General features: G+C 40.2%; 2 protein-coding genes across 3 annotated transcripts; one reads left to right on the top strand and one right to left on the bottom strand.

Annotated features, from left to right (window-relative positions):
* Window positions 1–21,051: 21,051 nt before the first annotated feature.
* MBTPS2 (membrane bound transcription factor peptidase, site 2) lies at window positions 21,052–62,307 on the bottom strand. Of its 2 annotated transcripts, none has more exons than XM_082304090.1 (11): window positions 62,092–62,307; window positions 55,523–55,671; window positions 53,483–53,621; window positions 49,439–49,542; window positions 46,870–46,997; window positions 42,972–43,090; window positions 41,612–41,792; window positions 36,486–36,580; window positions 34,365–34,560; window positions 28,487–28,562; window positions 21,052–27,156 (listed from the first exon to the last, which is right to left on the bottom strand). In XM_082304090.1, exons 1-11 carry the CDS (start codon window positions 62,164–62,166, stop codon window positions 26,934–26,936), a joined length of 1,485 nt encoding a protein of 494 aa, XP_082160216.1. In that variant the 5' UTR covers window positions 62,167–62,307; the 3' UTR covers window positions 21,052–26,933. The 2 variants fall into 2 exon arrangements, with proteins under 2 accessions (XP_082160216.1, XP_082160217.1); XM_082304091.1 differs by lacking the exon at window positions 21,052–27,156 and adding an exon at window positions 34,168–34,232 and having other exon boundaries at window positions 28,536–28,562.
* A 15,247-nt stretch (window positions 62,308–77,554) lies between these two features.
* On the top strand, window positions 77,555–115,817 carry SMPX (small muscle protein X-linked; the record flags this gene model as incomplete). Its single annotated transcript, XM_082304941.1, has 4 exons — window positions 77,555–77,593; window positions 82,694–82,783; window positions 86,397–86,550; window positions 115,690–115,817. The coding sequence occupies 3 exons, from the start codon at window positions 77,555–77,557 to the stop codon at window positions 86,535–86,537; spliced, it is 270 nt and encodes an 89-aa protein (XP_082161067.1). The 3' UTR covers window positions 86,538–86,550; window positions 115,690–115,817.
* Window positions 115,818–127,081: the final 11,264 nt, after the last annotated feature.

Raw genomic sequence — 127,081 nt, 5'->3', positions numbered from 1 at the left:
GCGGCGCCTCAGCGCGGCGGTTGGTGCCCGCGGCGGCCGGCCGCCAGCTCCCGCCTCAGGCCCCCGGGGCTGGGGCCGGTCAGTGCGCCCGGAAAAGACCCTACCGACGCCAGATTTTCTTCAGGAGTCAATTCGCGCCCCCCCCCCGGTGCAACCCCTCAGTGGTGTCCCGGCGGTGGGGCCCCGCGGCTGCTGCCGGCTGCAATGGTGGCCTCGGCGCTGGGGCTGCTCAGCGGCCGCGGAGTCGCTTGTCGCCCGCCGCCCTTGCTGGGCGGGGGGGGGGGGTGCTGGCTTTTCCCGCCGCTTTAGAGGGACCATGCCCAGAGAATCTCCAAAGCCTTTTATTTAACGTCTGTCTTTTTTTATGTAAAGGGTACCTGAAATAGCGTGCTGAAGCCACAAATGACATGAGCCACGTGCACGTACAAACCCAGAAACATACCGCCTAGGAGTGGTTAATGATAGGACTGGTGTTTAACTTTGTCAGTTACTACAAGTTTTACAGCTCTTGGTTCCTTTCATTTCTCTGCAGGATTGAGGTCAAATTTGCACAATACCATGGCATCGGTGATTTCATGTGATTCCAGAATTAAAAGAAGAGGTTTACAAGTAATCATTACTGTGTAATCGAATGTACTACCATCATTTTGTAAGTTGCAGTAAAGTTTTTTCAATGCAAGCTTACAGTATCCTTGGTTTGAAGAGTACAATTCCACACAAGCATCCTGAGCAAAGCAAAAACATTCACTGGAGATAGGCATCAAAAGAGGCATAGATGTCTGCAGGTCTAATAACTACACTTTGTCAGCTGCTGTTCATTTGACACAGCCGATCCATGAGAGGTTTGGGGTTTTTTTATGATTAATTAGCCAAAGCGTAGGGCTTTGCAGGTTCCCATTAAACATCTTTGATTCCAACCTGGATGTTACAGCAGATTACATAGTCCTGTTTGGGTAGACTGGGTAGCCTTGGTGCCATTTCACCAGGTATTCTGATTATTCTTAGTGCCGTACCTTTTTTTTTTTTTAATCAAAATCAGTTGTTCCTTGCTGCCATCTCTGATCTCTCTGCTGTTTTGTCTTTTTTCCAGACATGCAGCTGCCACAAGACAGCCAGGAAAATCCATGTACTTCATGATCTCTTATGCCTCTCGCCTTTGCTTGTGGTGGCTGCAGTTGTTTCAGTTACCTCATTACATAAAGGAGCTTACTGGATTGGTTTTTGCCGTCTTAAACTTCAATGGCAGCAAGGAACTAACCAATGCCTTTTGTTCAGTTCAACCTATGACATTATCTTTCCATGGTGGAATAGTTGGAAGAAGGTAATAGTGATGTTGTCACCTAAGTACCTTCAATTGTATTTGTTCATACGTGCCAGGTGCCTAGCTAAATTATGTCCTTATATACATGAGCAGCTTTGCTGGGTTTACAGGAAAAAAAAAAAGGAACACCAATTTGTCATGCAAATCTTTTCCTGGCATTAGTTTTGCTGCTTAAGGCTGACCGTTCCGGACTGGGACTTGAAGAGGGATGAAGCATCATCTTTTTAATTAAGTTTGCTACGGAAAAAAGAAACAGAATAGTTGTCTTACTGTGTCCTTTATATATGGATGGGAATTTTATGGATTAGTAGTGGACTTCAACTGAAGAGATGAAAAGGCTAATGAATTATTTCAGAGACCAGTATGAAGTCTTTCCTTCTTAAACTTTGCCTTAAAGGACAGTTATTAGCCATAAATGGCTTTCACAGCTGTTCATTAGGTTAGGTGGAGCTGGGAAAGCTGGCAAAACAGCATGAACAAATTCAAAAAAGGAATGTGGGTGGAAAAGAAGAGGTTCATCTTGGAAACATTGGTAGAGCCGTAGGAAAACATTCAACAGGAGGAAGAAATCTGCAATATCAACATGTAGGAGTGAAAGTGGACAGCAAATTACACATGGTCTTGTAACACCATAATAACAAAGCCCACAGAATTTAAGCCTCCGTGTGAAGGATCCCATTGCTGAGGAAGGAACTAATAGACTTTCTCTTCCGCTTCTTTGGCATGACTGCTCTGTGCATACTACTTAACTAGGTCATGCCTGGGATATTTTTGGGAATCTTCCCGTTAGAAAATTACACTGAAGGGAATTTAAAGAAGAGCAATTAAAATAATTAAAGAGGTAGAGGGATTGATTTATGTGACAAGATCAAAAGAGCTGGAATATTAAAACATGTTTCACAAATGCTGCGGAGTTTGGATGACATCATATTGTTAAGATTAGCACAGGCTATATGGAAAGAGTTTATTCAGTGTAAGATTACGTGCATATTTTGAAACCAGTAGAGACTGCAAAAGTGGGTGCAGCGGTGGAAAGAAGGTTGAGACACCGGTGTTTGCCGAGTTATGGAAAGCTTTGTGCTGAAAAGCAAGGGCAGAGGCCCTACCCTCTACAGGTAGATTGGACAGATTAGATAAAAGACACAGGCTGGCGGGAACAATCTTGCACTGGAAAAAAGTTGGGACAAAGGTATGCAATAACCTGCACTAGAGGTGCATTTTAGCCTGTATCACCTCTGTTCTCTGTACAGGTCCATGGTGAACTGAAATACCAAGTGTTCCGAGTCTCAAGGTTTTTCAAGCAGAGTGTAGTCGCATTTTTAACTACAGGCTCCCAGCTCGTCTTCCCTGGCTACATCTACCTGTGTGCATTGGTCTGAAAATATTTCAGCTACAAGTGCCACAATCCAAAGTTCGCCTCAGGAGTTAAGAAATATATTAAGATATTAAGAAATATCCTTTAACAAGAAGATTTTTTCCTCATGTTTATGACCTTTTCAGCAAACTACAGGTCTTTTTGCGGCCTCCTTAGGGTGCGCTAGGATTGCTTGACGTTAACAACCTTTTCTTTTCCTGAATGGCTAAACAAGTTTCTAAAGTGATGACACAGTTGAGACAGGAGTTCACAAAACTTTTGTTAGCACTTGTTTAGGAATACCTGTCTATCCCATGGCTTTGTCACTCATGAAAAATGTGGTCATCTCACAACGCTAATTAGAACCTTGAAATCAAACATACCTATTTAAAACATACGCACACACACTGGTTCTCTCCCTATGCCTGATTCTGTATATTCAAAGTATTGTTAAACATAATCAATTTATGTTGAGCAGAGGCATTTATACAGTACAATTAAATAAGCAGCATAAAATGTGCAAACATGTAGCCCTATGCTGCAGCGACTGCTAGAAGATAGTACCAAAATGGGAAAAGCAGGGGCTGCAAACGAAAGAGGGTTAGAGTTTGATGCAAACACTTGGAAGTAGTTTCATCACCTTATGCATCATATTGGGCGAGGCTTTTTCCCAGACTTTTTTCCCTTTTTTTTTTTTTTTTTAAACACAGCTCTAGTCATTTAGTATTTGCTTCTAATTGATAGAATTCATGGTAAATTTGGAGGGGTAGGAGAGGGAAGATAATACTTCATTTTAGAAAAGTATTATGGGGGAAAAAAGGGTCTTGTAAGTTAGAGGTTGTTCGTAGAAAATTATTTGAGGTAAGAATGTGGTACCACAATTATGACCAAAGATGAAGTTCACCTCTTTGCAAAACAGTGTATCTTATTATGTAAGACAAACGAATGTTTTCTAGAGGTGAACATCTGTTTAATACAGCTAAGAAAACTAGAACTCAGTATTCTAATGAATTTACTTCTTTCATTCGTATTTCTACTTTTGTGTCTGAGCATGCTACTGTTTACTAAAACAAATACAATTTATCTCCCTCTTCTTGGATGCTCACAATGTAGACTTGCTGGGGCATCGCTCTGGAGACTTAAAAAAAGATAGCGTACTGTTTCAAATTAATTTAGGCAGTGTGAAGCCTACATCTTACTGGAAACCATGAAAAAAAATTTCTAACTTTAAAAACAGGCATATTGAGTTGAACAAGGAAATACATTCAAGTAGATTACAAAATGAGTAAGGATTTTTTTAAGTTCTGCAAACAAGGACCCTGGAGAGTCAAATTGTATCATAGGATGTAAAGCTTCTCACAGAACAAGAGAACAATTTCAGGAAGTTTTAGCAAACTCAGATAAGAGTTAATTGCTTAAATAAGTGCTACCATAAATTATAGCAGCTATTATACTCTCTGCTTTTTGAGAGCCCTCTGCTGGATTTCAGCCAGAGTGCTGCATTTGAACCCTTACGATGGGATTTCCTTTGATCCAAATAGACTCCAGTCTGTCTCTTTTGAGCAGAGGTTATTTACCATGGAGGTCAGACCTCGGGTCCAGTGACCCCAGGATCCTGGTCACCCTGCACACCTTCTTCAGGGACACCCTACTTGTGCTAGCACACTCACTAATCAGGTTTCAAGCTTGACAGGAGCTAACAAATTATTTCGATAACACTGAAAAGTAGCTATGGAAAGCACTGACAGACCATTCCTTACCTTTGCCTCCCCACCAGCATCCTCTAAGCTTAGCCCAGGGTTGTACTTCTAACCTGCACATAGAGGGGCTTTTGGGGGTTGTTGGTTTTTTGGGTTTTTTTTTCCCTAACTGCCAGAACACCACAGGCCTGGCAGTGTTTCTTTCTATGTTTCTCTATAGGTGTTTGACCATACAACAGAATTCCCCAGAATCCCAGCTAATATTTCCTCACCCCCAAAGCAAATACAAGGAAAGGCTAGACGAACATTGCTTTTCCACCCCAACCACAGTGTTGCCTGTGAACCCGTCACATGATGCAGCAAAACAGGGTCAAGCTTTTCCTTAACATGTGTGTCATCTCTCAGAAAAGCTACATGCTATAAGCAGTCCCTTTTGGTGTTTGAAAATAGCCTCCGAGAAACCTTTTTATAACTTTTATCAGTTGACCTCCCCCACTCCCTCTTCATCCCCAGTCATCATCTGATCCCATGACCAGCTCATCAGGTGATCCCAGTCCCACATCAGATGATCATTATTTTGGATAGCAACCAAAGGGATTGCCTGGCTTGCCCACCTTCTTTATCATGCCTGTCACGTAGTCTGGATATACCTCTTCAGACATCGATAGGGCTTGCTAGTACTAGTCTTCCTTTATGACCTAAGCTATGGAAGTTATATTTGATAGCTGTATCAGCTTGTTAGATTATCTTAACTACTCCCAAGTGGTGACTTACAGACCCAGCTACAGGACAGAACCTGTTGTTCACAACCAAAAAGAACATAACAGAAAAATTTGAATTCTGATGCCTTGTTTCCTTGTATGTAAAGCAGAACGATGGCAAGCTCAGGTGAGGTCAGAAAACCAGTGCTGGGGGTGGCTATGTGTGGTACGGTTGGGACTTCAGGATAGCCCTCTTCTCATTGCCATCAGCAATAGAACAGTCATTTTTCTGTTACCATAAGCTAGTTTTTTTCTGTTCCTCTTCTATTTTGTCTTCTATTTCCTAATCATTACAGTCACAAAACCAGTAATGCACAGTCCGTTTTCCCAATCCAGCCACCTCACAACATCTTGTCTATTGATTGAGCATTTCCCATGTAGGTGACTTCAGAAAGAGATTTGCCCCTGGATATCAAAGAACGACACTGAACAGGTAAATACCCTATGTTTTTCATCACAGCACTCTGTATCCAGTGGACGGCATTCTCCTTTCTTTTGATCAAGATTAGCAGTTACAGTTGAAATAAAGTAAAAATGAAATCAGACCAATGAAATCTTAAAAAAATAACCTGATCAGGGAGAGAGGGTTTCTTTTTATACCTTTTAAAACTCTGTAAATTAGGGGAAAACATACATGCATTGATAATTTGTAACCTTAGCCTTGCATAATGTGAAGGAAATACTATTCTTTCTGATCGAAGTGTTTATAGGGAGGGAGGGAGGGAGGAAAGTCCTGCACAGAGAAGAATGGATGGTAAATTGATTAAAATTAGGATTATTAATCAGATGACCGAAAGAGAGGCAGTGTAAAAAAAGACAGTGGAAAAGATGTTTTACCTGAAGTAGAGACCAGTAATACTTACCTTACTTTATATGCAAGTTGTACAATACTGTTGCTCATAAAGTTGTTCCTTTTAGTTATCTTTTCTAATTCCTTTTTGCGTGATGATGCCTCAGTGTGCACTCTGTGGGAAATGCTGGTAGATGATAATGTGAATTTTTTTCGCATATCTGTATTATGCACTGGATTCAGGGCTTCTTACGTAAAATGCTGTTGCCAGCAAAATCAAAGATGGATTTACTACTGACTTCAAGGGAGCCAGAATTTCAGTCTTTGATGCACTGCAGACAAGATTAGATTAATGCTCTGTTTGTTACATGGTCGTTTGACTTTCCAGGTAGAATTGTATGTAACTGCATTCAAAATATAAAACCAAGGAGAATGAACAAAATGCTTAAATACATGCCGACTAAAATTAAGTCACACACATGCTGTCATAACTCTGTAAGGGGTATTAGTTTATGGTCACTAGGTCAGCTTTTTTATTATGAGCAGAGGTATTACCATCTTGCCTGTCATGAGTGAACCTTTTGGTTGCAAGTGCAATAGAAATTCCAAGTAAAAAGATGGTCTCTTCCTCAAAGGGATTTCCAGATTAAATAAAGGTGCCTGCCTAAAAGGCCAAAGTGTCAGTGCAGAACAGCTGTTCCACATCAGGCTCTTCTGTGAGCCCTGTATGTGAAGCTCATCTCATCTAACTTCAGATGTCTACAATCCAGAAGCCTGTATTTGATCTGGTTGTCTTGACTGCCTTCACAACTAGCAGCCGTTTTTAAGATGCGATTCATCTCATCCTGCAGTAGGTGCCTAAAACAGATCAGATAAAATGTGCTCTGCTTCTATCTGTTGACTATGAACAGTTCAGGTGAATTCCACATCAATGGAATGCTTTGCACAGATTAAATTCATTTCCTTCTATTCAGAGATATACTCTCAACATGAAATAAGTGTTGCCATGTGGGGAGTCAGAGCCATGATTACTCTTTAAAAGTTTTCTCCTTAGCAGAAACTTGCACAAACTTCTCCATTCATTTTCTATTGTAAATATGAAACAACATGCTTAGGAAGGAGACATGAGTTTTCCAAGGGAAAAAACGATACAGTAGGATAATACTGATCAACTCAGCAGGCCATGATCTCATTTTCTTGGCTGCCAGACCATTTTTGAGTTTATTAAAGGCATCACAGAAAAAAGTTGGAAGGACTTTGTGAAGGACTTTGTGATTATTCACAGGCAGTTACTCTGAGAAGTTGTCAGGTAACATCTAATTATAAATCTGTATTTTTAAATGCAAGGTAATTAAATCAAAACGTAGAGTCAAGAATATAATCCGAAGTGATTGACCTATAGCTCACCTAAGTACTTTCACAAATAGAGCTACAATGAATAGCCCAAATTTGGAGAAACAGACAAAAATGTAGTTAATCCTCTGAAACTTACAGAAAAATACTGAACCTGTTGATAAGGTAAAATATTAATGTCTTGTAGTCTCATACCAAAACTTCACCAGAACTCAATAAAGTAATAGTTAGCACTAATTACAGCAAAGTGACTTTTGGAATTGACATAAAAATTTTCAGCCTAAACCAGCCTGTTGTCTTAAATGCCAGAACACTTATGTGTCCTTGCAACCCAGAAGTTTGTCAAATAATATATACTTGATTGTGGAGTTTGGTGCTCACTGGTGCTGGCTCTGTCTTTACTAAAATATCTCAGCTGATACTTTAAGAGAAAGAAATGTCTTCTAATTAGAGCAGTAGGTTGGGAGTCAGGAGATCAGTGTTTTAATTCTTAAACTGCTACTGATTTTTCCACCTTGGATAAATTAAAACCTATCAGAAAAGTGGTGGTAACAGTACTTTCTTTCTCTGTTAGTTTGCAAACCCATGAGGACAGAAACTGTTTTAGCTGTGACATTTTTAAAAACACAAATTCAACAGCTAACTATAAATTTCTGTTGTGAACAATGTATTTGATATTCTACATAAATTTTCCATAATCCTTCTTTTTTTCCTTGCCTTACATTATCTGAATAATTCCTCAGACAGTCTTTATTATATTCTCCAGTTATTTAATCATTAGGTTAAGACATTTCTTCTTCTTTTTTTTTTTTTTTTTTTTTTTTAGTTTTTCTTCATTACTCCAATAGTTAATTGTGAACTGAAGGAACTTCTGAGGAACAAAAAATGATATGTGTAGCTATTATTAATGATTGAGCAGTTCAAAAGATAACTAGTCTGCTTAGAGGTTTTGGCTGCAAGACTTATAGAATGACTACTATTGCCAGCAATGTTAACCTAGAATACAAGAAAACGAGAAAAGTAATCAGATAGGAGTACTTACTATATGCGTAGTTCAAACGCAATTTTTTTTTTTCTTGAGAATTCTGGAAGGTTTTCTTCAAAGAGGTGAGAGGTGAAAATCTCGAGAGGCAAGATTTTCAAATACTTAAAGGGTTTTCTGATAGAAACTGCAGCTACATTGTACTGGTAACACCTGAGTATAATTTTCAAAGGCAAGACTTTTGAGTACCATTTCTATTTTGACTTTTAGGCTGAAAATGGTGAGAGAAATGCAGACTTCCAAAAAGAGACAGAGCAAAAGAATTTCTTATACAAAAATCAAAACATTATTCATTTCCTCTGTCCGGACAAAATTAAAAGAAAGAAACTCCCTTGATGAGAGTTATGTCAAAGCATAGGCAATGAAGATGCCAGTTGCTTCGATAAACAAAGCTGTAAGATTGCTCGGCTACATAAAGGAAGTCTATTCATACAGGCTTCTGTAATTTAAGGACTTCAAATATCTTATGCAATAACATGCAATTGTATTTTCTTTTTTAAAGTTTATTAATTCAGTTTTACTTTTGTGAGTGTATGAATCCTGAAAAGAGCAAGTAGCTATTTTATTTCCTGTAATTCCCCAATCCCAATTTTACTAGCATGACATGCAAAATTACTAATGTCCATGAATAGACAGTCTCCTTAGAATTTCTGGTGTGGAAACGTTTTAGTTTTTCAATTAAATCTTGATAGAAAGGTTGCTTTAATGACCTAAAGCAAATGGTGGGTAATTTAGTTTCGTCTGGCTCCTATGCTTTCAGTGTTTGTTGGAATTGTTACTATGCAGGGGTTCAGTTGTAAGAAGAAAAGAATGTATTGTCATACCTGCGGGGTATTAGAAATCACGGTTAGGTTTCTCTTCTGATCTAGGCAGTGATATGGTGGCATTGAGTTTGTACTCTAATGAATTCAAGCAACAAGCCGCTCTGTTCCGAGTGCTCACTTCTTCCTTACTTCTTTTTCTGTTTTGCCCTGTTTTCAAGGGCTACATCTATCATAGTCTACAATGCTGTGTCTCATTGTGCCAAAAGAGCTCAAGTTGGTGTCTTGCCAAGTCCACACAATGCCAGAAGACATTGACTCAAAAAGACACTTGAGAAGGCTGAAATGAAACTTCTGGATTATATTTTCTTTTTGATTCCTGTTTTAAAGTATACACTATTGTATTTCTTTGTCACATGCTCACACTAACACAGCCCCATGTAACAATAAACAGTACTGAACTGCCGGCCTTTAACTTTTACTGTTTGCTTAGGAAGTGTATGAGAGCTAATGTGAAAGCATATTAATTCATTTTTTGACCAACATATGATGAATAACAGATTTTGTAATAAAAATGGTTCAGAAAAAGACAAGATACATTTTTGGTGTGACAGCCACTTTTGACTATGTCAAACAAAGCCATAAAACTTAACTGTAGCCAATATGTCATACAGACTTTTTGGAACAAAATTATGCAATTGCCTGACTCCATTCTTTCAGAAACCTTTTCCACAGATTTTATTACGCTCTGACATGGTTACACCATGCGGCTGAGAGCTGCTGACACAAGGAGTCCAGGGCTTTCCTGGCAGATGGGACCAATTGTCCTTTGTGTTATGGGCAGTTACGTGCAGCCAGACTTACCGTGGAGCCTTTGCTGGCTCCAGCACTGTAAGAATGTAGAAGCCGTGTACAGCTCTGCTTTCCTACACACTGTCCTGCGTTGAAACTATTCAGCTGGATTAAAAGACCTGGCCCTAAGAGGTAAAAGCTTATCTTGTCATAAACTTGACATGAGCAATGATGTCGGAGCGCCTCACGCCTGTCTGATCTGCAGAAACATTATTTGCTGCACTGCTTTCTAATGGTATTGAAACAAGCTCCGTAGAATCATGCTGGGAGGAGCCGCAATAGAGTTGCGGGGGGAAGCCAAGATGGTCGGAGGAAATACTAGTAAGCACCTTACTCTTTAAGTATTCAGCTTCCCTGAAAATATGTCCCAGTCAGCATTCCTCCTGTTGGATCCCTCCTTCCAGTTATGAGACCACGTGATTATGATTTTGCAGTGGGACTCTTTTAGTTTCTTAAATCTCTTGACAAGAGATCAAATCTATTATTACTACGCATATAGGACTGTTTAGACTACTGACCATTGGCAACAAATCGGCTTTACTTTTAATGAGTTTTATTTTCCTATTGTTTCTCTTTCTCATTCATGGATAATACCAAGCTAAAAATACATTAAAAATTTTTTTTACATATGTTTTTATTCAAAATGAAAATGTTACTTTTGGATGGGAAAGAGACCATAGTTTTCTGCTTGTAGGTAATATTTCTAGTCAAATTATATGCTGTCAGTAGCATTAGCTTTAGGCATACTTCTGTTAGTGAGCCTCACTTCTACCTTTATAATAATTCACAGAGCCTAACTTTAAGGGATAGTGCATGTGTTATTGGCAGACTAGTCCTATTCATGTGACATACATCATGCATGGCATATTTCATTGCCTGGATTATATGCAGTCTGTCTGAATGGTGACCCCAGGTAACACATTTACAGTATATCCTTCTGTAGAACACAACTGTTCAGAGCTATATTTATAAACTGTTTAGGAGTTAAATGTCTTGTAAATGTTCCTGTCCATAAAAGGAAGAGTTCCCACTTCCAATGTATTAGTGAAATGCACACATTTATTCGCAAATCAGTCTCTGGACTGGTTTCATCAATTCTAAAACCCAGCTGAATCAATGAAATTTTCTTTCTTCAGCTGGCTCTGAGTCAAGCCCACAATCACTTTTCCCTGTGTGCCTTGAATGTTTAATCGGTAAATACTGCAGGGAAAGATTTAACTACAAACAAAAATCTATCATCACTGCTTTGTCATAAACACATAGGGAAATTCCTATTTAATTTTCTGAAATTGCTTGCTTACAGCACTAAATATGTGGGATTAAACTGACTTTAAGAAAATGCAAACTGAGAAGCAATAAGATGCTTTTGGCCCTATGCTGCTTCTGTAGGCTTTGCAAAGATGCTATCATGCAGCATTTCAGTCATGGCAGGAATGAACTGGAAGTTGCTTGAGAAGAGGTGGTGGGTAGGTAAAAGGTTGCTATAAAACCTTAAACCGCCCCTAAGGTCATATTGCAAGCTGCTTGAAATAACAAATTTTAAAAACAAGTAATGCAAATGTGGTGTAAATACAAAAGTGCTGTCTAACTAAAAAGATAGAGAGATAAAAAGATGAGGTACCTCTGAATGAAGGAGAAGCAGCGGCTATCTATATAACCTTTCCTTAATCTTTACATCCCTTCTGCAGTTTCAAGCCCCAGTCACCTCTGCCATTCCCCCTCTGAACATCCCATCTTCTCAGTTCCAGTCTCTCTTCTTTCTTTTGTGTGATCATCACTTAAGATCTTCCCTGACTGGAGGCCTCCTCCTTTAATGCTCTCCCAATTAATTCCCCTCCGTCAGCTTGGTTTTGCATTTGCTGCGTGCTACTCCAGCCCTACTTCTGTCTATAGCTCTTTGATACCCAGTTCACCTTATTATCTTTCATTCATCTTGGCATCTTTATCTGTTATTCAGAAATCAGTGGAGCTTTCTCTGCCTTCCCATTCAAACTGCACAGTCACTTGCCCAACCTGTTCTGAATGAAGCACTGTTTGTTCTCAGACCTTTCTTCCTTTCCTCCTCTTTTCCTAAGCCATACTTTATTCTGTTTGATACTAGTCATTTGCATCCTCTCCTGCTGCGAGTCCTTTGTATGATGTTCATTCCATCAGTTTCTGACTTCTCTGCTGTTTACCACCTCTTTTTCTTGCTCTGCCTGCACTGTTGCTGACTTCTTGACTGAATTAGTTTTCAAAATGCATTCTGCTGTTTGGGTTCGGACTGTGTGGCAGAGATCATGTTTAAGAACTAGTATCTCTTTTCTGGAAGCCAGTCTTTCCAGTGCACACTGCTCTCAAACCATCCTTTTATCAATACCTGGAGGCCCCCCCTCTCCAAGCTGAATTACAGCCTCACATCACTGCACTCAGAAGCCAGGGTTTCTGCACAGAGAATTTACAACCCAAATACTGACAATAAAAGGGATCAGCAAAACATCATTGCTCCTGTTTTACCGTGGCTGAGCAGAGAGTTTAATTCAGACCTCGTAAAACTTAGTCCAGTTTGTTAATGGTGGAAATATTCTGCGACTTGGACTGTCGTCTCCCTGCTTCTCCTAGAAGCCAAACCAAGCCTGGGCGGATGTGGAGATTTTCTCAGCATCTGCCGTAGTTATGTGGTGTCACAATTAAGGTGCTGCCGATTTTGATGACAGTTGTATTGCAAACTTTACTGTGAAGTGCAATCAAACAGTAGAAACTGTTAGTTCAAGGGCACTAAACCAGGCTGCTATTATTTCAGCTGTCCAGGAAGCTGTTGTGGTTGTATGTAGCAATATGGTCAGTGCCCTTATTGGTAACCATTTTCATTGTTTCCAACCTTTTTCTTTTTTCTTTCAGTGCAAAGTAAATCACAAGCATTCACAGATATAAACACAAATTTTAATGTGTAGTAAGCAATGTTTTTGGTGTGCAAGTTGGCTTGTTTTAAAGGACTTGATTTTCTGCTCTGTTGTATTGGAAAAGTAAATCCTTTAGAATGGGAATCTGAAAAACGTACCCAGATTCAGTAGTCACTTTCCAGAATCTTGGTTACATCTTTATATGATGCATGTAATGCTTATTTGATGTAAAAACCTCTTTCTTCCTAAAGCAAATTACCCTTCAACATGAATCCAGGTTTCACCCTAACATCTGCCCTCGAGGAAGATAAAGCATTAAGCAATGGATTGTATGAAAGTATATAGGCTGGTATGTATAAGCTGCTAATAATCCTCAGCCAGAAGTGCAGCCTTTCAAATAGGTGCCACAGCTGGCAAACTGAATGTAATTAGGTAGGGAGTCATAATTCTATAAACAGTCCTTCTCATTCATTGCCACAGTCATTTCTTTTAAAGAGAGGTAAAGAACAAAAAGGTTGACAAATTTGCTAATTAAGTCCTCAGCTAAATCAAGAGTAAAACCCACAGATGCCTTCCTCCTCCTTTCCTTCCTCCTGACTGCATAGGAATGGCTTGCTGAGAAATTCTCACTTTTTCATTTAAAAAGAATGTTTTTGCTCACAAAACAAAGGCAAGCAGATACTAATAACTCTGCCAAGTGGTTCTGGATTTTTAGTGAGAGAGTGAAGTCAAGATGGGAGGGTGAGGGAGGCGCTGGGAAAGGCAGGAGGTAGAAGAAATACAGGTTGTGAATTCAGTGTCAAACTGGTAATGAATGCAGTAGTGGCAATCAGCTCTGACAGGGAAGATGTATTTCTAACTGGCTTTCCAATCCTCAGTCTTGATCTTGGCAGAAAGATGGAGAAAAGGCTAGTGAACAATTCTGTAGATAAAAACATCATTATTTACAACTACAGCAGAGATGGACGGTGTGGAAGGTGGAAAGGGGCCATTTGAGGCCACACATATAATTGAGAATCCCTGTCTTTAAGCACACATTTGGCTTATTTCTAAGTCTATCCTAGACAGGTTGATTTCTAAAACACTTATCTTCATGATAAATATTTTTAAGCATTATTGTCTACTTTGCTGACTCATTTTATTGTAATTTTTCCTTTAAAAATAAGAAGAGATTGATAATGCCAGATACCTAGCAATTTCAAGTTGTTCATCATCATGTTTCAGTGATCTTAATGACACATGCATATATAAAAAGTGATATTCTGTTACTAGACTAAAATATTTTAAAATTGGGAATGATACAGACCAATACTTACAGTTTTTAGAACCTGTGCTAAAACCTTCTGTAGAGGACTGTGGTGTGCATGAATGAAGACCTTTTGAGTAAGGTAATCGGCCACAAACCAGTGTCTTTTCATGCAAACCTTTTTATTCATTAACGTGCAATGGACCAAGGCAGTATAATACTTATTGGTTTCAAGTTACTTGTATATTTTTTGTGGGGTACTGTTTTATCCCATTACATTATATACTGCCTGTCTAGGTGCTCTGAGCAATCCTATTTATTAATGTATTCCTTCTTCAACATGGCTGTGGAGCAGGCTGTACCCAGGCTGCGTACATAGGCTGTGTCTACGGTGAGAAGCAGCCCCACAGCGTGATCACTCCTCAGATGGCTATCTGTGGTGTTATCTCTTTCTTTATTGACTGTAGAGAGAGGAAAAGATGACTATCCAAATGCCTAAAGCAAGTGACTCAAGCTAGGTGGAGATGAATCCCTGAATTCCTCCCCTCATAGCAGCACCCTGTTCCAATCGACCAGCAGCCTTGAAAGCTTGTTGCAGCACAAAGCAGAGAAAACTTGGATTCCATTTGATTGCTACATCCTTTTACAATAACTTTTGCGACACAACTTTTACAAGATCTGCTTAGAAGAATAGGCCTATGTCTTACACTATGGAAGTAAGGGGCTTTGCAAAATGCGTTAACTATCGCAAGGGAAATCCCTTGCTTCATTCTATAGACTGAAGAAACTGGGGCAAGGAAACTGTTTTCCTACCTCAGCAGGTCCAGTTCTGTCACTGTTTTTTTAGGCTATGTCACCTTATTCCACTATTACTTTAATACTTGATATTCCACTCCATATCGGGATGGGATGTTTCCCACCGATGTCAGTGTAGCCAGATCATGTCTGTGGTGAATAAGGATGGAAGAAAGGAGTCCTTTATATTTTCATATTGATAACAGCCGTATTACTCATGCATAATTTGGCTCTGTTTTCATGTGAATATCATATTCAAGCATTACTTTTTGGGCTCAGTTTAATTTGGACCTAGGATTTTCTGATATCAGGCCTAATTGTCTCGCTGCAGTGTTACATTTCATAGGACAGCATTCCAAAGCCTGGGATGCACCAGCAGAAATTTCTGATTTCAGATGCCTAACTGGCTAATAATTTAAGCTGTTCTTAAGACAGATGACTTTCCTTACGGCTGGAGAACAGCAAGCTTTTATCAGCAACAAGCTTGCTACAGTTTCTTCTCAATAATACATCAAGGCCAAACATTTGGAGCAGTTGAAGAGGAGACAGCCCATTCAAAGCTAACTTTGTTCATAAGCTTCCATCTCCAAAGCAGTACCCTTCCTAAGCTGTGAATAAAGTTAGATTTATGTTTTTTTAAACATAGAAAAGGTATTTCAGCAAATACTATACAAAAGCAGGACAGCTATTCAAATTTTAAAGCACTTTTATTCTTTAAAATAATAGTTGTATTTTCCCCAAAACTTAAGACTGACAGCATCTCTTTAACATTCCTCTCCAAGAAGAAAACACCTCATTCTTACATGGTTTGTACGCATCTGTAGAGGAAGCATCCCCGCACAGACTGCTGCATGATATTAGAATTAATGGCCCTGGGTACCAAACTCCTTAATGCTCCAAAACAAATACAGGAAAGATTAAAAAAAAAAAAAAAAAAAACCACAAGTAAAAGACACAATTTAAAACATTCCTGGAAACATGGTGGCTCTGTCCTGGTGTCTGTAAGTAGGTCCTGGCCAAGACCTCGAATTCACCTATAGTGTTATATATAAACAGTCTGGACAGTGGAATAGACATTGGATTGTATCCTGAATGTTTCCCATCTGCCGTATCCTGCTCCTACCTGTGCATACAGGATTTTCAAAGACAGAAGTAACCCCTGCTGCATTTTGTGGGATGCTTGGTTTAAAGCTTCCATGCTGAGACCAAGCGCTCGACTGAGCCCCTCGGGCAAGAAGACCAGCACGCGTCATTGCCAGGCCCCAGCCTGCACGTCGCGCGTGAGCTCTGCCGCTGCCGCAGGCCTGGGCGTGTGCGGAAGACGACTTCAGGGCTATTTGGAGTAAAACTCTGAGCTAATTTTTGAGGCCTGTTGACCTCAGGGTGAGCAAGATCTTAACTGCAGAGCTTGGTGAGCTCCACCGGCCCAAGTCCCTCCTTAGGACCGTAGGTGCCTTTCAGGGTCTGGCCCTAACAGAGCGCTGCAGGTGACAGAGGGAGGGTGCAGCCCAGCAGGCGGCCTGTCCCGCTGCGTGGTCTCGCATCCTAGGCCCAGCCGGAGCTGCTGAACCGCTTTTCTTCACTGCAAGCTCTTATTTACGGCTCTGACAATGCCATTTCAGTTTCCTTCGCTGCAGCTACAGCCCACATGTTTCACAGCTTTCTAAGGCCACGAACAATCATTATTTTTATCTAAGCTGATGATAGCTCAGGGCAGCGGAAGTTAACCAAGTGCTTATCAAATTAGCATCTGTGTGTATACACAAACCCGTGGCAGAAGAAAAGAGGTTTATTTTGCATTTCAAAGCACATTTTTGATCTATAAGAGGGCCTTCATTTAAGGGGCATTTTTTCAAGTTGTTTTGTTATTTGTAATTAATAATAAAAAGAATTATTTTTTAAACCCGTATGACCATTCATTTTCCAGTTTCTTTTCACTATTTTACATCAGAGAATGACAAGTTTAGTTTCATGACTCCTTAATCAGCTACATTCACTATTTAGATTTTTTTCCTTGTTACTATGATGAACTAAGTTCACCAAACCTGGACTCCTGGGTTGGCTGCAATCTTAATGTCTTCAGCTACACTGTACAGCTATAGAAGCTCATGCAAATAATCCTTATTGCACTTGCATTTGACTTAGCATAGAGCATGGGAAACGAACTGGAGAATCACATATATGAGCACAGAGTGATTTATCACATTTAGTATCACATTTAATATCACATTGTTAAATGATACAGTTTAATTTTTCCACCGTCATTTGCACATGCTAAAAGAAAACCCCTCTAAGTAACTGAGATGCTAAGTAGCATCTAAGCATCTGAGATGTAAGTAGCTGATGTAACATCTGATCTAAGTAACTGAGATGCTAAGTAGCATCTAAGCATCTAAGTAGCTGAGATGTTTTCTTCAGAATTGCTTTTGGTATTTTCATGTAAAGATAAAAAATAAAGGTTAAAAAAATTGTGCAGTTCCCAGTTTGGGAAAGTCTCAAGTGAACAATAGGTTTCTGCACATTTATGAAAAAATACTGCTTGATAATATGTTAAAGTTTTCACAACTATTTCATTAATATTTTAACTTCTGGTTCAGTTATATTTAATTGCAGTTAAAGTGGTATGCAAAGGCCAGTTAGGTTAACTACTGAAGTGCTCTCCCCAGGAGTAACTTTGAAGATAAATGCTGGAAAAATAACCAGGGCCTTCATATATGACCAATAACTTATCCGCACTGGGCCAGTAAATGAAACAGTGAATTTTGTCTAGTTGTAAAAAGCATACAAGGTTTGTTTTGCCCATTTTTTTCCTTCAGCGCTGCAGCAGATTGAGTGTTGCAAGCACCTTGCAGAACATTTCTAGGGAATAAATTCAATCATTTAATAAAGAGCAGTAAACTGCTGCAGTGAAAAAAAAATGTTTATTGGTATAACCAGTGGTAAGTACCCAGGAATTTGTGGTTTATAATGCACGTTCATAATTTGGCTTTGTTGATTTTGCAGCGATGATAGAGATACAGGTGGTTTGGCCTAGTTTCTGCTGGTTATTCAAATAGCTGCGGGAATGAAAACAAAGCCAAGGGGCAAAACATTATAAAAATGGATTGATTAATTTTTCTTAATAATTGCATCTGTGAGGTCAACTGATGCTGAAGAGGGAATGTGGAAACAGGAGAAAAGTTCTGACTTTGCATCCAGACTAACTGAAAGTAAGCTCAGGCCCAATCCTTAAACAGGGAGAGGAACACGGCTCCGAGGTCTGAAGGAGCTATCTGGAAGGAGAGGGTTTTATTGCCTCTCCGATCTTACTACATGGGATGTTTCTACCAATGATGGAAGTTTGTTAGTTTTATTTGCGGGTCAGCTCTATAAATGCTTCAGGGAAAAAAATGTAGTAAAAATGCTTATCGTGGAGTTACTAAACAGCACTTACATCTCCACTCCTAAAGTATACATGCTCTCTTTCTGATTTAAAGATTCTGTAAACGAACAAACCACCTCTCTCTATCACGCCCCTTCCCTGATTTTATCCCATTCCTAACTGTAAGTCTCACCACTTCTTTTCTCCTGCAAGGAAAAAAGGAGCCAAGTAGACCATCGTGGCAGTTGGCCAAGATGATCATAGTCCCCTCACGCAGCCTTGTCTCCACCTGGTGCCTCTTCATCGCTTCCCATCAATCTGCACACTGCTGCTGCCACCACTCCACAGCTGGAGACAGATGGTATTTTTCATCTAAAATAAGCCTTCCTTTCTCTTGCTGTAGATAAGGCAGCAATGCTCATTGCTGTTGCTTCCAGACCCGAGGTCCAGAGCAGGAGGAGAATGCACGTATTCTGCTAGCCTAACTTTTATAGAACAGCCTGCATAGCACTATTATGCACAAACAGAAAGCTTAGATGTGTTTCTAAGTGAAATAAAACTCACTCAAAAAGCCTCATATTCCACTTTAATTCATGAGTCAAAAAGAAAAGAAATGCAAGGAAAGAAAGGGAGTCAGTCAGGCTTGATTTTTTGCCCACATGTAAGCATCTGGCGTGATACAAAATGCCCTCAGGTACCCCTCCTAGTATCCAACTGCTGGTCCAGAATGTCTTTGATCTCCTATAGGGCCTCACCCACATCTGCAAGCCCCGTGTGTAGGTCTTAGAAACCCTAAGACCTAAACCAACAGAAGACAAATGGAGACAAGTGGGGGATGAGTTTCAAAACGTTGTTCCAAGTCAGATTATTAACTTAAGAACACCTCGGGATATCTCAGACCACACTAGATGCCTATGTGGGTAACTGAATCAAATTCAGTAGGCTTAGAGGAATTTACACTTTAAAAATATTTGGTAATATTTTAATAGAGATCCTCACAGAGCTGTGAAAGGGAAAAAGATACAGAGGCTTTCATAATACAATAGCAAGTAAAAAGGATGACATTCAAAAAAAAAAAAAAAAGGAGAAAAGTATTTCTTTTTGGTTTGAAAGATTCCGTCCGGGGAAATGAAAAAGGATGTAAAACCATGTGTTTTCAGGACTGTCAGAAGTGGTGGTTACATAGTATTCAGCCACTACATATAGACTATTGCAATGAACTAAAAAGAGGTAGAATTAACCTGAAATACAGAGAATAAGATACATAATTGGTAAGAACATCCATTCTATGTCAACAACACTGCAGCCTTAAAAGCGTCAAAGAAAACACCAGACCCACATCTGTCTGAGGTAAAAAAAGGGGGAAAAAAGTTAGTAGAAGTCTGGGTGACTGCTGCTTAGCCCTCGTGAATGCTGTTGATTCTCCCAGTTTACCAACGTAAGATTAGGAACAAACCTTAAATTGTATTTCACTGGGTAGTTCACATCAAAAGCTCAGAAAAATAAGTGAGTTCAATGCATACAGATCTACTAAAGATGTTTAAGAATGCTTCTGCTTGATGATTCAAACTATTATGATCAGAGGAAGAATTATATTAAGCCTTCTTTATAAAGTTACCAGCAGTAAGACTCACAGATACAGTATTTCTTTTTAAATCTTAACGTGAAATTGTATTAGTGATTAAGGCAACAGGATGACATTAAGACACCACTGATTTTATTCTAGACTACAGAACATACATAATCAGAATAATGGATAACATTTTAAAAATCAACTGAAAAACCTCAGGACCCTCCTCAAGCTTAAATACTTCATAAGGAATAAACTATTTTCTGTACCTTTAACATGGGTAAGAGAAAGCGGGGAAAAAAAAAAAAAGCCATCTCCTTATGCAAGTATTCAGAAAATTGCATAGCGACCTAGCTGGGAAATCCTACCAATGTGTCTGATCTGTGCTTTGTGCCTATTTCTCATGGTAATCTTTTATCTGGGAACAAAGCCATGCTTGCTGAAACAGCTCTGCTTGTATAAAGTAACAGCTTGTCCAATAAGCAACAAAGGACAATTTAGTTCTCAGTACAATTTAACCTGGCTAACTCTAGATGAGCTTGCTCAAGAAGCAGAGCAATAAAGCTTCGTTCTCAAAGAAAGCGAAACCACCTGGTTACACCATGCTAACGCAGCCCCAGATAGCATCTGGATACCTAAGTAAACTTGTTCAGAGCTAGCCAGGATACGTGCCCAGTTCTGGCCTGGCCTGTATATACACACCAAAGGCTGTGATACGTAACATCACCTTAATGTCATTCAAAGATCTGACTTTTTAAGTTCTTCGCATAGGACTGGCCTTAAGACCCAGAGGGGTGGGTGGTTTGGCTTACCTCGACTATGGCATCCTATGTCAAATATTTCACTGGAAACCAAACTAACAGAACTCCACAACTCCAGAAGAGAAGAATTACACAGGAACTAAGCCAAGAGAAAGGGATTTGCGCCTGTAAGGCAGCCACTATGTACCTTGGTCACATTAGAATGAAGCTGGCTTTGCTCTGGAACAGCATGTAGGTGTTTGTCTGAATGCACTTCTATTATAACTCAAACTATTACTGTGATAAGCTGGTAAATAAGGGAAAGTAAGGTTATAGTATTAATTTTAGGAGGTGGTCAGATACTGAAAAGGATAGTGGTACCTTGTGGTACTTTGTTGGTACCCAGAAAGAGAATATAAATTACACATGAAGAGTATGAGAATATATGAGAGAATATGGTAATCGCCACAAATAAGGAATTATGTCACTTTTACCTTGTTTTTAAAAACAGATTTAAGCACGTTAACAATCAAACAATGAATTTATTTGCAGGATACATTTATCACACATAGAAAACAATACTTATTGTTTGGTTGATTAAATAGAGAAAAAAGGCAAAACAAAAACACAATACATTATTCAAAGTGTTCCATATATTTGTTAGCTGACATTTGCAAAATGAAGCTTTCTTTTTTTTCTTTTTTTTTTTTAAAACATGATCATGAACAATGCATAGTGAGAACAAAGGGTCTAGAAATCTAACATTCCACAGCTGTGAGTCAGTGTGAAAAATAAGGCTATGTAGAGGAAAAAAAAAACCGACAGTGAATTTCAAAACAATACATATTCCATTGACAGGTTTCAGATAAGATCATCTGACCATATGAAATCTAAAAGCAAAGTTATGTAAGGAAAAGAGGAACTTAAAATATTAACAAACAACTTGGGAAGGAAGAAACTAGATTTCTCCAGTGATGGCTTGGAAATAGCCTCTGAACTTTCGAACTAGTATCAAGTGAAGGTCAATTACACTATGATGCTGCAAAAACCAACCCAAGATGAACATCTAGAGGTGAGAAATATCCAAGTCCATTTTACTAAATAAGCTACAACTACCCATACCACTTACTCAGCACATGGAATGACGAAGTGTTAAAAAAAAAAAAAAGTTTGATCACCAGTCACCGAATGATTCAGTGAAGGGCTGGAACACATATCTGCATACTCTGAAATGTTCATTACAAGTCCTTTTCATGTTTCATGCTAATGTAAATGGAATGAATGGAATTGCAGTGTCATATCCTGCTCTTTGTTCCTGCCCTTTCACGCTGGGTCACCAGTGTGAAGGTTTCATAAAGCTGCCATAAACTGAGGTTCTTCACTGCCCTTAGTCGCTGCCATCTGCTCTTCACATGATGATAGTGGATGACTCCAAGGAACAAGAAAGAGTCACAGAGCTGCCATTTTCTGGCAGTCCCTAGTACAATGCTTCCCAAATGCTGCATTAATACAAGATACGTACCCCAGATAACTCAGCCACATTAAATAACTAATCTATACATAGTGTTACATGAAATTCAGGATAAAGAGGGTATAAAATAACTGCTAAAGTTGCATCTTACCTGAGTTAGATTCAGCTTCCTTACTCACAAGGTCACAAGAACAAAGCTGAGGCAAGACTGGTTGTGGGAATTGGTCTTAATGCAGGTGTATAGAATGCATATTTTACAAATAACTATTGATTTCTAGAGTTTAAATCACAACTTTTTAAAACAATTAAATACAGATTAAGCGACATAAAACTTCATAATCTTTCTTCATCTGTAATAAATGATATCCAGATGCAAATTCAGATCTTTCAGATAGAAGACAGACAGAATTTATTTTAAAAATTATTTGCTACAGGTCACCCTTTGCCACGTGTAAAATGTATAGCAAACTATTGGGAAAACTTGGATTGTTGATGTTCTAAACTGAACAAAAATGTATCCTTATTTCAAGAAAGCTGAAACACCCTGACTGCCATGGGGAGGTCTGTCCTGAAAACATTATTTCTTCAGTATACTCCACAGAGTCTCACTCATCCCAGTTATCATTCAGAACAGCACAAATAGCAGCATTCAGAGAGTGATGGATTCTAAGGTTGACCTCTTTTAGTCACCCTGAAAAATCTGTGTTTACCATGCTTGTAGCTGAGGCCTCACAGAAAGCAAGAAACATATTTTAAACATCAGCTGAACAAAACTGGTGCAGCTGTGGTTACATTGTGTCCATCACTTGTCTTTTGTTAATAAAGACCTTAGATCACTTATGGGAGAAAAAAATAAACTTAACTTAAAATCCAGAGGAAGCCATGGAATTCATAGAGAGAAAGAAAAAGAAAAAAAAAAAGCCTACATTGCAGAGTATGGAGGACTGCTGTAAGCTATCCCTAAAAAAGCAGTAATACAGACTGTGGCTGCATATGTTTCTGTTATATGTATGTATACATGTATACACACACATACACACAAATGCAGAATCATCATCACTGAAAAATATAACTGTCAATACAGTTGGTTGTTTCATTCTAAATAAAAAGGATGAGTTAATAGATTTTCCACTGTGGCTCATAAATTCAGGCTAATCTGCAAGTTTGTCTATACTTTTTCTAGTGACATCTCTTTCATTTAACTTGTATGGAAACAAGCTGGGTTTAATTTCCTAAGTTAGCAAAGAGCGTGTAACTTCCCACATGCTAAGAAGTTAGCCATTTTTATGTTCATATCATGCATTATCAGAACATGCTACGGAAGTCCTTGCTGATATAAAAAAAATTCTCATAAAAACCAAATCAGAACAACAACTGATTACAATTATGGAATTCTTCTGGCAATTTTCAAGTAAAAGATACGTATAACACTTCCCAATGTTAGACATTACTTTTTCCATCTGATACAGATTTAAAATGCATAGTATATACATAAATAGTAGTATCCATCCAATCGTTAAGAGTGTTCTGTTTTACACTCCAGTCAATACATCCTATAATTATATTGATGGATTCTGTATTAAAGATTACGTTACATTCTGAGGGGCTAATTACAATGAGAAGTGGAAAGATTTCGTTTTAAGGAAAGGCTTCCTTTCAATTTTTACAAAAACAGAAATAGAAGAAACATCGCAAATACTCCAGAGTGAAAATCCAACACGCAAAACCATTCTGTGTCCTTCTGTGTTCTCTCTTGCTAAACAAACAAACAAAAACCCAGCAAAACCCCTCCCAATAACTGTATGGGACTTGCTTATTAGAATGTAATCCATACGTTAGGATTATAGGAGAATGAAATGGATCCACTGAACATCTTTTCCTTCAGAGAGTGGTCCAACTTAACTACTACCTTTGTCCATAGGTAATCTAAGATGTGCTGGGTCACCATTCATACCCGGTTTGCTTAAAGTCTTGATTCAAAGCACCCGTACAGAACTAAACTGACCCTTATTCAGTAGAATTCCAACAAATGGAGAAATGGACCCATGAATTATTTTTAAACCCTTCTAGGACTCTCTCTCCCATAGAAGATAACCAGGATCTTTACAGCGTACTCGTGTGTCTGTTTTGCTAAAACCATGACCGATGTCTTCTCCACCCTCTTTCTGATTATGAGGTCAAACGCAGACTGAAGTTCTACTTAGTATAACTGTGGCTTTCAGTGAGCGCGTAAAGTGAAATAAACTGGATTTAGTTTCCTTTGATAAAACATCATCTTTTGTAGCACATTAAATAATCAGGAACAACCTGCCAGCCTCATTATAGCAGATATAACTTGTGTATGTTAATTCAGAAACTTTGTTTTTTTAAATCTCTTGCCTACATCTCCAGGAGGGGTACTATGCTAAAAGATTGTCCCAAGCAGTTGTAGTCAACATGAATATATAAAGTATCAAACTTGAAATGTTTTTCACAGAATATTTTTGAAATCACCATAGATGCATTTGTTGTTGCTTTAGATAATAAGACAGCACTGCAACTCTGATACATAAATAGTAGCCATTTTGAAAAGGAAATATCCTGTCTTACTAAATTGCATTAAAAATCCTAAGCGCAAATTAATTTTGTGCACTGTAGACTGGACAAGACACAGAGACAGAGGAAAGTGGCACAGAGCCACTGAAAGGAAGAGCTCAGATCAGTAAGCAGCCACTCAGGTGAGTGAGCAGGGTTCTGGAGCACAGCTTCAGAGTCAGGCTTTGCGCAAGAACCAGGCTGCTCCTATCCCTCCTGTCCATGGAGGGACGGCAGTGGCCCATCAAAACTGCTGCCCTGAAACTTCTGTGTGTTTCCCGGAGTGATGATGAGTTAGACTTTCAGGGTGTCTTCTGAAGAAAGAGAAGCCCGCTGGTAGTTGCTGATAGTTTGTTTTTCCTTTCTTGCATCTTGTGTGACTTTTTTTAACAATCCCCAAAGGGACCAACTCACGCTGGACTGACTGGAGGATTTACTCTCTCTTACTGGGATCTGTGCCGATATGCCTGAGTTGAAATGACTGAAAATGAGAGGCACGGGCCTGCCACCCCACAGAGGTGAGCTTCAAGAGGCCCACCCAGCCTGTGACAGCACTGGAGAGGTAAGTAAACTAACACAGCAACAAATAAACAAACATGCTCTCTCGTTACTGCTTTTATCATCTTAAGAAAAGAATACATCTTAAGTAAGTGTGAAGGCTACTGTGCAAAAATACAGTAACACATCAGTGGGCAAATGCAAACATTATTGTTACGAATCCATGCAGTAGCACCAGGAATTGGGCTCAGCCCTGCTTTTAAAATTACCCAGGCTTTTATCTCTAGTGCCAAGAGAATGTATGTTAGCTGGTCATGAATGCTTCGGTACTCCCTGCAGGCCAGTATCTGTGAGCTTAGCTTCCACTTCAGCTCCTGATGGGCAGGCCATTTCTGTAAAGGAACTCTGAGCTGCAGCAGCTCCTATGGGGAGCACTGTACGAGCCAGAAGTTGCAGGGTATTTTTCAAAATTTTCCTATTTCAAATATTTAGGCTCCCAAACTAGAGCTTTTTTTTTTTTTAAAAAAAAATATCAGCCTATATTGAGGCAAGGCTCTGATAGAATGCGATTTATATAAACTAGACAATATATCACAGGAGGACATGACAGTCAATGTATAATCCCATTGGGTACGAAATATTACAGACTTAAAGAGCTTCCAAGTATGTCAGACATACTTCAGCCAGCAAAACACTGACTGTTCTTCCACTGTTCATTTAAGAACAAGGATATGGTCTGTATTCATTTCAGAAAGCAAAGCCAAATGTTTAAACAGTTCAATTCACAATCATATTCTTCCTCTAAACAATTCTGATCCAAGACCAGCTTCAGCTAAACTTCTTTGTTAGCTATCTTTGAACAGAATGAGTTCTAGCAAAGGAAAACAACCCTTTGAAAGACAGAAAACCATCAGTGAGTTACTGTACATATTACATGCATAGCATCAGAAGATAGACACCATAAAAACAACAGGTTTCACTTTGAACTGTAAACAGGTATAATACAGTATTATTTTCTGAATAAAACAACACAAACATTACTTATCACTTAGGAATAATTGTGCACAGCATACTTCAGCACTCAGAAACTAAATTTCAGTTATCTTGTAGCTATTGCTGATAAATATTGCCTTTAAAAATCTCCAGCTGCATATGATAATATACAACTGAATGTGTAAGAAACACAGACATGTGGGCTTTGTTATCCTCCCACATGCCTCATTCTTAACAGACATTGGCACTTCTCATCCGCATCCTGAGGACAACATGCTTCCAGTCATTTTGGCCAGCTGAAAAGGAAAGATACTAACCCATATGGCCTTTCTCTCCTCATTAACACACGGTAAGCATTTACTTAGCTTTTCACCGTTTTGAGATCAGACTTTAGAGCTTCTTAGAGTCCAGTTTAGTAGAATACCAGATTAAAAAAACAAAACAAGACACTCAAGACTATGCTGACTCAGAAATGATCAGAGCCCACACAGATTTTCTGACAATTATTCAAATTATAGAATAAAACCTGGTTTTTTTTTTCCCCCAATTTATAAATAATTCCCTTATTTTGAGATCTAAATTAATGAAGTCTTAGGCTTTTTCCTGTGAAACTTTACAATGCAATTTCTCCAAAACTAGTACAATGCTTAAAGAGTACATTAAAAGGTTCCTACTTCTTTCTATTAGGTTTCCCATGACCACAGGCACAACGTTGTACAGTTTTAAATTAAACCAGCAGCCACCAGTGATTGTTCTTTCAGTGTCATTTTAAGGGAATTATTTCAATCTCAGTACTGAACAAGTTTTAAAAGGCAATGGATTCATTATTTCTGTGTACTTTGAGAACTGATGGAAGTGCATCCAATGTTCTATCGTGCTGTCACCATCCAAAGTCCCAGTGCAACATTGGCAGCCAACAGTGCACTACCAGCAAGTAAAATTAAAAAGCCAACAAGCTCTCTGTTTTGTTTTTCTACAATCAGGGAGCTCAGAGTGGCTTCCAGGAATGAATTTAATATCCACTGACCATCCAAAGCAAAGCAGGGTACAGCATTGATAACTGCCAGTGCTCCTGACAGTGAAATTAGATATCTCGTTGACATTAGTTAAGGTTCATGAATAATATCCAAGAAAATGTAAAAAAAAAATTTCATACAAAACATATTTTTTATTTCTAGTGTGCAGAGGGAAATATATGAGGATTATTTTTCTTAGCTGCCATTCTGTTTCACAAAAAATATATGAGTACAATGAGTTTTACGCCATAACATACCAGCTCAGAGAATTGCCTTTATAGATTTACTTGTTTTTAAACACTGTCTTTGGATACTTAAACAACCCGCAATCTTCACAACTCGGATGAAAGCAGGAGACAGCAAAACCACACTTAATACTGCCCATCTTCCTCCCTTGCTTTGTGTGGTTTTGGAGGAAGGTTATAGCTCTAACACCATGCCTGAAGTAAGAAGGTATTCTAGACCTATGACCTAAGTATGAAATAATGATTAGGAATATTTTCCAAAACACTCCCTCACTGAAGTAAGTAAATGGCTAGAATATAATTGGAAATCTGGCCTCCCTCTCTTACTTACCTGCTGGCCAGAAAAGTTGAGTGGATTTCTGTACGTGCAAATGCATGTGAGAATGAGGCAAGGGTAGATAATTTTTACTGTTGGTAAAGGCTTGCTAACTGTAATACCTACCTCCATCCTACAATGGCCAGACAAGAAGACATATGACTCAGAAAGCAGCTGGGTCAGCGTGAACCTTGGTGTGTTCCCAGAAGAGGGGAGCTTATGTAGCATCTTTACTCTAGTTTTATGGACTATGCTGAACTACGCTGTTTAATTGTTCTATAGCCACGCATAAACATTTCCGTTTCTAAGGCTAAGGGTTCTTAGATTAGCCGTATTCAAGCCTACTAAACTTTATGTATGCGTATACATATAATCTCATTCATTAATAAGCATGGTTTAACTGAATTATCATCCTGCTTTTTGAATAGGCTAAGTTTTCTTTTCTGTTGAAGAAGGAAAAAAAAAAAGAACAACCATACCCTGTTATTTAGTTCAGTATAATGATAAAACTCTGACACACCAAAGCTAGCAATAACATCTCATTTGTCCTGCTGTAAATTCAGGCTTACTTTGACTTTCTCATCAGAGGTGTTAAGACTCAAGAAAGAGTTAAAAAAAGCACTGACCAAAAATATCCTGCTAAGCACAAGAAAGTGAGAGATTTCATTTTGAGCTTGGCACATGGACAATAATCAATGCAGAGATGGGATAAAGATGTCAAAACTCTACAGAAATGTTTCAGAGCATCCTGTCTAAAATTATATCGAACTGAAATTTTGCTGGGTCACCAAATTCTAAACAGTTCCCTTCTTGCCTTAAAAGAACAAACATACTTCAAAGGATACTTGCAAAATGTCTCTATCACCACAGGCAGATCGATGCTTAGAAAGTTTTGTCGTGGTACAAAACTGCTGAGACTTACTGAAATGAAAATATAAAGATACACAAAACATGAACAGTCATTCCGGGATTATAACATTATGAATTTTAGATTATAATTTTTCATAAAAATCAGATCTGAAATGACATTTCTTCAAGGATGAATAACCAATCTAAATACAGTTTTGCTTTGTTTTTGTTTTTAAAAGAGTGCAGCCGTTAAATCTTTCTTAAACATGGCCACTATCATAGTAAAGTCACTCCACAAAATACACTTAGCATGATTTCAGTAGAAGTAGATCTAAAGATACATATTTTCAGAGGGCACTGGACATCTGTAGTCATAAAGACCACATTGTGTAATTTAAGTCGTTTTCAAAGAAAAACATATAAAAAGAGATTATAGTTACCAGACTTTTTCAACATATGCAGTCCACATGTATACATTTATACTGCGGGTGCACATGTGTACTTTCTCCGAAGGCCAGAAAATTCTTCTCTTGCAGTACCTGCAGAAGACCCCCCCCCGACCTGAGGCTGAGCTCATGGTGTATAGGAGCAGGGCAGATAGGGAGCAGAGTTCTGGAGTCACTCTGAGAAAGCAAAGGCTAGGAGATGATGCACAGCTACGTTACACATCTTAACACCAGTTAGCCAGTACATAAGTAGCTTCTTTTTCTGTCTTCAGACGATACTGTAAGTGACTCCAAGATGTAACTTGGTGCAACTTAAAAACCTGGGAGGTGGGACTCAGCATCCTTCCTATAAATAGTGACTGGAAAATTGCAGTGTCAAGCACCACATGACCTTGAAACTTTAGTTTCTTTAGTACTTTAGTAACTGTAACTTCTTTGAAGGTGTACACGAAGCTTCAGCCAACTGCATGTCAAATGTTTACGAGAGACTCCTCAAAGAAAACTGAGGTAGCTTGAGACCTCGCAGAGTGCACTGTGTTAGTACAGTGATGCTCCATCTGGGTTGTCTCATAAGAAGTCTTGACGCAGTCTTTCAAAGTAAACAGCAGTCTCAGTCTACCAGCCTCAGGGACCGTTTGAAAGCCTGAGTTCTGTGGCAGCTGGAAGAAAGATACCTTTCCTACTGGAAGGCTCCACTCACAGCATAGCGGAGTCTTATCCCCAGAAGGAAGAGGTTTAGGTAAATTAAGGCAGAATTAGAAAACCACCTTAAGAATGAGCTTGCACGCTATCAACAATAGTCACTCTGTCCCTGAAGAACAACTTTGGACACGAGTTGAGGCCAGTCACAATGGCCTGAATTTTCCCTACCAACCTGGGAAAAAGTTATAGCCATAAGAAATACCATCTCCACAGAGATACGTGAAAGCAAGAGTTCAAATCCCACTCAATACAAACATCCCTTGGGAAGGGAACAATTTAACCCACTCTTTGATAAATTTTAAAACCATAGGGTAAGAGAACACTGGGAACCTCACAGCACTAACGTACCAAAAGTGCTGCTAAGTATATTTTAGTTAAGAGCAAGATCAGATTTCTTCAGGTTCAATAAACAATTCAAGGACACTGGAACAAAGACAAGGGGAAAGTAGTTCCAAAGGCACATGAGGCAGAGAACTGGTCCACTCAGTCACATAACACATTTTCCTCTGTTAATACAGGCCCTTCTGATGAGTCAGAAGTGATAATTAGTCCAACCAGCAAGCATACCCTGTGATGGAGAGATTTGGATAGCAAGGAGTCCCAAAAAAAGAATGGGTTTGGTGTGGCAACAAGCAGAGAACTTTGCAATACCAAAACTGTCACAGCTGTGCCAAGACAGCTTGAAAATCATGTTCTCTCTTACCTTAGCTTAAGAAAGACCTTTGATTTAGGGGAACTGAGAGAAAATAAATAAGTCTGTTGGACTACTGAATGAAGAACATAACAGACAGAAATCCTGGACACCACCCAGCTCAGAAAATCAGAGGCATCCAAGTCAAGTGATATCCAAAGCAAACAACTCATCAAGCTGAAGGCTGGTATCAGAACATCCGATCAGACCTCTTGTTCATGAGCCAAAATAGCAAAATGGCTGAGGCAGCCAGTGTATTCAAACATTTCAAAAGACAAACACTGCAATATACTGTCATTTCAAAGCTTAACTGCCTCTTGAGAAACACCTCATGGCCACTAACGAGTCACCATCCTGAACCTGAAGTTGTGCCTACATTGCGAATGGATCACTAATCTCCTTCCCTCTTCGTTACAACAAACTGTCTGTTGTCCCTGACAGCCACTAGACATGGGTCTAAACTCCAAACCTTGCTGCTGAAGCAATCTCTAAAACACAAAGAAACTCTTCAGAAAGTTGCTGGACTGAGCTCTAGACACTGTAATATGAGGCAATTAATTTAGTGGCTGTAATGGATCAAACCTAATGGCAGCAGGCAAATCTGTCCTTTGAGGAATAACAAAAGAATTACAGAAATTATGGTCTCCAGGCTTGTCTTCAAAAGACACTGCTGGGAAGAGGTGAACAGCAATGAGGCTGGATGAGAGAAAAGAGTCATTGTTTTCCCACTCTAATTAAACAATTCTTTGACCTGGAATTAACATTTCTTTTGTTGGCTAATGCTAGAAGGTGTTGGCAAATATTGAGAAGAATGCACAACAGACACAATTTTAATTAGAAGTGACTTGGAGACTAGGTTGACCAAAGAGCTTTTCAAAACCTCTTCATGGGGGAAAGGGCATGTATGCTATGGAGGAGAGGGACAGTACAGCAGAAGATATTTCTTTGTGGTCTCCAGAAGAACTATACATGTAACCCTCTAAATATGGGTTGAAAGCAAAGAAGGATCATCCTCAGCGATAAGGTGAAACAAGCATGGAAATACTGAGAAACCAGACTGTACCAGACAGACCTTCATCAGGGATTATGGCTGTTGTTGCCCAAAAAAATCCCCAGAGCTAGGAAGTGGCTTTTTTTTACAAGACTTGGATACAACAGAAGCAGGGGACTGGTCCAGTTTGGTGAAATTATCTTCTAGGTAAGTTCCACCTTCTTTTCATGAAGGAAATCTTGCAGTTTTTGATCCCTGATGGGCGATGCAGATACAGTAACATTCAGGGATATGATCTTCCCTCAAGCAGTGTGAATTCCAAATGTGAATGTTAGTCACCAGATTCTTCCCAACCAACAAGGGCCAGAGAAGGAAGCCAAGATTTTGCAATACCAGGAATGACATGAAGGAATAAAAAAACCCATACAAAATAAAGAAGAAACACTGCAAAGTTGCATGGCAATAATGACAGGGCCCTCCATTTCAACCTTACATATCATCTGTCCAACAAAGGGAGAGCCTCTAGATCATAACTGGCCTGCAATAAGAAAAGTCTAAAAGTCTTGCGTATACCACATGAATTAAACCCACAGTATGAATTTATATTGGATTACATTAGATACCTTTTACAGAGAGAATGCTAATTAAAAGGATTAATCAATGTGTCCATCCTAAAAAACATGCATTCCTAATCATTCCTTCTGTTTTAGTTTTGGCCAAATCTCCAGCACTGTAAGTTAATTTAGGTTTATGATTCTTTACTTTTTTTTTTTTATACTGGAAACAAGAGCTATATATAGCATCCATATCAACAAAGAATATTTTTGCTAGGATATTTTACTTCAAGGAAACAGAAACATTTTATAGAAGTAAGCTGTATAGCCTATTTCTTGTAAGTAGCTAATATGGATATACATTTTTAAAAATGTTTTATCTGGAAGCTAGCTTCAAATGAAAATATGAAATAATTACTGCTTCTCCATAAATCAGGACTATCATGACAACAATACAAGCCTAAGTAGAAAATGATACATGCATAATCTCAGAATGGTTTTCAAACATCACTTTAGTGACGTTTCTAGAGAAAGTAGTCATAGTACATGCTAGTGCAACCCCCATATCAGGTTGTGTGTTAAATGTGTAGCACCACTCTAAAAAGTAATGTTTCCTGCAGGCAGAAAGATCACACTAAAGAATAAGGTGCTTCACTAAAATGTATTCCTGTTTCAAAATTCACGCAGCAGAGGAAGAAATTATTTTTCTTTCTTAACTGTAAAAAAATGGTTACCACATTCTGGTAAGTCACATTTAGGAAAAAAAAAATCAAACCTGTTGGCCCCAAGCCAGTATTGTACAGTGCAAAGTTGTGTCTGAAATATTTAAAAGTTGTTTCATTGGAATGCGTGTAACTCTATGATGGTGCAGTAGACCTCCTGCTGCCCAAGCCAGGATCCTATAGCTCTGGTGTTTTTGCAAGGGCAACATAGAGCATAGGTTGCATTTGCAGCAAAGTTTGTAATAAAGTCAAGCTTTTAGCTTTCAAATTAACACATTTGATGTGCAATTCCCAGGGTACAGCAAATCACTTTAGAATTATATTCCTGTAAATACACTGTAAATTGTATTTTCACACAGTAACTTCTTAAAGTAGGACTACCTCTTTACATGCAATAACATTCTTTTCTGACTTCTGAAAGACTGACAGGTTCGATTGTTTTGCAGAATTACTGTTCAGTAGGAAACACTGACTACAACTCCATTGCTGCAACGTATTGCAAAAGAGAACAATATCAATTGTTCTAGAGTACCTACAATTTGCATTGTTAGAGACCAAGACAGGGAACTTAAAATAATTATCAGACTCCATTCTTAAAATTTGTTGCTGCATTCGGAATAGATGTCAAGTACAGGACTGTGTGTTATCACACAGGACGCTTTCTTCCTATATGGCAAGAGGGCTGAAATAATAAGTGAAGAGATCGTATTTTGGGCTTAAATGAGGGTATAGTGTACAGAAATAAACAAGTAGAAATAAAAAATTTGTCACAGAGTATCCAAATATGACCAGCACAGAAAGATAAAGACTGACAGATTAACTAAAAATATGTTTATGCAAGAATGCTAGTGGATTTACACTACCAGATTTCATCACTGTTTCTAAAGCTCTTTTGTACCTAATTCCAGTCCTTATTCAGAAAAGCACAATGCCTTGCTAAGGAGGTACTTCAAGGTGTCTGAAGTAAAATCTCCCCCTGTGAGGTATAGCTGTCTGAGGAACAGACAGGATCCTCACAGGAAGGGACAGTAGTTTAACACTTCATACTTTTTTAAGCCCATCTGAAGCTAATTTTCACCATGCCACTCAAGCTACTAAGTAGGGATGTTGATGAGTTTGTTCATTCTTTCCATACTTGCTCCAAGAGCAGAATTACTTTTTACTTGTATACCTGGCTCAAGGATATAAGTTTGCCTAAAGGAGAGCCATAGTCCATTTCAAAGTAAGGAACTAAACTGTTATACGTTACTTAATTTAGGGCACTCAAATAAATAAAAAAATAATCAGGAAAAAACTATGTTGTGATTGTACTTGTGGCTCAGTAGTCATGGGAATCTGTCACAGATACTTGGATATTAGGTGTGATTTAAGCAGTCATGCTAATATTCCAGGCAAGGTGTTACAGCAAGATGCCCTAGAGATTTTACAATAGCATTTTGAGAAGTTTATGTGTTAGGAAAATGCAGGTGCCTGGTTCCCATGACTAACCTGAGTGAGATCTGTTATAGAAATAGCCCTTGCATACTTTCCTGAAAAAACAACCATCTCATATCACATATGGTTTCTATTACCTTCGTAACTCATTGCACTGTGCACATTTCATTTTAGGCCTGAGTAGTCCATGTCTCTCCACTGGCTGTAACAAGAAATGGATTCTGCATTAAACAAGTTAACTGACAAGCGCTCCAAGACCTTGTTCAAGCAGCCAGGCAAAGTAAACCATATTAGAAATCGTTTTTGTTAAACTGTTTTAATAAATAATACCAACCTGTGTACTGAAGATGCATGGGGTGTCCTACATACAGCATGTCAATATGGGGTGGATGTTTTACCCTGATTAGCCTTGTTTGGTTTTCTAAAGACGGAGTCACACAAAAGCTTGGAACAAAGTCCTTCTGGCAGTCCATGTTGGTTCGACAAACTTTGCTGGCCTCAATAACTTTTCGTGCTGGCAGACAGGCATACTGCAAAGGGCATTTAAAATGATTATCAAATTTAAAGGTATCTTCCAACAGATCAGAATAAAAGATACTATATATTCCTTTTTAAAGTAAAGTAGTGCATCATTGATATACTACCAGCCCATGAAGACATGAAATCTAATTTTTTTTTTTTTTGTCAAATCCTGCAGAACCTCTGCCTGGTACATATTCAAGCTGTCATTCCATTTTTGGTGGAGCAGGTGTGCACATGTACCAAAATAAAAGCTAACTAGTTTTAAAAAGGTACACTCATGCACAACAAAAAATCATGGCATCGAAACATAAGTCAGTGATTTCTAATGAACGGAGCCTGTATCAACATACTAGTGACTTGCCTGTTTAAGAAGTTTTAGTCTTCATTGATCTAAAACCTCATTTGGCTGAACAAAAGCTTATGTTCAATAAAGAAACCAACAAACCTCCTGGCTATGTGGTAGCTAAGAAACCATTCGCAACTAAGATGAACACAGGACTTAATGCAGTGCTGTGTCCCAAGTCCCACCTATAACACCCTTTCCCTCTGCAGTCTGAAAGACTAGATCTTTCTTGCTCCCCACAGGCCAAAGAGAGTATAGCAGAAAGGAACAGGAAATTGTTTTCCCCCCTCATGTCTCTTGTAAAAGCTCAGTGATAATTTTCCTTTTGTTCTTAAACACAAGCAAGGAAAGTTCTTCATCTACTGTTTGCCTTAGGAAAAAAAAAAAAAAAAAAAAAGTATTTTCTTGCTTCTTAGCCTGGTAGTTACACTCCCCATAGATGTGTGAGTGTCAGACACTCTCCATCAAGCTCAATACAAGCTCTTTCTATTCTAATGAGGGGGAGAGGGCACACTTTCAAATATTGCTGCACAGTACTGCAAAGACTATTTAAAATAATTGTTCAAAACCTCACAGCCAGTCTAAGGACACTTGAAGGTCACAGGCTTCTGGATGCTTTTATTTCTTCTCTGTTCCTAAGTAGCAGCTATGAGCTTAAGAATGTCAAAGCTCAGTGGGGTAGTGATTTATCAAATCTTGCTGAACACCAGGATGTTACCAGCCACTGTCATATTTCAAATGAACTGCTGGTCTGTGCTCAATTCTTAGCGGTTAAATACCACAAAAACAGCCTGGAATGGGAAGTTTACCATCATAGAAACTGTAAACGTAGCAGATGTAGGAACAGACATATTTCCATTTCTTTAGGTATTTATCACTACAGGTGAGAAGAATAACAAATTGGTTATGTGTAGAAAAGTTTACACAGTTGGTACTTGTGCTCTTTTTCTTGTAAAGAGAACTGGTAGAAATATTACATCACTGTCAATACGGATCATGTATTTTAACAAACATTTCTGTATTTTGAAGGGAGCAAGTCAAAATCCTACTGAGAAATTTTATGTGTTTCCACATGTTACAAGAAAATCAACATGGTGAAAAACTGGGCAATCTCTAGGACCTTCTCTTGCATGTTTTTAGGTTAACGTAGTGAGCAGCACTGCTGGCTTCAGACAAAATAACTGAACAGACAGTCCAGTGCTTTGCTTTGCCGGTAGTGCTTAGTACCTTTAAAGACTGAAGCACCAAAATAAGCAATTTCACCTTGTTCTCGAAAGTTGTTTTTTCTTACCAATATTCTCATCCAGTGGTGAAATTGGGGGAGGTGTCTTTCCGCCTAAAGGAATGAGGGGTATAAGATCTTCTCTGGTTCTTCCAGAGACCCCCTGATTGGTCGTGGGAAAAATCATAACTAATACTTTGGGTTTTTTAAGCTGTAAATGGGGAGAATAACATATACATACACCTTTGTTACAAACTGTAGGTATTCTTAGGCACTTGAGTATGCTGCATAAATGTTGGTAAATATTACTAATTGAATATAAATAATTTCAGTTTTACCAAACAGAATTAGCAGTTTAAGTAACTTACCAGGTGGCTGTCCAAGTTATTGCTATATGAAAAGCAAATGTCGGTGAGGCTGTTGTTACTACAACATTCAACTGTGCCATCGAGTCTTCTATAGACTAAAGAACATAGGCATAGAGCAAATGATCAATGTTATAGTAACTTCCTGAAAAGAAATTAGTCTCTGAATAAAGTAAAACAATCATTCTGTAGCCTTCAAGAATTATAGTAATTCACAGAGCCTAGCTGTGGTTCAGTCACAACTAAAAATAAGCTTCACCACTTTAACAATGTCACCTGATTTCAATCATGTCACATACTGATTTTTTCATGTTAATAAATCTCCTTGAGATACTGGGGATCTACCACTGCAATGTTCTGAGCATTACGAGTTACAAAATACTTTTATCCATTGCCCCCAACTTGCATTAAGGTTTGGCATAGAAATTTGTTACCTGCTACTGTACTGATTTCACTGGCTCGCTATGGAAACGACCAAGACTCAAAACATCCTCGTTAAAATGTGAAAGCCTTTACAAGATTAGGGTTTTGAAAGCTTTCCGAGCCTTGAAGGCAGCAGCAGTGAAAAAATGATGTTTTTAACTGTGATTTAAATAATCTGGTACAGAATCTTTGGATGTTCATTAAATGAATTAATCCTAACTTACTCTACAACAACTTTAAAAAAACAACAGCTTTAAAAAAAAACACAAAAGAAGAGTCACTGTAAGAACCTGTGTCACAGCAACACTGCAGTACCTTCCTTAGGTAGATCAAGCCTGTGATACTGGTTGCTGATTTATCACTGCATAACCTGCAGTCCACTAACGTGGAGCTTTATGCCTGGGGCTTACAGGTGCAAGCACTGTACCGTACAATCCTTTTTTAAAGTACCCTGAGGCTAAGTAACCACATATATTTTTGAATAGTGAATGACCATGAAATTAATTTCCTTATAAATTACATTGAAAACACTTTTTTTTTTTTTTTAATTTTTAATTTCAAGAAGGTCCTTGGGGCATTGTTTTCTGTCTAGCTTCATAGTCAAATAGTTTACCCTCCATTTGTTTTATGGTCAAGTAGATAGGGTCCATTTGCTAGATACATTTTTATTGATATTCTGTATTTACGTCAAGTTGTGAACTGTCAAGATTTTGACAAATGACAGCTGCTAGAGACCGAACAGAGTTCATTTAATTTCAGAGGAATATTTCTCACTGCTGGAGGCTTATGGCTCTGAAAATGCAGACAGACTGGTCTGATTAGAATGCAGCAGTGGGACAATGGGCTGCTAACACAATACAGCAACCAAGCTTGGAAGCAATATTGGGTCTCCAGTATTAAATCTCTAGTATTTCAATCTAAATAGGACTGGTTCAGTTGCAGAATATGCAGTTTTATTATCCATGACTCTGAAATTGCATTTCAGAGAACAGCAGAATCTGAGCATATATAGCTACAGCATCTAAGAATTGGTTCTTACTTGCCATCCCTGCCCAGCTGAAAGCATGTGCCAAAGTTGCCCTCCTCTTCAGAGGGATAATCCAAACTGTTAGGTCTCTAAAAGCAGGATCTTACCCATGCTCCGCTAGTTTCCAGTTTAAGTATTTATCTTAGTTCCAGCTGTAAGATTACTTTCCTTACATACTAAAAAAAAAAAATAATTACCTTTCTCTCACAAGAGAACTATAGTGCATCAAAAAACATGGGTAGTTGAGCTGCCTGACCTCCTGTTTACTTCCAGTATGATGGAAAAATGCAGTGACAATTTTAAAACTCTGAATAGCATCATATAGGTTTTGCTCGGCAGCAGCCTCTTACCTTTGGAACTCAGTCTCCATGGATGCTTGCACGAAACAAACTCTAGAGAGCTTTAGGGCATAGAATCATAGAATCACAGAATCGTTTAGGTTAGAAAAGACCTTTAAGATCATTGAGTCCAACCATTAACCTAGCACTGCCAAGTCCACCACTAAACCATGTCCCTAAGCACCACATCTACATGTCTTTTAAATACCTCCAGGGATGGGGACGCAACCACTTCCCTGAGCAGTCTGTTCCAGTGCCTTTTGGTGAAGAAATTTTTCCTAATATCCAATCTAAACCTGCCCAGGTGCAGCTTGAGGCCATTTCCTCTCGTCCTATCCCTTGTTACTAGGGAGAAGAGACCGACCCCCACCTCGCTACAACCTCCTTTCAGGCAGTTGTAGAGAGCAATAAGGTCTCCCCTCAGCCTCCTCTTCTCCAGATTAAACAACCCCAGCTCCCTCAGCCGCTCCTCCTAAGACTTGTGCTCTAGACCCTTCACCAGCTTCATTGCCCTTCTTTGGACACGCTCCAGCACCTCGATGTCCTTCTTGTAGTGAGGGGCCCAAAACTGAACACAGTATTTGAGGTGCGGCCTCACCAGTGCCGAGTACAGGGGCACTATCACCTCCCTGGTCCTGCTGGCCACACTGTTTCTGATACAGGCCAGGATGCTGTTGGCCTTCTCGGCCACCTGGGCATGCTGATGGCTCATATTCAGCCGGCTGTCGACCAATACCCCCAGGTATTACCCCCAGGAATACCCCCAGGTAATACCCTCCTTCTGGCCCTTCTTGTAGATGGGCGTCACGTTTGCTAACCTCCAGTCGACTGGGACCTCTCCAGTTAGCCAGGACTGCTGACAGATGATGGAAAGTGGCTTGGTGAGCACTTCCACCAGCTCCCTCAGTACCCTTGCATGGATCCCATCCAGCCCCACAGACTTGTGTGTGTCTATGTGGTGTAGCAGGTCACTGACCATTTCCCCTGGGATTATGGGGGCTTCATTCTGCTCCCCGTCCCTGTCTTCCAGCTCAGGGGGCTGGGTACCCCGAGAACAACTGGTCTGACTATTAAAGACTGAGGCAGAGACGGCATTAAATACCTCAACCTTTTCCTTGTCCTCTGTCACTATGTTTCTCCCCACACCCAATAAAGGATGGAGGTTCTCCTTAGCCCTCCTTTTGTTGCTAATGGATTTATAGAAACATTTTTATTGTCTCTTGGGCTTTGGCCCTTCTAATTTTCTGCCTGAATAACCTCATGACATCTTTGTCGTCCTCCTGAGTTGCCTGCCCTTCTTCCAAAGGTTATAAACTCTCTTTTTTTTTTCCTGAGTCCCAGCCAAAGCTGTCTGCTCAGCCAGGATGGTCGTCTTCCCTGCTGGCTTGTCTTTTGGTGAAGCCTGCTGCTGTGCCTTTAAGGTTTTCTTCTTGAAGAATGTCCAGCCTTCCTGGACTCCTTTGCCCTTCAGGACTGCCTCCCAAGGGACACTGTCAACCAGGCTCCTAAACAGGCCAAAGTCTGCCCTCTGGAAGTCCAAGGCAGCAGTTCTGCTAATCCGCCTCCTTACTTCCCCAAGAATCAAAAACTTTTATCATTTTGTGATCGCTATGCAGCCTCCAGGTGTCACATCACCCACCAGTCCCTCTGTGTTCATGAACAACAGGTCCAGCGGGGCGCCCTCCCTAGTTGGCTCCCTCACCAGCTGTGTCAGGAAGTTATCTTCCACACACGCCAGGAACCTCCTAGACTGTTTCCTCTCTGCTATATTGCATTTCCAGCAGACATCTGCTAAGTTGATGTCCCCCACAAGAACAAGGGCTAGCGATTGTGAGACTTCTCCCAGCTGCTTCTAGAATATTTCATTTGCCTCTTCATCCTGGTTGGGTGGTCGAGAACAGACTCTCACCGTGATATCTGCCTTGTTGGCCTTCCCCCTGATTCTTACCCATAAGCACTCAACCCTCTCGTCACCGTCGTCAAGCTCTAGACAATGAAAACATACAGGGCTACCCCACTGCCTCTCCTTCCTTGCCTATACCTTCTGAAGAGTTTACAGCCATCCACCGCAGCACTCCAGTTCTGCGAGTCATCCCACCACGTTTCCGTGATGGCAACTATATCCTAGTTTTCCAGCCGCACAATGGCTTCCAGGGCATTGGTGTAGATGCACTTCAGTTGGGCTATTGATCTCGCCACCTTTTTGGGGGACAAGACCTAATTCCTACATGACTGTTCTCAGGAGCCTCCGTGGTTTCTAGCATATCCATAACCCTTGCGTCTTTGCTGCCACATGGATCTCCATCCCCTACCTCCACAGAGATGGCAGACCGAAGGACCTCGCTAGCGCACCTCGCTAGCCCTTCCCGCAAGCCCTGCCACGGGAACTGCTGTGCCAACTGACGCCCCTGCTGACGCGCCACACCCTGTTTGCCCGCCCTGTTGGCGGCGCTCCTGGCTGCCAGTGCTCCCTAAGGGCTTCCTTTATACGTGATGGGGGGCTTGGCGGCTGTTGCTCCTTGTCCCACCCAGGTCTTGTCAGCAGCTGTCACACGGGCTGCAGGCTCCCGGCGGCTCTCGGCTGCCCCTGAGGCTCCCTGGGTTTGGGAAACCAGTGCACTGCTAGAGCGCTCCAGAGCTGCTCGCTTTGGCGACAGACACAAGGCATTCAGCCAATTTAACCTCACTGTTCTTTTTTTCAGTTCACATTTTTTTGTGTCTCAGGGGTAAGCTGTTACAGCAACAAGCACTCTAATGTATAAATGAAAACAGAAGGAAATAGACTGACTTCTAGAAGCAATATGTGCAATCCAGACAAAACCGAGTTTATGGGCAATGACACTGTGAGGTTGAAGAAGCAAATGAAACATAAAACCCATATAGTGAGACACATCAGAAGTGGCCATAATAAAGCACATCATTGGGTTAAGCCATACAATTTGTAATGTCATGCTGATCAAAGCAGTAAGGTAATGTCTGGAATTTACATCTGCAAAAGATCACTGAGCTGATGCATATAACTGAACTAAAAATAGAGGAGATAATTGTATTACTGCTAATAACCAAGTTATGCAATATCCTGAAGAGGCAAATTTCATTATTCAGATCATACAAGATATTTGTATAGGATGACTGGAAGACCAGCGAAATTCTTCTATCTACCTCTTCTTCACTTTCAGATTTCACAAAAATGAATGGCATATTGGTCACTGCTTTAGACAGGACAGTAGACTCAACTTATGAGAAATCTGTTCCCACCAACAGATCCTAAATCCAAAATAGTGTTTAAGATAGGATAAAATTACAATATAAAATAATGAAGAGAGCACCTGAAGTCATACCTCTAGCTGGAAAGCTTAATTGCTGTAGAGTGGCTGCACTTATACAGTAGCCGACCTGTGACTTCTCCGAAATGTCTCCCAGACAGGAATTCCAGTCTTCTACACTATAAACTGGGCAGTCTTGTAGGTTAGTGACAAGGTCTCCCACAAAAAGACCTCTTGGTCCATTGGCAGGAGAATCCTGAGAGGAAACAGCAAAGTCAATCATGTTATTATAGTTAAATCTACAAGGATTTGTTTACAGTTCTGCTGAATAGCCATGAAATCTTTAGGTTAAGACTCTGTTTCCAGAGAAACAGAAAATCTCAGGCTCCACTAGAACTGATTATTTCAACTTATGACAGAGCATTACAAAAACAACATCCTGTAAAAAGAATAACTTATTTATTGCAAAGAAAAAGAAAAAAGAAAAAAAAGAAAAAGGAAAAAAGAAAAAAGGAAGAAGGAAGAAGGAAGAAGGAAGAAGGAAAAAAAAGAAAAAAGAAAAAAGAAAAAAGGAAAAAGGAGAAAGGAGAAAGGAGAAAGGAGAAAGGAGAAAGGAGAAAGGAGAAAGGAGAAAGGAAAAAAAAAGGAAAAAAGAAAAAAAGAAAAAAAGGGAAAAAAGAAAAAAGAAAAAAGAGGGCAAGTCTCCAAGTGTTCCACGGGACCTCTTCAAATTTGAGTAATTATTTTCATACAAGTCAATATGTTGTGGCTTTTCCTATCATTTTAAGTTCAAGAAGCTTAAATTAATACCCTGAATCTTTCAACAAAGCAGGGTGTACCTAAACTTTTGAAGGTATAAAGCATAATAAATGTCACTCTCCTCCTGAGTTATATCAGTGCACTTTCAGATCCAAGAAAGACTGAATCCTTTCAGCTCTGCTCTTCAACTGTGCTGTATTTGATGAAGTCAGAAAAAAATCAGTCCTTTCCAGAAACTCAGCAGTCTATCTCTGCTTTGCTTCCAGCTGACCAAACAAGCAAGGAAATCAGCTCAAAATAATCTTTAACATTAAAAACAGAGAGCAATAACTAGAGTGATAATGCAGCTTCCAGGAGATTTGCTTGGTGCCAATATTGATAAGAAGTTTAAAAAGAAGTTAAAAAAAAAACAGAAATAAGCCTGCAGACTTGTCTCAAATGTCTAAACACTTTTATAGTACACTGAATAGTCTATAATTATTCATGCCATGTTCCTTCATTTATTAAGACTAAAAAACCATAAGAGTGAGAAGGAAACTTTAAGCAGATAAAAAGTGCAATGTATTAGATTCTGCAGAGTGCTGCACTGACCAAATTTGACTGTGCTAATAAGAGACACAGGTACATTTCAGGTCACAAAGCATATAATATGAAAACAGTAAAGATCTTTCCTTACCTCTGCGACCTCAGTGACAAGTGCCCCAACGCCCGTGTAATAGAAAGGGAAAAGAATGGCTGGCAGCAGAAATAAAACGATGAAACTTACAACACCAAGAACAAAATTATGCCACACTCCTAAAAAGAAGGAAAAAAATCACATTTCTAAATAAACACTAATAACAAAAAGGTGTTTTTGAAATGCAAGATTCTACAGTTACCTTCTAATTAACTTTCCTGAAATAATTACTGTAAGAATGGATGAAAAGTTAATTTGTGAACATAGGCATGAAAGAAGAATACATATATTACTGTACAAACTTAAGTTTCTATGATGGCACTTTGTAGTGGAGTTTTAGGGAAGCCTCTGAACCCCTGAGAATTATATTATCAGAAAAGACAGAGAAGCAGTAAGTCCATTCTAAAGGTGTCATTCTACCACATTGATATTTCATCACATAACACTACTTTTCTAAGTATGCAGTGGGCAGAGTATCCAGAAGAATAACTGGGCTTCTGAATCAATTATTAAACTATAGTTTCTATGTACAGAATTGTCATCAATCATAAATATTAAAAAACTCGTGGAATGAAATGTATTACATGTTACCTTCTACCACAATAAACTGTGAATTTAAGAATCTTAACAAATGGGCTTATATGTGAATAAATAGTTTGTCCTAGTCAGCAAAATGTCTGAAATTTAGTTGCAATTCAGTATTTTTCATGGTTATCTCCACTGCATCAATGAAAATAATCACCTGCGTAAGTGCCAAACAAGTTTAGAAAATTATTTGAAAAAAGGCTTCTTTTACAAGAAAATCTGGACCTAAAACCACGTCAAGGAACTAAGCTGTGCAATCAGCATTTCCTGACACATTATTTTGGGCAACATATTTGCAACTGCAATCTTTATAGTATGCTGTTCTCCATAGGAAGAAATGAATCGCTATCACTTGGCTTCCTTCAACATCCAGTACCGTACAAATTTTCTCATTTAATTTGTGTTCTTGGACAAACATTTTGTATGACCAATGCAGAAAAACTTTTCAATGTTGAAGACTCCTGATTTCCTTCTTACAGTGCTTCATCTTGATAAGAGGGCTTTGATTCAATTCTATATTTACAGTGCAGTTACAGGACAGGAACTGAAGTAAAGATGTTTAAAAATATATTAAACCTATCTTTCCTCCACTGTATATAACAAAGGAATCATAACATATGGCAGACTCTTATTTCCCCTGGCTACCTCTACATGTCACCTGGTCGTCTTTTACATTTCTAATGCTGCAGAAATGTGAGACATTTTTGGAATACTTTAACTAAGGGTTTGTTGCAATTTCCACTAGTAGATACTTCTTAAAGTGATTTTCTACAGTTTTTAGTCATATCTCACTGAAAGGCAATCAGGTAGGTGAAATGTTTCAGCATTCAGTTCTTGTTACCTCACACACATACATATACGTGTGCACACATACACACAAGTGCAACAAAACCAAAAGTATTAATATGTTAACTTTATTGTTTTAACCTTTTTATCTTAAAAATATTTATTTTTAACAGCTTAACAAAGGATAAAAATCTAAGAGAGAAACAAAATTCCTTTGTAGCAGTGTGGCTGCTAGAGAGAGCAAACTGGAAAAAAAACCCCTTAAAATAATAAAAAAGAGGTGATGGAACTGCTAGAGGGTGACAAGGAATACTTACAAACAGCTAGAAAAACATGGGCTTTAATACCATAATCTACACAGTTTACTGTGTGGAATACAGCAGAAAAGTCTAAAACAGAAAGGCTTCAAATTCATCCCAGGTGATCCACAGAAAAATAAACAGGCACACTGCTGACTATACCATTAATTTCATTTTGCTAAAACAGCTTCATCCTTTCATACCTAATTCCTTATATTTAAAGAGGGACACTTTGAACAACCCTTAAAACACCTTAAAATAATGTTTTAAAAATCTTTAACTCCTTAAAGGCAAGACAAAACCTATTAAAAAGGATCTCAAAATATAATACAAATATTTGCATGAATTATAAGAAAGTGCTGCACAGAAGCACTTTTCATCTACTAGGCATGGAATTAATGCTAAAAATATCACAAGGCTTACAAGAACGCTCACTCACTATTCTTGAACTCATGATGCCATCTGCTGTACAACAAATATACTCTTTAATATCCAGAGTATAGGTGGACTACACAAAAGGAATATTTGGTGTCGTTCTCTACTCTAGCTCTTTTACTTAGCTGCCATACAAAAATCTGAAAGCATGTCTCTGTAAACTCAGAACTTCAGAACACTGAGAACAGGTTCATTCAACTGCTCTGACAATTAAGAAAAACTGAGTCAAGTTTACCGACTATCACATTTTATCACTATCAAACATCCTAGTTCTGAAACATACCTATCATTAGTTGTAAAAAACTGCATATATTTGTTTTACCTAACTGATAACAAGCCATTGATGCTAACCAGCCTTGCAACATGCTTGTTCCTATCTTGTATTCCCCTATTTCAGGTTTCCCAAGAAACCTGTAAAATTATTATAGGTGTTTGCTTGTCATCAAAAACATGCAAGCAAGTATTTTCTATTACAGCTTATAATCTTATTTCTCTAGATGATTTCTCAGGAATGTTTGTAAGCAACCCATTTTGAAAATTGGTATGTCTTCTCTTTTCAGTTCTGTTCACAGTAGCTGGAAATGGAAATTGATTAATTTGAGAAACGAGGCTTCATAAAAGTTAGCCTATTGCAGTGAATGATTTTGGTTCATTAGGGTATTTGGAATATAGATATATTTACTTACCTAACATTTATCATCATTTACTTGATTTATGAAAGCTTGAAAATATGCTTTGCTACAGGCTTCTGTATGCCTGGCCTAAAACCCTCTATATAATGTTTTAGTTACAATATTCAAGAAACAATGTTAGTATCTAAACATGACAACAGGCTTGCTGCCATCCTACTGTCCCTTGCAACAGAAAACCAGCAGTATCAAGAACTAAACCAAGATGCTAACTTTTCTATCTTCATTTCAGTAGTTTGGGAACCATGTTTGTCTCTAGACATCAATAATACAAGTGGTTCAGGTAGCATAACAGTCTCAGTCTAACTTTCCACAGCAACAGGGCTCTACTTCCCAGTAGCCAGGGACTTCAAAAAACATCAAATCAAAAATATTTGAAGGTTATTTGGAGCCATAAGCTGTGATTCTCTTTGGATGTTTGTGTTTTAGCCTTTATTTCCTCCTGATGGCAACACAGTGACCTGTATAATAACATAACTCACACATCATTGAAAATCACTCACAATACTATTGGAAAAATCACATAATAGATTGCTCCTATTGCAGAAAATGATAGTGAATTGCTCAAGGGTGTTCACCTGTGACAGCAAGTCATGTTCTCATACCACCAGTCTTCTGGCTGAGTATTCTCCAGCTGTGTGCTCCAAGGTTTTGCTACATAGGCCATAAAATATAGGGGGTGGGGGGAAAAAGACAAAGGAACTTCTGCACCTGAGCTGGTGTAAGAGCTTTTTCTAATGAGAGAGGAAGGTCAGAAACCACATTTTTTCCCCAGCCACACAACTGGAATTTCTTATGCACAACTATTCTGAATCAGATCTAGGATATAATAACATTTTTCATGACAGGATATTGGTACTCCTTTAAGCTCCTAGAAACTGACGTCTCTCCTCCAGAAAACATCACAATATGGACAGTAATGATCAAATGATTTTCTGAAATCGCAATTTAGGTTCAGAACAGAAGGATCACCTTTAGGTAAAGAGAAGCTTTTGTACTTCTTCATTTTAAACCTTCAATCCTCCATCAAGAATTCACAAATGATGCCTGTATTATAAGTAACTGTGCTAAGCAAAGATTTAATAAAAAACCACAAACTATTACCCGCACAAAATATCCTTAATTGCTGGACTGGAGATATCAGTTGCAAGTGGGTTGTGAAGAGGTCAACAAATGCTCCAGGATAGACAATGAAGATAAAAATCCCAAATCCATTAAATCGTACTTGTTCTCTTAAATAGAAGAAAAGAAAAATTAAGTGGTGTTACTGCAAACAAAGACATGACAAACTGAGCGATTCTACACAGCACACATATTTTTGACAATGAGAATAACTAAAATTATAATTATAAAACTTACTTATTTTTCATAATATGAGCAACTGAAAGATAATTAAACTAAAGGATGTTTTCTGCAGTAGTTGTCACTTTTAAGCAGCACACATTTGTGAGCCTGGTAAAAAATATAGGATAAGTTCAACTTCTTTTCTGTCTCCTAGTAACAGTAACACATAAAATACTTAACGCCCCCCCCCCTTTCAAGTTAACATATATTTTAATACTTGGGGGATTTTTTTCTTTTAAGTAAAAAAATGGCAGTCTGTAGGACGCAGTTTCAAACTGATCTATAGAAAATTATCTGGAAGAAGCAATTGCTTTCCTTTTATAGAAACACTTCTAGATTTCTGGAATTTATCATTTCTCTGTTTCTCCCAAACGAAATTTAGAGTAAATTGTAAATTAACAAAAATGAGGGAAATGTCATCTGAAAAAATGAGAACAAGTCAAGAGGTTAAAAGGACAAATGCTATCTAAATATATTAGTAGCTGACACTGTCATACAGATAATATATACATATTTTTCAGAGGTTTTACAATTGCTTTTAAATGGCACTTTTTGGAATAACTATGTAATGGTTTTATGAAGCTAGAAATTTCATAAGGGACTAATAGAGGCATGACAATCATGTTCCAAAACAACTACATTCCAGTTATTATTCCAAGACAAACCAGGCACGGATCAGCTAATCCCGTATCTTTACTGAGGCAGTACACTGGGCATAGCATTTTATTTATTCACATTTATTTATTTATTTATTGTGCATATACAATAAAAGAAGACACAGAATTACACAAAAATTAATCAGAATGAAGTAATATATTAATTCCCTGGAGTTAACTCATCAGACCTACCCATGCTATCAATTAGTAACAGGCAGTCTAATGCCTACACAGAATTTCATTACTTGGGTAGGAGGTACAGAGGGAAAAAGAAAAAGGCTTTTTTGGCACAAGCCTTGACTAAACTAAGGCTCAAATATTTCAAGGTCTTGTAGTTCACAGCCAATAATATCTTGAACTGAAGTTGGCAAAAGTGTATTAGATTTCAGGGAGTCAAAGTGATTTGCCAGAATAACACCTGCACACAGCACAGCTATTTAGTAAAGCCTGAACCCTGAGGACTGACCCTAACAGCAGTATAGACCCAATCTGTGCTAGGAGGAGGGGGGGGGGGGGGAAGTCAAGCAGAAAACAGCAGCAGCAACAGCAATATACATTGGACAAATTATTTTTTCCCCTGGAAATAGCTGGGAATCATTTTTTTGACAAAAACATAACCCAATATTCAGAGCCTTTGCTTTGGACCTTGAACGAAGATATCACACCACTAACATATAAGAATTATTCATTCTGGTTAAAAAGAGGTCTATAGTTACGCCTGGCTTCTCTGCAGTTAGCCAGCAGCATGTGAAGGCACTGTAAAAGAAAGGAAATTTTGTTGCTTCTTCCTGTGGTGGGATGAGAAGAGCAAGAATTTCTTCCTCCACAGAAAAATCCCTGTGAGTATTAGGGGAAAAAAGCTGAAAGACGAGCAGAGCATATGAAACACAGAGGGTCGCAAATCACTCCTTTAATTGAGAACTTTTGGGGTTATAAAAAAGATTGTAATGGGTTAAGATGCAGTCCTGACTCCCTATGCTCAAGAAAATCAGAGAAACAACTTAGAGCTTCATGCTCATGGGACAGATAATGATGATGTCCAGAAGAAATGAGGAGGACACCTGAATATCAGTTGCAGTAACCACCACTTAACCCTCTTATGCTAGAGCGTCATTTAACAGTAATGACTAACCATGTCAATAACTTTTTGTGAAGTAATCATCATAGTTAAGTGACACTAAAAATATCATCTTTGATCAAAATTAACACATCTCTGAGATTAACAGGGGCAAATCACATTTGACTGAGTTACTGCTTCAGCCTGTTCATATGCCACTTCACAAGCTATGTTTAAACAAATCAATTTAAAATCTATTTTAAAGTACCATTGTGCCACAGCGCATGGGTCCTCTTCAAGTGCCACAGCTGCAGAAATGCAATTGCTGTGGGAGAAACAGGAGCACTTAAAAGAAGTATTATTTTAAACCTGATGCAGCATGGTATATTTGCAAAGCCGAAGTCCTTTCTCATGATCTGTAGAATAGACATTATATTAAAACTCGATCCTTAATTGTACACCCTTCCAAACTTAAAATCTAAGGAAGCTATGAAATACAGAATAAACAGGCTCTCTAGATAAACTGAAGAAGTGCTAGCAACATTCACCTGTAAGTAAACGCTCTGGAATATTAGGCTTTGTTGGCACATAATAAGAGAAAAGTAATTTGTATTACCGAATAGCTGCCACCCCATGGCCGACTTCATGTATCACACCACTGATGAGGATCGCAGAGAAGAAATAGGTCAGCTGGCTGACAGGCAAATTTACACCAGGCACCTGTTGATGTGGGCATGACAACAAAATAAAACACACAAGGAAACCGAGAGGTACAAAGCCAAATCATTCTGCCCCTAAACTTGCTGCTCTAACTCAGCTTCTTCAGACCTGCAACAGAACAGGGGCTGTTCTCATGCCAGCACTATCAGTTTGCACCTCTTCTCCCAATTTATTGAATGTATTTTAAAATATATTAAATATATATTCTTTTGTTGAAGGTTAAAGAGCTCTCCAGGAGCAAAAGACTTCTCCCTGCCCTACTTACTCCCCACAGCCCTGACTGCATGTGTCCTACTCTATATTAAGCTCGAGAAGTTTATAAAAATGTACACAGACTTCCACTTAAATGAAGTGGAGCTTGGCAACTGTGAGCATTAGTTGACAATTTCCTGCAGCCAGTCATGTAGCTATAGAGAAGATCCACCCTTCAAAAAAAAAAAAAAAAAAGTTGTGTGGCACTTAAAACACTACGAGCCCTAAAAGTTCAAAAAATGAGCCTACAGCTGGAACTGTCAGTCTCCTTTCTCTCTCCCTATCCAAATCACGAGACTATCCCAAATTTACAAAGTCAAAAACAGGGTAACTTTTGTCTATTGTTCAAGTTTTGGCAGTCTACATATAGCAATTTAACCTTTAAAAAAAAAAGGCACTTGAAATCAATTTAACATTTAAAAAAAAAAAAGGCACTTGAAATGAGCATACTATTTTAATTTATGTAAGACATAATATGCAGGTCCCTCACATTCCTCCCGTTGCTGTGGATTCCCGCCACTCCCCAAGTCCCTCATTGCACTGGCCATGAGACACCAACTCCTTCCAGATGGGCTTCAAAGCAGTCACGAGGTGGAGAATGAGGATCCATCCCCTCTCTCCTCCTGGTGGACTTTCCCCCTGCTCGGTTCCCGCCCCGCTCCGTGGCCATGCTGCAGTGGGATGACAAGGCAACTTCTGCTGCTTGCTCTGGCACCGTTCTGCTGTCTGCTCCACAGCTCTCCCCGCTCAAGGCAGGGCACACTCCAGTACAGCCACTAACAGCTGATGTGAACACAACTTGAACTGCAATCCAGTGGCAGAAAAGAGATGCTATGGGCAAACATTCCTGGCCTGTCTATAGGACTCTCTAAAAACTACCCTTGTGGGACACAAACGGCTGCAGATCCAACTGAACAGATGCCGTTTGATCCTACCTTCATTCAGTTCTGCACATTCCTCAATTATATGTATTCACCTACCCATGCAGCAGAACTCTATAATAGGTTGGTGAGACAATCTAGCTGAAAGAAATCCTTCAAAAGACTGTTTTCATTAATGCCAAACCAAATAATTTCACAAATTCTGTCCAGACTGCGATCATGACCGAGATACTTATCTTAAGTGGCACGACTATCGTACCTCACTGTATGAAAACAGCTGCTCTTTGTTCGTTAAGCATCCATTGCTTGCATTACAGCATCAGCTGGTGGCACTAATGCATCAGTTAACTGGCATTGCCAGTGGCCCCTCTGCTCCGGGCACATGGAAGGACAGACAGCAATAGGAAGAGCTGCCATCTTAATACCACCACAACTATAGCTTGTTAGAACACAGCATCGGATGCTTTCAGACTTCATGTCAAAGAAACTAGTTTAAGATTCACCTAAAAGGGAAGTTAACTCTCATTAAGGGTTCTGAAATCAATAGCAGTATTTTATTAATAAGCATTGTCATCTTATGTTTTATGGTCTTCTGGAAAAGCCTTCAGTAAAAGAAGATCCTTTGCTAGTAACTGATCTGCTTCTTTCCCATATTTGTCAACAGGCAACCGACACAAGAGGTGGCAGCTAAAGAAAAACAGCCCAGTTACCTACAGATAGGTATTTTAAATAAAGTACATGACTGAACAAAAGAGGAAGTGTACAAAAAATCTTAATCAATAAAACATAAGCAGAACTATATCTCCTCCTCTCCATAGCCAAAGGCTAAACAGATTTATGCCGCAGGCTAAAGTTGAGTTAAAAAAAAAAAAATGTTTTTTTTTAAAAACTAACTCACTCTCCTCCAGGCAGTCAAATACAAATAACTAATTTAAATAAGCAGGTCCTCCTGACTTGCTCTTCACCTCTTTGCAACCACAAATGGGTCACTTTTTTGTGTCAACTTATGGTAGCACATTCCCCTCAAAAAGAATACTGAAGCTCTTTAAAGGCAGAATTATACAACTGTGACCATTCAGGAATGAAAGAATGAGTTAGGAAACAAAGAGAAGCAGAAGTCAAGTTAGGTGAAGTAACCATATCCCCATACATGACATTACATTATGCCTGTACATTACATCTTTTTCAGTGCCAGTCTGTCCTTGGTTTGAACGCAGTGATCTTGCCAGTAGGCAGTCACAGAGGAATCAATTCCACATTGAAATTGTGAACATTATCCTAGATTTCTGCTTTCACAGTTCCAGTTCACACCAGATTAATTCCAAAGGCTCATCTTTATTTGGTTGCCTCTATGTTATTTTCTCAAAAGAGCAATATTATTGCAAATGACCACTTTGGTGTCACAAAAGTGGATAGATCCATATCATAATCTCAGAAAACGAAGATGTAAGGGTGGCTTTTCTTACTCCAGAAGGTAACAGACATACATGCTTAGGATAGACCCTGTTGGCATGTCAATTAAAAATTTTCTGTTTCGTGTTCAGCTTGTGCTCTACTGGATGCACAGACTGCCCACTCCTGTCTGCTTCTGGAGATAATTCAGGAGCAGGCTGTGGACCAGGTGACTGCAGTGGCAGGACCAGCACTTCTCTCCCAGGTCTCCTTGCCTGCTTTTGCCAACACACCCTGCATTTGCTATATTCTCCCTGAATGTGTGAAACAGACCCAAACCATCCCAAAGGCACCGAGTTCATGGCACATGCTAACAATCAGGCTTCCTGCGCTCGTGTAATTTTTTAAGTCTGGCTGCATGCAGTCAGTTTAGCACTTACAGGAAGGCCTATCATGGCGGCACACAATTCCCAGGTTCTGTTCACTACAGTAGCTGAGTACTTAAATACAGTAAAATGGTTGGGCACCCCTGCTCTAAGCCATGCAACAGAAGGCAGAGCAAGCTCATAGGACTTTCTGCATTTCTGGAAAATGGCCATAGTGCATTCTGGCCAGATAGCACTCTTGGGGAAATAAGGGTGGTTAGGAATCCTTCCAGGCTAAAACTGTTGCAAAGGCAATGTCAGTTCTTCCATTACTGCCTTGCGTAGAAATAAAAAAGACAGTATTTGCAATCTCTCCCATTCTCTGAAATACATTCCTTTCTAAAACCATACAATATATTGTCCAGCATCAGAAATGCATAAAACAATTAAATACATTGTTATTAGGCCTTTGACTAGATACTGGCAGAAACAGCACTTTCAATTTCATACTGTAAATTAGGGCTTAAGTCCTTGAACAATCAAAAAATGTGCTGTCTCCTCACTAATTAATCTTTGCTTCCACTATCACACAAAGCCCTTTACACTTCTTTCATTTTCCACTGATGTTTTTTATTGTAATAAATGAAATAGAACTCCTCTCTTCTTGTGGCTTATGGACGTGCCCTGCAAACTTGAAGGCCACCAGTGTCTCTACATTGCACAGCTCAGAGGAAGCAAATTCTTAGCTCTGTTTTGTATTCTTAGTACTATGATAATTTAGGGCTTTTCAAAATTACTAGCCAATTCTCACTCCTGAGAATTCTTAATATAAAGTCCTCCACATGTTTGCCTTCATTTGTCTTGCCCTCTTTTATTACCTCCGCTTTCCATTTTTAAGGCTGATAAGAAATCAGCAAATTTTTATGTAGATGAATATCGGGAGTTAGGTTATTCTTGCATGGAAGGATTTAAGCATCACATACCCCATTAAGAAGCTGGTTAAGATCAGTTCACAACTCTCAAATAAAGACCTGAGGAGACAGCACTTACCACAACTTGCAGCATACGGTCATTCTGGGCTTTTGGTGCCTCGGTGAGCATCTGTGTCAGTGTTTGCATCAGCGTCTTTCCGAGAAGAATAACAGAGCCAAACATGGCAACTATACCAAACACCATTCCTATGCTGAACCTACAAAGAGAAGCAAACAGTTTAGCAATGCATAGCTGCAAGAAGATAGGGTATATTCTCTGCATATGTAACTACTTTAGCGTAATTTAGCACACCAAACTCATGGGGCAAAACTTATCTGATGCTACTACCATTCATGTATCAACAATCCAATACAAAAATATTAGCTAAAGGAAACTAATAATAATAACAATAACATATACTAATAACATTGACTAATGACATATAATATTTTCCTTGTTTAATAAATGTTTTACATCCAAATCTCATCCTGATTAATTTTCAAATATTTTTATGTTGTTTTTACACATTCTAAATTTTATTCAGTTACCCAATACATGTAACGTGCTATCAGCTATGGATACAAAAACATAACTAACAATATATAATTAACCGTGTTGCACCACACCGTCACATATTTAGAGATCTGGATCAAATGACAGAGTAGCATACATGTTTATTTACATAAGCTTTTTCAATAAATTTTGCATCTTCCTCACAAACAATAAAAAGTACTAAAGAACAATAAATGAGACTCAACCTTTTTTAAAGAAGAACTAAAAGGTACAACTGCAAGACCAGATTAAAATCAATTACTTAAAACACATTGTTCTTCTCACCAATTTATTTTTCATTAAAATCAGTGTTGAAAATAATTTCAATTTATGTCAGTCCCCCTAGTGGTGAATTTTTATTCAGCATTATTACTATTATTTTACACTGTCCAATAGTTGAAGGATGTGACAAAGCTTATTTTCTAGCTAAAACACTTCAATTCACTACCAGTCCTTCTTCCTCCCACAATAGCATAATTTTTCTCTTACCATCCTTAATGAAGCTCACTGGGAATTAGCAAATTTATTTTAAGCAACATGTACTTGTAATGTTAATTAAAGAGACTGGTGGAAACACTATACTGTAATAAATTATACACATTAAAAATTGTGATTGATATAGAACTATTTCAAACTAAAATAGTAAAATCATTACATATGAGAGAAACGAATATGAAGCAGACCTCTCTTTCATTACTGTCTCACTGAGGGTAACAACACAGGAAATGAAAAGAAATTCAAACCTTACTCATTTTATATTTTCAGAGCAGATATAAAGTAATGCTAGGAAAGCAACTGAGCAATAATTTTCTAAACGAGTCCAGGAACACCCATACTAACCACCCTGCTTATTTACCCATTCCCAGCAGTCTGTGCAATCTTAGCAGGCAAAGGTGCCAGCAGATAAAAGACAGAAGGTGAGCAATGTGCTTCTGAGCAGGTATAGTTGCTGAATGTCTGGACAATGATTGACAACAGGGACACAACTGTCTCTGAATACTTTGTAAACTCCAGTGATCAGGGGAGAGCTCAGTGTACAGTGATGGACAGATCTAGGACATGAGAAGCTGCTTTCAGACCTGCTTCTGTATGCAGTATTACATGTGACAGCTGTAATCTTAAGAACTATGTATAGTTCAAACCATCAGTAAAAATGGTAAATAGGTAAAAAATGCTCTGCTACACTGGACACTTTTAAGACTCAGCTGGACAGGGTGCTGGGCCATCTCGTCTAGACTGTGCTCTTGCCTAGAAAGGTTGGACCAGATGATCCTTGAGGTCCCTTCCAACATGGTATTCTATGATTCTATGATTAAAAAAAGTTTATGAATTTCTAGTTTTATAGCATCTCAATATGCAACCTATACTACAGCTATGTATTTTTTAGCAGAGGAGAAAGACTTATCCTGGCACAGTACAATTACGGCAACCATGCTAGTTTGGTTTTATCATTAGCCTAGCAAATAAGCATGTCTATCCATTACACTTTTAAGGCTGAAAGGCTCAGATATGGTTAAGTTGTTGACCCTGTATTTGACAGAACAAAAAAAAATCCTGAATTTATACCATAAATACAGAAATCTGGGCTTCCATCTCCCCCAGTTGTAGAACTGGCGGTTGAAGAGAGCTGTTTGCCATCGCATGTGAAAAGGAGAGACGCTCAAGCCATACGTCAGCAGCCAGTCTTCATAAGATGCCTTCAGAGAGTTGGATGACTGCAAAACAATGGAAAATTAGTTTAACCAAAAACTTCTAGGAAGATTTAGCGTCATGTGACCAGGCAGTAAATGTGATCTGTTTATATAAAAATGGACATATAACTTCAAGTAAATGTCCTGCACATTATTTATATTTTGACATATAGGTAGGTGTGACATGTAATATGAAAAAGTTATGCCACTGTTTTGATGTAAATCGCAACAGTTCTAGGATTGCGAGAGAGATCAGGTATCCAGTGTTACCTGACAAACAAGATCTTACATCATCTTTCCTAGTGTTAAATCACTTTCAGTAGTTTTTAAGTGTTTGGTTAGAAAGCTAAAGACTGAACTGTTTATGGTATTTTTTCAGGGTGCAATTATATTCCACTAAATATCTTTAAAACTACAATAAAGAAAAATGCTTCTTTTGGCTTCAGCTGAGAAAACTGTTTCTAATATTGGTGAGATATGGATCAGTACTGTGGATACCCTTTAGTAAGGGTAAAAATGAGGTCTCCTTTTCAAACGTAGAGACTATACCTAAAGAGACTCTGAAATATTTGATCATACTAACAAAAAGCGAGTAGGACTTTAAAATTATCAACCTACATTGCAACAGCGATTTCACTATGATAATTTCCCAGCATTTCAAGATACTGCTAGAATGCCTTCCTAGTAGTTCCAAAGATTTGTCTTTAAGATAAATGAGACCTATAAACTATATGATTAATGCTTATCTGCAGTATTATCTGATATTATAGACCAATAGACATAGTTTTGCAATTGCTGCTTTATATTATATGGTGCTTGTCTTCTCAATAGGCTTTATTTGGCCTGCTTCATGGAAGCTAGTATCAGAAACCCAACTGAAGGAACACTTTCCTTGGAGGTGAAAGAGGAACTCATAGCTCGGGAAAAGCTGATAGCCAGAGCTTTAAGCCTTCTGACTTCGAGCAGTTCCCAAGGCAGGAGTGTCTCTGACATAATCCAGACAAGTCTTTGGAGCTGTCTGACTTGGCACATTGTTCCCAAGTTTCCCTATGAGCAGCAGCACCTGCTGAAGACATCGGGAACGCGTAGTTCACAACAGGCTCTGTCTCCCCCCCTCAAGAGGAACTTCACAAGTTTCTGGCTGTCGTCCGTGGTTCTTTAAACAAATTTAGAACTTGCCAAGTTCCTTGCATTCCTCCTGTCCTGCCGCAGGGGTGGTGGGGAGTGAGGATCTCATCTTGCACAACTATATTCATAGGTTTTCTCATTTAGTTGAATTAATTAAAATTTGAACACTAGAAATTTATTTTAAGCAACAATTTTCCTAGGATGCAAGACCCATTTGCTCAGGCCATTGTTCATTTATCACCTATTACACCATTTATCCTTCCTGCCTATATATTCCTGTGTCATTTCCTTCTTCTTTACCCTACTGATTACAGTCATATTTTTGTTCAGTCAGCTGAGGGCACCGACAGAAATTTTCATCGTAATGTATTCCCTAATCAACACTAGTCACTCTCTATAACACCACTAAATTTAGTGTCCACAACCAGATCAGCATTTGCTGACCCAGCATTTGCTACCTTTAACAGAAGAGATCACAAAGATGATTACACTTTTACAAATAATAATACATAAGCCAAAGAAACAAAGAAAAAGGCCTCCTCACATAATCTACCAGGTAATTAAGAACAAAAATGCATATGACATTAAGTACCTCTGGCATGAGAAACTGTCTTCTGGGAATGAAGTAAACACATCCTATTCATTCACACAGAGTCCAAAAAAACCCCAACCAGCCACATATTATTATAATAAATCTAAATGGATATATTGATCTGGCACTTTAAAAATGTGTTCCTTTTATCACATGCAAAAAACACTTTTCCCCTAGAAATGCCACAAATACATTCCTTCAAATTCATTCCAACCATATCACAGCCCCACTGTACTAGCAAGGCATAAAGAAATATGAAGTTTTCCATGAGAAATATGGGATTACTGACCACACATTTGCCAAATGGGAAAAAAAAAATAAAAGGTACAAAACGCATTTTCCTTTTGCATTTTCCTCACAAGTTGTGTAAATGGTATTCATGACCACTAAATGACTGCATCCCTCTGATAAATACATTAAAAAGCTCCATATTAATTTTACTATAACAGCAATACCTTTTTTATTTATGCAAGCCTTCAAAATAATGAACGCCTGCTAAATACTCCAGGAGCTCCATAAATATCTGCCACCAAGCAGGAGTCCTTAACATTCTTCTTTGCTGACAAAATCTGTTCAAGAGCTCTGAACCATTTCAGCTTCCTGACCTTAAAAGCTGAAGGCTAACCTTGACTGAATGCGTCTAATGCATTCTTTATTTCTCATAGCAGAAGGAGGGACAACCTTCTACCCTTTGCTCATTCCTGATCCTTCAGGCAGAATGAAATGGGATGATTTAGGATGCTGGGGAGCGGGAGTTAGGGGTCTGCCTGAGCAATTCCCTTTTGTAGGATCCAAGCTTCAATGGACACTTTCACGCCAGTGATTCAATGAAGAGCAACAAGAAGGACTTAAAATTCCAAGTCCCAGCTTGATTCGGCATATTTTTAGTTGGCTAACACAAACGTATCTTGTAATGTAACTCTAGCAATATTATAATCTATGAATTCATTTGTGCAAAAATGCATTTATACACACAGTTATGCCTTCTATATTGTAGATTTTCTAAGAGTCAGACTGCCTAACAAAATGTTTGAAATCTGAACAAAACCAGTAAGAGAACAAACTGAGCAAGAGAAATTGCATACTGAACAAGTTTACAGAATAAACATCAACTGCAAGCTACAGCACATATCCTTCTCTGGCCAAAAATATCAACAGGATCACGCATGGAAAAGTACTCCTGTATTATTTTTCACTCAGGCTCTGTATGTCCTTTTGGTGTACTTAAATTGTAAGTGATTTGAGGTTTAAGCAGGGACTGCCTTTTGCTACAGCTGCTAGCAGCCTCGGGTTATGAATGGAGTGGGAGATTTACAGTACCAGCAATAAAACAAGCAACTCTGAGTTTCCTCATTATATAAACCTGGTTATTTAATCCAAATTCTATTTTGTCTGTAGTGCTCACAGTGAAACATCATTGAGATGTACACACATGAGATCTACCAGTAAGTTCACTAAAACCCAAGTGCCCCCACACACTTCCCGACGATTAACAAACTTTGTCAACTTTGAGTTAAAAGATCAGTTAAATTTTAACTGCTGGACTCTCTTGCTTGCTATAGCATTCCAGGCATTCCCCCTTCTTTTTCAACATAAATCAGGCACTAAGTTGGCTCCAAACAATGTGGGTTGTTTTTTTTTTCCCTTGCTGCTGCTAAGCTCTACCAGAGGTTGTAACAAGAAAAGCAGTGGCTATCCTTACTTACAAAAGAGAATGATTTTAAGGTCTAGTGCTGAAAGAGATCTTCAGAATCTCAGAGATACAAATGGGTCTCAGCATCGTGGCACGACAGGTCCACTACCTGAATTCAGCTCTTGCTTTACACTCTAAGATTCTTGATCAGACAAAGTTATCATCAAAAGAAAACCAGCCTGTTGTCTGACCCTCCTGGTAGGTTTTGGTGTGTTTCGCTACAGTCAGGAGCACGTTTTTCTGGTATCTGGCCAATCTTCTACTGCGTTTCAAAAAAACGCCATGTTTGTTTCCAAATACCTAATATAGACTTGATGTAACAAAATTTGAAAAATCTTCAGATAAATTACTGTATTTTTTATTGTCATTATGTACAGACTAATATTTGGCAATTAATAGCTCTCACCATTTACTGAGCTACATTTGCTCTCCAACAATTACCAGCAGGGCGAGCCACTTAATTTCCCAAGTTTTCTCATCACCTAAAATTTCTTATATTTCTTCTTGTATTTTACAGGAGTGACAAAATGAACGTTTTTTACTTTAAAATTTCCAGGCCCTATCTGCTCTTGGCAGAAACAGATGCAGCTCCTGGACTGTAATGTTAACATAAAAAAAGAAAGAGAATCATAGAATCATAGACTGCTTTGGGATGGAAGGGACCTTTAAAGGCCATCTAGTCCATCCCCCCTGCAATGGGCAGGGACATCTACAACTCGATCAGGTTGCTCAGAGCCCCATCCAGCCTGGCCTTGAATGTTTCCAAGGATGGGGCATCTACCACCTCTCTGGGCAACCCATTCCAGTGTTTCACCACCTTCATTGTAAAATATTTCTTCCCTATATCTAGTCTACATCTATCCTCTTTTACTTTAAAACCGTTACCCCTTGTCCTATTGCTATTGGCCCTGCTAAAAAGTCTGTGACCATCTTTCTTATAAGCCCCATTTAAGTACTGAAAGGCTGCAATAAGGTCACCCCGCAGCCTTCTCTTCTCCAGGCTGAACATCCCCAGCTCTTTCAGCCTTTCCTCATAAGAGAGGTGTTCCATCCCTCTGATCATTTTTGTGGCCCTCCTCTGGATATGCTCCAACAAGTCCATGTCCTTCCTGTGCTGAGGACCCCAGAGCTGGACGCAGTGCTGCAGGTGGGGTCTCACCAGAGCAGAGTAGAGGGGCAGAATCACTTCCCTCGACCTGCTGGTCACACTTCTTTTGATGCGGCCCAGGACACAGTTGGCTTTCTGGGCTGTGAGGGCACATTGCCGGCTCATGTCCAGCTTTTCATCTATCAGTACCCCCAAGTCCTTCCCCACAGGGCTGCACACAATCCCTTCATCCCCCAGCCTGTACCGATATCGGGGATTACCCTGACCCAGGTGCAGGACCCTGCACTTTTCCTTGTTGAACCTCATGAGGTTCACACAGGCCCAGCTCTCCAGCCTGTCCAGGTCCCTCTGGATGGCGTCCCGTCCCTCAGGCGTGTCGACTGCACCACTCAGCTTGGTGTCATCTGCAAACTTGCTGAGGGTGCACTCGATCCCACTGTCTATGTCATTGATGAAGATATTGAACAGCACTGGTCCCAGCACAGACCCCTGAGGGACACCACTCGTCACTGTTCTCCATCTGGACATCGAGCCATTGACGACTACCCTCTGGATGCGACCATCCAGCCAATTCCTTATCTACCGAACAGTCCACCCATCAAATCCATATCCTTCCAATTTAGAGAGGAGGATGTTATGGGGGACCGTGTCAAAGGCCTTAAATTACAAATTTACAGAATTACAGATCAAACCTTTCATTTCATTTTTCCTCATATTTAACCAGCATACATCCTATCTTGCACACGTAATTTGCAATTTCAACCACCTCTTAGAAATCATACCTCTCGAGCTTTGGAAAAAAAACCAAACAAAACAAACCACTTAGTGAAACTTGCACAATGCACAAATGCATCCCTAAATATAATGAATGATGTCTTGTTGGTGTATTTTCTTTGCAAACCTTCCCCTCTCCATCAGGAGGAAAAAGATGAGTCTTACAATACTCTCTGAAGACTACAGTTTATTTCTTTAAAAAAGTATTTGTATTGAGCACTGTCTCAACTTATTTTTTTCAGTGAAACTAAGGAAAGTCAAAGGAAAAAAAAATGTGCGTTAGTGATGTTTTTACATACAGTAATTTTAGAAAAATCATCATTATAAAACACATAGTCTACACAGCAAACTTACAAATTAAGGTTGTTTTTTTTAAAAAAAGACAATAATACTTCAAACTCCAGAAAGCACGTTGGAGTGCCACAGAACTGTTTAAGCAGTAGACTAAAAGCTGGCTTCCCCAACGTTTCACAGCTTGGCCCTTCGGTACAGAGCCGACACCGCGGCAGCCGGCCGGGCGCCGCTCCCAGCCCCAGCGGCGGGCGGAAGCAAAACGCCGCCTCCCCGGGCGCCGCCGCCCAGGCTGCTTGCGGGGCTGCAGGGCCCCGGTTTTAGGAGGGGGAGGCTTGGCCTCGGGGCGGGGATCGCCCCAGCAGCCCGAGGGAGGAGAGCAGGGCGCGGGGGGCAGGCACAGGCACAGCCCCCTGGCAACCGCACCCTGCCCCGAGCTGCGGAGCGGGGCGCAGCCCGCCCCCCGCCCCCACCCCCGTGGGGCGGGCGGGGGAGGCCGGCGGCTGCCTCCCCCGCTCCGAGCCTGACCGGCCCCGGCTGCCCCGGAGCCCGGCTCCGCAACGCGGGGGCGGCGACCGTTAAATTTGAATTGCAGAGAGGCCTGCGGGCTCGGGCCGGGGAGCGGCACCGCCGTCTGCCTGTGAGGGGGCAGAAGGGCGGGTCGTGGCCCGCCCGGGTATTTCGGAGGGTGGGCGAGGCGGGGAGGCCTCTCCCCGGTGGCGACTCCAGACCCCGCCCGGGGGCGACGGGGCTGCCGGCGCCCTCCTCCCGGCCGCGGCGGGGCGTGAAGCGGAGCTCCTGCCCCGGCGTGCGCGGGGCCAAGGGCTCCCCGTTCGGCTCTGCCTCCACAGCCCTCACCTTGAGCAGCGTATCCGCCAGGTAGATGGCGCACCAGCCCCCCAGCACGCACACCACCACCGGGATCGGGATCATGGTTGCAGCCGAGGCGGCGGCGGCGGTGGCCGCGGTTCATGCGGAGGCGCCCCCGGAACTAAACTTGCCCCGGAACTTTTCTCCATCAGCTACAGAGCCCGGTCGGACGCTTCCGGGCGCCGCGTCGAGCGAGGGCAGGTGCCGGAGTGACGTCACAGCGTAGCGCGCAGGGGAGCGGGGGTCGTTACCGTGGTGCGCGTGCGCGGTGAGGCGGCCGCCGGTGCCGCCACCGCGAGACCCGGGCGGGGCGGGGTCGGCGCCGCCTCCTCCGGCTGAACTTCGGCTGCTGACGCGCCCGCGCGCCGTGAAGCCGTCACGGTCCGCACGCGTGGTCTTTCCGTGTTGCGTGTGGGATGACAGAGGCCGTACCCCCGGAGGTGGTTAGGTCAGCAGGCAAGAAAGGGGAGGCAGCCCTCGCCAGTCTCATCATTGGGCAGTGTGGGGGCAGAGGGGGAAGTGACCGCTGGCAATGCACGCCTGCTCTCACTTGTGCTCTCTTTGGTGAAAACCTTCGTCCTTCACCTCAGGTCAGGGGTGGTCTCCCCCCAGGTTTAGGTTTTCCATTGTCCTTAAACCCCTGCCCTTTGGTGGGAGCTGCTCATGTTAACCAAAGCTTTATGAGAACTTCTGAAAGGATTTCATTCCAACATAAAAGCTGAGGAATTACAGGAAATGTATCCATTGACTTGCATGCAGTCAAATTTGAGTTTGTGCACTGACACAGACAACTTTGAGATGTTTTCAGTATCTAAAACAAACCATAAACCGAGTTATTCCCAGAATAATCAGATCTGTCTATGGCTTTGTCGCAATTGTTCCCAATCCTCCAAGTTGCATTGAGAAATGATGCAAATACGGTTAATTCTACACCTTATTGGTTGAAAATTCGAGTTTTTCCATAGAGCAACATGCATGTAATATAAAAAAAATTTTTCTAGTAGTGGTCTTCGGAAGCAATGGACGGGAATTGTATTCAAACAGTTAAGAACATGAGTACTTTTACTAGTGGCACGATCTCACTGAAATCAAGCATTGCAAAATGGGCGTGGGGTGTGCTGTTTAAAGGATCCAGTCAATAAACAGCTTTTGTAACCCTACTGTATTTTTCTTCTATGTTCATTTAGTACACTGTATAAGAACTGAATTTTATTGAGTTGGCATAGAAATTGGCAGTGCAGATAAAAAAGAATGCAACTAAAATACACAGTCTGTATTTTTTTGCTAGAAAGTTTATCACAAGAAAACAAAAATGAGAATTTTCTAGAATGCAGAAGATCGATATTCTGAGTTAACTGCCAGCCCCACTCTTTTTACTTGCGTAACTTCAGTGGTCATTTTGCCCCTGGCAGAAGGGCAAAGTTAATCTTTGTTCTCATGGAATGAAACTGTTGCCGACTGTGAAGCGTTACAGGGAGAGATTGCACTTTGTGTTTTGAAAGTAAAGGTATTCAGGATTAAAGTTTTCCACTTTAAAATGGTTCAGGAGGTAGTGCGGGTATTGATACACTTTTTACCGCTGCTTGTTTTTCCTTACAGCCACATATTAAGGTAAAGTAGTGACTAAAGCAAAATGCCATGCAGTAATCAGGTTAGTGCACAGTATTCATACGTTTTTACAAAGCAGTGCAATTATCAGAGTTTTAGAAGTCACAGCTGAGGTGTGCGGTAATGGGAGGGCATGGGTGGACCTCAAAAGGGCAAGTATCACAGAATGTTAGGGAAGGATACGTATGAGTCATCATGCAGGAGTATCTAAGCCCGTGCAAAAACTTTAGACAGAAAAAGAATAATCTCATAAGCATAATAATACCAATTAAATGTAATTTGGCAAGTAAGTACCAAACAATGCATTAATAATACGTTAAAGATATTATCGAATTCATTTAGCGGCTTAATATAATAAGCATATTTTTCTAGACACAGTAAACATATTTATCTTAAAATTAATTATCAACATGTCTAATAATTAATCTCTTCAACTTTGATCTATTACTGAAGTAGATACATGATTTTTCAGATATTACCATAAATGACACGTTGCAAAATAAAAGTAAAACCAGTCTTAACCACACTTTCAAAAGCCCTCATGTTAGAGGGGCTTGCAGGGCTTCAAGGAAATGGTACCTGCTCACAGTTCACTGCAGGCTCAGACCTAAAACCAGCTAAGATGTGGATTTTGGCATGGAGAGGTGGTAAATTTTGCCAGTTTGAAGGCAATACAATCAGCACCTGACTTGGTTGGATAAGTGTTTGAGCCTTGAGGAGAGCAAATGGGTTTTTAGATATGTTCTGCGTAGTATTCGTTACTAGGTTGTTGGGCATTGAGATGAGCTAAACAAAGGAAAGGAAGGCTGGAACAAAATGTGGCATGATTCTGCAAGCGTTTATGTGCCAGCGTAACTTGAAATGAAGGGGTGCTTTCATGGAGTACGTGACTGTTTGCAGAACGAGCGCCCAAATCTAGCTGAGAATTTCAAGTACAGACAAGGATGCACGAAAGAAGAAATAGATGGCTAAGATGAAATAGATGGTCCATTAAGCACTTATGCAGGCTAGGAGATTGCTTCTGGAGGGAATAAAAAGATCAGAGTAAAGAAGAAATCTGAGACACAGGGAGAGGGATACAGAGACTGGCACACTGCAGAGATGTATATAGTATTGATTGTAAATGTCTGAAGGACAAATATGCTTTCATTTGCCTTACTAATATTGTTACGTAAACATCTCAGTATATGGGAGAAATTCAGGTAATCGGAATTAGAGAGACATGTAATACGTGTGGTCTTTTAAACTGAAACCCAAACAAAACCCCACCTTTCATCCATGCTGTGCCTAGAAAAGAGCAGAATGTTACACAGTTTTCTTGATAGTTTTTTATGTTCCAATTACAGTACAAAACAGTCTTGCTTTATTAAATAGAAATGAGGTCAAAGTGTTCTGTTAAGGTTCAGGATTTGTTTGCAGTATTTAACCTGGTTACCAAACATACCTGCTGGAAAGGTGGGATTTTGACTCTTAAATGAAATTTAAGTCACTGTTGGTATGAACAATGTACGTAAAGGAAAAGCACAAGCATTCATAGAAACATGCCTTTACTAGGTTAATCTGCCAGAAAGAGTAGTTGTACATGCTTTTTCACCATTTGTTAATTACTAGTGTCTATAACAAAACAAATTACAGGTCTTTCTTAATTGCTATCAATTTTCAGCATTTACCCATCTGTCGTAATTCTGTTAGGCACATTATGACTGAAATTACATCTAAAAGAAGGTCCTCCAAAGCTGTTGCGCTCCAAGGAGAAGTGGATGTCAGACTCTAAAGAAAAACAAAGGAAAAGGAGAAACTTGGGAGATGCGGCTCGAATATTATTCTAGAATCCAGTTCTGTAAGAATATTAGTTTGAGGCTTCAGCTTCTCATTTTAGATGATAATCTTGCTTGCTCACCTGTTGGTCTTTGCATCCTCTGCAGTCATTTAGAAGTTGTACATGAAAAAAAGCATGGAATATCTACTGCAGAGTAGCTATTCAGTGTTAGCTCTTGTGTTGGGATCCTTTTACAACTTTAAAAGTGTGTCCTTGAAAATGAGTTTACCGAAACTGCAGGGAAAAAAAGGGCTCAGTCAGTGAAGGAGGAGAGCACACAAGGGAAGGTAATGCCAAACAGCTGTTGTGGAGCTCCTTTTTGCTTTAAATTACCTGTGAAGTCCCTAGGTACAGGAACACCTATCCTACTGCAGAATGCAAAATAAATACAGAATAATTTCAGTCTAACAGGTATCGTTTCGTGCTCACTGTAACTTGAAGTAAATGCACATGATAGCATTAGACCTATCGAAGTTTGAACTCCAAAACGTGTCCGGCAGCCTGGAACCCTAAGGGAGGAGGTGCACTTCGCTTGAGTAAGTCAAAGTGAGATAACACTTTGAAGAAGACAAAGGAGTTTGTAGTTCATTGTTTAGCAGACTCTTAAAGCCTGTAGCACTTCTATTCACCTATGCATACATGGCTTTTGGCTGTTCTGACCAATAGGAATATCTGTCACAGGATGAACTGATGAGGATAACTCTCTGCCTGGACCGTGCAGGTAGTTGAAGTCGCTCCTGAATTCCTTTATCATACAGCATAGCACTCGGTTAAACCAGCAGTGATTCTGTTCTGCCTCAAGGACCAGGCTGCAAGGAGCTGCTTCATAGCCCTCCACACAGTGGATATAAACTGTAATCTTGACTGGTTTCCCAGTACTACAAACCCCCTCTGCCCCCTGTCAGCCAGAGCACCTCTGAACTACACACGACAAAACAGTGGTTTTGCCTTACGTAGGTCAGTTTATGTTAGGAACCTGAGCTAAGAGCATTTCCTAATCAGTTTGAGAGTTGGCTGCAATAAAGCTGTGAACACCTTCATGGATACTCTAGTCAGAGTATAGATTATGGCCTAGCACCTCACCGAGAGTTGGTGGGCACAGGGAACACAGAGCAGCCTGCAGTTCTCAAAAGTCATTTCCAGGACAGATGGTTTTCAAGCACCACTTTTAGCTCCAGATCTTGAGAACGGAACTGTACTTCAGAGGGCTACCCCCTGTGTTGCACAGCCTGATGTGACTGAGCGAGGCAGCTTCATGTTTACAGGTTTTTTTTCAGGTTCGTTATTATCCTTGGATAGAAGATACTGCCAGTCCACAACCCTACTTCATATGGGTGTACAGTAAGATGTGAAGATTTTAAAAAATACTTTGTATAATTTCCTAAGAGAAACTGTTTATAGTATTTTTAACACTTGAGATTTGATATTGTATTCAGAAACATCGTTTAGAAATTAGCAGCTGGAGGACTTTACTGGTCTTCTTGTGCCAACACTGATTTCTGTTGGCAGTTTCTCTCTGAACAGGTACAATATTTGTATGGCAGGAGACCACAGATGATTGAACAATGTTCCTGTAGCGGATCTGATTCAATAAAAGTAAGGTTTGATATAGATGATGTTTGCCTACTTGATAGATAGGTATGACTAGTAGATTTATTCATATCTTCACCATGGAAAGCATTCATTCTTAATTGTCTTATTTTTCTGAATGTTGGATGTATGAGAAGCTAAGGGTTTTTTTCCTTATGACTCATAGGAACGAAGATAAGTGTCCTGACATTGATTCAAACTTTAAAAATCTTCACACCCACAGTTTATCAATATTCATCTTTTATTTTCTGCTTATCAGATACAAACCAAAGATAGCAACTGATCAATCACGTATGATTCAGTGGGTTGGTGCAGTTGTCCTTGAATTTGGTCATTTTTTATCTAAAGGCATTCATTTCTTTATAATATCCATGATATTCTGCTTCCTCCAGCCCATTGCCTGTCTCCCTTGTTCTGAGTCCATCTTTCTACCAGGCAGATTTTTCATGTCTCAACCACGTCTTTATTCCTGTTAATATGCCATTTAGAATAGGAATCATCAGAAATTAGTCTTTGTTCTCTTTGTTAGACTTCAGATGATTGCTCTACTCAAGTCTATGACATTTGCTCTCACAGCAGGATCATAGCTGCATGTGAGCTGATTACCTGCACAGCTGCAATTGTGTTTCTTGCTTTATTACAAGAGATAGATAGGTACACTGCTTTGTGTGGTGCCGAGTCCCCAAGTCCTCTGGCGTGTCTGTACCTAGTTCTTGTACATTTTTGGGTCAGTTGGGTACAATGGCAAAATTCTTTACTGCATACCAGGTTAGGTGTTAATCTGACCATTGAATACAAGAGCTAATCGTGTTCAGCAGGTGTAATCAAATGACGGGGATGGCCTTCATCAAAAGAAATCTATTATGGGATTGAAAGAGATAATAGATGCCTACTCAAATTATTCTGATTTGTGAAAATGATGAGTAGTCTTTCTGTTCAAAATTTCACCAATGATTCAGTCAGTTCCTGTTTTGTCAAACTTGTTTGACAAACCAGAACCATATCTGATGGTGCAATGTCATGTTTTTTGTTTCTTTTCCAAATGATGCTGAATCATTATAGCAGACAGGATGTTTACAAAATCAGCATGTCATTTAAAATTCATATTCCCTTAAAAATCTGCCAGTACCCTTGCTCTTTCTTATGGTATCAGGTTTGCCAGGTATAGTGGCTAAAATTTCCCAGGAGAAAAGTGGAAACAAATTTATTGTTTGTACATCATCATCACATTTCAGTTACTCAAAACATTTTGGTAAGTAAGAATTTTACAGAATACAAAGCAACAGAGAATACGGCTTTTGGGTAATTCAGTGGTCAAAGCTATGATGGTCTAGCATTTGTATGGGTTATATTAATGCAGTTTTTAGAACTTAATACAAATTCTTAGATGATGCTAACAATGCTATTAAAAGATGCTGGAACTCTGAAATTTAGAACAAGGTCACTGACAGCCTCTAATGAGACCATCTTCTTAATACAAGGCTAATTATTTCTTGATGGAACAGCCTGTGATAATAATCACCATGCTTTTATATGGAAAAGAAAGAGCATGCAGGAGCTGAATTAATATTTAGGAGCTCAGAAATGTCACAGAAACTAAATCAGCTAATTTAGATATGTTTGTTGATTTCCTGTCCACTAGATAATAGCAAACATTTTTGAATGCTATTTTATGTCATTCTTTATTTAAATAGCCTGATATTGTTGTTGTTGGCATAGCTGTACAAGTAGAAACTCACGAGAAAGTGCTTGATTTTTTCTTGATATTAAGAAACATATAGATTGGGGGAAACTGGGAGAAACAATCGGAACAGGAGATACTTCCTCAAACAACATTTCTTTTGACAAAGCAGCTGAGGTCTGATACTCTTCCTGCAATCTAGGATTTAAAATTATTTTCAGCTTAAAGCAAGAGTAAGAATGGGCTCTGATGCCTGGTACTTGCTAGCTCCACTGTATTTTAAATTTTTGTACTTCTGTCTAACCTCATATGACTGGGTGCTGTTGCTAAACGTCTCTGTCTTTCATCAAGCCTATGTGCCAAGTAATTGTTATAGGGAGTAGATACATCTTTACTAAAAGAGCCCAAAAGTACAAATAAAATCTCTGTGAGTTAGAAAATGGGTGGTGTTATTTTTTTTCCAGGATCCTCCACGTTACTCCTCTGATAAATCTGTCTGATAGCAGGTTTCTTATTCTTAAATCTTAGTCAGTAACTGAGGTGTGTTGAATGAAGAGAATAGTTTATCTTGCACTGCAACTATAGGTTTCATATTCTTCACCAAACAATTCAAATTAAGGTAGTGATAGGAATTAATTAACCAAATACTTAATATCCTAGGCCCACTATTCTAACCTGGTGATAAACTGTAACTTATAGATCTAAAATTACGATAGGGAAGCAAAGTTTTTCATTGCCAAAGATATATAATATGTTGCTACTACTTGGTAATTTGAAGCAAAACTCCAGGAATGTATTTTTTAACTTTTTATTTTAAAGAAGTCTTATTTCAAGTGAGCCGTGTGACTGCTCCTTTGTTGACTTGCATTTTCAATTGTACAACATTGTTTGCATTACACTAAACATTTTGGACTATAATAGAAAAAATATTTTTCTTTTGGGAGCCTCAGGGAAGTTATATCTATGCTCATGAGGTTTCTCAAAAAGCAAAACATTTAAGTAAGTGTATTAAGTAGTGACAGCTTAAAGAAACAATTCTGACATTATACAGTGAAATATCTCAGTTGAGAAGTAAGACACATACATGTTTCTGTTAAGCATCAACTTCGTTTTCAACACTAATAAGCTGTTCCAGGAAGCATGTTAATTAGACAAGCTTCTAGGAATGCAACAAAAGTCTATTTTGAACTATATTGGGATTTTCATACTTCAAATAAATACATTGTTACTATGTCTTTTGGATCTCTGTACATGAGACATAATAATTTTATGCAGTGTGTGTCAATGTACTGTTATCTGGCCCTAATGTGCCAGGCATTGAATCTATCATCTGAAATGCACATATGCCTCATTATTTACTTACTAAATCGTCTGCTGCGCATATTTAGCAGATGACTATGCAAGTCATAGGGCTGTGCATCCCAGTGGTTATTCAAAGGCAATGGTACTCTGCAAAATAATGGTAAAAGTGTCTATTTTTCCCTTTAAAATCTACTCAGATCTACATTTTCTGATATTAGTGATAAAATTTGGGTTTACTTCTTTATCCCAACAATCTAATACAGTTTAGGTGTGATAGTTTATGGATGTTAGGTATGTGACAGAGGTAGATTCTTCTCATATTTACACATCATTAAGGCTATTTATTACATGCATAAGTCTATGGGACCTGACAAGATTCATCCCAGAGTCTTGAGAAAATTGGCTGATGTAGTTGCCAAGCCACTCTCCATGACATTTGAAAAGTCACAGCAGTCGAGTGAAGTTCCTAGTGACTGGAAAAAGGGGAACATTGCACCCATTTTTTAAAAAGGTAGGAAGGAGGACCCTGGGAACTACCGACCTGTCAGCCTCACCTCTGTGCCTGGGAAGATCAGGGAACAGATCCTCCTAGAAGCTATGCTAAGGCACATGGAGGACAGGGAGGTGATTCGAGAGAGCCAGCATGGCTTGACCAAGGGCAAGTCCTGCCTGAGCAATGTAATGGCTTTCTTTGGTGGAGTGACTACATCAGTGGACGAGGGAAGAGCTATGGATGTTGTCTATCTGGACTTCTGTAAGGCCTTTGAAATGTTGCCCCGCAACATCCTTCTCTCTAAATTGGAGAGATATGGATTTGATAGATGGACTGTTTGGTGGATGAGGAATTGGTTGGATAGTCGCATCCAGAGGGTAGTGGTCAACAGCTCAATGCCCAGATGGAGATTGGTGATGAGTGGTGTCCCTCAGGGATCTGTATTGGGACCAGTACTGTTTAATATCTTCATCAATGACATAAACAGTAGGATCGAGTGCACCCTCAGCAAGTTTGCAGATGACACCAAGCTGAGTGGTGCAGTTGACACACCTGAGGGACAGGATGCCATCCAGAGGGACCTGGACAGGCTGGAGAAGTGGGCCTTCTGTAAACCTCATGAGGTTCAACAACACCAAGTGCAAGGTCCTGCACCTGGGTCAGGGCAACCCTCAGTATCAACACAGGCTGGGGGATGAAGGGATTGAGAGCAGCCCTGTGGAGAAGGACTTGGGGGTACTGGTGGATGAAAAGCTGGACATGAGCCGACAATCTGCGCTTGCAGCCTAGAAAACCAACTGTATACTGGGCTGCATCGTGTGACCAGCAGGTCGAGGGAGGTGATTCTGCCCCTCTACTCTGCTCTGGTGAGACCCCACCTGGACTACCGCATCCAGCTCTGGAGCCCTCAGCATGGGAAGGACATGGACCTGTTGGAGCAGGTCCAGAGGAGGGCCGCAAAGATGATCAGAGGGCTGGAACACGTCTCCTATGAAGAAAGGCTGTGAGAGTTGGGGTTGTTCAGCCTGGAGAAGGCAAGGCTCTGGGGAGACCTTATTGTGGCCCTTCAGTATTTTAAAGGGGGCTTACAAGAAAGATGGGGACAGGCCTTTTAGTAGGGCCTGTTGCGATAGGACAAGGGGTAATGGTTTTAAACTAAAAGAGGGTAGATTCAGACTAGATATAAGGAAGAATTTTTTTATGATGAGGGTGGTGAAACACTGGAACAGGTTGCCCAGAGAGGTGGTAGATGCCTCATCCCTGGCAACATTGAAGGTCAGGTGGGATGGGTCTCTGAGCAACCTGCTCTAGTTGAAGATGTCCCTGCTCATTGCAGGGAGGTTGGACTAGATGGCCTTTAAAGGTCCCTTCCAACCCAAACTATTCTGTGTTTCTATGATTCTGTGATTAAATTACTTGTCACTGCTATGAAAATTTATTGAAGGAAACAGTGTTGAGCTTGTATTTCTTAGACATATTTGCAAGATGATGGGATTATAAAATGTAAGCAATGGCCTACCTTTGCTAAATTAATGACACATGGAAGAAAGAACTGTGTATCCCAGAGCTGCTTTGTAATGTATCTATTGTAATATAAATTGAAATAAATTCATGTACAAGACCATATTAGAAAAATATATCGCCTCTTTCATTGCCTTCTAATACTTCCGTTGTAAACATGAACCTTCAGAAGGGGATATATAAAGTCACTTATCTGACTCCAGCTTTGTTTTAACGTGGTCTCAACCACCTGGAAGGCAGGACCTTAGACTGTAACAGCAAACTCCTCCATTCTAGGCAATAGACAGGTCTGTGATCCCTGTTGTGAACTCTGCCGTGTTCCAAGTGCAATAGTCTTTTCATGCCTCAAAGTATTTGACATCAGCCATACTCAGCCTTTCTGAGGAAATAGGCCAATGGGTTTCCTTGGAAGGAGCTGACTGCTATATGTACCTCCGTCAGTCTTCACCTAACACAAATGCACGTGCTTGTTGCATGCTTAGCTGTGCATCCATCTTGTCATGGCTCCTTGGGAAGGGGGTGGCTATGAGGTAGTCTGCAAGCTGCTGGAGCTAGTCATCAGCTTTATCAGCTGCTTCCAGATGACAGCGCTTTTAGGAAAGAGGGCATCAGAGAGTGAGTCACAGGCTTAATAAAGTGGTCTGGGAGATCATCTTTCTCTTTGAGATACTTGAAATGAAAAGAGTGATTGGTCAAATGAGTTAAAGTCAAGGGAAATCCTCTCTGAAACCACTATCCTAACCACTAGTTGTTATAAATGTCTTTGGTACTAATTTTGACAATTGTTGATCTTCTCCTAAAAGTTGCAAGTAGCAGCAGCAGGTGGCCGGTACCGTATCACCCAGAATGACACTGCTGTTGTCACCGTTAGTGTTGTGAGTCAGGTGGAGAGCAGGTAAGGCAGAGGAGTGAAGAAGAGGAGAGTTCACTCTTGTGAAGATGTAGTGAACAGGAGGCTGTGTTTCTGGGAGTGGAAACATGAGGCTGTGCCCCACGCAGGACTTGCTGTGACAGATCTTCAGTAGACTTCACTGAAGACAGTACTCCAGCCAACATAAGCACAACTGTATAATAATGTTTCATTTCCCTCATGAGCTGTGGCATCTCGCCCGCACACTCTTCCTTTAGCTTCTCTTCATCCACATGCCCTAACATTGAGCAGCTGGCCGCTATGGCCTTGCATGGTCAGAAGCCCTCCTCCTCGTGAGCACGGCTGCCTGCACGCAGGAGTGCCACGCCGAGACCCCGAGGCAGCCGCTGTGTGAGTTTGCTCCCAACCCAGCAGCGATACAGTCGCATTGGTGCGGCATTCACCTCCCCTAGTTAGTCCCTCTGAGGTGAGTTCTTCATAATTACGTCTCCATAATTATTTCTTTCTCCAGTGTGGCAGCAGGGAGGCACACGCTGCCCCAAAGACCACGGGAGGTGTTGCGTGTTACCTTCTGCCACTGTATGCCTGGGCGCTTGCGAAAAGCCCAGAAGGACAGGGAGAGGGAGGGCAGGCAAAGGACCCAAAGGTGTGTTCCTTCAACACCTCCTGCTTGACACTTGAGCCCTGGTTTTACGATGGTCAAGTGTCACAGGGGACCAAGTTACAGGGTGAATCAAACTCTATATTTAGGAAGAACAACTGGAAGCTATGACAGGAATTCCCTTTCACACTTTGCTTCTCAGCCGAGTCCCACTCCAGCCTGAAGCAGCTCTCAGTGCCGTCCGGGCTGAAAGCATCGGAGCTATTTCAGACACATTAAAAGGATCGCAGTCAATACCTCAGCTGGTAGAAGAAGGTACCTCTTTCAGCATCGAAAGGAGGTGCATATACTCACCTGACGGTTTGGAACTTTTCTTATATAAGTAAATAAGTAAGCTAATCTTGCAGGGGTCAATTAAAAACTTGAATGACCCTTATGAAAACTCTTTAATAACTGCTGCGAGGTGACTGCAATAGTTGTGGCTTTCTGCTGATTTTAATGTCTCGTGCAGCAGATCAGAGTATTCAGAGCAGATATTGTTATAGTTATTGCTTCATAGTCTATGGGGATCTTTAAAGATTTAAAGCAGAAAGTCATTTAAGTGACTAGTGACTCGTAAGAAGCCTAACTGTGTATTAGCTTGAATATTGTAGTACGTAGGTACATGCTTATTGTTTTCTATATGTTTGTTATAGCTAGTGAATTATTACATGGAGGTTTTGATGGTAAGAGGGGTGTTCTTTCGCTGTAAGCTTAACAGGTAATTGTAGTGGAGACAACTGCATTACAGAAAATGTTATCATTACATTTGCCTAGAGCACGTAGTAAATTTTTGTGTAACAGACTTGGAAGCTGCAAAGTGGGGGCTTCTCTTCTTTCTGTGTACTAGCTGGGTCTCACAGTAGTGTAGTTCCTGTCAAAGCCTTTTAATAAGATAATACACTGCAGTTCTGTGTCCAAAATACCCATTGTGCTTGATGCTGTGAGTGCGGCGGGGGGGAAAGGACAGCTTCCAGCTAGGGCGAGGGGAGGGCTCTTTCTGTTATCTGTGTGCTACTGTACATCTCGTGTGCGGATTACAAAAGATGGCATTATGATATCTCGTCGTATTTAAAGCAAATTGAATAAGTCAGCTTATTATCTTGCTGCAGCCCTGTCAGAAATTATTTTTAGCAGAGGGACAGAAGATAGGTCCTTTGTTTTCCAAAGATTCTTTTCAAAACACTCATTTATTTCAGTGTAATAGTCCTGTATTTCACAAGTAGCCCTGTTCACAAGTGCTTTCACTGCAAAGCAAGGGAATTTGCAGGGGAAGTCTGGCATAAAACATCTCCAAACTGAACTAATGTTGCTGTTGCTTTCTCAGTTTGGCTCAGCATGCATCCCATAAAAGGTAAAAGGTAAGGTGTGGGGAGGCCAAAAAGACACCGGGGAGTACAGGCTGCGTGCGTCTGTGTTTCGCTGGGCACGTTCATGTGAAATCGTGTGGTGGAAATGAGGGTGAAGAGTGATTTTTTTCAAGTTTGCAGAGCTGATTGGAATGCCAGAAGTAACTTAATACAATCAGTGCAGCACTCTTGACTCTCTGTCCGAGACACATGGGAAAAGAACAAAGGCATTTATAAAAATGAACTAATCACTTCAGTAATGGGTGCATCTGTAATCTAAGGTTTATTTTCCTGTGGCTGATGGTCAGTATTGCTCTGGAGGGAAACTCAGGGAAGGGAGCGAAGGGGAGAGAGCCAGAGACGATTGTCTATTTTTACTCAGTAGCGTGGTGTTGTCCTGATTTCTCTGGCGGTAATGAGGACAGCACGAACTGGTAGGAAAATCACCTCCTCCAAAAGCAGTCCTACACAATTGTATCATGCATCCATCTTTAGGAACCGGTGTCTGATTGCAATAATTTTGAACACAGACTTCTTGTGAACCCAGAGCACCTCACTGAGGAGCACTATTACTGTGCTTGTTTTAAAGTTGAGATTCAGTGTAAATCCTTGCCCGTTTAGCTCTAGGTGGCCCAAAAAGTGTGTATCGGTGTTTTTGCAATCCACAGACACGCAAGATGGAGAAGTACATCTTAGCTTGAATTTCTTTGTGACAGGGTTTAGAAAGTAGATCCAAGGTGTTTTAAAATGTTTTTTGTTAATTTCCTGTGCTTTTGTTTCCATTTTTCATTCTGATCAGAAAGAGGAGAAGATGATAATAAAAATTAATTAAACTTTTGTGTATCATGAGTCCTATCTTTCCAATAAACTGGGGGATTGTTTTGTATTTATCTTTGGAATTCAACCACTGATTAACAGCACAGTTATTTCTATGCATAGTAAAGATTTTCAAAAAGGAAAGAGAGAGAGTGCAGTAAGTCCTTTGGGGTTTCTGAAATCTGTGCGAATTTTGTCATGAACTTCAGTGGCCGAGATTTCATCCCCCAAAGTGAATTCTGAAGTTTTAAAACTACCTCTGATTTTAAGATTGTAAATGTAAACATAAAACCACAATCTAAAACTCCATGGAAACATGCTGGTTTTGTTTTGCACGGTGAGATTTTTTCTGAATTATTAATTTAGTGGAAGCAATTCAAACTCGAAGAAACCTATGAAGGTGACATCCTCTGACTGAAGGCTATGTGTTGGTTTGGACAGCACTCTACAGCTGCGAGTGTGATCAGAGGGATACCTCTAGCGGCAGGTCATTTTTGCTTTAAGTTCTGCTCAGCATTATAGGCAGATTTAAAGCCGATGTGAGAATATGCAAGAGCAAGTCTTTCATGCAGCTCCAGTGATATAATTTCAGACTGATATTCCAGGCTGAAGCCAACATACAACTCATCTATACTTTTCTTCGCCACTGCCTCCATGTGGCAGTTATACTCTTTGGAGTACCAAAGTCTTTGACCCACTTTTAATTTCTCAGTATATTTCTACTATTCTCTCCTACATCATTTATTACTTTTCTCAAAAATTTCTTTCTCGTCTCAGGTTAAATACTGTAGACAAAATACGCTGTAGTTTGTTTGTGATCAAGAGTTCTCTGGTGAACTCATTTCTCACCTTTTAGTATTACTATCTTATTTTGCATTGTATTGAGATAGGTTAAATAACCAGACTTTGATGAAGGTCTAGTCCAGTTAAAATCTTAATTCTCAGTGAAAGAATAAAAGACCGAGAGAATGTTTCAATTAATCTGATGGTAAAATTTCTTTCTTGCTTTTTTTTTTAACCTTTACAGACTCCTTTGACTTTGGTTTCCCTTTGCTATCGTATATTAATACTGTATCAGTCCATATTTGTATGTCTGCATGAAATTATAGGGAAACTTCAGTTCTTTTTTATCTTATTGCTAAAGAAAATCAATGAGTCTATATGACCTAAAACTTTGAAGAGAGGCTACTTTGTGCACTAGCAATTGTCAAACAGAACTTTACAGTTTGACCATCTTGATCATTTTCAGTCTATAGGCATTAAAGGTTTGCAAGGATTTGTGAGTCAGAAAATGGTTATGTCTGCATTTATCAATATGTTTTGTAGCAAGTTATGCTTTATTTGAAAGAAGGTTTAAGCTGAGAGTTCTAATAATTCCCATGTACATACTGTGACAGAAATAATTGTACATTGTTTATCCTCAAATGTTTCTCTTAATTCTTACTCATTTTACAATGCCATTAAGGTTTGAGAGATTCCTTATCTCTACTCATTATTGTTTTTAATGTGAAAGAGAGAGCTCCATTTGTGGCTATGAAAGATTAATTAGAGAAGCTCAGGTGTTCTGTCTCCTTCTGATATTCAGAAGGAATAACTAAGCAACTCTGAAACTGAGACAGAAACAGGAGCTGGGTAGGTGAAATGGATGCCTGTCAAGAGGCAGCACGGGTTAAGTTCTAGCTTATCTCCCCTAGCTATCAGAATGTCAGAGCCTGTAACACTTTCCCATTTTGCTTGCAGGGATAAGCCTCTGTCTTAAAAATGTCAAAACAGCCAGCGTCACATGTCAAAGCTATTCAGGTAAGAGACATGTTTCTAATGTAATGTTGTTTCTAATATAATAAAATGTTGTTTCTAATATAATAAAATGTTGTTTCTAATATAACATAATGTAATTATGTTTCTAATATAATAAAATAGTAAATCTCAATGTCCATTTCTTGGCAAACTGCATTTTGCTCATACAAAACACTGCAGAAATGCTAACTGGATTATTCTTTTAAATCAAAAAGCTTGGTAGATAAGAAAGCACTGAAAAAGTTTGACCTGAAGAGCATCTTATGGTCTGAGCTGATAAAAAACTAGATCAGATAGGTTGGTTGATCACTTGCTTGCACGGTCTTTCCAGTGCTGGGTTATGTCCGTTCGTGGATCAGCCAAGCAAAACGCAGTGATACATCTGCTTAACAGATCAGCATTATGAGTGAAATGAATTCTTGCAACTATTAGATTTTCCACAGAATTAATATAATGCTGGAAGAATTATAGGCTAAAAAGATGGCATAGGTATTGTGAAGTTTTTCATGTCTGCATTCCTTTAGGAAAAAAACCCACAACTTCCAATATTTGTTTAAGAAGCATTTTATTTAAAAGCCAAAGTAAAATGAGAGAAATGTTGATGTTTCCATTAAAAAAATTCTTGCATGTCACATACGTCCTCAAACGGCATATGCTCACAAGGATGAAGTTGGTTGTTATGTACTTGTGAAAGAAACAGCTGGAGAATTATCCCGACATCATCATGAAGTAGCATCATGCAGACAGTATTTAGCTGATGCTATCATTGATTCTTGTCAAAAGGCCAGAATACCTCCTGAGCTCCAGAATTTTACAGAGTTTTCATGTATTTTGTAAAATGCACTTGCAATCAAATTTTCCCATGAGCTCAGATTCCCCTAAAATTATGTAAGAAATACAAAACGGAATTTCTAAAGTCTGGCCTATCCTCTGTTTCCCCAAGATAATACTAACTCAATGGATTGGAGTATCAAGAATATTAATTACCCAGTGGCTAGACAGTGTACTGAAGTTGCAAGGCACTGTAAAAATGCTAAGTCTCTTTATCATCATCAACTCCACTGGAACAGGCATGCAAACTACGGTACTCTAATTCAGTTGAAATTAGCAGAAGCTTGCCATTGATTTCACTCAGTTCAAATTTTCATCCCTCTTTTACAGTGACTATGGAAATATTTGCATGATTTTTAAAAAAGGTAGATAGATAGTTTATAGCTCAAAAGTATTTAAATGTTACATTTAAATTCTGTAGGCACATACAAACATTTTTAAGGAATTAATTTGGCTTACTGTTTTCTTTAAAGTAAAGAAGTAGTTATAGACTCCTTTTTAGTTTTATGATGACTTTCCAGCTTCTAAATGTAAAAAAAATCTTCTGGTTTGTCCATTAAAAAAGTGCATTAAATTTAAGCACCAAGTTTAGTATTTTAAGAAACTTTAATTTTTGCAAAGGTAATTTGAATCATGACAAAAATTACAGCACAAACTTTAAAATAAATCTATTAAACATTGTGTCAAATGTTGCTCCAGCAGGGAGACTTGCACTTGAATTGATGCCTATTACACTTTGAGCACTCTAAGAACCATGACTCAAAATGTCACATTACTTTTATACATTGTGATTCACATATTATGATCCTTTAATATTATGTGCTATTATAGTAGGACCGACATCCCCTGGAGAATATACATCGTGCTGCAGAGATGGAAGTGTAACGACACTTTACTAACGGAAGTATTTCATGGTACTCTTGTGTCAGAAGTGGCTTCTTTCTGACCCTATGAGGTGTATGCTAAAATCTTCACTTGCCAACAGCCACTAAATACAGATGTGGGAGAGTTAAAGGTAGCAACTGGTTTCCAAGAGTAGTTCAGGGTGATAAAGGACCAAAGTACTGTTAATTCCTGTTAATATTCATTGCTGGCCTCCCCCTCTCAGTGTGTAAAGGCTGTGTATAGCTCTGGCTGACAATTATTCTGCCTACAAACACCATGCTTGGCTTTCCCCAGAGGTAAGGGTGAGGGGTTTCCTATTTTTTTTCTGAATTACATTCAGTTTTTTCTGTAGTTCCTTTTTTTTTTTTTTTTTTTTTTTTTTAAAACTTGAATATGTTTATACTGAAAGGGCTTTCCAGCTTATTCAGTCATCCTTCTGGACAGCTAGGAATGGCTGGGATGCTGCGGAGAACTTACCCGTAACAGTCCTCAAGTCATGCAGGGCTGCTGGTAATAGAAGACCCAACAGTTCCTGACCTGGATGCCCTATCATCTCTAGTAAACAAAAAGAAGAACACAAACACGTCTCTAAATACCAGTTTAATCGAGTCAAACCAGCAATACGTGTTGTATGTCATGCTTACAGATATTTTTACTTTAATCTGTTCAGGAGGACCTTAGTCCAGTACATCAGTACGCATACCTACTAATTATGAAACTTACAGTGACATCCAAAATATGATAGGCACTTTCCAAAAACAAAGGAAGATGCAAACCGAATAGTTTTAGTAATTAGTATGATTAAAAATAATAATCACACCTAGAAAGTCTGTCTAAGACAATTATAATTTAGGATTTCAGGAGTTTGGAACAAAAAAATTTCCTGTTTAGCATTTCACTGGATGGGGAACAGGTGAGGATGAGATCATTAAGGCTCCTATCTCCATCCTAGCAGACAGGTGACAAGAGCCCTGAAACGTATTTTAAAAACAAAATTGCAAACTCGTCCTGATCGCAGCACAACGCAGTCCTTACAGAGCTACGCTGGCATACAGGATTTGGTCCACTGTTCACCCATCATACGGCTGCTCATCCATGGGAGGGGAACATCATTGGATTAAGAGGGAGATTTACAGCTCAGGACTCTGGTACCTCTGGTCAAGAACTGTTCAGAAATCAGTCGTACTTTAATTTCATACTAGAAATATTTTAATTTATAGTATATGTTATCAGATCCAGACAGTGTTAAGCTATGTCTTAAATGCTGCTCGTTTTACCAAGTTAGTATTTCATGTCTGCGTACCTCTTGTCCAAACTCTGACGCGAATGCAGATAAAATAGTTTGAACTGCTTTAGTGTGACACAGATTACTGTGAAAATGCTGAAGCAGACCAAAGAGCAGCTTATTTAATTTAATGAGCAGTCTGGCACTTAGTGGTTCATTTCTGTTTCCTGAACCATTTTTAGGCACAGTTGGTCCGTCAATCACAGTAGGAAATGCAAGGGCTGGGTGTCAGAATTACCATGCTGTGGTATGCCGTGGGTGGCCGTGGGAGGCTGGCTTCTGCTGTGATTGACTCCAAGGGGGAGGAATGCCTGAGTTCAAAATGAGCACCAAGAGGAGAGGTAGCTCTTAATGTTTCAACTCTGCAAACTTGTTTGACCACGTTAGCTGTAAAGTGCAAAGAAGTTTCATATTCCAAAAAAAGAAGCTGCCTGGAGGTACCAGAGCCTGGTGGGGGAGATGCTTAAAATTAAAAATAGCAAAGCTGTTTTTTTCCACTCCTAAATGAAATAATGGGTTAAGTACTGCGAGGCTGAAAATGCCTTGTCTCCTGGGAACTTAGGAAGTGCAGATGCAAGGTTTCACAATATCTAAACTAATGCTCAGTGAAAAAGCATCATGAAGTGAATACCCAGTTGTCTATAAACTGCATGACCCTACAGACATTTGCCAGCCCCACTGAAATGGCCGCGTCACCCTGCATATATAAAATAACAGGAAATAGATAAATAGAATAAAGGGAAAGGTGCTTATTTCTTAGCAAATGGATTCTTAATTTGCTCGGTGTTTGATTACAGCTGTCAGAACATTTGTTGTTACTAAAAACAGTGGGCTGTTTTCCTGTGGTTGCCCAACCTGGGGCATGATCTGCAAGACCACGATTTGAGCAGAAGGATGGGATTATTCATCTTCATTTAATGCAGATCAGTCAGATTGTAAACTACAATAACCCAGCTCGCTGTTGGAAGGTTCTCTGTTTCCGCTCCATAACATTGCCAATTCACCTGCTGGTTTTACCAGTGGGAGTCATGATATTTTGATGACATTTCCTAGGAGCAGCTTCTTTTCTGAGATCATGAGATAAGAATAGGTATAAATTGTGCATTTAGTTGATCATGCTATTTGACTTTTAAAATAATCCAGGCTGGGTCACATTGGCAAATAGATACATTTTAGCTGCTCTTTCCTAAGCAACGTTTTCTGCCGTCTTTTTCTCAAAAATCTTTACTTTTAAAGTATTTATTATAAGCCCCATTTATGTTATGGCTACTGGCTTTCTGCCACAGATAAAAAATCAGGTAGATGCAGTCATGTGGGTATCATTCTGGAGGGAGTTTGCTAAAGCCGGGGGCTAGCAGTCTGGCCGGCGTGAGAGCCGGCTGAGCCTGCTCCAGCCCGTGAGCCCCCACTGCAGACTGGGCTGGGGTGGCTGGGCAAAACCTAGCAGGGGCTGGAGGGACAAAAAGCCTCCCTGCCTTTTCCCACAGATCCTCTTTGCAACCGAGAGGCGTATTCCTAGGACTAAGTCATTACCTTTGCAGTTTGTAGCACCCATGGGTAAATTTTGTTGGTAAAATCACATTTTAAACATTTGTGGCTCAAGTTGGCTCAAGACAGGCTTTCCTTCCTAACTACCTGTGATTAAGTGAAGTGAGAACTGGTGTCACTAGGGGAGGGAGAGTGGTCCAGTGGTTTGGGTGTTATTGTAGAATTTGGGTGATTTACACTTAAATCCTTACTCTGGCACTCTCTGCTTCACCTTGACCAAATCAAAGCAGACCCAGATGCCTAAAAACACTTTGGTGTCTAGTACTCATTTATTTAAAGTCCAATGAAATTAGGGAGCATTAGAGTAAAATGCAGAACTTCAAAAGCTTTCTAGGTAGCTTTTTTTTTTTTTCACTTTACATCCTTAAAATGGAGATGAAAGCATTTCCCTTTCCTGTGGGAGTGGTGTAATGATGCATACATTGAAGGCATAAGTGCTCAGAAACCACGATAATGTCTATACTCTTGTCCAACCCCTTTTGAGTTTTGCCATTTACCAACTGTATACTTATTTATCAGTCGCTATTATATGCATCATAATTTCCTTCTCACAGGCTAATATTAACATCCCAATGGGAGCATTTCGACCTGGTGCAGGCCACCCTCATAAAAGAAAAGAACTTACACCTGAAGAAGTGGAGGAGGTAAGAAAAAAAGGGGGTTTTGATTTTTTTTTTCCAGGACAATCTCTGCCGTTGATGGAAGAAAGCCTTTTAATCAGTCTTATAACACTACATACCAATCTTAGGTATCACAGCTGAACATACACTGATCGTTCATGGAAATAACTGTCCGCCTACTAAACACTGCATATATACATTGTACTGGTTTTGGTGCCAGGCACCTATAGGAATTTAAACTGTTTCAAAGGTAGATAGCTCTTCTTCAACAGCAGGATGATATCTACTGTCAGGAAAGAGAGCCAGGAGTTCACCAGCAGTTTTTATCTAGATGGGAGTTGATGGAATACATCAGGGAAAGTTATAGCAAGGCTTTGGAAGGATATGCTACTACCTGCTGCCCTGCCGTGGGGCTTATTCTTACAGTTTAACAATATTGGGACAGGTTTTCAGACCTGACATTTCTTTGAATATTTATCAACAAGGAGAAACCGAATGTGGAAACTATACATTTGCAAATTAAAAACAGAGATTGTCAACCCATTTACCTGCATAGGGGTGAAAATACTCCATTTCAGATTGAATTCTGTGTTTGCATGCCTGTATTTTACAGGGAGTATTTAGCACTGAGTTTTGAATATGAGGTTCAATTTATACCTTAACCAACACTGATCACAAAGGTTATGATTAAACACAGGTATCGTATTTCTGGATTATATTAAAGCATCTTATTTACCATGAACTTTTATAATAAATAAGAATTAAAACCAATGGTGGAGGAAAAGGTAGTGGGATACTCCAAACAGGAAAAGAAGTCAAGTAAAGATGGGTGCTTGTGGCTTCCTGGGCAGCTGGTGAAGTTTGGTCTTATAGTCCCCAGCTGAAAACTGGTCCTGCTGGGCCAGACCTGCAGATGCTCCCCAGAGCCAAGGGCAGGAAGGGCTCAAACCGACCCCATACAGCTGGACTGCCTTTGGCAGGACTCGGCCGGGTGGACTTGCTGCCATGAGGGTGAAGCAAAGCTGTCGTGGCTGGAGGGAGCCTTGCCCTCAGGCAGAGCAGAGCTGTGAGGACCAGGAGGGAGGTGGGTAGCCACGTCTCTCCAGTGGCACTGCTGGTGATTCAGCCCCAAACAAGAAGCAGCCAGATTAGTTTTTGACAAATCATCAGCTCCTTCTGACCTGGTAAGAGCACTTTAAATCGTCAGGTTTTGTTACGTAAGCGCTAATTCTTCCTTTTCCGTCTAAATCAGACAGATTTTTTTTCTGAATTTAGACATATTTGACATAAATAGCGCTCTGTTTACAGAGAACTTTCCTGAGGAAATCAAACCCAGGCTGACTTAACTCTTCTTAAGAAGATTTTAAAAAAACAAACGCAAACATACAAAGTGACCTTGAACACATATTGTGGCTTTCTCCCCTGGAAAGAAATCAAAGCATATTCTCTCCACAGTAACTAAACTGGTGAAGGAAAGCACGTTATTAAGCAGAAACTAATATAGCAGGTGTGAATTCTGGTAGTATTTGAGAAATAAAATAAATAACTAGAGCTGATAACTAGATTTGGTTGGGTAATTGAATATTGCTTTGCTTCTCAGTTATGTGAATACTATATATGAGACAGACATTACGGAATGGAAGTTCTTGGCCCTGGTTTTAGAGCCAATATGCAACCAAAGCAATGGGAGTAAAGACTACAGAAACAGATCTTGTAATAGGAATAGAATAAAAATGCTACCAGTGGACTTATCTTTTCAGCTTTCTCATTTCGTCAAGTTTTGCAGCACAGCTTGTGATTCTTTAGATCAGCTTTAGGCAAACACAACTTTTGCTAACAGTGCTTAGCATTTTTCACTATATTTTAAAACCTTGGCAAGGGTGATGAGGGAAATACGGGTCTTACTCAAAAGGATGGTGGAGTCAGAAGGTAACATGTATTTTTGAAGGTCAATGGAGCAGACGTATTAACATCCAAAAGGAATGGAGGGTGGGAATTTCAGAAAATAACTCTTCTTCAGTGAGAGCATTTCCATGCAGGTGTTTGTTAACTCTTGTCATATATCTAAGTCACTCTTCAGACTTCCTTCAATAAAACTGAAGGCCAAGGTCTGATCTCAGCTGTGCATTGCACACAGAGTGGGTGATATAGGGGGGGTTCAATCATAAATAGCACACACCTGAGATTAGAAGGGAAAGCTAACATCAATTTATGGAGCGCAAAGTCTCCAAAACATGGTCAAAGTTTGCACTGTTTGTACTATGAGAAGGAATGGTATTGTAGGTGACTTGAAACAGTTATTTTTAACACAGTATCTGCTATGGGGGTTTGGGGAATGGTAGTTTTTCCTGATTATTCAGATTAGCTAGTTGTACAAGAAGACTGTCAAAGGAAATAATACAAGCTCATGGCTTAAAGATCAGAGAGGAAGAAAATGTCAGTTTTTCTAAAATTCCTTGTTTATTTGCTACTTGACATTGCAAAAAGTATGCTTCCTCATTAGCATGTGGTCCATTAGTCAACAGAAGAAAGAGGGGTTTACTGGCCAATCATATTTGACAGATTACTTTGTAATTTTAAAAATGAAGTCAAATATCAAGAATTGAATGTTCAAGGTCAATAAAGCTTTCCAAAAAGGGTGGCTAATGAATCTAAATACTCAATTAAGTCCCCAAAGGCCACCCCAAGAGGTCATTTGCAGAGTAATTACAAAAGCAAAAATAATTTCATTGTGAAATTATTTACAGTAAAATATTAATTCGTCTCTAAACCTACCTGATTCCCTCTCTATGCCAGCTATATAAAATACAGAACAGCCTGGATGAACATTAAACTTCCTACTGGAAAACTACTCCTTCAAAACATTGCTCAGTCTAGAATAGAAATTGTCTAAAATACATGCTCTACTTCACCTAGGAGTAATAGTACAGCTGAGGAAGTACCAAGGGCTGAAATACTGTGGTCCATCAGGAAATTAGCTGGGATGCTCGCTATTGTTTAAGTGCTGTTATTTAGCCTGAATTTTTTAGGATGTCAGCAAAATAGCTGTCAGGCATTACCCTAATTCAAACATAAAATGAAAAAAAAACCCCTTCTGGTCTTACAACTGAGGTTAAGAAAAACTAAACATCAACTCAAACTGAGCTTGGATGGAGCTTTTGGGGTCCATAACCTATTATCATAGCTCTTCTCCAGAGCTGCAGAAGTGCATGATGGATTTCCTCCCCAGTTGGCCAGCAGCTATGAGACTCTGAAAGAAATTAGATGATAAAAATGGTTCTTCTGCTTTTTTCCCCTAAAATATGAAGGACCTGGGAGCTGCCTTTAATGCTCCACTCAGTTAATTTTCTGCTAATGGTCTGACACTGTAAATTCTTACTCATTTACTAAAAGATCTGCATTCCTCTTCACTGAGCACCTTCAAATTTTTTTTTTCAGAATGTTTTTAGACATTGTAGACAACAACCAGCAAAATACCCTGTCTCTTCTTGCCCCACCCCCCCCCACCCCCCCCAATTTCCATTGGGATTGCATTTCGTATAAAAACATCCCTTCCTGTTTCTCAAATAACTGACCTATGCTCATGCTCAAGAGATTGCTGTTGCATCATTAAGGTCACTGGTATCCTTTTGTGCAGAGTGTTCCTGCTTCGACAGAGGAGGAGAAAGAGAAGAAACATCTCCCAGGAGCTAAGAAACTTCCCGGTCCTGCTGTCAACTTGTCAGAGATTCAGAACATAAAGAGTGAGCTGAAATTTGTCCCCAAAGCTGAACAGTAGCTGGAACAAGCAGGTGAGTAAAAGAGAGGTTCTTTGCATGGCTCTAGGAGAAGCAGGCTGATCCAGAAACCTTTTTGTGTCAAAAGATGGCTTTTGAATTACTTCAAAGGACCCAGAATCACACCCCGTATTTCAAAGAAAAAATATAAGAAGAAAAGTTCATAATCCTTGGAATTGTCTATTATTTCAAACATGGAGTATGTAGGAGACTGTATCTGATGATACACGTCACCCATCAACTGGCCTAACAAAAAGTGAATTCAGCTATTAGGAATATTGTAGCCAGCTTAAAAAATACCAGCTTCTGGCTTTGCAAGCACAAGTTCCAGTTTTACAGAATATAAGACTTGTATTTGGACACACTAGGTACAAATAAATGTATTACAATGCAAATAAATTTATTGCAGTGATGGACAAGTAGGTCAGTATTTTTAAAAATCTCCTTTGGAACGTTAGATATTTGATATTATTTTATTTCTGTAATTCAAAACTGACATGCTAATGGCTCCATGTATTTGATCACTCAAAAGTACCCAATGCCACTTGTGGCACCCAAGGACTCACTATATACCTGTGCGGGGCTCAGAAATATGATATAGGACCTTGGGGAGATCTGTGCTCCTCTGGAGTGGCAGCTGGAGACCAGGCAGGGACCCTCAGACACTGCAGACAGTACCACACACCTATGGGTTGAGCCACTGGTCTATGATTAGCACCATAGCTCATCCTTCGTCTTATTTTGATCAATGCCTGGATGGAGATCAGTGACAAGTGGTGTCCCTCAGGGATCTGTATTGGGACCAGTACTGTTTAATATCTTCATCAAAGACATAGACAGTGGGATCAAGTGCACCCTCAGCAAGTTTGCAAATGACACCAAGCTGAGTGGTGCGGTTGACACGCCTGAGGGACGGGACGCCATCCAGAGGGACCTAGACAAGCTCGAGAAATGGGCCTATGTGAACCTCATGAGGTTCAACAACACCAAGTGCAAGGTCTTGCACCTGGGTCAGGGTAACCCTCAGTATCAAAACAGGATTGAGAGCAGCCCTGTGGAGAAGGACTTGGGGGTACTGGTGGATGAAAAGCTGGACATGAGCCGACAATCTGCGCTTGCAGCCTAGAAAACCAACTGTATACTGGGCTGCATCGTGTGACCAGCAGGTCGAGGGAGGTGATTCTGCCCCTCTACTCTGCTCTGGTGAGACCCCACCTGGACTACCGCATCCAGCTCTGGAGCCCTCAGCATGGGAAGGACATGGACCTGTTGGAGCAGGTCCAGAGGAGGGCCGCAAAGATGATCAGCGGGCTGGAACACGTCTCCTATGAAGAAAGGCTGTGAGAGTTGGGGTTGTTCAGCCTGGAGAAGGCAAGGCTCTGGGGAGATCTTATTGTGGCCCTTCAGTATTTTAAAGGGGGCTTACAAGAAAGATGGGGACAGGCCTTTTAGTAGGGCCTGTTGCGATAGGACAAGGGGTAATGGTTTTAAACTAAAAGAGGGTAGATTCAGACTAGATATAAGGAAGAATTTTTTTATGATGAGGGTGGTGAAACACTGGAACAGGTTGCCCAGAGAGGTGGTAGATGCCTCATCCCTGGCAACATTGAAGGTCAGGTGGGATGGGTCTCTGAGCAACCTGCTCTAGTTGAAGATGTCCCTGCTCATTGCAGGGAGGTTGGACTAGATGGCCTTTAAAGGTCCCTTCCAACCCAAACTATCCTATGACTCTATGATTATTTTATTTAAAAGGAAATATTCAGCACTTCAATGAAGATTTCAGAATCATTTCTATCTGTTTCAAACAAGGCCCATAAGCCTCTGTTGTTCTACATTCTGAGCCTTAATGAAATTATTGATCATTTCTGTCCATGAAATTATCCTCTGATTTTCTTTGAAAAGCCTGAGTCAGTAAAGATGCATCAGGCAGTTACAATGAAAATTCAGCTGTACAGAGAAATTTCAATACAAAAAAACCCCTCGCTACAGTAAGAAAAAGATAGTTGTGTTACATAGTAGTCATCTGAATTGCCAGTTGTGCCTATTGACACAAGTCCTTTTATTCATGAAGAAAGACAGAGGAGCTGAACTGAGTAGAAGAACATCATCTGGAATTTACTGCACTGAAACATAAATGAAGAACAGAAGAAAACAGAAAGCAGTGCAAAATGGTTCTGGGAATGCAGAAACACTATGGACCAGGAAACTTGAAAGAAATTGCATATAATCTGCGTGAATTGCCCCAATACACACTGCAACCTTAACTTATTTTTACATACAGCATAAATAAGCCATTTAGAAGGAAAAAGTATTTAGTTTGTTCTTGCTTTTACCCTGCTGTGTCATAATGTTCCTGTTATTTTAAAGAAACAATGGAGTCTTTCTCTTCAGAATACTTGGGAAAAGGAAAATTAACATTTTGTAAAATGTAACATTGTAGTCATCGTACTAAAGCAGTGCCCAGAGAAATATGAATTTTTAATGTGAGGCTTTAAAGAGGTTTTTCTCTGTAAGAGATATTTAGACATAAATTTAACCCCGTATTTATTCTCAGATTATTGCTCTTTTCAACTTTTAAAACAGTTCTTTAATAATTAACTTACTGAGAGTCTGACAGAAACATTTAGGGTGTACACAGAGATTCACTCTAAAGAAAAGATTTCTACAGAAAGGTCAGCAAAGTGAAGGGCATCTTGAAAGCTGTGAGGTCATTATGAAGTAATTTCTGCCTCCATCCTTCTTTTGATATTGTATTGGTTATCAGGTTCTGTCAGTGACACATATTTCTAGATTTTGGATAGTACAGTCACAGATCATATCTGAAAACTTAGTTTCTAGAAGAGTTGCAGGCACAGGTACTCACTGGAGACTAGGAGTTTGGGTTTGGTTTCAGTGCAGAACTAAGCGTGTGCAAAAATTCTATATAAAATTGAGATGTAAATCAATCACTTGCCACATCCAGCAGCCTTGAATGGTACTGAATCTAAGGATTGTCCCCTATAGAGGGCATTCATCAGTTCAGTTGTTTTAGGCATGACCTGCAGCCTTGTATAAAATGTGATATAGTCAGTGATTTGTTTTTTGACTGACCATGCCAAGCCAGTAATGATTATCTTTATTTGCAAGAAATCCACACTCACATCTTCCTGATACTTTGCTTCATCTCCAAGAAGGGGTTACTGATCATCTTTTGGATGTGATGCTCTCTAAAGAATGGTAAACTGACTGGTCAATAGAAATGCCTGGGCAGAGTGCGTACTGATAAATTAGGGCATTCTTTGGTTTTCACAGTTTGGAAATGAATTCTCTCTCACATCAGTACAATAAACTCTTCAGATATTCACTGTCGAGGGATTTTCCCTTTGTTAGTATTTTTATATTTCTTGTGGTACTCTGTAGGAAATACCCACTGAAACTGGTAGAATAACTCCAAATTCTTTGGATGATTTCCATTATGCTGTGATCCTATAACATGATATCATAAAAGCATAAAAAATATGCATAAATATGTCAAAAATACCAAAGGTTTTACAACTACAACTATTATTTCTAACACTTCCTCCTCCTATTGTCATTTTTCATCAGATAGTTTCAGTAAATTGAAAGTCAACATGATCAATTTTGTTTTAATTTTGATCCATGTTTTCCTGCTCAGTTTTAGAGAGTGCAAATGCATCAGCAAAAATAAGGAATATGCAAAACAGTAGGTTGGTTCATTATTTACAAACCCATTCCTACATAATTTGCACTTTAGAGTAACTTCTGTTAAATATCTTTGGTCTTGCTCTTTCACCAAATTAGGAAACATGAATAGACTTGCTAAGATCATACTTGTGAGTCTAACAGTTTATGGGCGGGATATAATATAGTGAGGTGTCATGAAGCTGGATCCACTGAAGGTCATAAAGTGCTTATCAATTAAGATACTCCTGTAGTCATCCCCTACTGCTGGTCAATCATCTATAATTAACTAATTAGCATACCCTTCTTTGTTATAAAGATTTTTTTCTTCCACAGACCTGCAGATCATGTGTTTGACGCAGCTAGTTTTAATATACAAAATGAGTTGTGATTCCCTTTCCTTTTCTGCATCTACAATTTTTTTTTTTTACTGCTCCCTTTGCATGTGCACATTTCTACGTGCACAAGTACGAAACGTATGCAAAATAAAATAGTAACAAGATAGCACACACTAATCAGCTAAATATATGTCTTATTGAATAAGTAATGGTAGGAAGCATTCAATTTGTGATAAATGGAGCCTGCTATGGCTGAGATTTAATGCTGATTGTTGTGATATCTCATGTGATAACTAGCATGGTGGTTGTACCTGAAAATGGGACTAAGCACAAACTGGCATTTCACCTGAGTGTGTATATTAATCACAGCCAGTTACTGCTGCAACTCATGTTTGGGTTCGTTCATCATTCTGTGCCCCTTCATGTTTTGTGTCCTGAAGTGTGGGGGTTTGTGTGACAACACTTTTTACAATGTGCTGTGAAGGGCCATGGAGTCTGAATGCTGGACTTTGGTTTTAAAGGACCTAAACCTTCAGCTAGAGTGGTCTAGTCTTTTCCTCTTGAAGGAGACTTTCATACTTAGTGAAGGAACTTCTCAAAAGGCAAAAAAGGAAATTTACTGCCTTGAAGTTACAAAAAAGTCTGTCGAGGACATACAGGCAGCACTCCTGGCACTGTGTTCTGGTCGTGTTTGGAGAAAGGGCTTGTCAGGATCCCCATCACAATTCTACTCGGAATTTGGTCAGACAAGGTTGCTGAGCCATGCCTGGGCTGTTCCTGACGGGGTACCTGTCTTGTTCAAGGTGTGAGAAACCATGCGACTGGTGCTTGTAGACTATTGTCTTTACTTGGAACTCTACTAGGGAGGATCGTTTAATTGCAGAAGCTGAGCGGTAGTTCTGTTGTCAGGTTACAGAAGCAAGGGAGTTGTATTTTGAGGGCGGAAGATTAAACAGCTAGCAAAAACTTCCCAGGGCAGCTTAGGCTTTGTATTACTTGCAGCATTACCTCTTCTATAATGTATTGGGAATCCTGCTTTGCAAAAAATGAAGAATCTTGTCAGCAGAGCAGCCTCTGAGATTGGCGTCGCTTGGGGAAGAAAGAAGGAGAAAGGGAAAAAAAAGAAAAAGGAAGTCCCTTGGGGAATAAAGTTCTTTTATATCCATACTTACAAGATGTTCCTTGGTGTTGCTATTAATTATTGACAAAAAATGTCAATTGCCCAGGGCTAAAAATGCACATTATAACTTTATCCACTGAGTACTGTGGATTTTAATTACAGTTTCATGCTATATACTGCTCTTAAGCTGCATCTTGGTTAACAGCAGCCATCTACCTCTCCCGGTGTCACTTCTCTGACACACTGTTCAATGATCGTGTCTTGTTCCTGTGCTCACATGGACCAGAGGGATATGGTTAAACTGCTGTACAGTAACAGGCAAAGTTACTGCCATTTTGTCCAGCAAACACATCCAGTGCCTTGCTAGTAGAGGAACTCCGACATGCTGTAAGCTCTTGAAACAGCCCCACAGTTTTAAGAAAATGTGTTCATTTGATTAAGCCCAAGTAGCGAGCCCTTGTGTGAGAGAAGGGAATCCTGCGTCCAGAGGATGCCAAGGTAGGTCAGCAGCTCAGATCTCCTTAGCTGGAGTGGGAACAACGGGGTGAAGAAGTAGGATGTGCTGCAAGAATTTCTGCAGGACCCTTCTGCCAAAGTCAGAGGACGCTTAGGGGGATCTCAGAAATGTGTATAAATACCTGAAGGGAGGGCGCAAAGAGGACAGAGCCAGGCTCTTTTCAGTGATGTCCAGTGACAGGCCATCCTTGGACCCACTCACAGTTTGGCCTGTGCTAATTTCAATGTAGTTCCTGTGTTTTTCAGTCCTTGCTTTCCTACCATCCTGCTGTCTTTGATGTAGAGTTCCCAGATTAGTAGCATTTGGGGATTTGATGGCCAACCATCAATTTTGCCAGGTCGCTTCTGTTTGTAAAATTGTCCTAAGAAACTAGGTAGTTGAGGGGTTTTAGGATTTTTTTAAAAGCATGTTTAAGGTTCTTTTGGTTTGCCTTCCAGGTTTTTTGAGTCTACTTATGTCATGCTTTCAGACTTGACAACGGAAAAGCTAGAAATTTCTTTTCAAAGAGAAAACTGGAATCCCCAGGACATAATTTAATATCAGAGGAATCTCTGGAATCATGTTATCTCCTCGAGCAAAAAAAGTTATTCATATTTTGTTTCCCAGAGTTTCTGTGTTCAGAAGTGAAAATTTAGTTCATTGTCTCTAACGTGGCCTGCAGCTGTCTGTCACGAACTGAGAGTCTCTTCTCTACCACTGACGAAATGCTGTGGTAAGCCCCCAGCGTGTCATTCCTCAGGCCTTTGCAAGTCAAGGAGAGGTTTCCTTCTCATGCTCTTGTTGAATGGTGGAAGTCAGGAGGAAAGCATACTGGAGAGACTCTGCTTTCTAGATACCTAAGAAAGCTTGAAGGTATGCATTAGGAGGTTGATTTTATGGAATAAAGAACAGGGCATATTCTTATGAACAACGAATGCATCAACATAAACTAGTGAGGAAAAAATTGTGTTTTGTCATTTTGAAAACTGACTAATAACTTCAAAACAAACACAGAAAAATCAGAAAACATTTTGCTCCAAAACAAACTTCAAGAATGGATACTTGTACTTTTTCAAAACATAAAATGTGAAAAAAGAAGTCTTTTATTTCCAAATTACATCTTCAAGCAGAGCATTTTTATTACTGGAAGAGACAAGCACAAAGTAATAACTCAAAGAACTCTCTACTAATTTTTAGAACATGAGCATGTTATTTACTCTTCTACCTTCACCATATTCAAGAGAGTGTGCAAACATGTAGAGATGAACAGGCCCCTACACACAGACAGAAGAAATTTCTTCATTGAGCCTCTCACTTTGAAATGTTAATGCCCTTAAAGTAAAAAAATACTTCCCACACTAGCAATGTGGTCCCACAAATCTCTGCTCCATTCTTGAGTGAGAAATGCCAGTTTCTGGGAGAAGGTTCCAAGTATTTTTTCTGAAAGCCGAAAATTCTCCTTTTAAAAAAAAATTAAAATTAAATCACTGCTATTTAATAACTGCTTTCCTGTGATCACTCTGTTCATTACTTGGTCCTGAACTTTTATTGTCAGACTCTTTTATATAGAAACCCCTATGGTCCCATCAGTGCTGTTCATGACAGATTTTGGGAAGAACTAAACTTTTTAGTCAATTCCCTGAGTTAGATGCAATTTCTGGGGTGACTTCCCTCAAATGAAGCTCAGAAAGGCAGGAGGCCTCCTGAAGATATCAGGTGTGGAGGGATCAGTGAAGTGTGAAGATGGGATACAGTCAGCACTCAGACACTGTAATGACAGCCGTCATCAGGAACCCAAAATAATAAGTAATTCCAGTCTCTCTAACCTTACACAGTTCAAAACGTGTTCAGCACAAAGGTTTTCAAGTGCCTACATCAGAGTAAAAAAGCTAATTTCTTTTCAATACATGAAATGCAACTTCCTACGTTATTAATGGCTCAGATAGTTTTATCAAATCTACATAAATTGTAGCCAATTAAGCTGACAGCATGATCTGAAATATCACAGCTCTGATGTGATAATCAAATGAATTTTCATCCAAATTTAGTGCCTCATCATTTTGTTTTATAGTTTTTATTCGTTTCATTTGATAAAAGACTACCTAATTATGTTTTCACAGCCTTGTGCTCAAGAACCACATAAATTACTGCATCACTGTACTTTGTCATCTCTTGCAGAGATGGCTTGATATTGCATGAGCCTGGTGATCCCTCTCTGGGAGCAGGCCATCCACAAGTGTCATGAGCCCTACCCCTTACTTAGGATTAGTCCTGCTTCAGCCACCAAATTGCTCCTCATGTGCCTTGTTTTGAAAAGTGTAGCTTTTTTTAGTGCCAAGGCTACCTCTGCTCCACACTTGGTTACAGATTCCTACTGAGAATAAATAACATTGTATAACGGTAGAGCTCACTGTATATAGGTAGAACATTGTATATAGGTAGAGCTCACCATTACAGTGGTCCCAACATCTGTTGCCTCGTCAGCAGCACTACTGAGGAAATATTATGCTGCAGATGTTATTGGTTTTTGCTGTCCTTATGTGCTGCTGTTTTAACCTCCTAATTCCTCTTTGACTTGCAGCAGCAGTCTCAAATACACTGTATTTCCATGCACTAAGAGAACAAAGGACACAGCATAAATAAGCATTTCCTACTGGAATATATATTGATTTTACTCTCAGTGTTGGTCATACTTTGTTTTTCACATTTGATTTGCTGCATGTCATAACTAGTTGAAAGGAAACACAGCTGAACTAACCTTTACTTGAACTTGGGAACAAGTATAAAGTCTGGTTTTCTCTCCCTCCATTTAGTAGTTATATTAGTATGTCTGTATTTGTTTCTGACCGCAAATGGCTGAGCTCCATGTACAGACATGGATTCAATAAAAGCAGAATAAAACCCTCATACTTGGTGCTCAGAACTTACTCCTCCACTTCAGTAAAGTTGCCGTAATATTGCTTTTAATTTAATAATTCAGTTATAAAAAAATAAATCGCATCCTTCAGCTTTTAGCTCTCCTGGGTCTTTATTCCTGTTTGTTGCCTTGGAGCGAACCTCATCTTAAAATTGCTGTTACTTCTGCACAGCCTTACAGAGCCTTTCACGGTACAGAAATGTAATCTTGGGGCACACAATAGCTGTGGCTGCGAATGCACTTTGGGAAGAAGTGGGTGATGGCCGTACTTGCCCTGCTTCCTCGCAAATGAACACGGGAGAAGCAGGCTAACTGGCCCATGTCCGCTGCCGTGTTAGTGCATTTTGACAGCAGTCGTAGCAGCAATACTGGTGCGCACAAGGAGAGAGCAGGACTGGCAAAATTACTTTTACCGAGGGAACATCAAAGAACAAAAAACTTCCCCCAGAGCCAAACTGCTGCTGTTCTGAGGGAAGGACATGATGACAATAACTGGATGGTGTTATTTGAAGGCTTTGAAAGGTGCAGCCTTTATATATTAGATGAAACCAACACAAAGCGTGTACTGAAATGGAAGAAAATACAAATCCAAAGACTTGAAACCAGATATTTGAGCTGAAATAGGCAGAATACAAGGAAAAGCAAACCTCCAGTTGTTTCGGTGTTTGCAAATCATGCTGTTCTTGAGTGCAGCATCCTTTTCAAAGATTGTCAAAGACCAGGAGAGTATATGTCCTCTACTGTACACGGCATTTAATTAAGGATCTCAGATCTTTTACTTTTGAATTTCTTAATTTCATTGGTTTTATGGTTTTATATGAAAATAGTTGAATCCATTGGTCTCTTCAGGGTCTGAATGGAAACTTTTATTTTAGAAAAAAATGTAATATTTCTCCCTTTTAGTTCTCACGACAGGAAGAGCTCTCTCTGTGAAGACAAGAAGCATATTTTCAGTTTTCAGTCCATTTTGCTGAAAGCAAAGTGAATTTAGACAGACATATCTCACATGTACCCTTTTTTTTTTTAGTTTAAGCCCTTCATTCAAAAAGTATCAAATTAGGCAATGATGTAGTATTGAAGTCCTTTCCACTCTTTATATGCTTTTCTTATTTTTTATTCTTAAGTTTGGCGCGTCTTGGAATAGAATTGCTATTAGATGTTTGAAAAATTACTTCTGGGGCAAATCAATTCTGCTTTTTTAAGGAGGGGCTAAGTGTTGTCTGTCAAGTTACTGCAGCTTAACACATTAGTAGGCAATACCTGAGTCACTGTTGAGCATGGGCATGCTTCAAGGTCTTTGACAAACCAGTAGAAGCCTCAGTGAAGATGTTCATGTTCTGCTTCACATGTGTAGAGACTAAGAGGTTGAACCTAGCCAAACACCACAACTCAGCTGACAAGCAGTAGCTTGCTAGGTCACAGAGCAACTTGGTCAGATGTCCAAGTGTGAAGTTATTTGCAGTTTGGTTAAAATTAAAGAAATCTGTTTCCGTAAGGCAGGATGAGAAGTAGAGCAATTAGCTCTGACTCCTTCAATGCCTTATTTTAATAGACACCATGGAGATGACTGGAGACTGGCTCCTAGAGAAGCTTATGCTGACCTGAGGCTAAAGGCCTCATTTTTGAGCTGAAGATTGACCATCCTTCAGCAAAGGAAAGTCCTCGGGATCCCACCTGCAGTGCGAGTTTTGGCATCTAACCATTTCCATCAAGGCAAGCCTCTGGTACAAAAGTCACATGCAATAGCCTTAGAGTGCCTTTAGCCAATGGAGTGTTGCTTCACGTCCCTCACCAGTGGCTGGGATTTTATTACCAGTGAAGGGATCAGATGATGCATTTTGGGCAGAGCAATGCAGGCAGCTGTTTCTGGTAGCCGTGGAGGATGGCAGAATAATGCATTGCATCACTGTGTACTCAGTTGTCTCAGAGAGGCACTACAAGCTCTGTGTCTCCTGAAGTCTTACTTTACCATGGAGGTGAGATCCTCTTGCATGATCTACCAGGGGATACAACTGCCTGGACTCTACCTTCTGTTAAACATCTACTGGCTGGCTGGCTTCACCATTAAAGAGGGGAGCTGAAGTGCCCCAGACCCTGGGGATAGGCAGACAGGAGTGGAGAATAAGTAGCCCAGAGCCTATGGCACTACTTTCTACCTTGATTGCTGTGTCCCAAGGGCTGGATGAAGGCCAGCATTGTCTTCCCTTGCCAGGGTGCACTGACATTGCTCAGGGACGAGTCCTGGACCCTCCCAAGAGGAAATTGGCTGTAAGGAGACATACAAAGTTACAGAGAGAAGAAAAGGGGATGGAGACCCCTGTCTCATCCATAGTACCCAGTGTCTCTGATCACACAGGTCCATTCATAAACCTTCTGCCCTGCAGAAACCTGCTCTTCTGCCATCTCAAGAAGATGGTGCTGCATATGCTGTTAAGAAACGTTGACCCACTTCTGCAAGCAGCATCGTGAAGCTTGTGTGGAGAGCTGTTTAGATACAGCCAAGAGCAAAAAATTGAAAACAATCAGATTATCTTCTCTGGGGCTTCAGCAATGTCCTGAGTAGAGCCAGGAGCCATTCTCCCTCACACTGGATTTACAGTGTAAACTGTCTCCTCCAGATTTGCAACTGAGTACTTTTTTTTTTAAAAACAAGAAGAACAATTTGAAAACATGCAAGAGAAGGAATGTGCTGGTGGTCCCTCCCCTCTGCCTTGGCTTAGCGATTATCACACATACCCAGCCAGGATGCATGAGTAAAGTGGGTTGCTTCCTTCTTCTCCTCAAAAGGATTAAACCCTACATTTCTTGCCTCCTTGGAGACTGCAGACTACCTTGGCAGGGGGGACCCTTTCTAGACTTGGAGCTAAAGCTAGGCTGCTGTGCAGAAATGAAATAAAATTAATCTCTAGACAAGTGAGCCTGACAGCAGCTTAGCAATGTGGAGCTCAGCTGGCAGTAGGGAAACCTGCTTCCGTGTGCCTTAGCCTGTGGATTGCTGTGTGCCTTGTCTGAAGGCTAATTTGTGTAGCAACAGTTTCCTCAAGCTGTGCTTTAAAAGAAACCGGGGTGGCTGCTGCTGTGGTTTTGTACAAAGCCTGATGCAATTAGGTAGGTGCTGAGGAGGAAGGTCTCTTGTGGAAACCCACCAAGCCTTTGGGTGCTGCTCAGGGTTACATGTCTCCCAGGTACTCAGCTGAGCAGGTTTATCAAAACTCAGGTATTTGTAGATGGGCATGAGCACAGCTTGAGGTTACGGTGTAGTTGGACCACAGTTTTGAGGGTTGAAGTTTTGGAGTTAAGCACCTACATCCCATTTACACCTTAGGCATCTCAGTCACTGGGACTCTGCCCCCCAGTATGAATGAGCACAGTCCCATTGCCACTCAGTGGGCACTATGCTCCTAAATCACTTAAGTACTTCTCAAAATCCCACTCCAAATTTGAATATGCAAATTGCATATTGTTCATTGTGAAGAGCAAATGGGCCTCTCTGTCTTTCTGCAGTCAGATCCAGGACTCTGATACTGATACAGCTGCAGGAGTGCTCCAACAGGAACTGCTACCTGTAAATTCTGAGAAATGCCTTTCTGCAGAGCTGAGCAAAAGAAATCTTTTCCACAGAAACTGTAGACCATATTGGCGGAAATTCAAAACCAAAACATAATTGGTCTTGGATGCATGTTTTTTTAGCAGCAGATGATTCTTCTCATCTTTTCCTTCTATTTCTCTGTGGAAAACATACTTTTTTTTTTCAGTTTGTTTTGTCAAAAAACAATTTTGTGTTGTCATGGGAAAGTTTAGTTCTCCCATATTTCTTCCACTCAATCCTAATACCTCATTTCTAAATGCTTGCTTGTCACAGATTGCAAAATCAAGTATTAACAGTGCAATCTTGTACAGACAACATGCTGTAACGCCTTTGTTTATGTTTTGAAGAAATCTATTTATTCCAAGGGAAAAAATGGGCTTACATTTGAAGCTCTAATAAATGACAAAACCCTATAAACACAACATATATATATGTGAGTTACTGATGCGAAAGAACTTCATGTGTACTGTAGCTGTATGTATAAAATATTAAACAACTCAACAATAAGCTTTCCAAAGAAGAGACAACTACCACGCTACCTGCAGTAGCTTTGAAGAAGCAAGATAATGCGAGGAATTAAGCGTATCCTGCATGGACCAGATGTCAGAACACACCATTTTCTAATACAGTCAGGTACATGTCAAGTTAAATTAGCAGCCTGAGCATGATGTCTTGCCTTTGTGCTTATCCATCTCTGAAGAGATCCTGTGGGTTACGTACAAGATGGCTGTCAAATTTCCCCAACTGATTAAGACCTCTTGCTTTTCCGTGGCAAGGAGGCCACGAAATCCAGGACAAGAGTGTTAAATATTTAGAAGAGGCTGCAGAGAATGGGGGCTAGGGAAGAACTGCCTGCTGGGTTTTGACAGTTAGCAGTCACTTTCTTACCACCTTTCCCATTCCTCCCGTTTGCTGTATTTTTTCAATGTATCTTGCTTCATATGAAGTGCTAAGCATTTCAGAAAAAGTATTTGCAAAGTGCACAGAGACCTCCCAGTCCTTATTTGAATATTTTGAAAATAATACCATAGCCAACTTCCATCTCTTCTGTAACTATATTTGCAGGGATGTGACCGTTGTCTCACGTCCTCGTGTTTTATTGCACATGCCAGAGTTATATTGTAAGAAAACAGGTGGATGAATAGTACCACGATTAATCACGGTTCAGTTGTGCTATTATATTATCTGTAGGCATATCAGATGCCTATTTATATGGAATGACATATTTATATGGAATGACACTCACTCATACATTATGAATACCATTGAGAAGAAGCCATATGACCAGGAGAAAGTAGCATTTTTAGAAACTGTAACTAGCACAAAGAGTCAAACGTGGGCTATTGCAGCGCAGCCTGGGTAAGGTGACACAAGAGGCAGAATTCATGATGAATAAATTGGATATCACTGCCCAAATAGAGATGACTGAGATTTCTATTTTCTTGCTTGGAGAGGAGCCCCTTCTCGGCGTCTCCAAGATCACAGAGCTTTCTATTAATGCATTAAACGCAAAGAAATCAATCTGAGAGAGCTTAGTGATGGGTATTGCTTCAGGAGCGGCAGCACCGACCCTGTCACCCCCACGCTCCCCATCCTTGTTCCCACCATACAGCCATACTGAAGTGGCCAGCCACACGGTTCCACACCAGCACCCCAGCTGAGGAGCAACAACCTCCCCTGCTTTCGCACCTCAGCGAGGACTGCTAAACATCACTTCAGCTGACCGGGATCTCTGGGCACATCTTCTCTTTTGGTTGAAGAGCAGCACGGAGCAGTGCTGTTTGCGTCGCAGTTTCAAACTGCCCAAGTGCCTGTGAAATCCCTGGAAAACCCTGAAAAAGTTGGAATTATGGCAGACCTACATCCCTTTGCTGAGACTTTCAAACAAACCCGAGATCATGGCACAGCCCTCGCTGGGGTTTAGCTCTATGCAGCTTCTGAAGTGAAGCAGGATGATTCTCTTTGTAACTTTATTTGCAGTTTAGTTTTGAAACGGAGGCAGCAGAGGAGCATTTGCAGGATGGTCCCACTCCCCCGGCTGCCGGGGCAGGCAGAGGGAGAAGGCACCATGCTGGGCGAGGATTTCTTGGGTTTTAAGTGCCAAGGAGCCTTTTGTCTTTACCAGCAAAGGCATCAGGACATCATCTCCCTCTGTATAAAAAGGATTTGTGTTAAGTTAAACCACTGTATTTTTTCCCTTTCACTGTAATAGCAGAAGCAGGTGGTCCATGCTGCTGCCCTTCTGAGTTTCCCTGGCTACCACAGAAATGTGCTTTTTTACTTCCCCCACCCTCTTCTCAATAGTAATGTAAAGGAACAGTGTGTCCTGCAGCTCCTTTAGCCGTGTGAAGTGCTAAAATGCAAAAGACTTCTCTGACAGTCATTTCGCTTCTTGTGCTCAATGGGTTTGCCATTAATAAAGGCTATTTTTTTTTTAAAGTATTAGTTTTCAAATGAAATTGTGGTTTTACCAACTCTACTTCTGTCACGATTCTAACACAGAACATTGCCTGAAGGGTTAATGCTGAATCTAGTTTCTTTGCACTGTGGGTTGTTGGTAGGATTTGGCGGGGGGGGGTGGGTGGGTTTGGCGTTTTTTGGTGGGAAAGAAGGGGAGCTAATTGTTACAGTGAGACAGATCACAGTCAAAGCATATATGTAAATACTACATCGTGACAGTAACTCTTAAGGGAAACTAGAGGGCAGACTTCTAAAATACTTCAAGCTCTGTAAAGATGCAGATACGTACCTCATCAGCTTCCCACAGAATGTTAAGTGCCTAACTCTAGGGGTTTTGCATGTTTAACCAGCTAAATGCTTTCAAAATACTGTCCCGAGGTGGCTCAGGAAGCCTATTGCATAAAAATAGTCACTGCTGTGTGTCAGCAGCCAAGTAACTGCTATTGTAAGTCCGCTAATTATTATACCCAATATAACTGAGTTGCCATTTCCTTATCCCTCCCTTTGTCTCAGAGTTGTTGTGTCACAAATTGTGTCTTATTGTGTACTAGAAATCACTTTGTACGGGAAAGGGGTTTTTCTTATTATTATTACATGTGTGAGTATTGCTTAGCATCTGCATGGGGCTTGGCTTATGACCCATTCATTATGGGATGTTTACAAAGACCCTTGCAGTGACAGAGGAAAATGGACTGAAGTGAACCCTCAGGGTCAAATCACCAAGAAGTAAATTAAATTAATAGAAAATTCATTTGGATTTTTTTTTTTAACTTCTTATGGTCCAGTCTCAAGTCTGGGGGAGATTGGGCATACAGTATAATTTTTAGGGTTTGGAGTTCTCAAAATGAATCTTGAAGAGCAGTATTAAAGTGTTTGGCATCACACACCTGAATGAAGGTAGAGTCTGAGATGAGGCAGGGGCTGTGGAACCAGTTTGGACATGCCAATTTTATGTTATACTGCAGAGCTGGGCCCTGCCCTCAGCTGGACCACAATGGGGCAGGAATAGCTGGGGTTAATCCATACTATTTAGAGTTTAAAAAATAGAATATTTCTCCACTGATTTGAGAAACTGTCTCCAGCAACTTCTGGACGTTAGGAGTGTTGAGCAGGAATTAGGGTTTCCAAGTCTGGCAGACCTGAAGTTGTCTGCCCTTGGAATTCCCCATCAGAGAGCTGCACCAGCCTCTTGGCTGGCTGCTGGGGAGCCAGCATGGGGGCTGATAAGAAACTGCCCAGATCAGTCATGCTCAATGTTCCATGTTGCATCAGGAGAATGGCTGAAAGCAAGATGTTTTCATAAAAAGTTACACTTTCAAAGCATAAACTTTTCCCAGTGGAGAAATGTTCCATCAGAAAATGTTGGACCATTTTGACTCTTGGCACACTCTAAGGTACAAAAAGCTCATTGCATTTTAAATAAACTTCAGCAGCCTCAGCCCATGCCAACTCTCAAACAACAAATCAAGCAAACGTGGCTTTTTCTCCTATAATTATCCAACCTAATAATTCTCTTGTCATTTTCCCCTTTTGCTTCACTGAAGGAAGAAAGGTTGTGTTTGCAGTACACCAAGATGCTGTTTACTTCTAGTTTCATTGCCCTGAATTTGAAATTCATAATCAGTCATGATATAAATATATATAGCTTTAATTCCAAATTATGTATGTACAAACAGCATTAAAATTCAATTACCTTCAGGACACACATGATCGGACTTTGTTCTACAAAACATTTTTTTGACATAGTCCTTTCTAAAACCAGCATGAAATGCACATTTTCTTCAGAAAGACAAAGTCTGCCTTGCCAAGGTTTGAACACATGGCTTTTGAAAGTCTAACCAGTTAACACCTAATGTCTAGGTCTTTCCCCTCAAACATTAAAGTTGCATGAGAGATGGAGAGTATTTGCAATGAAAAATGAATGGCAGAGCTAGCATCCTGGAGGATATGTGAATTCTGAAGAATAATGAAATAAAAATGTTCAGCCAATGCTAAAGTCTGGTAGGAACTGAAAAATCAGGCAGTATGGAAGCTAAGGGTGAGTGTTCATGTGTTTGCCGGTGCAGATGAATTAACATGCTGTATAGCCTGCCCTATATTGTGTTACCTGAAAACTATGATTTATAACAATCTTCTCCTGACCATCTCATATCTGCAAAATTATGTGTGGTTACAAAACGAACACAGTAATGCTGATTCATCTTGTATACATACCAGTACATCTCTGAAGTAACCTACCTCACTTTAAGTATAGGGGAAAGAAAATTTGGTACCTTTATCTTAACTTTTGAATATGAATAACCACTATTAGGCTATGTGTTCAGTCTTAACTGATTAACTGATGCTTACATGAGTCATTTATCAACTTAATATTGTTTTAATATATGCTTTTTATCATTCAGTTCCTCAAGTTTTTTTGAAAAGGAAAAAGCCATCAACTCCACAAATGTCAGTAGGCAACAAAGACCGATGGCACTTTAGAAATGCCATTAGTGAGGGCATGTACTTGTGGACTACATAGGAATCAGCAGCGTGCCAGATATTTCACTTTCCACTGCCCTTGCCCCTGCAACTCTACCATCTCCCACAAAATAAAAATTCAGAATCTCTTGCTTACAATTTTTTATTTAAAAAATACAAGTAATTTTTTTAACCCTTTTCAGTGTGTGAAAACCATGCAGATACCAAGCAGTGTTGCTTACCACTGGGTGTGCATCTCTGGAGAAAATGCCAGCTTATCAGGAGTATTAAGTGGCAGCCAGCAAGACAATAACAAAAGACGTGAGCATTCAGGTGTGAAATCAGAGAACCTTTCCAGCAGCAGCATTTTACTGTGTGATATGTTGCATTCAGATCTGTGAGAAAGTTTTGTACATAATTTAGAGTAAAGCTTCAATATTTGATTGGAGAGCTAGCACCAAATGAACTGCCAATGTAAAAAAAGGCCGAAGCAAGTGCCTTCCTCCAGAGTCTCTTTCATGTAGTAAAACAACTTACTTGAAAATCATTCTTTCTTCATCATTTAATTATGTAGCACAGTTATTCATTTAGAATTTATGTGGCATGAAACAGCCTGATCTTGAGTGTGATAGCCCACTCCTAGAAAGGCTTTTATTGCACTGTTTGAGGGACTACAATAAGACTGGTGAAAGGATTCAACTGGAAGAGTCTTTACCCTACCATAAAAATGTCAGTAAAAAACCCCTCACCTTTCTCCAAATTTCAGCCTCACAAAATCAACAATTTTTCTAGAAAAACAAAACTAGGTGGCCTGAATTTTCACAGAAAAGCACAGAACATCTGGGCATTTTCAATTTTCTGAGAAAGAATAAAAATTTTTAACCTACATCAGGCACTTTTTGCGAGCAGCTGTTTTGTTAGATTTCCAGGTTCCTGTCCACCCCAAATAACAAATAACATTTCTAAGTACTTCCAATGCCTGTTGTTCAGTGGCTTCAAATCCTTGATGCTATGGATCTGGTGCAGACACAGGCCATTAAGATTGTTACAAAATTTTACAGTCCAAGCTACTGACTGAGGATTTACAAGGCTGCGAGATGCCACACCAAATGTCCTCCTTTGCTGCTGGGCACAGTTCCTGATGGTGGTTGGCCTATGCATGTGTCTGTAGGTCGCTCTGAGCTGAGTGCCTGGCCAAGGGATGTGCAAAGCTGGTGGGGTGACGCTTCCACTGGAGTGAATGGGACTGCCACTAGAGAAGGCAGCTAGGTTTTGAGAAGTGCAAAATGCCTTTGGTCCTTCTGCTTGTGCTGCCATATGTGGGACATGAGAGGGTTTGACTTTTTGGAGCCATAGTGCTTGCGGTGGGTTAGCTAACGATCCAAGATGAAGGCTGTGGCCCCCACACTCATAAGTCACTTTTGAAACAATCCAGGAATTCTGTTTTTTAGCTTTATAATAATTTGACCGTGTTTAATCCAGGCTACACAGTGCAATACCAGTCATCATTGTGTTCTTGCCTCTTGTACTTTATCTGCAGAAACCTGTGAGGCATTTCCCCCCCAGGTATCTCTGTGGTGGGCTACCAAGCACTGACTGTAGGGAGTCTCTGCGGCAAGAGCACTCACCACCATATACATTTTCTCCTAGCTGGAAACTTTGCTTTCAGAAACACATCCTGGTTGAGAAACCCCAGTCATGCAATTAACTCTCAGCAGGTGCATTTCATATTGCATCAATGAGTGCCTCCTTACAGAGCCTTCATTGCTCCCAGTACAACAAAGATGTCCTGTTGTTTCAAATGTCACAGCTTTTTTGGACTTTTTCTTTTAGTAGTTGATTTTTACTGCTGCTTTTTTCTGTACTGAATATTTTATCAATCATTATTTTATTTCTAATAGTGCTTAGCCTGGCCCCTTCTGTACATATCTCTGTCCTGTAGACATCACGATTACGAGTCTATAAGGGGACCTAGCAATGTCTTTTCATTTTCATGGTGCCCGACCACCCAGGTGCATTTCTACTGGCTATTTTTTGCCCTGTGCCTGCAAGCTGCTAAATGGGTTTGGTTATCATTGGAGAAATCAATAGGATTTGTAGCACCTCGAAGGAAGTAATAAGCACTTTGCAGGATCAGCTCCTAGGCCTTGGCTTCCTTACTGATGAATTTGCTATGACAATAATTCCTGAAGTTTCACCATCTCTGTTAGCCTTTGTCTTAAGAATCTGAGTTGCTATTACAGGGAATGAAAATGAAATAAAACCGAACTGTCCCAGAAATCCCTTTCTAGTCTCAATGCCATGATTTTTTTTGCTACTTAAGCTCTTTAAGTCCTGTGGCTTCATTAGCACACTATTTGGGCATACTTGTTCATATGATCAGGATGACACCTTAAAAAGGGGACCAAGTCCTTGAGTGATGCCTACTCTGGGAAACAAATGCTTTTCAAAGCAGAGGTGGTATGAGTGAATGAGAATAGCTTAACATAAACTCACAGAATAATTTTTCCCCTAAATTGATTAATAATTACAAAGAATAATAATTATAGCCAGACACCTGCATGAACTGAGCAGGGCTTAGTAAAGTGCTGCAGAGGAAAAACTTTTTTTTTCTCTTCAGAAGGTAGTAATTTCAAAAGTAGTAAGTACCGCAGCATAGTTCTCATTAACAGAGGTAGAAAGAGTCACTGCACCTCCTCATCAACAACTTTAATCACAGCGTTTGGTATATACTGCTCAATCTTTGCTTCCCATTACGAATCACAAATGACCTCATACACTCCCAAAGCAATTGAAGATGGGTATGCAAAACCTTTTTATAGGGATGACACTTTAGGTTATGAGAAGTTGGAGGGAAAATGTTAATGAAAAGAAGAAAATTGAAAGAAAAACTTTAATTTAATGTGAGGTAAACATATGTTACAGCCACTGTGCTTTAAGACATGTAAACTGTGGAGAGAAAACATTAAGGGTAGCTCTAGAAAAAGTCACAGCAGCAATAGTAATATCAATAACATAAAGTACATCAGAGTTAGTATAGTTTTTTTTTGTAATACCATTTTGAAGTGTTATGCATAATCAGTCCTTAAAAATTCAGTCTCTTTATGAAGTGCTTGGATATGGTAAACTTCAAGATATGATTTCCCAACTTTAAGAAACTGTTGTTTTTTGTCCCTATAAACAACATATTTATAGCTGCGTCTGTAGTGAATCCATAAGTTAAAGAAATGTGCTCATTAAGATGCTACTTCATCTAAATGATGACTAGCAGCCCATCGTGTACTGTTTCAGGCAGCTTTCTGATCTGACCAAGAGATGCCCAAACAAAAGAAAAAAATGACTGAGGAAATAAATAGAAAAGTTCAGAATACATTTCCATGCTCTAGAGAGTGTAATGTTTGTAACGTGTTACAAACCCTAAACCTTTTGAATTAGTACTAGTCAGGAGGTAGAGACATCTGTTATGGGAAGAAGTTCTTTCTTTTTCACTGGAAATACTGAGATCTGAGGGGTTGTTTTCACTTTTGAAACTGCTACTAGTTGCAACATCTTGGACTGTTAGGAACCACATACAATAGCATTTGGGTCATCTACATTTGGGTTCCACTTACCAAGAAAAAAAGAAAGGCAGTATAACTCATGTCAAGTATCATGACTTTATGGACATGAGATCTTTTCAGAGAACAAAAATTTAGAATTCACGTTATTTTAAAAATTTTGGAAAAAGATTGATTCTGATTCAGAAAGAAAATGAGAGGTTTTGCTTCTCAAGAGAAAGAAATTCTAAGGAGAAATCATTTAGAAAAAATAGAAATATTTTGGTATGATTTTTCCCAAGTATTTCAGCAGCATTTACTCTTGGGAGCTCCCCTGGGAGTGTCCTGGGAGGTGGTGGCGAACTGGGGACTTGCCAGGTGTGTGGTGGCTGCCCCAAACCTCCTCACTCTCCACCTCCGGCTCCAGCTCCACCTAAGTTTTGCAGGGCTGCCTGACCCCTTACTGCTAATCCGCAGCTAGAAGCATGGAGATACCAGAACCCAGGATAAGCCCAGAATTTCCAGGGGTTTCAGAGCCTCTCCTTAGAAGTCAGAGCCCTGAAGTCCCTAGACAGAAGTAGAACTCCCACAGGTTCCCAAATGTAGGAGCCTGTCCTGCAGAACATGGCTTGGGCCTTCTGAGAGCTGCCACCTCTGCTTGGCCCTCTGGTCCATGATAAGGAAGAAGGTTTGAGGGAAGAAAAAAAATCTAACATGAGAAAACGTTTAAGGTGTTATACCCTGAGTGAGACAGCTGCACTGTTGTCTTCTCAAGGTGAGAAGATGCCTGCAGCTGGATAAGTGAAGAGCAAGTCTCTTGCCTGAAAAATTTATGATGGAATTTTTCCTTTTGGATAACAGTTGTCCTAGAGACCAGCTGAACAATCCAAATAATTGGATTTTACTGTTGTTATGTGGTTAATCCAATGAAAACTAATGGGAAATATTGGTCCTTCAGGGAACTGATAGACTTCTATGCTTACACAATACTTTTAGTCATTTGCTTTGGAAAGTTAAAAAATATCTGATGTATAGAATGTAAAGAAGCCAAGCTGCTGCTTCAGCTGGCTTCAACCAGGAGTCCATGCACAAACCTCGCCATGAATAACATTCACGTGTATGATTTGTTCATGTGTTCTCTTGTTCATGCTTATTAGCTTTCTGGGAACTACTTGCATAAATCAGCTGCTGTGCCCAAGTAGTTGCAATCTCCAGATAACTAAGGGAACAACCTAGCAACCATGCACAGTTTAATACTACTGCACTGAGCCAAAAATCCTCCAAAGACCTTCAGACACATACTGATATCTAATCTCTTTTTTTTTTTACCACTTAAACTGTTATGGCAGCCATTAGGTCAGTGCAATGCCATTCTTCTTAATTGTGTTATGTCGGCTAAGTACCCAATTTATACCTTTCAAAAATGCCACGGATTAGTTCCTTACTTGGCAGGAGATAAATCTGCTGCCATAACATATTGATCTGAAAGACCTCCATTTGATAGCTGTCACTTCAGAGCCACTGGGCTAAATTGTCTCTCTTTTGCAAGTTCCTTTGCTGACAAAGCTTTGTGTCACTGTAGGTAACAAGAAATTTTGACAACAGTATAACACGAGGAATGTTTGCACTTTGTTTTTTTGTCTTAAATAAAAAGGTCTATTGCTGTTTACTAGACATGCTGTTACACAGTACTCTATGGCGGCTCCCTTGTGCGCGCACTACTGAACCACAAACAGTGGAAAGGGTCAAAACTGTCCTTAGTTCCCCATGTCATACTGTCTGAGGACAGAGGTAAATTAATTTGAGGAACAACATAAGTATGAGAAAGTGAGCATATGGCTTTCAATGATGTCTTCATGGTGAAGATACACAAAGTTCATTATCAAAAAGATTATTTTTGTATTTCAGTGGAAAAGACCTCATTTTTGTCTAACATTCTTTGTCAGACGAATCTAAAAATAGAAGTTCTGATCTTTTTTGTTTTGAAATTCTATGCGTATGTGTATGCACAACCTGAATCTCCATTTTTAGCTGCTTCCCGCATATTTCAATTGACTGTAGGTAAAATGCAACAAAAAATAGGAGAAATTATTTAATCTTTCCAGTGTTTCACAGTATCACAGACTGGCTGAGGTTGGAAGGGACCTCTGGAGGTCATCTGGTCCAACTCCTCTGCTAAAGTAGGGCCACCTAGAGCAGGCTGCCCAGGACCATGCCCAGAAAATATAAATGAGAGCAAATATGTTTTAGAAGATGTATGAGAGGTGCTCAGATATTTGAGAGTTGCTATTATTATCCTGACAGAAACAAAGGTGTTGAAATAATTTGCAAAAAGCATACAAGAAAGCATAGTTTAATTTAAAATAGGCTTTTTCATTTAGTCAACCATTTACCACTGGGAGGGAGTCAAAGGATGACTTTGCAACCTAACCCCTCTCTCCAATGTTCCATCACGGTATTAATATGTTAACCTGGAGCACGTTTGACTTCCTACTGCTTCTTCCGCCATCTGTGTGGACAGTGATTCCAGATACGATATAAATGTTAAAGCAGTTGCACAGGAGAAGATGATCTTAGCAAGTGGTGCCCCCCGAAGGGAAGTGAGGGCAGACGAATTAAAACAGATCCCTTGGCACTTCAGGTTACCATCTCAGGAAGGACAAGGCTTTTACCAGATATGTGGGAGAATTAGGGAGTCAAAGGAGATAGTCCAGCTTTATTACACATTCCCAATTCCTTAGAGCAATCAAAGTATACATGTCCCTTGATTTACCTTTTTCACAGTTTTTTCCTTCTGAAGATCAGTGTATTTGTAATTCTGGGCTAATTCTGCTCCAGACTAACAAAAGTTCATGAACTCTGCCCCCTTCTTACCTTACTGAAACTGATCTCCTTTTCATTCCCAGGGTGTTATTTGCTAGGAATGCCCAAATGTCATTTAAAAGTTGTGGGAGCAAAACTCTTTCCTGGGTCTCCTAACTCCATAGGAAGTCATTACCTTCATTTCCCACTTTCACTTTTGAAGAGGCATTTTTTGACCCTTTTTATCAATTTTTTCCAGTCAGTGCAAAATTTGTCCAAGCAGCCATACCTGTTGTCCATGTGCAACGCCCATGGTATGTATTGAATGCTTTCAGTTGATTAAATCATGCTTCACAGCTTGGTTAAACAGCATTGTAAAGACCCAGTTCTCCAACTGTAACCCTCCTGTCTGCTCCCAAATAGAGGACTTCTGGCTGCCTTTTCCTAAATGTTGCATGTATGACTATGATAGCGGTGAGTAAGAGATCTATAAATGGGTCCTGGTGAGGAGTAAACATCATGTGGTCGTTCACTTTGGAAGCTTGTTGAGTGGGAGGCATTTACTGAACCTTGGTGCACTTGCTATAATCACTGATTTTCTATGAAGTGCTAATGGGATATGTCTGTTTTCTCCTTTGTAAAGTTACTTCTTATAAACCAGGCTTCCTTAACAGAATCTTAGGGTTAAATATATAAGGCTGGAAACTGTTCAAATAAAGACAAATTTTATTTAGCCCTCAGGTGATTCATGCACAGTCTTTAATTATATAATATTAGCACTGAATGTGGTCATTTTGTTGCATATATGGACATACAGCCAAAATCTGGATTCATTTCATGTTTCATCTTCCTTCAGCTAACATGTTGTATAAGAACAGAAAATACTGGCAGTTGGAATTACTGGTGCTTTTTTAAAGTAAATCTTTCATCTGCTTGCTATTAACAAGTTTGGGCGTATTTTCAAGGAATAAAAGGAAGGTGCAACATTAAAAACTGTGACTTTGAAGGAAAAAAAACAGTGAGATTTTGCAATTCATTAATTTATTTAGATTTATTTTTGAAGTTACATCTCTGTTGAAGAGCACAAAAAATAAATTATTTTTAATATAAAAATAGCCATTGCTTTTTACTGTGGTTAGAAAACCCAAGGACCCAGTCTTTATTGTCCCAGAAGCTAGCACTGGCATCTCATCGACTGCAATCACAGCCCTGCAGATTCTCAGACACAGAATGAAGAAAGTCTTGAGGGCTGAAAAAAAACCCTAATTCCATGATTCAAAAAAGCTCCTAAGCATGTGCTTATGTCCATCCTTAATCAGGACAACATTTAAGCATTTGCTGTCAAGTACATCCTTTTCTGTTTTCTTTAAAATGGCAGAGCGTTGTTCAGTAGAATAAGGTTGATTGGAGTGGCAAAAGAGGTGCTGGTAGATAAGCTGCAGCAGCTGAAAGAATAACCAGGGAACATAACTGTGAGGATTATTAATGTACCATAAGCAACCTATTTTTGAGTTTACAGACTCCCATTGATCTCTGGAGGAGTTTGAGCTCTAAAAATAACACACCTTTGGGAGCTGTGAGGGAGAGAATTGGAGCTGGCTGGAGGGAGGTCTGAGTGGATTGGAGCATCACAGAGAGATAATAGAGGGTCCACTGACTGCAAAGGGAGTTCACGTAGCAATTATAAGCAACCAGAGAGCAGAGAGTACACCTGAGAGACAGATAATATTATTAGCAGGTGTTAAAATAGCACTGCTTGCAAGCAGTGTGCTTTAGACAAAATTTGAGAACAGTGGGCTTGATTTTCCCCAGCACCTGAGCATCGAGGCAAGGCTCACCATCATGACAATTTGGTTGCTCCTGCTTATGGATGGCAAGTGGCAGGGTTCTTCAGGGCTGTAGTATTTTTTTTGCTCCTCCTGTTAATTAACTAGTCTTGTAGGTACATGGCCGCCTAGAAGACTGAGTTTCCTTTGACTAGAGTTGCTGTGGCTCAGTTGTGACTGGGAGAACTGGAGACAGCAGACTTTTTAGTGGGTCCACTGTCTAGTGAGAGTCCAGTGCTGTGGAAGAAGAGAGGTGCTTGCTCAGCTGGATGGGATATGGTGCCAGCCGGGATCTTTCAGCCCTGAGGTCATAAAGGTATTAAGTGATATTAATATTGATTTCAGCAGGAGCCAGATTTCAAAGGTCTGGGATCTATGAGGAAACTAAGGGAGGACAAAGGAGTATTTGAAGAAATGGAACATGTGGCTAAAAGTAATCCCAGCAGCCAGATTACTTGGATTATTAGCAAGATAGTAATACAGTATATAAAACCTTGTTGTTTTAGTTTGTAAACTCACTAACAGTTCTGCAGCAAAGCAGGGGCGAGCAGGGACCTTGCACCTGCCCATGGATCCACCCTCGCCCTCATGAGTGGAGGACAGCTTCCCTTGAGACCAACAAAGGCTCTTCCCAGGCTCACAGACTGGCCGAGGCTTGAGAGCACCTCTGGAGACCATCCAGTCCAATCTCCTGCTCAGGACAGGGTCATTGCTCAGGGCCATGTCCAGTCAGGTTTTGAATATCTCCAAGGATGGAGGCTCCACAACCTCTCTGGGCAACCTGCTCTGGTGTTTGACTGCCCTGACGGTAAAAGAAGTTTTGTTTCCTGCTTACATGAAATTCCCTGTATTTCAATTTGAGCCTGTTGCCTCCTGTCTTGTCACTGGGCACCACTGAGGAAAGTCTGGCTCCATCTTCTTTGTACCCTTATCACCAAGATCCCTGGGGGCTTGGTATGCGCAGCACAGGATGGCTGGTATCAGGAGCTCAGGAAATAAAGAACGGCTAAACTGCTTGGAGAGTAATGTGGGGCAAGATGAGCATGGAGGTCCCTGCAAGGTAGATGTCTCCTCCAGGACAATATCTGCGGGAAACACAGCCTTACCATCAGTCCTGGTTTCAGCTGGGATAGAGTTAATTTTCTTCCTAGCAGCTAGTATAGCGCTGTGTTTTGGATTTAGGATGACAGTAATGTTGATAACACACTGACGTTTTAGTTGTTGCTAAGTAATGCTTACACTAAATCAAGGACTTTTCAGCTTCTCATGCTCTACTGACTGAGAAGGCTGGAGATGCACAAGAAGCTGGGAGGGGGCACAGCCAGGACAGCTGACCCAGACTGGCCAAAGGGCTATGCCGTACCGTATGGCGTCATGCTCAGTATATAAACTAGGGGAAAGCTGGCTGGGGGGCTGCTGCTCGGGGACTGGCTGGGCATCGGTCAGTGGGTGGTGAGCAATTGCATAGTGCGTCACTTGCTTTGTATATTCTATATTTTTATTATTATTGTTATTACTATTTTATTTTATTTCAATTATTAAACTGTTCTTATCTCAACCCATGAGTTTTCTTACTTTTACTTTTCCGATTCTCTCCCCCATCCCACTGGGGGTGGGGAGTGAGCAAGCGGCTGTGTGGTGCTCAGTCACCGGCTGGGGTTAAACCACGACACCATCTAAGACTCTGAATCTGCTAGAAAGGCATAAAAAATCCCATGTAATGCTAAAAACCAGAATGCTAAGTTACAGCTGTCCTTCACACCACAGACCTTCCCACGATGAGTTTGGAGGCAGAACCTGATGTTGGCCTCTTTCAGCAGAAGGATCAGAAAACACTTGTGAGACCGAGGACCACATTGTGCTCGGATGCGCCTGCTGCACTCTGCACACCCTCTCTTCTGATCCTGGGCTTGAGCACTCGGGTTTAATCATAGCTAGCAATGTTTTATCCGCCCACCACTAGAAAACAGTCACCTTGTGATATTCAGGAACAGGCACAGAACAGTTTGAAAAGAAAGGAGAGTACTCGACTGAAACACAAGGAGAGCGTGTGTAGGCAGGCGGTAATTATATAGGACAGGATTACACGTGCCTGCGTATCCTGGGGAGCCATCAAATACAGCCTTAAAGTTGGATTTTGTTTTTGAGATCAGAACGATAAGTACCTAAAATTACCTGATTGGAAGGAAATTTCAGCTGAAACAAAACAGCACATTGCCTTACTGAATCAGGCTACGAGATGATTACGTTGTTTGATTGCTAATGGCCACAGAGCACGTTAGTAGCACTACGTGTGATTTTATGACCTTTTTCTTGTGGACAATGACACCCCCTCACTTTTTCTCAAGTCAGCTTGATTAACTTTTGACTACCTTATTCAAAAGTCACCAGCACTTTCAAGCAGTTAGTGTAAGCCATGCAGGGTTTCTCTTAATAGCACCTCTTTTCTCCAGGGAAGTGTTTCTTCTGAAAGCTAAGCAATTCCAGCCTTTTGAACATCCCTCCAATATTTGTTCAAATGTGTACAGCCTACACATGTTCAGGAGCACAGCAAAAAGTCACTTTATGTAACACATCATGAAATATAGAAGGCTGTCTTTTTTTTTTTCTATGTCCTGTGGCTTTTTCTCTACTTTGTGAACATATGTTAAAGGTTCATGAGTTCAATAAAATTTACCAAAAATAGAGATATTCCTCCGCCCCAAATAATTACATCTTAGGTGAGTAAATTTATATGCTGAGAAAGTTAGTGTCTTGAACTTTTGCAAGTTCATTGCAAAACCTGTTTTTTCCAGCACTGAGCTCTCTGGAAGCACCGATATCAACAGTAACCACTGATATCTCTTAACTTCAAAGAGAACAGGAATAGCCCCTATGCTGGGCTTCAAATTAGCTGCAACTATGGAGGAAAGAGTCATTGTAGACAGGTCAATGGAAATTGCTCATCATTCCCCAGACAGCAGCTAAACACCCCCCCACCTCACTTTACATAAGTAAATAAATTAGCTCCAATGGAATTTATACAAACAGCACAGAAAATACTATGCTACCATGTCTAGAATACTGTCTTCAGTGCTGGCCAGTCGTGATAATTAAAGCAGAAATAGGGGACGAGTGGAGTTGTGACAAAAATAGTTACAGGAACAGACACACTTCCAAAAGGAGAGAGGCTTAAAATCCCTGGGACTGTTCAGTTTGAACAGGAGACAAAGAAGGAGGCTCACTACCAGTAAGGACTCCAATGGGCAGAACAGAGAAAACAAGAGAAGAGGATAATCAAAGCAGCTGAAAAAAAATTTAAAAAAATAATATATATATGTATACATATATGTGTATACCAGTAAATAGTGTTTACTGGTAAAATTAAATACTATTTTGATTTTTATCCAATAGATGCATCCCTACTACCTGCAGCATGGCCACGCTGCTGTGCCATACAGCAGGATTTGCTGCCTGTGCCTGCTGAAGCAGTGCCAGGGCTTCCCTGGGGATGAGTCCCAGGGTCCGTGTAGGGCTGGACCGTGCTTGCCCCATGGGCAGGGGCAGCCCAGGAGCCCCCCGCGCCCTGCCAGGCAGCTGGGGCAACTGGGCAATGGGATGGGGCAGGGGTCGCAGCTACCTTCTACTGAAAAAGGCAAAACCCAAGGCTTTAAAGGCCTGAGCCCTTAACAGAATCATGAAGTTTCATCAGACAGAGATGTGGAGAGTGGGCGGAAAAAGCTAGTGGATCAAAAAGATTTGTTTCACGCCCACTTTGTATTCCCTGAGCTTGGGCGTAAACAAGTACAGTCAGTGAAAGCAAAATTGCAGGTGTGGGGAATATACCCCACCCCCACCCCCCATCTTACAGATACTTTTCTGCATGCTATCAAAATACCTGTGAGTGCACTGATAAATGATTAATTTCTGGTCTTGTATTTGTCACACAGGTCTGACGAGAGAAACCGAATGGATTCCAATGAATGGAGATAATTTGAAATATTTTATATATTTGTATGAAGACTATGAACTTCCTAACTCTGCAATACCCCATAGGAAGCATCTTCTTTGTACATTTATAGCAACACTTTCTTGTCCATTTTGTTTAACATAGGAAAGTACTGCTGAAATAAAACAGAACACAGCAACTAGCAATGAAGGTGTATATATTCAGGAATGATTTTGACCTGACAATGGGAAATAGTATAATTTGAAGTTTGAGCAAAAGTAGAATAAATACTTTTTAAAAAAAATTCATTATTTGCAATTAATTTGGTTTCTTTCCTTTTGAAAAAAAAGATCAATATGGACAAAAGAGTTTTAAAATAATTTGACAAAATGCAGAATAAATGAGGAATGTAACTTCTGATTTCCTGTTGTGTATTCCTGGTTATAGAACAGGAATTGTGTATTGTGTAATAAAGGATACGAAAATATCAAAAGGGATGGTCTTTCTGATGAGTTTAGCTAAATTCTTCTTTTGTTGTAGAGCCAAAGTATTTCCTTTTCTCAAGAATCTAAAATGCACTGGTGTTCTGACATTTATGCATCACCTTTACTTTATTATGAAGATACAAGATGTGAGCTAGCTGACAGAAAACCTGCAACCTTTATTCAAATAAACAGGTCAACTAGCCTTGATGGAATATGCTCCTGAATATAGGTTGAAGGATCACTGTCTTCAAAAGCCCAGATAAAAAGGGGACATTGAAATACTGATGCTGAGCAAAAATCATGTATGATCACACCAACTCTTACATACTATGATTAATCCCTGACACTTGTTTTATACAGACTGTACATAATTAAAGACTGTTCGATGCATATTCTATTTTTGGAAATGAGATCTTATTGTTAGAGAAATTTAATACACTGTGTCTCCTTGGTCTCTCTTGTGTTATTTACTGTGAAGGGATAAGAGGAGCTGTTTTGTAATAATATTCTTCTACTGTTGATTGAAATCTATTCAACCTGCTCTGAAACTCTCTGCCTGGCTCTTGTTTATTCAATTAAAATAAAGATAATTATTCTGGTTAGAAAACAGATTTCAAGTTGAATATTACTAACAATGACATGCATTTAATTCTTATTTGCTACATCAAACAATACAAAAGCTAACTGGCAATATTTTTGTTTTTTATTACATATATTTGCATGGCTTTGTACAGGAAATTAGAAAGGAACTCTACTTGCTGCAGCTCAAGTAAAAGGACATTCTCATATTTTTTTACTTTCAATATGCAATACTGACATTGCTTACTATCCTGCTTCATCCTTATATGCTCATAGCTGCTTTCCCTTAATGCATTCCTTGGAGGCGAACATTCCAAAAAGCCAGGTTGAAATGAAAGTGTCAAGAGGCAGAATGCATCAGGAGCACCTTTCATTTACATACCGATAAGATTAACATGTCTATTCAATCGAAAATGAACAATTTTCCCCCACACTGCATTATCAGTCACTGGTATTGGACTGCATTGTTCCTGCCAGTATGGAAGTGATAAAAAGAGGAGAAAACACAATCCCTTGAGCCAAAAGCATGTTGAAGGCGAGATGAGTCAGGGCCTCAGCTTTTATTATTCTTTACTCGCTTTAAAAATACTCATTTCAGAGAACTGTGGAAAGGCAAAGCCACATTTTTCTCCTCCTTTCACAGTGAAGAATCTTCATAGTGGAAATTCCGGGGGATGGGGAGAGGTAGGACCACATCCCGGTCATCATGTCTGAATGTGTAAGTGAAAGGAAAAAAAACCATCCCTGATGCAGACGCGGGCTGCTTTTGCCAGATTTCAACTCCTTGCTACAAAGTGCAGGGTTACTACCAGCGGCCATTGAAACATCTTAATGGTGGAGAGGGGCTAGGGGAAGCAAAGAACATTGTTTCTTAGCTTCATTTTTGTTTTAAACAAAATTTCAAAATATATATAATTTTAAACCATCTCGAGGCTGACAGCTATGGGATGTAGGGATCAGTGAGGACTCCGAGTTAGGTCTTAGCACTACAAGAGATCTTTATTAAAGCATAAAATTAGTAAGTAAATACTAGAAAAAAAGGAGGCTGTGAAGGCTCTCTGTCTCTTGGCTAGCAAACTGTTAACAGCTGGTCTGAACCATCATGTGCTAGTGATGTTACTTTTCATCTAAGTCTTATGAAAGGGCCTGACTGTGGGGCATGCACAGACCAGTGAAAGATGCTCCAAGCAACTCTGCAGTTTACTACCTCTCGCATGGAAATTTTGCCCCCTAGATGTTACATTTTGACACAAATTTGGGGAAAGATTGAGATCTTACAATGAAGAATGAGCACAGAAATACATAAGAACAGATCATGCTAAAATCATGCCTCTTTCATGTGGTTACGTGCCAGCCTTTGCCAGTATGAACCAAACTCACTAACAGCTATATATTGACACCTCACTAATGAGATGATACATGACCACCCCTCGGCAGTGAAGCCAGAGGAATGGTTGCAGCAAAATAGTTACCATAACTGAACCATAGAGGGAGAAACTCCACTCCATCCCACAACCCCTAATGTGCTTAAGGAAGAACCCATGAAATAAAGCAAAATAGCTGGATTTCAATGTCATCCCTGTGCTCTGGTCTCTGCATGGTGCTGGCGTGGCAGTAAATCAAAGGGACGGTATTGCCCTGGCGTCACTAAGCCCCCTGCACGTAAGGTGGAGGAAGAGTTTCCTTTAACTCCCTACCCAGTTCTCTGCACTGTAATTTTTTTTTTTGTCCCAATGCTGAAAGAGAGACTTCGTTAATCTAACTGAACATATTTTTTCTGAGAAACTGCTCAGCAACGTGGTGGAGACATGTTCTGTCGGAAAAACAGAAATAGCTACTGCGCTGTGCCCACGGCAAAGGGTTTAGTGTAATGGGACATCAAGACCCCGGCACATTCGGGGAGACACTTTTAATCATTGGCCACTGAACAAAAATGCACTCTAGTGATTTCTCTGATCATCTGCACAGAAAAATCCAAACACATTTAACTTAAAGATAAAGGTAGAGATAAAATAATAATTACTGTTACCAGAAAATTTTTGGTGAATTTGAATGTATTTGAGTTGATGACTGATTTAATCACTTCCAATTAAAAGATTATAATGCTGCTTCATTTCTAAGACAAATAGTGTTACTTGCCTTAAAACTCTGGAGGCTTGGCTTTATGCATAACTTGAATTATAGAACTAAACCAGCAGTTTTGCATTTTCTCTGATGGTGTAAGCTATTATTTTTAGTAGTAAAAGGAAGGCCCCACTGTACTACTTTACTTTTTGTGTTTATGGACGTGAATTCCCAAAACCAAAGTTCATTGAGTTCAGTGGCATCTTACCAGGACTGTGCTCAGTGCAATCACAAGGGCGATAAAGATGGCCCTTTTATTTATCTCTTGTTCCATGCTGTCTGTAAATTATTTATGGGAAGATGTAATAAAAATCTGGCACTTTGGCCATTTTGTATTATAAAAAATTCATGTTGAGAGAAGACAATCGGAGAAGGCTGTCCAAGGGAAATAGTTGTATTTTTCTTGGAAATAGCTTTAGGGCCAAAATGTTGAAACAACTTTCTTTTACCCTTGTGACTAGATCCTGGTTTCCCTAATGTGTGCACATTTAATTTGAATGAGATTTTGCTTTATAAGTGAAACAGATTAAGTAATGGGCTTGGCAAAAAAATCCTAATTTTGGTATACAGGCTGCTTAGTACTGCTGGTGCATGAAGAATTACAAAGGAAACTCCCCCTAATGCCAGTTAGGGGAGTCAGCCCTCAAAAAGTACTGCAGCTTTGCTCCTTACTTTATGCCCCTAGATAAAACAGTTCTCTAGAGATAAAAAACTAAGGGTTGGATATAAGATCAGTCAAACTTGGTAAAATCTCGTTTTCCCGAGTCTTTGGAAGCAGTTTCAAGCCATTTATAAAATAAACACATCTGTTCCTATGTTATACTCACTTCCCACTATGTTACTTTGCAGCAACTGTGAAGTGGATGTTTTCAGAGCTATCCTAAAGAAGACTGATGACTAACTGCAAGTGCAATTGCAAATTGCAGTAGCAAAGTGACAATGTTCTGGCCCTGATACCAACTGTGCGTTTCATATGCACTGGTGGTTGATAAATCTTGTCTGCTAACTGATTAAATTTGATTTTGTCTGGATGTAGTACTGTGAAAAGTGACCTAATCCTTTGGTGTATTTTTAGTGAAACTGGAATTTGATTTTTCTTTCTTACAGGTGCTGCATTCTTAGTAAAAGTTTTTTACAGGTACTGCAATAGTTTCTATTGAGAATATTCTTCATCTAATACAGTGGGTCTTCATCTTATATTTATGACTTTCCTAGCTGATCACTTGCAGGGTCAGAATGGGTCTTGACAGATCTCCCTTCTATCAGGAGACTGATAATGCAAGCCCTGACCTGAGGAGAAATGCAGCAGTCAGCATGTAGCTGCACTGGACTTTGTAATGATGCAGCACACAGTACTTTCTGTCTTTCTTAGCACATAGGTGTTGACTATATACCCCTGTACTCAGCACTGGTGAGGCCGCACCTCGAGTACTGTGTTCAGTTTTGGGCCCTCACTACAAGAAGGACATCGAGGTGCTGGAGTGTGTCCAGAGAAGGGCAACGAAGCTGGTGAAGGGTCTAGAGCACAAGTTTTATAAGGGGTGGCTGAGGGAGCTGGGGTTGTTTAGCCGGGAGAAAAGGAGGCTGAGGGGAGACTTTATTGCTCTCTACAACTACATGAAAGGAGGCTGTGGCGAGGTGGGGGTCGGTTTCTTTTCCCAAGTAGCAAGTGATAGAATGAGAGGAAACGGCCTCAAGTTGTGCCAAGGGAGATTTAGACTGGATACTAGGAAAAATTTCTTCACTGGAAGGGTTATCAAACATTGGAACAGGCTGCCCAGGGAAGTGGTTGAGTCCCCATCCCTGGAGGTATTTAAAGGACATGTAGATGTGGTGCTTAGGGCCATGGTTTAGTGGTGGACTTGGCAGTGATAGGTTAACGGTTGGACTTGATGATCTTAAAGGTCTTTTCCAACCTAAATGATTCTATGATTCTATGATTCTAAGTTTGGACACAAGGGGCAGGATTCACATGCCTGCTTGGACATGAGGAGGATCCATATGAGTAGATGAACTCATTGAGTACAGCAGGAGAATACAAGAGGGGTCAACTCCTAGAGACTGTGAACAGGAAGGTGGGAGTGAGAGGCAGAAGAGGGCATAGGTGTAGGTTTCTGCTTTGAGAAACAAGCCAGGGAGCAAGGGTGATTTCAGGGCTACCAAGATCCCTGCCGCCATACTGCTTCTTTCCTCCTGCTCAAATTTTCTAACAGGCAGCTCAGCAGGGACACCAGAGCAGGTACAGCAGGCTGGAGAAATGTATGTGCTGGGCTGGCATACGACAGATGAATGCTTGGAGGAAGGCCAAAGACCCAAGGAGACATCTCAAGGCCTTTTGGATCCTTACTGTTACTGAACTCAGGAAGACTGCCTTGCTCCCCACCAACAGTCCTGGTGTGTGCTGAGGTGCTGATTTGGAAATGCAGGGTGAGTGATGGAAGAAGCTGGAGGAGTTGAATAATAGGGGCTCTACTTCTCAGTATTGCTGGTTGCCCTCACAGTTGCTGCCAAGGCTGTCCCTGGTCTGGTGGCTGTACCTAGAATTAGGAAGTTCAGGTGAATACCTGAATTCATGCTTTCCTACAGCAACCAGGAAAGGAGCACAAATTCTTAACTTTTACTGCACAGTCAAGTAGCAAACACACACACACACAAAATCAAATAAAGCACTCTGCCCTGTAAAACACATAGTGTCCTCCTCCTCCCTCTTTCCATGACAGCCACGTGTCACTGGAGCTGGGGTATGGTTTACCAGCCCTTTGGCTTTCACAATGTTCTCAACGCTTCTTGCATACTTCCTGCATACACATCCGTGCGCTCATCCTCCATTTTTATTGCTGAAGGTTAGTGAGGATAAATGAAAGCCTCCAATGCCACTTTCTATGGCCAGTGTAGATCTCTCAGATAATCTCCCGTGAGGTCACTCACCTCTTCTAAATGTCATGCACGCATATGATCTGAAAGTCTTCACAGGCTGTCCTCGCGCCTGAATGACATCCCAGTGACTCAGGCACTAATGCCTCCGAATGAGGCCATGTCTTAATTCCTTGCTTTGACTGTTTCGCCAATAAAATGCCGCTGACCATCCTCACACTGAGAGCTATCAAGCGGGGCAGTGCGAGGGGGAAGAGCTTTGTGGAGATCGGGAAAATGACACTGAACAGCACCACACGGCTGAGAAAAGTCAGTCAGCATGAAGTTCATATAGTCGTCGTGACACAAATGGGACATCTGGGCTCTTCCTTGGCCCTTGAGAAGAGAAGAACATGCTCTGCACACATCGCGTGTCCAGCAAGGCAAGCGAAAGCTACATGTGCTACAGTCATGTTGCTGACCTAAAACCAAGGGCCGGGTCATCTGCTGGTGCAGCGTGTCACCGTGCCATCCGTGTTGCTGAAGCTATGCTGGTTTGCACCAGCAGTCACTTTTGCCTGCAGCCTCAGAGAATTGGGGGAGAGAGACACTCAGAAGAGCGTAGGCTTCAAGGGAGCCTGAGGGAGGGCGAACTTCATTTCCTGGATTGGTATTTCATGTATAAAGCCCATGGCTCACCAGTGCTCACCTGGAGAAGGGCCTCAGCAGATCATGGGCTCTGGAGGAGCCTGGGGAAGAGCATGATTCAGAAAGGCATCAGGTGGGAGCGCAGCCTCTCAAACACCATCCCACTAGGGTGGTGGCAGGCCAAGGTGGCAGGGAGGGTGGACCGGGGGCCTCCCTTTCCCTCCCCTTCCCTCCAGCGGGAACCAGGCTCTGCCAGCCTGGTCTCTCCCATGGTCGCCCCCATCCAGTCCACTTGGTCGGGGCTTCCTGCCCTGCTGTACTGCAGAGAGCTCCTCACATCCGCGGGAAGCAGCCCGGGTGCCCAGGATTTCTAGTCCTTCCCCACAAAGCAGGGACTATCTCAGCCCTCCGACAGCTTCTTTAGTTTGGCTGAGCTTTCACCTGCAAAGTCATTCTGGCCTGCTTGAGCAGCAAGTGAACCAGCACATTGAGGATGTGATTTTGCATTGGAGGGGGGCACGGTTATTTCAGGAAACATGCGTATATGTCAATGATGTGGAGGCATTATTCCTCCAGAATTTGGCTCGTTGTGTCCCAGCATACACACTGGTGTTGCATTGCCCAGCAAATCTTTACCAAGAGCAGCTTGCAACTCTGCAAGGGGGTCTCTCTCCTGCACCTCTGTCACCTTGGTGCGGGACAGGATGAATCTGACAGAAGAACATGGATGTTGTTACATTCTTGCTTATTGATTTTTTTGGCTTACTGATACCTTGTTCCTTCTCTTCAAGGGAAAACAACCAAAGGAAAGGCACATCCAGAAAAGCAAGTTCCTAATATCCTAATATCCAGAACAAGAACTATTTAAACTCTTCAAATTTCAAATAAGATAGAAAACTACCAAGTTTGTTTATATTTATGTGAGGCAGGGGAGAAAAAGAAAAAATAACTCTGACGTCAGCAGTGGTGGAGTGCATTTCTGTAATACTCCAGTCAGCTGTCAAAAACGCGTTCTTTATAGATTGATCTCAGCAGAAGTGCTCAAGTTGTGACATCCCTGGGGAGCAGCTTTTTAAACATCAGTGATTTTGGGCAATGACCTTCCAGTGGCTCTTCCTGTGAAGAGAGGCAATGCTTTCAGGCAGACACTTTGCATGCCCTTTGTCCTGTACACTTTCAGCTTACTGACATGCTCAGTAAATTTTCCAAACAGAGTAATTATGGTGTCTCCAAAGCATCACACACCATCATGCATCTCAAACTTTTTCCTATTTAAGGCTTTTGTTTTTCAGCAAAGCGTCTCTATTTAGAAAATCACTTGTGTGAATCACCAAGGCCTGACAAGACACACACCTCATAGTTCAGAGGACTTTGTGATTGAAGGCTTATTGTGAGCAGAAGATCCTAGAGTACAGCCCTCAGAGGGATTCAAAAGACCATCTAATCCATCTCCTTGCCTCCAAGCCCAAGCAGCTATACTTGCCTAATTCCAGGCAGATTTGTAGGGAATATATTCTTTACAGCACACTTTAAAGATCCATCCATGATGGCAACCCTACAACCTCTCTAGGCAACCTATCCTAACGTTTTGTTATCTTTACTGTTAGAAAGTGTTTCCTAATTTAAAGCTGATATTACTGGCCTGCGTAAATGTAACATGTATGGATGATATTACATCTGATTCTTGTGCAGAAAACACACAACACTGAGTAGAGCAATCAAATTAGAAAATTATGTCAATCCTATCAATTTCCATCCTGGGGGTGAGAAAGCAAACCTTATATTTCCCAAGGTATGATTAACCTGCATGCAAGGGGCTCTTAAGTGGGGGCCTTTGTCTCTTGTGATTATTCTAGGTCAGATGACAAAACTAATGAGTCTTGAAAGAAAGTGAGCTGTAGAGATCAAAACCAAAACAAGGCAGAAAAGGAAGAGGAGGAATACAAGTTTCAAAGTCAAACCCCAAACCACTGCACCAGGCAGAGGTTGTAGCTCAGCACACAGTTTATTGCTTTCACAGGCAAGTAGCTCAGATGAGCATGCAGGTGATTGGTGGTGTTAGAAATTCTGTAATTCAAATGAAAAGAGTCAGCATGAAAAGAGTCAGGGCACAAAATTTGATAAAAGCTTCCCCAGCAATTCTGGTTGGGATTTTTGGTCATGATGAAATGAAAGATAGGTATATGAAATAACTGCCAGAGAGCATTTCTTATCTGAAGAGTCTTAGGAAGTTCAGATGAGGCCAGTAGCTAAGATGAGTTGAAGCTTTTCTGGAGCTACAGGTTACTACATATAGTTGTGTAGTGGATGTAGATGGGCTATAATAGTTTTGGAAAACCTGGACCTTTCTTTTTCTTAATACAAACTTTCACCACTAATAATAATCCCAAGAAAATCCTTTTCTCTCCCCTCCATCCAGATTTATTGTATGAGAAAGTAATTCTAACTTCCCAGCAGACCATTAGCATTCAACGCAACAACCCCATCCAAAAGGATGAGCAGCATGAAGGCGTCCATTTCCATCACTGAATGCATAAACTTTTAAAAATAACGTGCTGAAATGGGCCAAGAAGAGAAGAACTTTACTCCTCCATACTTATTCATAAGTCCCATAGTGATGCCTACTTTTATGGCAGTGCAGGCTTGCACAGGAAGCCAACATTAAATAGTTTAAGGTTGAATAGCTTGGCTCCCCTTGGAGCTAGCATCTGCGACCTTTAGAAGACTGTGCAAACCAGAAGCTGGTAAATATTTGTTTGTCAGAGAAACCCAAACAATTAAGAGCAACAAGATTTATTGACGGCAGTGACTTACAGCAGTGGCCTCATGGGAGGGCAGTTGCCAGCACTTACTTTCTGAGTGTTTCTAAAGTGTCCATCGCACACAACACTGTCCTGAACCAAATTGGACAGTTTCGTGTCACCTTGACAACAACAGCATCACTACATTTTAGTAAGTAGGAAGGACATTGTCAGGAGAAGCAATGGCCATTAGGATTGTTTAGCTGCCTGAAGGGACCCTGCCCTCTAACTGCTCTTTCTGCCTTTGAAAATGCCTTGAACATTTTTGCTCCTGATGTCTTAGCAATGCCTATTTATTCTCTCTGTTTATCTTTGTAGCTGAGGATTTCACTGTATGGGAAACCACAAATGGCCTATAGGAACTTAAGTTCTCTGCAGTACCTCTTTTCTGGGGGTTGTGGTAATGTGTTGTAATTCTGGAGGCTGTGGAAATGTGGTATTTTCTCCAGTAACTCTTTTCTGAAAATACGATGAAGGTCAGGAGAAGGCCCTACCTGCCTAGCTGAAAAAAAAAAAAATTATAAAATCAACCTTTTTAGCATTTAATGAAAACATTTCCAAAGAGTGAGGCTGTAGGCAACACTCCTGCAAGCCTACCTGCTTCTGAAGTAACCCAAGTGAAATCAGCAGCAGCGACAGCAAGGGCAGCCATGCAACACTGGTGGCTGAAGACTCTGCTCCCTAAAGCATCAGTGAAGGCTGCAGCATGGGAGCATGTGAGCAGAGATTATTGCTTGCACTTCCCCAGCCTTGCTCACTACGACCTGCTCACCCCATACAGACTGCTGATCTAATGTCTGCACGTCAAGAGTTAACACATTAAAAATAATGTGCTGTACATAGAAACTCATCAGGCTCTCTTCTACAGCAGATGAGGGGCTCAACTGTAAAGGATCTGGTCTTTAATACAACCTTTATTCCAGTAGGACCATTGGGAGCTAAATATGCATATCAGGTGAGAAAGCTGGTATATAAGACTGAAAAATTAAGCTAAGACAGATACTTTGGCCCCCAGAACTTCTTTATGCTAAGAACGTTGCATTTCTGCTTGTACCAGAGTTGATGGAAAAATTCCTATTGGCTTCAAAGGAATCAAACGCAACCCCTATTGCCGTACAGCTCTGTAAACTTTGAACTGGAAAATACTTACTAGATCACAAATCTCATTTGAAGAAAATTGCAAAATATAACCCCCTGCAGAAGATCTATCAGACTTTTAACAGCTGTTTTGTTTTGTCGACGGCAAATAAACCTGCTTGGGGAAAAACGGATAGGTGATTTGTGTGGTGATTGCTTTCATTTTCTTTTTGTTATTTCTAGTTACAGTCTCTTAACCATAGTCAGGAGAGTAGTAGAAATATCAGGGTGTGCAGTTCGTTTGCATAGGTTCCTTGTTATTTTACACGTACAGCTGGTGGGTGTCAGAAGTGAGTGGATATGGCTATTTCAAGGTACCTCCTGAACTTGAGTGTTTTCTTTTCAAGGGAGTGTAATCATCCAGCCCTGGAAATGATGTTAGAGTGCTGATGTTGGGAAGTATGGGAGAATATACTTAATGCAATCTTTCTTTTTAAAAGCTTTGGCTTAGCTGGTGTAATGGAAGTGCTATACTAGCAGTGCACAGTAGCTCCCTGAATAGTGATGGGATGGAAGTCTGCCTCAGGCCTAGTTTGTGAAGCTAATATATTAATTTTGACTTCTTTTTTTTTTTTTTTTTCACCAGAGCCGTAGGCACATTCATATGTTACCATGAGCTAAATGAAGGTGTAGGCACAGAGATTGCCTACTCCTCTACATATATAAACCTACTTACCTTTTAAAATCAGGTTTCCTCTGACCAGATTGTCATTTCCATAGTGCAAATTAAGGAAATTTTCTTTGCAGTAACTTGCTTGTTGGAGCA

Source organism: Platalea leucorodia (assembly GCF_965183815.1).
Source record: "Platalea leucorodia genome assembly, chromosome: 2".
Taxonomy (NCBI): Eukaryota; Metazoa; Chordata; class Aves; order Pelecaniformes; family Threskiornithidae; genus Platalea; species Platalea leucorodia.
The sequence above is the reverse complement of the archived record's forward strand: the minus strand, read 5'-3'. Positions and strand labels throughout refer to the sequence as shown.

Coding starts and splice junctions, on each gene's coding strand:
- MBTPS2 (XM_082304090.1), bottom strand. CDS start 62,166: ATGATCCCGATCCCGGTGGTGGTGTGCGTGCTGGGGGGCTGGTGCGCC. Junction 55,672..62,091: donor TGGCGGATACGCTGCTCAAG/GTGAGGGCTGTG, acceptor ATTGTTTTGCAG/TCATCCAACTCTCTGAAGGC. Junction 27,157..28,486: donor GTGATAGAGACATTTTGCAA/GTATCCTTTGAA, acceptor AATGTCAACGAG/ATATCTAATTTCACTGTCAG.